Here is a 144179-nt window from a genome sequence, read left to right on the forward strand (position 1 = left end):
CTGGATCTGGGAGGTCACATTGAAGTTGCAGAAGATTGTTTGTTTTTTTTTGGGGGGGGGGGGGGGGTTCACTGTTTGGCCAAGAGTCATATTTAAAAGTCAAGTACATACATACTATGTTGTGTATATGTTAAATAGGGTCTGATCTGTTTTTGGGGGTGATGTATTTCTTATTCAATAACTGGCTAATCCTTTTTTTTTTTTTGGACATTCATCTGAAATCCGGTCTGATTTTTCAAATCCATGTAGAAATGTTGTATATGTTCATATTAAAAGCAATGTAACAATTTGTCACAGTTTGTAATGGTGTCTATGATTTCTGCAAAGTCAGGGGGACTTGGTTGTGTTTCTCTTTACACTCTTTAGTGTGGTATGTTTTCAAGTATAATGAAAAATGTCACTCTTGTGGGATACTGCAGTAAACTTGACCTAGAGGAGCTGAATGTGGTAGTTGGTACTCTGTACTTCTATATTGTACTGCAGTATTTGGTTATTAAATGGGGGGGGGGGACTTGTGTCGTACAGTAGGTCTGAACTGAACTGAGTCGTCTAGGATTTTAACTGTATGGATAAGTTGCCCCCCCCCCCCCCCCCCCCCCCCCCCCAGATGCTGGTCTTGTACGTTTTCCATTTCCCCCACTAAAGGATTGACATTAAGGGTTGCACCTATTGCCTGGGGCAAGTGAGCCGAGTGTGCATACAAGTTGACCCTGCTCTGTGATTGGCCCATTAGGCAGGTGATCTACCAAAATGCAAAGAATTCCAGTAAGTAAACATGACCTACAAACCTACAGGAGTTGAACATTGATTCCGGGCCAAGCCTCACAGTCCCCATTACAGCCAGAAGACTTACACCCCCCCCCCCCCCCAATCTAAAGGTCACCCCAGACTCGGATCACACTGACCTTTTTAATGCAGCTAATGTCAGAGGTCATTGTCAGTGATTCATTGTCTCTGTACCAAATTAGCACTCTATTCCCTATATAATGGGCCCTGGTCAAAAGTTGTTCACTATATAGTGACTGGGGCGCTATTTGGAACACAACGTGTTCTTGACTAGCACACTGCTCACTGAATTAACTTAGGTGTGTGTGATGCATCACATTCCCCGTAGTTTTATACATTCATATACTGGAAAAATAAAGAAAATATTTACCCAGAGTTAATTAACAGATGGCATTTGGTCACAAGTGCTCCCTCCATAAAATGAGTTGCATGATGCCTCTTGGTGTGTGAGATGTTTATAGATGGTCTGCTTTCTCATTTAGCTCTATCGCATTAGCTCTTTTTATCTCCCTCGTTTTAATTCGATCTATGTTTTACTACAGTGAGCAGACATGTGAACTGTGTATCTCTTCACTGTCCCAGCAGGTGCACATGCTTTCAGTGAACGCATTTCCAGTTCAATGCATTTCTAGGGCATCTCAGGTCGATAAACTTTAACTGGGATCCGGTCAGTTTAATCTTCTGACCTTCGTGTCATGGGTCCATTATTTTCTCCTTTAGATGGTTCAGCATTTCTCGTGGCATCCTGCTGAGGTAATTCTGTGCAAATAATAGGCCTAAGTGTGGATGGAACGTATTAGTTTCAAAACCTAGTTATATGGTTTTATACCATTTTAATAATCTCTCATTATTACACAATTTGAGTTCAGGTCACACAGACCTTGCGCTAAAGTTCCCCTGCAGTGGATGGGATGTCCCGTTACATGCGGCGAGAACACTGCAGTCAGCGATAACGCCTAGGTTGGCTGTCAATCTGTAGAAAGACCCTCTATCTCCGATCATCTCTATAATCTCTAACTCTTAACATTGTTCGTGCTCATCCTCAATTTTTAGCCTTTATTAACATGCTGTTTTGACAGAGCAGTGAGACGTTTTTATATCCTTTTGGGAGGTTTTCAGAGCGACCAGTCACGTGTCAGCCCCTGTGAGAGCGACTTTGGTTCACGCGACCCTTCTCAATAAATCGCAAATGTTCTGTTGAACTCTGAGGGGGGAATACACACAGTTAAATAAAGTTATGGCTCATTCATCCTCAAAGGAACGGGTCCTGCTATGTCGAAGTATATATATGTCAAGGAAACTTCAAGTAGAAGCAGCCTATTAAGTGCACTATCAAAAGGACAGTGTGCACCTAAAATGTAGGAATCTCCCATCTAGCTCTTCGAGCGCAGAACACCATCGATATTACTTACTATTGGAGATCAAGAGTAAATTCAAAATCTGATGGAAGATTAAGGTATGTATATAAGTATGTTAAATACTGTAATTTCAGTTTTCATGAATCAATAGCTAAGTGTTCTATACTGAAGTGTTTTTGCATTTCTGTATTTATTTTTATAGGGCTTTTGGGGATATGGTTTTATTGTTTTAAAAAAAAGTCACAAATACATAATCATTTATATTAGCCTATTTTGTTTTATTGTTGGCTGTAGCCTACTATTAATGATTGCTGCTACACACTACGTAATTTCAATCTTGTGCCATTTGGAGTGCACGGGCACTGACTGCACCGATGTAGTTTGACCGAATCTATTAACCCATAAGTCCTTTTATTAAATTCATTAGCGGTGACAATTAGTCGTGATTATCCATCTTGTGTGAAATACTTTTTTTTTTTTTTTTTGGGGGGGGGGGGGATATATGTTCATATGGTCTTACATAGTAACTTAATTAAGCAATCTGGGATCTGGCTAAATGTCATTCATTTAAAAGTCCCAAAAGTGATGTGCCAATCCCAGATTACCCATTTAATGTTCAGTTAATTTCTGTGTTCTTGACCTGGTCACCTGGTTGTTATAAGGTTACTGTATTCAAACATATGTTTATGACCTGTGTGTTTCTCTAACTCAATTCAAACAGCTAGTGGGTAGTGATTTATCAATTTCCCCAAACAGAGTTGTGACTGTAGGTAGGGTGAGTTGAGGGGCTCCAATGCAACAATAAAACGCTGATCTAAAAGAGAGCAACTGGTCCAGCAGATTTGTATATGGTAAGAGACCTCTCTATGAGTTTATATTTACAATACTGCGGTGGTGTATGGTCCAGACCTCGGTTCAAATAGTATTTTTTTTAAAATTGAAACTCTCCCAGTTCAAGTTTATTTAATTATTTTACCAGGCAAGTCAGTTAGGAACAAATTCTTATTTTCAATGACAGCCTTTTTTAAAATACTAACTGTCTTGTTCAGGGGCAGAAGAACAGTTTTTTTTTTTACCTTGTTAGCTCGGGGATTTGATCTTGCTAGTCCAACGCTCTAACCACTAGGCTACCTGCCGCCAAAAGTGGAACCAATATAAAACCCTGACCACCTGGCACTCCCGGTGAGGACATGCAAACACAACGTATTTTAAAGATTTCAAATAGTACTTGAATACTTTGGCGTATGAGTTCACAATACTGTGGTGTGTGGTCGTTCCATTCTCCTTTTCAGGGATAATAAACTAAGCCAAAATCTTTTTTCACCTAATCACCAAGCAGCTTCTTAGCAACTTAATCTCACCATTCCTCATGACTAATGCGGATTCAAGAATGTGAGAGTTTGCTATTAGCATTGTGTTGTATTACTATAATATGGAGTCATATGGGGAGGCAAAGCTACAGTAGTTGTGGCTACAGATCTGTGGTCACAGAGCTTGTTCGTACAGTAAATCCTTAAAAAGGAAACTGATATATTATCTCAAGCTATTGTATTCAAAACATACAATGATCAAATATCATAATTTGAGTTGTTTGCTCTCAAATATTGGAAAAACCTTGAGATGAGAACAATTACTCTGAAATGAGAGAATCTTTCATTTTCCAACGAAACAATGAGTTCAACCGGTTTTGTTCTTTTAATTGAACTTTTCTGGTCGCCTGACCAATATCCTGTTTCAACCTGATCTACTCCAGGACAAAGCAATCAACATGCCTAGTTTATTGTAATTGATTGCCTGTTAAGCCATTGTTGACGCAACACTCCAAAGGGAGTTGGATGCTGTAACTGAACCCACTGGGCATAGCCAATGTCAATTCGACGTCTATGTGATTACAAAGTGAAGGCAATAAAAATGTCAATCATATCATTGGACTTCGGTTAAAAGTTGGGTGATTAAAAAAAAAATGTTTTAACAATTCTTGAAATGAGTTTACTTTGATGACTTTTTGGTATATCCAATTTATTTTTCAGGAAAAAAACGTAGAATTTTAGTTGAAACAACAACGTGGAAACAACAGCGATTCATCCAGTTTCTGCCCAGCGAGAAAGCTTCTAACTAACATTTTGGCTAACCTGAAGGTTTCCATCATAGGGTTCTTATATAGATAGACAGATGAGACCAGAGCCCCTTGGTCTTAATATAGGAAATGAATATGCTAACTTAGCTATCCAGACATGCTAGCTCTTCACACAGAAGATGGATATGGTAGCTGTCCAGACATAGCACACAGCTAGCTATGTGGCGTATAATGTGACATACTATAGTATGTGTCAATAACTAGCACGCCTCCACCCCAGGGGCCCTAGCACTGCTCATAGACAGAGATACTAGCAGCCTCAACCTCAAAGCCCTTAGCACTGCTCAGAGACAGAGATACTAGCAGTCTCAACCTCAGGGCCCTTAGCACTGCTCAGGGCCAGAGATACTAGCAGCCTCCACATCAGGGCCCTTAGCACTGCTCAGGGCCAGAGATACTAGCAGCCTCCACATCAGGGCCCTTAGCACTGCTCGGGGCCAGAGATACTAGCAGCCTCCACATCAGGGCCCTTAGCACTGCATAGAAACTCAGAGATAATGATAAGGGCTGGAAACCCCTGACACACACCCTACAGTCCCACCCCCTCAATAGCTCATCCTCCTGCTTCTGAGCTCCTCCCTGGTATAACCCGACAGACAGCTCCTCCCTGGTATAACCCGACAGACTGAGCACCAGGTCTGTGGTGGTTCAATACATGTCATGCATGCCAGAGGTGACATTTAGCTTACTTCAGCCCTGGCTTGCAGGAAGGAAATCCAATCCGGCATGATCTAGTTTGAACCTGCTCGCGCTCTTAAAGCAAAATGTAGAGTAATATTAAGATGCACTTTAATGACATTACAGTTTTTGTAGGACAGCTTCAACTGACTCTCCAATTTGATTTGAATAATATAACAAAACACAATCTATAGATTATCATCATTTAATCTATAGATAATCATACTTTTTCAACCTTTTTGGCTGATGAAAGAGTGCTAAGGTCAGACTATTGCTTTAGATCTGTCTGTCCCCCTCGCCTACCTTATGTCTGTCTCTCTCTCTCTGTTTGTCCAGAGATGTCTCTGCTTTTTCAGAGTTTCTCAAAGAAAGATGGTCATTGTGCCAGTGGTCATCGTTGACATCCATCCGAGTGTTTTTTGAAAACGGGGTTCTTGCCCCGTTCATTATCTCAAGACTAGTTTGTCCTGATCCCCGTCTCCTCCTTCGTGATCTGTTAGATCTATTTGATCTCCCTGAAAGGAATCTGGAAAGGCAAGAAGAAAGTTGCATCATTCTGCAAAGGTGGTCATTGTGAGAACTCAATCAAATGGATCTCATTTAAATACTGTGTCTTCATGCTTACGCTTTGATGGATGGTTATCTGTGTACAACGCTTGCTAACTTCAACTTCAGTCAGGGAAAGTTTTTCTCTCAAGACAAGTCACACGGTTGCCATGAATTTCATTTCATTTAGCTTTTATCGAACCATAAAAGACCTTGAGGTTAAACATTTTCTGGGGGGATTTTTTTGAAGTTATTTTTAACTTGTTTGTATGTTGTTACAGGTGCAAGGCTAACCTTGACACAGCTGTAGATGTATCTCCCTATCCAGACACACCAGAGGATGACGCTACAGTAGACAACGGATCTTTTGAATTCTCTCTGCTGCTGCTGCTTTCACCATGCTACCTAAAGAACACAACAGGTAAATGACACCTCCGCCTGTATCTGTACCTGTAACCACTAATGACTGTAGAGATCCTATGGCTGCTTTTAATTAATCTAATTACCAATAATAATATGTATAAAACAGTATAAATCAGGTCCTTAGGAAACTATGCAGTTATTTTTTTTGTTGTTGTTGTATTATTTCTTACATTGTTAGCCCAGAAAATCTCAAATGTTTTTACATACAGCCGGGAAGAACTATTGGATATAAAAGTGATGTCAACTTACCAACCAGGAACTGGTCTTCCCCGAGCAGATCCTTTGTTTTGTTTTTTTTAACCTTTATTTAACTAGGCAGGTCAGTTAAGATCAAATTCTTATTTTTAATGACGGCCTAGTGGGTTAACTGGTCTAGGAACAGTGGGTTAACTGGTTTAGGAACAGGGGGTTAACTGGTCTAGGAACAGGGGGTTAACTGGTCTAGGAACAGGGGGTTAACAGGTCTAGGAACGGTGGGTTAACTAACTGGTCTAGGAACAGTGGGTTAACTGGTCTAGGAACAGTGGGGTTAACTAACTGGTCTAGGAACTGTGGGTTAACTAACTGGTCTAGGAACTGTGGGTTAACTAACTGATCTAGGAACAGTGGGTTAACTGGTCTAGGAACTGTGGGTTAACTGGTCTAGGAACAGTGGGGTTAACTAACTGGTCTAGGAACAGTGGGTTAACTGGTCTAGGAACAGGGGGTTAACTAACTGGTCTAGGAACAGTGGGTTAACTGGTCTAGGAAGGTGGGGTTAACTGGGGGTTAACTGGTCTAGGAACAGTGGGTTAACTAACTGGTCTAGGAACAGTGGGTTAACTGGTCTAGGAACTGTGGGTTAACTGGCTAAGGAACAGTGGGTTAACTGGTCTAGGAACAGTGGGTTAACTGGTCTAGGAACAGGGGGTTAACTGGTCTAGGAACAGTGGGTTAACTAACTGGTCTAGGAACTGTGGGTTAATTGGTCTAGGAACAGTGGGTTAACTGCCTGTTCAGGTGCAGAACAAAAGATTTTGTCAGCTCGGGGATTTGAACTTGCAACCTTTCAATTGCTAGTCCAACTCTCTAACCACTAGGCTACCCTACCGCCCCATCTGACCTTCACCCTGGACATGGGATCTTATCTCAGAGGCTGACCCAAAACAACGTGGTCGCCGCAGGAGAGGCAGACGAAGCGGGCTACTGGTCAGACTCAGAAGGCGAGCACAGCATCCACCGCTTCCGACCATATTACTCACCAATGTCCAATCTCTAGATAACAAGGTGGATGAAATTAGGGCACGAGTTGCCTTCCAGAGAGACATCAGAGATTGTAACATTCTCTGTTTCACGGAAACATGGCTCACTCGGGATATGTTGTCAGAGTCGGTACAGCCGTCCGGATTCTTCATGCATCGCGCCGACAGAAACCAACACCTTCCTGGTAAGAAGAAGAGCGGGGGTGTATGCCTTATGATTAACGATTAATGGTGTAATCACAACAACATACAGGAACTCAAGTCCCTTTGTTCACTTGACCTAGAATTCCTTACAATCAAATGCCGACCGCATTATCTTCCAAGAGAATTCTCTTTGATTAGTCACAGCCGTGTATACCCCCCCTAAGCAGATACCCAGTCGGCCCTGAAAGGACTTCACTGGACTCTATGTAAACTGGAAACCATACATCCTGATGCTGCATTTATTGAAGCTGGGGATTTTAACAAAGCTAACCTGAGAACAATACTTCCTAAATTCTATCAGCATATCGAATGCGTGACACAAGCCTCTAGCATTCTGGATCATTGCTACTCTAACTTCTGTGATGCATACAAAGCCCTCCCCCGCACTGCCTTCGGGAAATTTGAACATGACTCCATTTTGTTGCTCCCAGCCTATAGACAGAAACTAAAACAAGAAACGCCCGTGCTCAACCAGCGTCATGTTCTGATCAGCTTGATCGACCTGTTTGCGCTCTCTTTTTCTCTATCTTTCTCCTCTGTTTCTCTCCCTCTCTCTCTCTCTTTTTTCTCTGTTTCTCTTTCTCTCCCTCTCTCTCTCTTTCTCTGTTTCTCTCTCTCTCTCTCTCACTAAAGGGTTCTATTTTCAGCTGGTGCTCAGGCGCTAGTGTCAAACGTACATTAGTTTGCAGTTCCGTCATGTAAAAACTGGCACACCCTGGATAGTTTCGTTCATTTACATCAGCTCGCTTGTACTGAGATGGGAGGGGCGGTAATATTTGAGGTTTGTCCTTATTATAAACAATCGCAAAAGTGACAATTTTAAGACTCACAAAAAGCAGGTTTTAACGGTAACACAGTTGAGAGCGGAAGTGCAGCCAATCCAGCAGTGACACACAGGGCCCATGGAAGTGGATGTTGTATTTAAAAAAACATCAAAAATAGGCAAGTAGCCGATGAATAAAGGGGTTTTAAATGGTCTACTGAAAGTGCTTTGAGTTTTTTTTGCCTTCATGCCTTTTCATGATTCACAATTCACCTGCATACTTAATTTTGCTTGTTCAAGTAGGTTATCCATCCCCATTTTCAAAGAGCGCCCCTCGTCCGATTACCAAAGATACGCTCCTTAAAACTATTCAGTCCTCCTATAATGCCACATTAATTAATGGGGGAAAAAAAATAGGCAACGATACAGGAGCCTAGTATTTTGTATACAGTGCATTCGGAAAGTATTCAAACCCCTTGACTTTTTCCACATTTTGTTACGTTACAGCATTATTCTAAAATGTATTCAATTGTTTTTTTTTCCTTATCAATCTACACACACTACCCCCATAATGACAGAGAAAAAAAACAGGTTATTGTACATTTATAAAAATAAGGAAATATGACATTTATTGAAGTACCCTTTACTCAGTAAAGGCACACCAGTGGGTTAACTGCCTGTTCAGGGGCAGAACGATAGATTGGTACCGTGTCAGCTCGGGGGTTTGAACTTGCAACCTTCCGGTTACTAGTCCAACATTATTAGTCCAACGCTCTAACCACTAGGCTACCCTGTCACTGGTCATAGTAAGCAAATGTTTTCCTTAATAAAGCAGCAGTCAGTGCTAGTGCTACGCACTGAATTTATTCGATATGTACATACTGTACTCTATACCATCTACTGCATCTTTGCCTATGCCGCACGGCCATCGCTCATCCATATATTTATATATATATTCTTATTCATCCCTTTACATTTGTGTGTATAAGGTAGTTGTGAATTTATTAGATTATTTGTTAGATATTACTGCATTGTCGGAACTCAAAGCACAAGCATTTTGCTACACTTGCATTAACATCTGCTAACCATGTGTATGTGACCAATAACATTTTATTTGATTTAGTGAGAAAATACAAGTGCAAACTGCTAGGTGCTATTGGGGACTTGTTGTCTAACTGGGATATATGTTCCTGACGAAGTAAGTTGTTAGCAGCTGGGTTGGGCTGGCAGGAATCTTGGAAATGTGGAGGTGTTTCTTGGAATGTTTTTGTGATTAATCTACAGAGCTTCACCAACACAACCAAACATTGGCCAGGCTGTCCTACATTGCAGACTGACATACCAGCTAACCACATCATATGATATACAGATGTAGGATCTGAATTTGAGACAGGTTGCTACAGCAAGAAAATAATCATGCAGCAACAGAAAATGTGGATTATAATTTAATTAAGCAACATTTTTGTAGGGGTTGATATGTTCTTTGTACGGGAAAATCAAGTCTGAAATTTCATAGGTAAAATGTCATGGTTCAGAAGCCTTTTTAAACCTCAGGTAAGCTCTCCTGAAACAGGGTGATCAAATTAAGATCCTACAAGCTGTAGCAATCGGATGTCCAACAATGCAGCGTCTGCAAAGTAGTTGGAAGGTACTGGTTTCAGGTCAAGTTTGTTCGCATGTTAAACTGTTTTTGTCTGGTTTATGGAGCGACCAAGTCCCGGCTTGGGCGTTTGTCCCAATTGTCAGCCTATTCTCTTTATAGTACACTGGTCCAAAGGGAATAGGGCTCCATTTTGGACACACTGCTAGTCATTATCACCCCACAGTTGGCTGGCAGTCATTATCACCCCACAGCTGGCTTAGACAGATTTAAAGAGTCATGAACAAGTCAATCTCCTCAACCATTCCTAATTCCAGGGAGAACCTCACGACACAAGGCTACGGATTCATGTTAGCAAAGCTGGGGTTTTACACACACACACACACGCACGCACGCACGCACGCACGCACGCACGCACGCACGCACGCACGCACACACACACACACACACACACACACACACACACACACACACACACACACACACACAGAGAGAGAATCATGTTCACAAAGCTGGGACCTTGTCCTTGCTGGTGATCCATGACACACACAAAATCATGTGTAGCTATATGGGTGATAAATGATAATTTACAGTCTCTAAGAAGAACTCCCAACCTCTCAGTATCCTTAACTCTCTATCTATAGAGTCCCTTGAGTAAAGCGCTGTCAGTAGCATTGCACTTGGCCAGTGTCTATAGGAAATGCACAATATCCTGGGACAAGTATAGTGTTGCTGACAGCGCTTTTACTCAAGGGACTCTATAGATGGTGCGTGTTGAAATATTAACGTGTGCTGCGACATACAGGCCGAGTTCCCTGGGTGGGAGGAGTTTACACATTTTAATTTAGACCATTCCAGAGGTCCGAGTGTGAAATCTTCAAATTCACCCACAGACAGTCGGACCAAGGAGATCTACTGTAATTCAGACACGTGTTGTCAACACACCTAAAACACTAAAGTTTTAACCTTGTTAACTAGGGCCGGGACGATACCAGTATCGCGATACTCGTTAGTATCTTTGCAAAGAAATAAAACACAAAGCGGACTTAACTTCTTAAAGAAACATCCCTATTGTTGGCAAACAAACATCATTATGATGTCATCCAGACATTATGACATTATGATGTCATCCAGAATCACCTGTATTTATTTTCCAGGTTATAGAACACAATATGTTACATACAGAATTTTTTTTTTTTTTAAAGGACCAAAGAGTTTGGTCTGCTTCGTGTTTTTCCATTTTTGCCATGGAAAAAATAATAATATGGTACTGGTATCGTCACAGGCCTTAATGTTAAAATCCCTGAAATAATCTGCCCAGGGACTCTGTCTGCACTAACCAATAGGAGTTAGTAACCTGTCCTTATCCATCACTATTACCAACCGGAGTGGGGGGGAAAAAATGAAATAGTAGCCACGGTTGACTACTTTAAACCTATTCTTTAACCTATGAAGACATTGCAGTGTCTCTGGTAGCTACTGTACAACTAAAGCTTTGTCAGTAGAGGTCAAATTAGATCAAATGAGCCACTACTTTGAGGTTTTTGTATGGATTACATACAGTACATTTGAAGTATGACTTATTTCATAAAATACATAAAGTACTTTTCTGACCACAGCTTTTCATGTACAATATACACCAGTACAGTATACAGTAGATTATATAATTCTATACCGAACATTTTTCTTACGTTCTCATCAAGCGTTTAGCTGAGATTTACTGTACGGCTCATGATTAGGATTATTATCAGAATGCGCTGTGGCTGAGTAACTAAGCCCATAGATGTGGGAGGTTTACAGTCCTTTGAAAGTGTTTCATAGCTATTGTTTACTTTGAAAAGTGTTTTTGCATTGTTGTGGTATGTTTGCAGCGAGCCCAAGGCTGCCAAGCTCAGCCTGTTCAACAGAAATAACGCCCTGAATGCCTGTATGAAGAAAGAGGAGAAGAAAGAGAAGGAGATTCATTATGACGATTCCCCAGATGGTGGCTGGGGCTGGATGGTCGTACTTCACTGCTTCCTGGTACGACTTCTTCTTTGAGTGTTTGGAGGTTCACCAAATGTTTATCTATTGGACATGTTTCTAGATTAAAAAAAATATATAATTGTTCATATGTTATACAATTATGCAGAGTTAGGGTCAATTTAATTTAGATTCCAGTCGATTCGTAAAAGTAAACCGAATTCCAATTTGGAATTTCAGTGTACTTCCCGAATTGACTGCAATAGAAAGGGAATTGACCCGAACCCTGACCCCCCCCCAACCCTGCATTTTGTAGTGTGGCAGATCATGTGTGTGTGTGTGTGTACACGTCTGCCTACCTGCCTCCCTCTTTCTGTCTCTGACTCCAGGTGAATGTGCTGGTGATGGGGACCCTGAAGACGTTTGGGATCTTCTTTGTGACATTCCAGGATGAGTTCGGAGGGTCGGCAGAGAGTATCAGCTGGATCGGCTCGATCATGTCTAGCCTGCGGCTCTCTGGAGGTCAGAGTTCACATGACATGAAAACACTCAGACTACTACTGTATCACAGGAGGTTGGTGGCACCTTAATTGGGGAGGACGGGCTCGTGATAACGGCTGGAGAGGAATGATTGGAACGGTATCAAATACATCAAACGCATGGTGTCCAGGTGTTTGATGCCATTCCATTTACTTCCAGACGTTATTATGAGCCGTCCTCCCCTCAGCAGCCCCCACTGTACTGTATCTGTGTGTGTGCGCGTGTTTAATTCAATTAATGTGTGCAGTGTGTGTGTGAGGTCAGAGTTCACATAAAACCAAAGTCTGACCACATCACTCGTCCCTCTGGGTCTGGGGTCTGGGGTCTGGGGGGTCTGGCTCTTGTGTTGCATCACTGACAACATCTGACACCTGTCTGTCCTACTAAGAGCTTTGTGAATGGATGAATTATGGGATACATTTTCATGTTTTTCTGTTTGTTCCTGTGTTAGGTCCCCTGGCCGCTGTATCGTGTGCGAAGCTGGGGAACAGAGTGACCTCTATAGCTGGGGCTGTGCTGGTCAGTGTTGGCTTCCTCATGAGTGTCTTTGCCACCAGTGTGGTATTCCTATACATCAGCATGGGGCTGATTGTGGGTAAGTTATCAGAGGTTAAAAGAGGTTAAAAGAGCTACAGAGCAGACTAGGCTGGAGTCCAATATATGTGTAAAATACTTGATATACTTGAACTGTCATACAGTGTATTTTTTTCTGTCTTGCATTTTTATTTTGGTATTTGGTGACAAATCACGTTTTTAATGAAAAAAAATAGGAATCTGTGTCTGAATCTGTGATGATCATAAAATACATTATCATAAATACACTGTATGACCAAAAGTATAAAACATCTAATTCCAAAATCATGGTCATTAATACGGAGTTGGTCCCTCCTTTGCTGCTATAACAGCCTGCACTCTTCTGGGAAGGCTTTCCACTAGATGTTGGAACATTGCTGCGGGGACTTGCTTCCATTCAGCCACAAGAGCATTAGTGAGGTCGGGCACTGATGTTGGGGGTGATTAGGCCTGGCTCATAGTCGGTGTTCCAATTCATCCCAAAGGTGTTTGATGAGGTTGAGGTCAAGGCTCTGTGCAGACCAGTCAAGTTCTTCCACACCGATCTCGACTAACCATTTCTATATGGACCTCACTTTGAGCACAGTGGCATTGTAATGCTGAAACAGGAAAGGGCCTTCCCCAAACTGTTGCCACAAAGTTGGAAGCACAGAATCATCTAGCATGTAATTGTATGCTGTAGCGTTAAGATTTCCCTGCACTGGAACTAAGGGTCCTAGCCCGGACCATGAAAAACAGCCCCAAACCATTATTCCTCCTCCACCAAACTTTACAGTTTGGACTATGCATTCAAGCAGGTAGTGTTCTCCTGGCATCCGCCAAACCCAGATTTGTCCGTCGGAGTGCCAGATGGTGAAGTTGAGTGGCTGCTGCCAACATACTGACTCAAATCTTGGATGTAATAAATGTATCACTAGTCACTTTAAACAATGCCACTTTATATCATGTTTACATACCCTACATTACTCATCTCATATGTATATACTGTACTCTATACCATCTACTGCATCTTGCCTTTGCCATTCGGCCATTGCTCATCCATTTATTTATATGTACATATTCATTCCTTTACACTTGTGTGTAAAAGGTAGTTGTGAAATTGTTAGATTACTTGTTAGATATTACTGCATGGTCAGAACTAGAAGCACAAGCATTTCGCTACACTCGCACTAACATCTGCTAACCATGTGTATGTGACCAATAAAATTTGATTTGAAGTGTGAATTGTGACTCCAGAGAATGCGTTTCCACTGCTCCAGAGTCCAATGGCGTTGAGCTTTACACCAATGCAGCCGACGCTTGGCATGGTGATCTTAGGTTTGTGCGCAGCTGCTCGGCCAAGGAAACCCATTTCAGGAAGCTCCCGACGAACAGTTATTGTGCTGACATTGCTTCCAGAGGCAGTTTGGAACTCTGTAGTGTGTTGCAACTGAGGACCGACGATTTTTACTCGCTACAGGACTTGTCATTCCAGTTCTATGAGCTTGTGTGGCGTACCACTTTGTGGCTGAGCTCCTCGACGTTTCCACTTCACAATAACAGCACTTACAGCACTTACAGTTGACTGGGGCAGCTCTAGCAGGGCAGAAATTTGACAATCTGACTTGTTGGAAACTATGACAGTGCCCAAGTCACTGAGCTCTTCAGTACCGGCCATTCTACTGCCAATGTTTGTCTATGGAGATTGCATGGCTGTGTGCTCAGTTTTATACTCCTGCTAGCAACGGGTGTGGCTAAAATAGCCCAAATCCACTCATTTGAAGGGGTGTCAACATACTGCTGTCTATATACTGTATGTCATGTAACCCCTCTCAGGCCTGGGTTTTGCACTCCTGTACCAAGCCACCTCTGTTGTCACGGCAACATATTTCCGTAAGAGGTTAGCGACGGCATACTCCATCGGGCGGTCTGGCATGGGCTTGACCTTCGCCCTCGCCCCTTTCACTCAGCTGCTGCTGGATCAGTATGCCTGGCAAGGTACTGACACACACACAGATATACACACACACATCTGTTATTGGGATGTGGAAATGATTTAATTATTATGGGAATATCATAATGCTCGTCTAGAATGACCCCGTAACACCCCTATGCTCCTCCCATAGGAGCTCTGCTGATCCTAGGAGGCCTGATGTTAAACCTGGTGGCCTCTGGGATGCTGCTAAGACCCATCCACATTAAGCCTGCACCACCCCCTTCCTCATCCTCATCTTCATCTATCCAAAAAAGCCTTCTGATAGATCCAGAGAAGGAGAAGGACCGCCCTCAGAATGGATGCTGCTTTAACAGATCCACAATGTTAACCAATGGCATCACCAAATCAGACTCTTCTCCTTCCACTCCACAACCCCTGCATTGGGACACTGAGACCTCAGAGAAGGTCTCCACACATGGGTTGGGTCAGAGCAACTACATCCCCCCACCTCCACCAAACCCTGAACTGACCAAGCTGGTACAAAACAGTGTGAACAGGCACGTTCAGGAGGCATCCCCTCCCACAGCCACCATAGACAGCCCCAGCCTCATGGAACAGAACGGTACCATTAGCCTAAACGGTTCCGCTGTGTTTGGGTTCTCCTCACCTAATGTTTCTACCACTGTGGATGATCACATCCCACCGGCTGTGAAAAATAACAGAGTCCTAGACTTCTCCCTGTTGAAGAACCCCTTCTTCTGCATCTACACTTGGTCCGTGGTATTCAGCCAGCTGGCTTACTTCATCCCCTACTTCCACTTGTCTGCCCGGGCCAGGAACCTGGGTATAGATGCCATGGATGCTTCCTTCATCATCTCTGTGGCAGGTGAGTCTCAGACAGTCAATCAACCTTCCCCTGAGACAAGGCTGTAGACATTCGGTCACCCTACAGGGCAAGTAGGCTGTGGGCATTAGGACACCATACCGGGCAAGTAGGTTGTAGGCATTAGGACACCATACCGGGCAAGTAGGCTGTAGGGTCTACAGACATGTCTCAGGGCTTTATCAACCCACAGAATCTCTCTTTTTCACGACATTTCCACAGTGCAAACAAGCAAGGATGGTGACCAAAGACAATACTCTCTCAGGATACTCATCCTTGTACCCTTGATGATTAAACAGTTTAATTTGAATATACCTTGTTGACTATAGGGTAGTAATAACACCTTCCCTAGTAAAGGGAAAGACCTAGTCAGATGAAAATTACAGGCCTCTCTCATCTTTTTAAGTGGGAGAACTTGCACAATTGGTGGCTGACTAAATACTTTTTTGTCCCACTGTATATGGAGGTGTATATATGGAGGTGTATACATGGAGGGGTGTATATATGGAGGTGTATATATGGAGGGGTGTATATATGGAGGTGTATATATGGAGGGGTGTATATATGGAGGTGTATATATGGAGGGGTGTATATATGGAGGTGTATATATGGAGGGGTGTATATATGGAGGTGTATATATGGAGGGGTGTATATATGGAGGTGTATACATGGAGGTGTATATATATATAGAGGTGTATATATATATATGGAGGTGTATATATGGAGGTGTATACATGGAGGGGTGTATATATGGAGGTGTATACATGGAGGGGTGTATATATGGAGGTGTATATATGGAGGGGTGTATATATGGAGGTGTATACATGGAGGTGTATATATATATAGAGGTGTATGTATATATATATATGGAGGTGTATACACGGAGGTGTATATATGAAGGTGTATATATGAAGGTGTATATATGGAGGTGTGTATATGGAGGTGTATATATATATATGGAGGTGTATACACGGAGGTGTATACACGGAGGTGTATATATGAAGGTGTATATATGAAGGTGTATATATGGAGGTGTGTATATGGAGGTGTATATGGAGGGGTGTATGTGGAGGTGTATATATGGAGGTGTATATGGAGGTGTATATGGAGGTGTGTATATGGAGGTGTGTATATGGAGGTGTATATGGAGGGGTGTATGTGGAGGTGTATATGGAGGTGTATATGGAGGTGTATATGGAGGAGTATATGGAGGGGTATATGGAGATGTATATGGAGGTGTATATGGAGGTGTATATGGAGGTGTATATATGGAGGTGTATATATGGAGGGGTATATGGAGGTGTATATGGAGGTGTATATGGAGGGGTATATATGGAGGTGTATATGGAGGTGTATATGGAGGTGTATATGGAGGGGTATATATGGAGGTGTATATGGAGGTGTATATGGAGGTGTATATGGAGGTGTATATGGAGGTGTATATATGGAGGTGTATATATGGAGGTGTATATATGGAGGTGTATATATGGAGGGGTATATGGAGGTGTATATGGAGGTGTATATGGAGGGGTATATATGGAGGTGTATATATGGAGGGGTATATGGAGGGGTATATATGGAGGTGTATATATGGAGGGGTATATATGGAGGTGTATATATGGAGGGGTATATGGAGGGGTATATATGGAGGTGTATATATGGAGGGGTATATATGGAGGTGTATATATGGAGGGGTATATGGAGGGGTATATATGGAGGTGTATATATGGAGGGGTATATGGAGGTGTATATATGGAGGTGTATATGGAGGGGTATATATGGAGGTGTATATGGAGGTGTATATGGAGGGGTATATGGAGGGGTATATATGGAGGTGTATATATGGAGGTGTATATATGGAGGGGTATATGGAGGGGTATATATGGAGGGGTATATATGGAGGTGTATATATGGAGGGGTATATGGAGGGGTATATATGGAGGTGTATATATGGAGGTGTATATGGAGGTGTATATATGGAGGTGTATATATGGAGGGGTATATGGAGGTGTATATATGGAGGTGTATATGGAGGGGTATATATGGAGGTGTATATGGAGGTGTATATGGAGGGGTATATGGAGGGGTATATATGGAGGGGTATATGGAGGTGTATATATGGAGGTGTATATGGAGGGGTATATATGGAGGTGTATATGGAGGGGTATATATGGAGGTGTATATATGGAGGTGTATATATGGAGGGGTATATGGAGGTGTATATATGGAGGTGTATATGGAGGTGTATATATGGAGGTGTATATGGAGGGGTATATATGGAGGTGTATATGGAGGTGTATATGGAGGTGTATATATGGAGGTGTATATATGGAGGGGTATATGGAGGTGTATATATGGAGGTGTATATATGGAGGTGTATATATGGAGGTGTATATGGAGGTGTATATGGAGGGGTATATGGAGGTGTATATATGGAGGTGTATATATGGAGGTGTATATATGGAGGTGTATATATGGAGGTGTATATATGGAGGGGTATATGGAGGTGTATATATGGAGGTGTATATGGAGGTGTATATGGAGGGGTATATGGAGGTGTATATATGGAGGGGTATATGGAGGTGTATATATGGAGGTGTATATGGAGGGGTATATATGGAGGTGTATATGGAGGTGTATATGGAGGTGTATATATGGAGGTGTATATATGGAGGGGTATATGGAGGTGTATATATGGAGGTGTATATATGGAGGTGTATATATGGAGGTGTATATGGAGGTGTATATGGAGGGGTATATGGAGGGGTATATATGGAGGTGTATATATGGAGGTGTATATGGAGGTGTATATATGGAGGTGTATATATGGAGGGGTATATGGAGGTGTATATGGAGGTGTATATGGAGGTGTATATGGAGGGGTATATATGGAGGTGTATATATGGAGGTGTATATGGAGGTGTATATATGGAGGTGTATATATGGAGGGGTATATGGAGGTGTATATATGGAGGTGTATATATGGAGGTGTATATATGGAGGTGTATATGGAGGTGTATATGGAGGGGTATATGGAGGGGTATATATGGAGGGGTATATGGAGGTTATATATGGAGGTGTATATATGGAGGGGTATATATGGAGGGGTATATGGAGGGGTATATATGGAGGGGTATATGGAGGTGTATATATGGAGGGGTATATGGAGGGGTATATGGAGGTGTATATATGGAGGGGTATACAGTGCTTTATTCAGACTCCTTTTCTTTTTCCACATTGTTTCTATACAGCCTTCCTCTAAAATGGATTTAAAAAAACAACAATTTCCTCATCAATCTACACACAATACCCCGTAGTGAAAAAAGCAAAAACAGGCTTTTAGAAAATCTTTGGTATTCAGACCCTTCACTATGAAATTTGAAATTGAGCTCACGTGCATCATATTTCCATTGATCATCCTTGAGATGTTTCTCCAACTTGACTGGAGTCCACCTATGGTACATTCATTTGATTGGACATGATTTGGAAAGCCACACCTGTCTATATAAGGTCCCACAGTTGACAGTGCATGTCAGAGCAAACACCAAGCCATGAGGTCGAAGGAATTGTCCGTAGAACTCCGAGACAGGATTGTGTCGAGGCACAGGTCTGGGGAAGGGTATCAAAAAATGCCTGCAGCATTGATGGTCCCCAAGAACACAGTGGCCTCCATCATTCTTAAATGGAAGAAGTTTGGAACCACCAAGACTCTTCCTAGAGCTGGCCGTGCGGCCAAACTGAGCAATTGGGGGAGAAGGGCCTTGGTCAGGGAGGTAACCAAGAACCTGATGGTCACTGTGACAGAGCTTCAGAGTTCCTCTGTGGAGATGGGAGAACCTTCCAGAAGGACAACCATCTTTGCAGCACTCCACCAATTAGGCCTTTATGGTCAAATGGTCAGACGGAAACCACTCCTCAGTAAAAGGCACATGACAGACCGCTTGAAGTTTTCCAAAAGGCACCTAAAGTACTTTCAGACCATGAGAAACAAGATTCTCTGGTCTGATGAAACCAAGATTGAACTCTTTGGCCTGAATGCCAAGCGTCACTTCCGGAAGAAACTTGGCACCATCCCCACGGTGAAGCATCGTGGTGGCACCATCCCTACGGTGAAGCATGGAGGTGGCAGCATCATGCTGTGGGAATGTTTTTCAGCGGAAGGGACTAGGAGACTAGTCAGGATTGAGGGAAAGATTAACAGAGCAAATTACAGAGAGATCCTTGATGAAAACCTGCTCCAGAGTGCGCAGGACCTCAGACCGGGGCGAAGGTTCACCTTCCACCAGGATAACAACCCTAAGCATACAGTCAAGACAATGCAAGAGTGGCATTGGGACAAGTCTCTGAATGGCCCTGTGTGGCCCAGCTAGAGACGGACTTGAACCAAATCAAACATCTCTGGAGAGACTTGAGAATAGCTGTGCAGCAACACTCCCCGTCCAACCTGACAGAGCTTGAGAGAAGAATGGGAGAAATTCCCCACATACAGGTGTGCCAAGCTTGTAGCGTCATGTCCAAGAAGACTCAAGGCTGTAATCACTGTCAAAGGAGCTTCAACAAAGTACTGAGTAAAGGGTCTGAATACTCATGTAAATGTGATATTTCTCAAATAAATATATATATATATTTTTCTAAAAACCTGTTTTTGCTTTGTCATTATGGGGTATTTTGTTTAGGTTGATGAGATTATTATTATTATTATTATTTTACATTTTGGAATAAGGCTGTAAAGTATCAAAATGTGGAAAAAGTGAAGGGGTCTGAAAACTTCCCAAATGGATTGTATGGATGGGGTATTTTGAGGCCTATATGAAAGGGTATTTTGTAAACCCAGAGCAAATGGAAGGATAAGTCGCCATCATCATTAATGTATTTGGTATTTGAAGGCAAATATAACAAATTCACAAAATATGAACACTGAGTTGCATTATAATGATGCACACAAACATATTTATTTATATTATGAAGACACAAAAGATGAAGACTGAGTTTTATTATAGTTTTTATAATAGGTGGAGTTCTCCTTACCTTATGCCCATTCCATGTTTCTTTTTAAATATAATAATTGACTGTGAACATACCATGGACAAAAACTGACATTTGTGTCGTTGAATGTTGATCCCGACTCCCTAGTCTGTCTCCCGACCGTATTCTGTCAATATCCATTAGGTCATTCAGGAAACTTTTCCTTCTAATGACAGAAGCGCAGAAGACGATGAGGTACTGTTTTGGTGCGTTCGTTTTAGCCTGCCAGAGGTGCCGGGTCAGCGCCAGAAGACGACGCGGTACTGTTTTGGTGCGTTCGTTTTAGCCTGCCAGAGGTGCCGGGTCAGTGCCAGAAGACGACGCGGTACTGATTTGGTGCGTTCGTTTTAGCCTGCCAGAGGTGCCGGGTCAGCGCCAGAAGACGACATGGTACTGTTTTGGTGCGTTCGTTTTAGCCTGCCAGAGGTGCCGGGTCAGTTTTCATCTCGTACAAAGGGAAAACCAGAACGAGCTTTCCGTCTTTGTCCTCTTCAAGTCTGCCGAGTTTGACTGCGCTCTGACCCAATGAGAATGGGGGGGTGGGGGAATCACCAAGGGTGACCAATCATATTTCAGGGGAGGCTGGTGCCACCTCGGGCCCTCCCCCTCGTCTCGCCCCTGACTGAAATGAGTGAGGGAGAAGTGCGAATGTCTATAGACCTCATCGCTGAGCAGAGAACATGCAGTGCGTCCGAGCAGGGCCGGACTAACGCATTTGGGTCTCCGGGGGACCTACTCCCCAACCCCCCCCAAAAATAACAACAATATTGTTTTGGGGGAAAGCAGATTGTTTTTGTAAAACAGCTAGATTCCTGCATTTCAACACATTTTGCCAAGTCCCCCGTGGCAATTTTGCCTATGTGACCAATAGAGCATGACTGGCAAAGTAATTGATCCAAACGACCTCAAGCTGTTGGCAATCAATCTGGAAAGCCAGTACAGTAATTGAATGAGCCGGGTGTTCCACAAATCTTTCTATGAACATATGCAAGATTCAAAATGTCCAATTTTCCGTATGCCTAGTCATGTAGAACGAGCCCAGCCGACTACCTAGTTTTCTTTGCAGTGGTTATGAGATGAGATTCTATTTTAGAAAAGGATGCAAACATACTATATCTTCAAATGTGTAGTTTTCAGGGCACTGTGTTTAGAGGTAGAACCAGCTTTATGTGAAGTTGTGGTTGGATAGATTATTAGAAATACTTTTTTAGAAGTGAGGCAAAACAAAAAAATAGACCTCAGCCATAGTTATCTTGTTCCTCTTACACTATTTATGAATTATTTGTGAGTACTGTAGCAGCGCAGACTCAGACCCTAGCTGCAGTAGTCTTATGTAAAACGTTCTTATATAAAACCTGAACTTTGGCCCAATAGCCCGAGCCGTCGAGTTCAGCTCAGTAGTATCCCCATTGATGAGGCTGAGGCCACTCTGTATGAAAACCAGGCTTGCGTCCTAAATGGTTCTACATTATCTATATAGGACCCTGGTGAAATGCAGTGCAGTACATAGGGGCACACCCCAGTATAAACGTCTTTCTCCTCTGACCAGACCGCTAGCCTAGCTGTACACACCACGTGCATACTGCAGCTAAAGCCAGATGGCTGAATGTGCTTTTTTAACAATTTCAAGTACACACACACACACACACTTACATTTGCATTAGAATAATTTAGCAGACGCTCTTGGAGTACCATGTTAGTAGTTGGTATGGATCTGTGCAACACCGCTTGGTATGGCAACTGCACCGCCCCCGACCGCATGGCGCTACAGAGGGGGGGGGGGGGGGGGGGTATGGACTCCCCAGTACAATCACTGGCGCCGAGACCCCCATGCCATCCAAGACCACTATATCAGGCAGTGTGAAAGGAAGGCAGGCGAAATTGTTAGACTCCAGCTACCCAAGTCATAGACTCTTCTCGCTGCTTCCGCATGGCAAGTGGTACCGGAGCCACATCTCTGACACCAACAGGCTCTTAATCATAAGACTGATACATAGCTAACAAAATGGCCACACGGACTATCTGACTTGTTGCTTACTTACAAACCCTTAACCAACAATGCCGTTTTAAGAAAATAAGTATTAAGAAAATATTTACTAAATAAACTAAAGCAACCAAAAAATAGAAAGTAACAGCAAAATAACAATAACGAGGCTATATACAGGTAGTACCGGTACTGAGTGAATGCTGGGGTACAGGTTAGTCGAGGTAATTTGTACATGTAGGTCAGGGGTAAAGCGACTATGCATAGATAGTTAGACTCAATGTAGAACTGAATAAAACATAAGGTCGAACAAGAACAAAAACACACTCCAACACACACACACACACACACACACACACACACACACACACACACACACACACACACACACACACACACACACACACACACACACACACACACACACACACACACGAACACACCCTCACATACAATCATCATATAAGCTGCTGCTACTCTGTTTACTCATGTATCCTGATGTCTTGTCACCTTACCCCTATACATACTGCATCTGCCTCTATCACTCCAGTATCCCTGCACATTGTAATATGGTGTTGGCACTGATCCTGGAACTGTCCCTGTATATAGCTTACCAGTATTGCATTGTTGGGAAAGAGCAAGCAAGAAAAGTCTTTCAATACTATTAACAAGGGAATATGGTGCCTTTTTGGGTCTAAACCCCATGTGTCTTCAGTTGGCGTGATGAATGTGCTATATTGGTGAGTTATGATTGATGGGTAACTAGTTCAGCCAAACGTTTTCCCAAGAGAACGTCTGTTACAACAGTCCTTTGCTCTGTGTGTTGTAATGACTGGAGATGTATCTTGTGACAGACGGTCATATTGAGTAGATAACTAGCTCGTGCACACTTTTTGGTTCTGGCTTCTGAGAGGGAATGGGAGTGGTGTGTGAATGAATGTAGGTCTAACACAGAGGTTCGTCCATGTGGGCCGGGATCCAGTCAGTGAATGCCGACCCCAGACAAAATCAACAGTGGGTATGGATGTCTCTATTTCCGTCTTGAACCCAAAGTACCTCTAAACGAGCAGAGGGTGCCCTGGAGAACGTAAATGGATGGCCTATGCTCCTCACAGACTTTGTGTATTAAAGTAAGTGAGTCTGAGCCTGTCTGTGAGAGGAGCAGGGATGATAGCATTGAGTTATTCTCAGCACACATGCTTTCTGTCTCACATTCTGCTGCCATGTCATGTTCCATGCTCCCAGAAAGCACACACACAGACAGACAGAGAGAGAGAGACTCACACACGCCACAACAAACCCAATATGTCCCCCAGCCTCCCTCCCCACCTCCATAGAAAGAGGTCCTTTCAGCTAGCTGAGCTCAGACAGAGAGGAGGGTCACCATAGTCCAGACCATAGAAATATAATTAATGGAATGCACATTCCCATACCAGTCCATATTTATGCGTTCTATTATTTACATTTCTATGCTCCAGACCAGGCCTCATGTCAGGCCACCATCGGCCAATCCACTGGGGTCGCTAGGCAACGGCTTAGTGTGTAAAATCGGTTGCCGTGGCGACAGGAGGGTATTACGATTTATACATTTTTTTTGTCCAATGTTGAAGTGCCTGGTTGATATTGTTCCCTCATAATCATTGAGGTGGTTATGTTTACAAAAAGAGATAGGGAGATGAGCCAACAGGGATTGTTTAGTAATGAGAAAGACTGGGGGGGGGGGAAGAGGACTGACTAACGTGGTTTAAAACCCTCCAACATTTAAAAAATACTACAGTATACTATGGTATAAAAACTAGACTATTCACTGTAGTGTTTTTGTGGACTAAAGACCTGACTGTGTTAAACCCTTTAACTCAGAGCATAGGCCATCCACTAAGGTTCTCCATGCCTGGATACAGCCCTTAGCCGTGGTATATTGGCAATACACCACAAACCCCTGAGGTGCCTTGTTGCTATTATAAACTGGTTAGCAACGTAATTAGAGCAGTAAAAATATGTCATCCCAATCAGCATTCGGGGCTTGAACCACCCCGTTTATAATGTAGTATTTGCAGACTTGAGTATACTGTAGTATTTACTGTAGTGTTTTTATGGATATTACTGTAGTATTTACTATATTTTTTTTTTGACATAGAAGTGGAGGGTTTCTCTTTTCAGGAAACCTACTGGAGAAACTCTCAAAGAGCTAATTTTCCAGAATCTGTAGGTATGTATGACTGGGGTCTGAACAGATAGTTCAGTGCTTCTGCTTTTTTTTAAAATAACCTGTAGTGAACACAATACTTGGCACGCAGGTTTCTCACCTCTGGGTGCCACAAATTGCGACATGGGGGAAGGAAATGAGCAGGGTACATGCACATTAAATGCTGTAGCGTTTACTATAGTTAAAAAAAGGGAAGTGTTTTTGTGGACATTACTGTAGTATTTACTGTAGTATTTACTGTAGTATTTACTGTAGTATTTACTGTAGTATTTACTGTAGTATTTACTACAGTGTTTTTTGTTGCAGATAACACTGTAGTATTTACTGTAGTATTCTACAGGATACTACAACATTCTATAGTAAGTACTACACATGATTGAGGGATACAGTTTACTATAGAATTCTATAGTAAGTACTGTAGTATTTTATAGAAAACTGTAGTATTTTTTTCATGTGGGCTGCTTTAACAGGGAAACCTCACTAGCACCTTGTGACACCTGCCGATATAAAACAGGCTTTATAAAATACATTTTATTTGATTAAATGTCTGTTTGAAGTGAGAGGAATTGAAAAGCAATCCTTCTGCCTTGTAGTTGGACCTTTAGCTTGTTAAGGGTTATCGCTGGGAGGCGTGTAGCACTATAACACATGCCTGTCTTTTCTGGCTGGATGACTGACAGAGGTGAGAGCCTCACAAACATCTGTGACTTCCCATTCCCAAGCCGTTTGGCTTCCAGGAAGTGGAGAGAGAGAGAGAGAGAGAGAGAGAGAGAGAGAGAGAGAGAGAGAGAGAGGGGACAGGCAGAGAGAGAGAGAGACAGAGTGAGAGAGGGAGAGAGATCCTGGTTCCAAATCTGTTTGTGCTGTCCCACATGAAAACATACTATAGTATACTATGATATACTGTAAATACTATAGTATTCACTGTAGTTTTTTACGGACCAAAGTCATTAACAACACTACAGTGAATAGTGTAGTATTTGCAGGTAACTGTAGTATAAATACTGTAGTAATGAAAACTGTAGTATGCAGTGCCTTCAGAAAGTATTCACACCCCTTGACGTTTTTGCAGATGTTGTGTCACTGATCTACACACCCCATAATGTCAAACTTGAATTATGTTTTTAGAATAATTTTTTAAAAATTAATTAGTAAACAAAAGCTGAAAAGCTGAAAGGTCTTAAGTCAATAAGTATTCAACCCCTTTGTTATGGCATGCCTAAATAACTTCAGGATTAACAATTTACTGAACAAGTCACATAATAAGTGGCATGGACTCACTCCGTGTGCAATAATGGTGTTTTTGAATGAAAACCCAGTCTCTGTACCCCACACATTATATGTAATGTCCCTTAGTCGAGCAGTGAATTTCAAGTACAGATTCAACGACAAAGACCAGGGAGGTTTTCCAATGCCTTGCAAAGAAGGGCACCTATTGGTAGAGGGGTAAAAAAAAAATATATATATATATATATATATATATATATAAATATAAATATAAATATAAATATATATATATATATATACATACACTACTCAAAAAAATAAAGGGAACACTAAAATAACACATCCTAGATCTGAATTAATTAAATATTCTTATTAAATACTTTTTTTCTTTACATAGTTGAATGTGCTGACAACAAAATCACACAAAAATTATCAATGAAAATCTAATTTATCAACCCATGGAGGTCTGGATTTGGAGTCACACTCAAAATTAAAGTGGAAAAACACACTACAGGCTGATCCAACTTTGATGTAATGTCCTTAAAACAAGTCAAAATGAGGCTCAGTAGTGTGTGTGGCCTCCACGTGCCTGTATGACCTCCCTACAACGCCTGGGCATGCTCCTGATGAGGTGGCGGATGGTCTCCTGAGGGATCTCCTCCCAGACCTGGACTAAAGCATCCGCCAACTCCTGGACAGTCTGTGGTGCAAAGTGGCGTTGGTGGATGGAGCGAGACATGATGTCCCAGATGTGCTCAATTGGATTCAAGTCTGGGGAATGGGCGGGCCAGTCCATAGCATCAATGCCTTCCTCTTGCAGGAACTGCTGACACACTCCAGCCTCATGAGGTCTAGCATTGTCTTGCATTAGGAGGAACCCAGGGCCAACCGCACCAGCATATGGTCTCACAAGGGGTCTGAGGATCTCATCTCTGTACCTAATGGCAGTCAGGCTACCTCTGGACCCCCAAAGAAATGCCACCCCACACCATGACTGACCCACCGCCAAACCGGTCATGCTGGAGGATGTTGCAGGCAGCAGAACGTTCTCCACGGCGTCTCCAGACTGTCACGTCTGTCACATGTGCTCAGTGTGAACCTGCTTTCATCTGTGAAGAGCACAGGGCGCCAGATTGGCGAATTTGCCAACCTTGGTGTTCTCTGGCAAATGCCAAACGTCCTGCACGGTGTTGGGCTGTAAGCACAACCCCCACCTGTGGACGTTGGGCCCTCATACCACCCTCATGGCGTCTGTTTATGACCAGTTGAGCAGACACATGCACATTTGTGGCCTGCTGGAGGTCATTTTGCAGGGCTCTGGCAGTGCTCCTCCTGCTCCTCCTTGCACAAAGGCGGAGGTAGCGGTCCTGCTGCTGGGTTGTTGCCCTCCTACGGCCTCCTCCACGTCTCCTGATGTACTGGCCTGTCTCCTGGTAGCGCCTCCATGCTCTGGACACTACGCTGACAGACACAGCAAACCTTCTTGCCACAGCTCGCATTGATGTCCCATCCTGGATGAGCTGCACTACCTGAGCCTTGCCACAACATCTCAATTAGTATTAGGTCTGGACTTTGACTAGGCCATTCCAAAACTTCGATTTTTGTTGCTTTCTATCCATTTTCATGAAGACTTGATTGTGTGTTTTGTATCATTGTCTTGCTGCACGTCAGCTTCAGCTCACAGACGGATGGCCTGACATTCTCCTGTAGAATTATCTGATACAGAGCAGAATTCATGGTTCCTTCTATTAAGGCAAGTCGTCCAGGTCCTGAGGCAGCAAAGCATCCCCAAACCATCACACTACCACCATGCTGACCCCAAACCATCACACTACCACCATGCTGACCCCAAACCATCACACTACCACCATGCTGACCCCAAACCATCACACTACCACCATGCTGACCCCAAACCATCACACTACCACCATGCTGACCCCAAACCATCACACTACCACCATGCTGACCCCAAACCATCACACTACCACCATGCTGACCCCAAACCATCACACTACCACCATGCTGACCCCAAACCATCATACTACCACCATGCTGACCCCAAACCATCACACTACCACCATGCTGACCCCAAACCATCACACTACCACCATGCTGACCCCAAATCATCACACTACCACCACCATGCTGACCCCAAACCATCACACTACCACCACCATGCGGACCCCAAACCATCACACTACCACCACCATGCTGACCCCAAACCATCACACTACCACCATGCTGACCCCAAACCATCACACTACCACCATGCTGACCCCAAACCATCACACCACCACCATGCTGACCCCAAACCATCACACTACCACCATGCTGACCCCAAACCATCACACTACCACCATGCTTGACCCCAAACCATCACACCACCACCATGCTGACCCCAAACCATCACACTACCACCATGCTGACCCCAAACCATCACACTACCACCATGCTGACCCCAAACCATCACACTACCACCATGCTGACCCCAAACCACCACACTACCACCATGCTGACCCCAAACCACCACACTACCACCATGCTGACCCCAAACCATCACACTACCACCATGCTGACCCCAAACCACCACACTACCACCATGCTGACCCCAAACCATCACACTACCACCATGCTGACCCCAAACCACCACACTACCACCATGCTGACCCCAAACCATCACACTACCACCATGCTGACCCCAAACCATCACACTACCACCATGCTGACCCCAAACCATCACACTACCACCATGCTGACCCCAAACCATCACACTACCACCATGCTGACCCCAAACCACCACACTACCACCATGCTGACCCCAAACCATCACACTACCACCATGCTGACCCCAAACCATCACACTACCACCATGCTGACCCCAAACCATCACACTACCACCATGCTGACCCCAAACCATCACACTACCACCATGCTGACCCCAAACCATCACACTACCACCATGCTGACCCCAAACCATCACACTACCACCATGCTGACCCCAAACCATCACACTACCACCATGCTGACCCCAAACCATCACACTACCACCATGCTGACCCCAAACCATCACACTACCACCATGCTGACCCCAAACCATCACACTACCACCATGCTGACCCCAAACCACCACACTACCACCATGCTGACCCCAAACCATCACACCACCACCATGCTGACCCCAAACCATCACACTACCACCATGCTGACCCCAAACCACCACACTACCACCATGCTGACCCCAAACCATCACACCACCACCATGCTGACCCCAAACCATCACACCACCACCATGCTGACCCCAAACCATCACACTACCACCATGCTGACCCCAAACCACCACACTACCACCATGCTGACCCCAAACCATCACACCACCACCATGCTGACCCCAAACCATCACACCACCACCATGCTGACCCCAAACCATCACACTACCACCATGCTGACCCCAAACCATCACACTACCACCATGCTGACCCCAAACCATCACACTACCACCATGCTGACCCCAAACCATCACACTACCACCATGCTGACCCCAAACCATCACACTACCACCATGCTGACCCCAAACCATCACACTACCACCATGCTGACCCTAAACCATCACACTACCACCATGCTGACCCCAAACCATCACACTACCACCATGCTGACCCCAAACCATCACACTACCACCATGCTGACCCCAAACCATCACACTACCACCATGCTGACCCTAAATCATCACACTACCACCACCATGCTGACCCCAAACCATCACACTACCACCACCATGCTGACCCCAAACCATCACACTACCACCACCATGCTGACCCCAAACCATCACACTACCACCATGCTGACCCCAAACCATCACACTACCACCATGCTGACCCCAAACCATCACACCACCACCATGCTGACCCCAAACCATCACACTACCACCATGCTGACCCCAAACCATCACACTACCACCATGCTTGACCCCAAACCATCACACCACCACCATGCTGACCCCAAACCATCACACTACCACCATGCTGACCCCAAACCATCACACTACCACCATGCTGACCCCAAACCATCACACTACCACCATGCTGACCCCAAACCACCACACTACCACCATGCTGACCCCAAACCACCACACTACCACCATGCTGACCCCAAACCATCACACTACCACCATGCTGACCCCAAACCACCACACTACCACCATGCTGACCCCAAACCATCACACTACCACCATGCTGACCCCAAACCACCACACTACCACCATGCTGACCCCAAACCATCACACTACCACCATGCTGACCCCAAACCATCACACCACCACCATGCTGACCCCAAACCATCACACTACCACCATGCTGACCCCAAACCATCACACTACCACCATGCTGACCCCAAACCACCACACTACCACCATGCTGACCCCAAACCATCACACTACCACCATGCTGACCCCAAACCATCACACTACCACCATGCTGACCCCAAACCATCACACTACCACCATGCTGACCCCAAACCATCACACTACCACCATGCTGACCCCAAACCATCACACTACCACCATGCTGACCCCAAACCATCACACTACCACCATGCTGACCCCAAACCATCACACTACCACCATGCTGACCCCAAACCATCACACTACCACCATGCTGACCCCAAACCATCACACTACCACCATGCTGACCCCAAACAATCACACTACCACCATGCTGACCCCAAACCACCACACTACCACCATGCTGACCCCAAACCATCACACCACCACCATGCTGACCCCAAACCATCACACTACCACCATGCTGACCCCAAACCACCACACTACCACCATGCTGACCCCAAACCATCACACCACCACCATGCTGACCCCAAACCATCACACCACCACCATGCTGACCCCAAACCATCACACCACCACCATGCTGACCCCAAACCATCACACTACCACCATGCTGACCCCAAACCATCACACTACCACCATGCTGACCCCAAATCATCACACTACCACCACCATGCTGACCCCAAACCATCACACTACCACCAACCATGCTGACCCCAAACCATCACACTACCACCACCATGCTGACCCCAAACCATCACACTACCACCATGCTGACCCCAAACCATCACACTACCACCATGCTGACCCCAAACCATCACACCACCACCATGCTGACCCCAAACCATCACACTACCACCATGCTGACCCCAAACCATCACACTACCACCATGCTTGACCCCAAACCATCACACCACCACCATGCTGACCCCAAACCATCACACTACCACCATGCTGACCCCAAACCATCACACTACCACCATGCTGACCCCAAACCATCACACTACCACCATGCTGACCCCAAACCACCACACTACCACCATGCTGACCCCAAACCACCACACTACCACCATGCTGACCCCAAACCATCACACTACCACCATGCTGACCCCAAACCACCACACTACCACCATGCTGACCCCAAACCATCACACTACCACCATGCTGACCCCAAACCACCACACTACCACCATGCTGACCCCAAACCATCACACTACCACCATGCTGACCCCAAACCATCACACCACCACCATGCTGACCCCAAACCATTACACTACCACCATGCTGACCCCAAACCATCACACTACCACCATGCTGACCCCAAACCACCACACTACCACCATGCTGACCCCAAACCATCACACTACCACCATGCTGACCCCAAACCATCACACTACCACCATGCTGACCCCAAACCATCACACTACCACCATGCTGACCCCAAACCATCACACTACCACCATGCTGACCCCAAACCATCACACTACCACCATGCTGACCCCAAACCATCACACTACCACCATGCTGACCCCAAACCATGACACTACCACCATGCTGACCCCAAACCATCACACTACCACCATGCTGACCCCAAACCATCACACTACCACCATGCTGACCCCAAACCATCACACTACCACCATGCTGACCCCAAACCACCACACTACCACCATGCTGACCCCAAACCATCACACCACCACCATGCTGACCCCAAACCATCACACTACCACCATGCTGACCCCAAACCACCACACTACCACCATGCTGACCCCAAACCATCACACCACCACCATGCTGACCCCAAACCATCACACCACCACCATGCTGACCCCAAACCATCACACTACCACCATGCTGACCCCAAACCACCACACTACCACCATGCTGACCCCAAACCATCACACCACCACCATGCTGACCCCAAACCATCACACCACCACCATGCTGACCCCAAACCATCACACTACCACCATGCTGACCCCAAACCATCACACTACCACCATGCTGACCCCAAACCATCACACTACCACCATGCTGACCCCAAACCATCACACTACCACCATGCTGACCCCAAACCATCACACCACCACCATGCTGACCCCAAACCATCACACCACCACCATGCTGACCCCAAACCATCACACTACCACCATGCTGACCCCAAACCATCACACTACCACCATGCTGACCCCAAACCATCACACTACCACCATGCTGACCCCAAACCATCACACCACCACCATGCTGACCCCAAACCATCACACCACCACCATGCTGACCCCAAACCATCACACTACCACCATGCTTGACCGTTCTTATGACGCTCTTAAGATGGAATGCCGTGTTTGGTTTTCGCCAGACATAACGGGACCCATGTCTTCTAAAAAGTTATACTGTCCATAGAACATTCTTCCAAGAGTTTTGATAATCATCCAGGTGCTTCCAGGTGTTTTTTTGGCTAAATTTATTGAACTTTTTGGATGGCATGTGAGAGACTGATCAACAACTACAGGAAGCGTTTGGTTGCAGTCATTTCAGCTAAAGGTGGCACAACATTGAGTGTAAGTGGGCAATTACTTTTTCCACACAGGGGACATTGGGTGTTTCTTAACTCAGTTTAATTAATTAAATAAATCAACTTTTTTTTTGTTTTTTGTTTTGTTGTTATTTGTAAACTCATCCCTCCCATTTAATACCAAGTTTTGGTTGAAGATCTAATAACAGTCCGTGTAGTATTTACTATAGTATTCTACAGTATACTACCACATACATATATAGTAAGTACTACACGTGATTGAGGGATACTACAGTAATGTAGTATTCTACAGTATAATACAGTTTAGTATAGAATTCTATAGTAAGTAGTGTAGTATTCTATAGTAAACTGTAGCATTTTTTTTCATGTGGGGTCTTGAGTTGTCATAAGTTGGCAAGATGGCACAAACTGATCTGGGACCAGGCTAGAGAGAGAGAGGCAGCTCTATTGAAACCCATTGTCCTGCGTTTCTTCCGAAACAGCTGTAAAAAAATTTTTTTTTAAATCCACCAACCTGCTGTGAGTAAAACAGACAAAAAACACCAGGGCTAGTCTGTTCTCCGGAGGGGGAAGAACCTCGGGGCTAGTCTGTTCTCCGGAGGGGGAAGAACCTCAAGGCTAGTCTGTTCTCCGGAGGGGGAAGAACCTCAAGGCTAGTCTGTTCTCCGGAGGGGGAAGAACCTCAGGGCTGGTCTGTTCTCCGGAGGGGGAACAACCTTGGGGCTAGTCTGTTCTCTGGAGGGGGAACAACGTCAGGGCTAGTCTGTTCTCCGGAGGGGGAACAACCTCGGGGCTAGTCTGTTCTCCGGAGGGGGAACAACCTCGGGGCTAGTCTGTTCTCCGGAGGGGGAACAACCTCGGGGCTAGTCTGTTCTCCGGAGGGGGAACAACCTCGGGGCTAGTCTGTTCTCCGGAGGGGGAACAACCTCGGGGCTAGTCTGTTCTCCGGCGGGGGAACAACCTCGGGGCTAGTCTGTTCTCCGGAGGGGAGGAAAAATGAAATTAGTTACCCATGGCTCATTGGTCAAAGCCTATGGGGAAATGAATGGGGTCTTAGGAGGGTTGTGGGATAAATGCTGAAAATGAAGTCTGAGGTTAACATAGAAGAAAACATATCAGATCTCCTAAGCCTATGTGATACTATTAGTCAGTTAACATGACCTTTATGAATTATGAAGCCGTCATGTTTTGTTCTATGATATACCAAACTCTCACTGTCAACTGCGTTTATTTTCAGCAAACAAAATGTGTAAATATTTGTAGGAATATAACAAGATTCAACAACTGAAAAATCAAAAGTACAGTCAGTATCTGGTGTGGCCACCAGCTGCATTAAGTATTGCAGTGCACCTCCTCCTCGTGGACTGCACCAGATTTGCAGGTTCTTGCTGTGAGATTTTACCCCACACTTATCCACCAAGGCACCTGCAAGTTCCTGGACATTTCTGGGGGGGAATGGCTCTAGCCCACATCCTCCGATCCAACAGGTCCCAGATGTGCTCAATGGGATTGAGATCCGGGCTCTTTGCTGGCCATGGCAGAACACTGACATTCCTGTCTTGCAGGAAATCACGCACAGAACGAGCAGTATAGCTGGTGGCATTGTCATGCTGGAGGGTCATGTCAGGATGAGCCTGCAGGAAGGATAGCACACGAGGGAGGAGGATGTCTTCCCTGTAACGCACAGCATTGAGATTGCCTGCAATGACAACAAGCTCAGTCCGATGATGCTGTGACACACTGCCCCAGACCATGATGGACCCTCCACCTCCAAATCGATCCCGCTCCACAGTACAGGCCTCGGGGTAACGCTCATTCCTTCGACGATAAACTGGAATCTGACCATCACCCCTGGTGAGACAAAACCGCGACTCGTCAGTGAAGAGCACTTTTTGCCAGTCCTGTCTGGTCCAGCGACGGTGGGTTTGTGCCCATAGGCGACGTTGTTGCCAGTAATGTCTGGTGAGGACCTTCAAGCCCTCAGTCCAGACTCTCTCAGCCTATTGAGGACATTCTGAGCACTGATGGAGGGATTGTGCGTTTTTGGTGTAACTCGGGCAGTTGTTGTTGCCATCCTGTACCTGTCACACAGGTGTGATGTTCGGATGTACCGATGATGATCAGCTGTCTGTCCTGTCTCCCTGTAGCTCTGCCTTAAGGGTCTCACAGTACGGACATTGCAATTTATTGCCCTGGCCACATCTGCCGTCCTCATGCCTCCTTGCAGCATGCCTAAGGCACGTTCAGGGACCCTGGGCATCTTTCTTTTGGTGTTTTTCTGAGTCAGTAGAAATACCTCTTTAGTGTCCTAAGTTTTCATAACTGTGACCTTAATTACCTACCGTCTGTAAGCTGTTAGTGTCTTAACGACCGTTCCACAGGTGCATGTTCATTAATTGTTTATGGTTCATTGAACAGGCATGGGAACCAGTGTTTAAACCCTATACAATGAAGATCTGTGAAGTTATTTAGATTTTTACGAATTATCTTTGAAAGACAGGGTCTTGAAAAAGGGCTGTTTCTTTTTTTTGCTGAGTTTATTAGTCAGTTAACATGACCTTTATGAATTATGAAGCCGTCGTGTGCTTCAAAACTCACAAGAAGTGACTTTAGCTGATGAAGAATATCTCATAGAACAAAATGTTTAAGATCTCCTAAGCCTGTGTTTACCTCAGACATTATTTTTTGTCATTTATCTATAAAACCCTATTAATTTCCACATAGGCTTTGACCAACGAGCTATGGCGAAGTGAACCTCTGTTGGCGCCTCTCTATTAAGTCATGTTTTTGATGGCCTTTCTTGAGACCATGAGCCAACTACACTCTCATTCTGATAAAGGCTGTTGACGTTGTCAATCAATAAGACTAGAAAAGATTACCAGCTTAAAAAAAAGCTATCGCTCAACTTTTTTTTCCTAGAACCTCACACTGTGATAACCCTATAACGCTGCAGAGTATCTGAGCTGGGTAGCCTAGTGGTTCAAGCGTTGGGCTAGTAACCGGAAGGTTGCAAGTTCAAATCCCCGAGCTGACAAGGTCTGTTGTTCTGAACAGGCAGTTAACCCACTGTTCCTAGGCCGTCATTGAAAATAAGAACTTGTTCTTAACTGACTTGCCTAGTTAAATAAAAAAATAAGTCCACTCACTGCAGTACTCCATCAATAGTGGAAATCACTGTGGTTTGTGTCCCAAATGGCATCCCATTCCCTACAACAGTAGTGCACTATATAGGCAATAGGCTGCCATTTGGGCTGTAGACTAGCACTGATCTGACTGTGTGGGATGGGGGACCTGTTTACTTTATTTAATTGATCAATGGGATGATGCTGCCCGCCTGTCCAGAGCTATTTCTGAACCCAGGGACAATACAGCCACTGCAGCAGCTATCACATTCACATTGACTCCAGAAAAGACAGGAGAGAGAGGCCACAATCCCGAATGGCACCCTTTTTCATATATATATATATATATATATTTATATATATTGCACTATTTTTAACAAGGGCACCATAGATCTGTGTTCACAAAGTTCTGTACTTTATAGGGAATAGGCTGCCATTTGGGATTAACCCAACTAATGAATTCAAAACATAATCAATAGCTGCGATGTGACAGATGATCACGAATACAGTAGTTGATGCAGATCTTATCTACTCATTAGATATTTGTTTTGCCGTTATCTATTGATTTGTCTACCACATTCAGCCGTTGGCGTAAGCTGTTGTCAGCTGTTGTTGTCGTAAATTGTTGTTGTTGTCGTCAGCGGTTGGAGTAAGTGGTTGTAAGGGCATTATGAAGGAACACTCGGTTGCTTGTGATAAGCCACTGCACAAATTAACCTCTGTATCTTGCTTTACCTTGAGTAGGAAAACTGTGTAGAACCCTGCAGATAAAAACATCACAAATAGAAATGATGTGACTGTCATTCTGTATTCTACATGTAAGAGAAGTTTGTTTACTCCATTGCTGTCATAGTCAAGCCAAACATCACAATGAGTGACAAGGAGTTGTAATAATAGCACAAACAGACTGGCACTCAGGCTAGATATCTCTCTGTCGGAGTGTTCCACTACGTGGTGTCCTGCTAAATGGAACGTGTTCCTGGACATTCTCTCCAACACGAGACGGAACACGGGACTCCAGATGGGAACTCTGTGGGAGACTGAGTGGGAGGAGACTGAGATGGAGGATGTCACAGATGTCACACATCATGTTTGAAGACTGCTGCTGCACTCTCTCGCTCTCTATCTCTCTCTCTCTCTCTCTGTCACTCTGTCACTCTCCCTCTCTCTAATAGAGGTTGGTCTCTCTCTTTCTTTCTCTCAAAAAGCTGATTGATTTACTGATTGATTGAAACCTGGACAAAGGCACTACTCACTCAACAGCCCACCCACCTTTAAATAGGACAGGTACATGAGTAATGAAAGTATCCGTTGACGAGAAATAACATAATATAAAATCATCATTAAAGTCATCAATAGTCTTGATACAGACTAATACAGATGTTTCTCCTCTCCCTCTCTTTCTCCTTCCCCCTCTCATTCTCTGTCCCCTCTCCTTCTCCCTCCCTCCCCTTCTTCTCTTTCTCTGTCCCCTCTCCTTCCCCCCCCCTCCCTCCCCCCACTCCTTCCCCCTACCCCCTCTCCCCCACTCCTTCTCCCTACCCCCTCTCCCTCCCCTCCCCCCCCCTCCCTCCCCCCACTCCTTCCCCCTCTCCATCCCCAACTCCTTCCCCCTACCCCCTCTCCCCCCCTTCCCCCTACCCCCTCTCCCTCCCCTTCCTCTCCCACCCTCTCCTTCACCCTCACTCTCCCTCTCCTTCCCCCTTCTCCTTCTCCCTCCAGGTATCACAGAGACTATAGCCCAGCTAGGCTCTGGTTGGCTAGCGGATAAGAACCCGTTCCATAAGTACCACTACCACAAGGCCTACCTGATCCTGTGTGGAATGGTCAACCTGTTTGCCCCGCTGGCTAACACCTACATCCTGCTCATGGTTTACGCTGTCTTCTTTGCCATCTTCTGTGGCGGTTACATGGCACTGCTACTGCCTGTCCTGGTAAGAAAACAACACACACACACACACACGCCTAATCATACAATATATCAATATCAGTGTTTGGGTCCATGTTCTGCGGGAGCTACATGGTACTGCCCGTCCTGGTAAGAAAACAACACACACACACACAAGCCTAATCATACAATATATCAATATCAGTGTTTGGGTCCATGTTCTGCGGGAGCTACATGGTACTGCCCGTCCTGGTAAGAAAACAACACACACACACACACGCCTAATCATACAATATATCAATATCAGTGTTTGGGCCCATGTTCTGCGGGAGCTATATGGTACTGCCCATCCTGGTAAGAAACCAGTCCGTAAGGGTTGGTGTCGATTTGAAGAACTTAAGTCAATTCACGGAAATTCCAATTTAATAATATTAAAAATGTTGCATATTTTCTATGACTTCTCACTGGGTAATTAGATTATATAATTTAAGAAAATAACTTGCACACTGCTGTGAACTTACTTATGCAGTGTCTCAGCTGAGAGACAATTCAAGGTCAATACTTAATAATCTACTGTTGATACTGGAAAAGCGTGCAAGTTCTTATTTTCTTTCAAGGTGACCTAGATACCATCCACCAATCAATGAAGATAAAGAAAGTAACCATTACAGGGGAGATGAGCGATTTCTTGAGAAATTGCTAGTACCATTTGTTCCATAGCGATAATGTTTTCTGATTCGGATTTAGAATGCAGCCCTAGTGATATCTATTGAGAGAGAGAACAGTTTGTTTTTTTAAGTGCTGACCAACCATTCTTAACAGGATCTTTGAAGGATCTGTTCACTGTTTGCTGATCTATGCCTTCCCAGTCTGAGAATGTAATGTCATGAATATAACTATTGTTTCCTGAAGGAGGGAAATGAGGTACAAAATACTATGGGAAGACTTGCTGGAAGCCCCGCCTTCCACAGGCGTGAAGCTCGGATTCATTCCCTCAATTTAATACCACTTCCCTGAGCCCAGGAACTGTCGGTGCGGGGCCAAACACAAACATTGTGTTTTACCTTGTTTCAGAGAAACGTTAACCTCTTGAACCTTTGGGGGCAGTATTTCATTTTTGGATGAAAAACGTTCCCGTTTTAAGCGCAATATATTGTCACGAAAAGATGCTCGACTATGCATATAATTGACAGCTTTGGAAAGCAAACACTCTGACATTTCCAAATCTGCAAAGATATTGTCTGTGAGTGCCCCAGAACTGATGCTACAGGCGAAACCAAGATGAAACTTCAAACAGGAAGTGGGCAAAATTTTTGAGGCGCTGTTTTCCATTGTCTCCTTATATGGCTGTGAATGCACAAGGAATGAGCCTACACTTTCTGTCGTTTCCCCAAGGTGTTTGCAGCATTGTGACGTATTTGTAGGCATATCATTGGAAGATTGACCATAAGAGACTACATTTACCAGGTGTCCGCCTGGTGTCCTTTGCGTAATCTTCAGCTGCAAGCATTCTTCCATGTGATTCAGAGGTGAAACCAGACTTCCACGAACGATATATCATCGAAGAGATATGTGAAAAACACCTTGAGGATTGATTCTAAACAACGTTTGCCATGTTTCAGTCGATATTATGGAGTTAATTTGGAAAAAAGTTTGGCGTTTTGATGACTGAATTTTCGGGGGTTTTTGGTAGACAAATGTGATGAACAAAACGGAGCGATTTCTCCTACACAAAGAATCTTTTTGGAAAAACTGAACATTTGCTATCTAACTGAGAGTCTCCTCATTGAAAACATCCGAAGTTCTTCAAAGGTAAATGATTTTATTTGAATGCTTCTCTTGTTTTTGTGAAAATGTTGCCCGCTGAATGCTACGCTAAATGCTACGCTAAATACTACGCTAGCTATCAATACAGTTACACAAATGCTTGTTTTGCTATGGTTGAAAAGCATATTTTGAAATTCTGAGATGACAGTGTTGTTAACAAAAGGCTAAGCTTGAGAGCTAGCATATTTATTTCATTTCATTTGCGATTTTCATGAATAGTTAACGTTGCGTTATGGTAATGAGCTTGAGGCTGTATTCACGATCCCGGATCCGGGATGGCTAGTATCAAGAGGTTTTAAGAAACAACATTCTTCCTTCGAGGGAATTTTACATTTTATACTGGACCATGACCTCAGTGTGCATAAATTAGAATAATTTGCTGATGTCAAACTTTATATGAAAACATGATACATATTTTAAAAGCTAAGAAACAGCTCTTTCAAATGATATGACATACAATCAAATTGTAATCAGTCAAGAAAAAAAACTGTGAAAATGTGTAACTTAAACGAAAATCAATGTTTTTCTCCCAAACAACTTGCCATTTACAAAACTTTCTCATGACAATAGAGAAAAACTTGTAACATATTGAGTCTTCTTTATTTTGTAAGAATTGATCATCTGAAATCAGAATATAAATACCTTTTACTGTGAATGAGTTACAGATGTTTCAGTGACCGGTGGTATTTTTCTGGAATCCTATCCTATCCTAATGTTCTGTGAACTTCTGGGTCTTCTGCAAAACATTGTAGGAGTTGATCACCTGGATCAGACTTGTCAACCCCACCCATCTGGGGCGGCAGGGTAGCCTAGTGGTTAGACTTGTCAACCCCACCCATCTGGGGCGGCAGGGTAGCCTAGTGGTTAGACTTGTCAACCCCACCCATCTGGGGCGGCAGGGTAGCCTAGTGATCAGACTTGTCAACCCCACCCATCTGTCGATTGTAACTGTGGATTCCAGCAGACTGGTGGACCATTTCCCTATTCCAGACACCATCTTGTTGGACTAGCCTTGTTACTGGAGTGGAATCATTTGCATTGTGAAAATTGGAATGGCAAGCAACAGTACGTGTATTGCCGATACATTGCCCACTATCCTACACCAACACATATCTCCACCACTCGGTTTGACGCTCCCACTTTTAAAAGTACTTAAATGCATCAAGGCAACTGTTTCCAGTTTACCCTACAAGTCCCAAATGCATTGAACCCATGTTCTCTGACTACTTACGATGCATACAATTTGTCGAACCAAACTTTTTAACCTTGGTTTTCACATGTCTAATTCCTCAACCACACGACCATCCTGACTGCTGGTGTAAACTTTGACGTCTAAGTGTAGCCTGTGTCAGATGAAGCAAAACATCATTTAAATCCCCACCTAGTTGTCTTCCGTTTCATATACTGCTTGAATCCTGATTGCCCCTTTGGATTTGACCATGTGTTCATCAATGGCTATTTGTTGGTTTGTCTGATACAGCTTTTTACAAGTCTGTTATCAGGTGGTGCAGTAAGTACTGCAGTTTTCAAACCCTATCTGTATTATCCTCAGTGGCAGGATCCACGACGTGTAAAGCAGCCAACAGAGCTTTGAAGTGATTAAGCAACATGAAAGATCTAGCCCAAGAACCCCGAGAAGACTTTGTACCCCAGTATCAATGAAGGTCAGGCAGTTCGGTAAATCCTGTGTAAATGAGTAGTCCAAGAAACAGGTCGAATTCTGTAGGTGTAACCTCTAGCCACGCTCAGAGGGAATCACCATAGGACGGGCACTCCAAAACAATACCCCAACCTGGACTATTTGTGAACCCACAAACCTCTCCCTCCAATGCCTGCATGACAAACAAGAAGAAGTCTATCTCCCTTAAGTCTTTCCTGAGTGGTCGACAGGATTGCCTGACGTACACTGCCAAGATCTAAACCAACTGGACGTTCAGGCCTGAAAGGGATGGATTCCGGTGCTGGTGTAATCAACATCATACGACTGAAACATGCTATCAGGCAAGACAGAGCGTTTACACTTACAGGGACGTGGAGCATGAACAGAAAGACTTAGATTCAAGGCGAGAGATATCTAAGTACACAGTACCAGTAAAGAGTTTGGACACACCTGCTCATTCAAGGGGTTTTCTTAATTTTTACTATTTTCTACATTGTAGAATAATAGTGAAGACATCAAAACTATGAAATAACTCATATGGAATCATGTAGTAACCAAAAAAGAGTCTTCAAAGTAGCCACCCTTTGCCTGGATGACAGCACACTCTTGGTATTTTCTCAACCAGCTTCATGAGGAATTTTTTAAAACTTTAAAACTCCAGGTAAAAATATACTTGGTTTATATCTTAATCTGACTTTGGTACAGTTCATGTTGCTCTTCACATTACTGTGTTTGTTTATTTGTCACATGCACAGGATACAGAAGGTGTAAATGGTACTGTGAAATGGTTACTTCCAAAGTAGCAATATCAAAAACAGAAAGTGTCCAGATAAAAATTGTAATTATTAGATGACGCTTACCTTACACACTTGTCTAAATTGAAGGGTCATGTGAAGGAAATGCTATAACCACCCCATAGCCACATCTAGCTAAGTAGATGGGTCACTATTGTCTAGGCATGTGAAAATACACCTGGCTAACTCACACCTGGCTAATTCAACTCGCAAAGTGAAGTTTTTTGTTTACATATGTAGCTAGCTAGATATCTAAACAACGAACCGGCATAATCCCAACTCATACTACTACCAATACAAACATTGTCATAGCTGTAGTATGAATCTCCAGGTAGCTAAAAAGCTAACCAACTAGGTCTAATGTTAGCTAGCTAACATTAGGCTATAACTAGCAATTCAAATGGATTTCTGATTCTAATAATATTACTTCACAGATTGTACACGTAACGTTTGCTAGCAAGCCAGCAAGCTAAAGTTCGCTAGCTAGTGAACGTTATACTTTAGCTTGCAATGAAAATGACTTTCTGACAAAAAATTTAACGTATAATATCTGAAAATGTAACTAGACGGTTACCGGTATACATGGATGAATGCTTCATGGCAGACTGGGACCATTTAACTCATTTGGTTTTGGCCAGCGTTGTGTCAAGTCACGCCGGTTCACACTGACCGTGGAATGGAGCTCACGTTATAGACAGAAGCATGCCACATGACAGACCAATCCAAACTCATCTCCCGGCATGTCCAGCCTATCCATTATCACAGCCAATCATGGCTAGCTGGAAGGTTCCTGTCTTTCTTTCATGGCTAAACCAACTAGGCTCGTAATTTAACAATTTAATAAGTATTTATGGATGGAATACACATTTGTTATTAAAGCACATGAAAGTTCACATGTTCCAGAAGGCATTTCTGCCAAAAAAACACATTTTGATAAAAACATGTATTTTACGTTCAAGTGCCTCTCCCGTGAAGCAGTGACTTGCGACATACACCTAGTTTTCTGAAATGAGTCACATTTGAGAAATGCAATTATATGTTATCTGATAGTCCATAACTGAAATATTAGGACCAATTTATGCCTTTAAGTAGCAAACCAGCTAGACCAGGAACATTTAGTTACCAAGCTGACCACCACAATGTCATTATTTATAAGCTATTATCATAAGGTTTAATATATAAAATATAGCCATCCAATTTTCCTTCACAGCAACCCCTCTCTCTTTTGGCTGGCTAGCCAGGGACAAAATATAACCATTAGCCAGTCACTTTTCTTTAGCTCTAATATCTAATGACAAATACTGTACATTTTATTTTGTACAGTTATCAAAGAAAACATTAACATCCAAAAGCCAAGAAGAGTTAAATGAAGTAGGCTACCTTGCTCCGTCTTGGGTGACTGACTTGACCAACACAGGCTAACTAGCCATCCTGGTTAGCAAGCAATCGTGCTAGATAGCTAACACTACATTTCCGATTCAAAGCTTTTCATGTACTTTAAAAAATATCGTTGTCATTGATCAGATAATATTAATTTTTACTTTAGAAATGGTCAACTCACTTTCAAGCTGATTCTACTTTTCAAGTCTACTCAGTGTGATAGCTAGTTAGGTCACCAGGCGTCAACATTTCGTTTCACAGAGGCATCTTGTCTTTCAGAACAAATACTCTAAGATGTAAATATTATCATTACCAACATAAAAATGTATTATACACAGTTTATTTACCTTATTGTTGTCCAAATCTGAATGATGGCCTTGCCACATTTTGTCACAACCTGTCAGATTGAGAAAGGGAGAGGTGCCTCCCTCTGGCAGCAGTATCAAATGAGCCATTTTCGTGTTGAGTTTTTCCTTTTGAGAGAGAGCCTAATTCCTGCCCCTTAACCCATAAACCAATCATATATTATTAATGCAGATATCGTAACCTATCAAAAGGAGATTTTGTGAGAAAAAAAAGTTATTTTAGCACAGATATTTTGACGTGACAACCATCAGAAACATATTTCCTATTATTTTATGGGCGGCTGGAAAGGGTTAAAGTCAGGTTCACAGAAGATTAAGAAAACTTTCCATTAAAACAACCTCTTGATACACCCCATCCCGGATCCGGGAGCGTAATCATTGACTGACACTAATTAGCATAACGCAACAGACATAAAGCATTTGTGTAAGTTTATCGATAGCCTAGCATAGCATTATGTCCAGCTGGCAGCAGGTAACTTGGTCACGGAAATCAGAAAAGCAATCAAATTAAATCGTTTACCTTTGATGAGCTTCGGATGTTTTCACTCACGAGACTCCCAGTTAGATAGCCAATATACCTTTTTTCCAAAAATATTATTTTTGTAGGCGAAATAGCTCCTTTTGTTCTTCACGTTTGGCTGAGAAATCAACCGGAAATTGCAGTCACGAAAACGCCGAAGAATATTCCAAATTAGCTCCATAATATCGACAGAAACATGGCAAACGTTGTTTATAATCAATCCTCAAGGTGTTTTTCAAATATCTATTCGATAATATACCCAGACAATTGGTTTTTCAGTAGGACCGATTGGAAAAATGGCTACCTCTGTATTTTACGCGAGAATCACTCTGAGAGCCATCAGGTGACCACTTACACAATGTAGCCGCTTACGGGTATTCTTCAACATAAATGCGTAAAACTATGTCACAATGCTGTAGACACCTTGGGGAATACGTAGAAAAAGTAATCTGGTTGATAGCCCATTCACTGCTCAATAGGGACGCATTGGAACGCAGAGCTTTCAAAAGATGAGGCACTTCCGGATTAGATTTTTCTCAGGCTTTCGCCTGCAATATCAGTTCTGTTATACTCACAGACAATATTTTTACAGTTTTGGAAACTTTAGAGTGTTTTCTATCCTAAGCTGTCAATTATATGCATATTCTAGCATCTTGTCCTAACAAAATATCCTGTTTACTTTGGGTACGTTATTTTTCCAAAAATGAAAATACTGCCCCCTAGTCACAACAGGAACACATTAGTAATGTTCAAAGAACGATCTAAGAATGTTATTTTAAAAGATACATTCTGTTCTTAGCGTCAACATAGCTCTCTCTTTCCTCCATCTGGTTAAGTGTGTTCAGGTGTGTTGGCGATGCCCACTAATTGGCCACACCTGATCTTAATGAGTGCTTGTTTCCTTTTAAATGGAGTCTGTTTGAGAATACTAAAATGAACAGCTTTGTTTGAGTTAAAAGAAACATGGTCTCCTAGCTTCATCCTGTTGGCGTGGTGGACTAATTCCATGGATAAAGAACAGAACATCATAGGTTCAAATCTCACTGATGCTGTGTCACAATAAAAAATAAATGTGTTTGCATTATTAATGCCCAAGCAAGGTAATTTCCATGTTGCCTGTGCTTGGAGTCCAAAAGAGTTAACCCAAACTAGCAGTGTTATTAAAAGTCTTATTGAAACATGTTCTCAGAATGTTATTTAATCACCTTCAAATAACCTAGAATTTCCATTCTCAGAACGTTAATAAAACCTTGCAGGAAAACTTTCAGGGAACCATAGTAAAATGTTCTCAGAACCTCCCTGCAATTTAAAAATGTACGTTCCTAGAACAGGCAAAATTTTCACATCCGTTCTAAGAACGTTTGAAAAACGTTCAGTTGTACGGATCAGGAAACGTATGGCTTCATTCCCAGAACCAATGGAACCAAGTGTGCTTGCTGGGAACCATGTTAAGTTTGGCATTGATATCTTAAAAATAAGCAAACTATTAACCATTCACTTTTTAGACTATGTAACACTAATGCTTAAAATAATCATCAAAAAAATCTTCTTCTTAAAGTCAGATTCAAGCCAAATGTGGTATTTGGACTCATCATAATATTCCCTAAAAAGTTTGATAAAATAACATTGATGCTTTCGAAAGAAGACCACACTATACCTGTAGATACTAATGAGCACATACAGTGCCTTGCGAAAGTATTCAGCCCCCTTGAACTTTGCGACCTTTTGCCACATTTCAGGCTTCAAACATAAAGATATAAAACTGTATTTTTTTGTGAAGAATCAACAACAAGTGGGACACAATCATTATATAATAATGTAGAATATAGAATAATTTTGCACGCCCAATTTTTCAGTTTTTGATTTGTTAAAAAAGTTTGAAATATCCAATAAATGTCGTTCCACTTCATGATTGTGTCCCACTTGTTGTTGACTCTTCACAAAAAAATACAGTTTTATATCTTTATGTTTGAAGCCTGAAATGTGGCAAAAGGTCGCAAAGTTCAAGGGGGCCGAATACTTTCGCAAGGCACTGTACATGAGCACAAAAATGCTTAAAATACCTTCTTCTCATGAACCATGGGACCAAACGACACCAAATGTGGAAAGATATCAAAGATACCATTGTACATGTCTCAACTTACTTTGAAAAAAGCTAAGGGATTGTTTAAAAGATGTCCGAATTAAGGATATTACATGTCCATTTAAACCATTGTAAATCCACTCCACAGTGGCCTATCAACTTGACACTTGCCGTCACTATCATGGATGTCCCAAATATGACCCACACTGCATTTCGTTAAGATATCTCAAAAAACAAGGAAACTATTAACAACATTCGTGTAACGCTAACGCTCAAAATCATCTACAATCATCTCCTCCTCATGAACCATGTGTCAGATTCACTCCAAGTTTAGCATTTAGACTATAATGGGAAAAATGGTTGCTGCATTAAAAAAAATGGCTGTTATTGTACATTTTAGATGCAAGTTAGCACATGTGCTAATGCTAAAAATACTTTCAAAATGTTGTTCTCGTGAACTATAAAGCAGAGTGATTTCAGATTTGTTATATAGACTCAATGGATTAGCCTCTAATGAATTTGAGAATGATTAGTCGCTGCACTCAAAGTCAGCCAAACTACACCACTAGGCATCACCATAACACACCAGGGCAATATGAACTGAACCCATGGACCTGGGGCCATGAAATTTGGTTGTGTGAATTTCGAATTTACAGTATTCATACCTCTGAGTCAATACATGTTAGAATCACCTTTTGGTAGTGATTACAGCTTTCTGGGTAAGTCTCTACGAACTTTGCACACCTGGATTGTACAATATTTGCCCATTATTCTTTTTAAAATACTTCAAGCTCTGTCAAGTTGATTGTTGATCATTGCTAGACAACCATTTTCAAGTCTTGCCATAGATTTTCAAGCTGATTTAAGTCACAATTGTAACTAGGCCACTCAGTAACACTATTATTGCATACAGAGTGAGTCCATGCCACTTATTATGTGACTTGTTTTTACCATTTTTTAACCTGCTGAACTTATTTAGATCATAACAAAGGGGCTGAATACTTATTGACTCAAGACATTTCAGCTTTTCATAATTTAAAAAAAAAAAAAATCTAAAAATGTCTACAACAATAATTCCACTTACACAATTTCAAATGAATCCATTTTAAATTCAGTCTGTAACACAACTAAATGTGGATGATGTCAAGGAGTGTGAATACCTTCTGAAGGCACTGTACTAAACCTGGGTTTGTGTTCCTACCTAGATAGTTTGGTAACAAACGCTAGTTCGTTTTTGACTGGTGTGTAATGTTTCTTTGTTAATTCTTTCCTCAGGTGGATCTGGTAGGGCAAGAGAAACTCAACAACTCCATGGGATTTTCTATGTTCTTCGTAGGCCTCGGCTGTCTGACAGGACCTCCTCTCGCAGGTGAGGGAGTGTTACACACAAGAAAGACGTGTGCACGTGACAATAAAAGCGTGTAACTTGAAACACACGCATTGCATGCATGCACATGCACACACACACATACCTACGAGTGAGTTAAAAAATAAATCACTCATCTGTCATTGTGTGTGTGTGTGTGTGTGTGTGTGTGTGTGTGTGTGTGTGTGTGTGTGTGTGTGTGTGTGTGTGTGTGTGTGTGTGTGTGTGTGTGTGTGTGTGTGTGTGTGTGTGTGTGTACGTACGTGCGTGTGTGCGTGTGACCACAGCTGTTCTTAACTAACTGGTGAAGTTTGAGTACATTAGCTAACATGTGTGTTCATGTTTCGAAAACAGAAACAGCCAGGTGAAAATCAACCTATAGTTAGCGTAGCGATGCATTTCATCAGCCCTTCTAGGCAAGCTAAGCCATAGAAAAACATTGTCGGGCCTCCCGAGTGGCGCAGTGGTCTAAGGCACTGCATCGCAGTTGCTAGCTGTGTCACTAGAAATCCTGGTTCGAGTCCAGGTTCTGTTGCATCCGGCCATGACCGGGAGACCCATGAGGGCGGCGCACAATTGGCCCACCATTGTCCGGGTTAAGGGAGTGTTTGGCCGGCAGGAATGTCTTTGTCCCATCGCGCTCTAGCGACTCCTGTGGCGGACCACACGTTCGCCGGGTGTAGTGTTTACTCTGACACATTGGTCTTGTTGTCCTCTCCCGGGTTAAGCAGGGATTGTGTCAAGAAGCAGTGCGGCTTGGTTGGGTCGTGTTTCAGAGACTGTAACTACAAATTGGGGAGAATTAGGGGTAAAAAGTTAAAAAACAAAGTTGTGTTCATTTCATTTTTCACACATGACTAAAGTCATATTTACTGTAGCATACTTTTTTATTTTTTATTTGTATTTTACCCCTTTTTCTCCCCAATTCCGTGGTATCCAATTGTTGTTGTAGTAGCTACTATCTTGTCTCATCACTACAACTCCCGTACGGGCTCAGGAGAGACGAAGGTTGAAAGTCATGCGTCCTCCGATACACAACCCAACCTAGCCGCACTGCTTCTTAACACAGCGCGCATCCAACCCGGAAGCACCTGGCAACCTTAGCGCGCACTGCGCCCGGCCCGCCACAGGAGTCGCTGGTGCGCGATGAGACAAGGACATCCCTACCGACCAAGCCCTCCCTAACCCGGACGACGCTAGGCCAATTGTGCGTCGCCCCATGGACCTCCTGGTCGCGGCCGGTTACGACAGAGCCTGGGCGCGAACCCAGAGTCTCTGATGGCACAGCTGACGCAACACAGAGTGCCTGGACCCAGCCCTTAGCCGTGGTATATTGTGCATATACCACACCCCCTCTTAGAAATTAGAAAGACTGGGGGGGGGGGGGGGGGGGGGAGAAGACTGACTAACGTGGTTTAAAACCCTCCCACATTAAAAAAGAAGACCCAGACCCAGAGAAGACCCCTGTAGTATATTTCCATGTGGGTTGTAGGCCAGCTAAGCCTTACTTGATTTCAGTCCAGACTGTTTTAACTGTTGACATTGGCCATTTGTTTGGGTTTACAATCTGTTTTCAATCGCCAGAACGAGTTTGTGCTTTAAACGTTATAAAAAAAAGGTCACGTTTACACCTAAGTATTCGTGAGTAGGAGTGTTGATCTAGGATCAGGTCCCCTCTATCCATGTAATCTTATTGATTATGATCTAAATAAACTCAACTAGATCAGCACTCTTACTCTGAGATGCTTTGTGAATATGAGCCCAGGTTAGTAGGTTGTTCTGGGTTACGCAATGCCCACACCAGCCAAGACATTATCTAAGAAGGGCTTTCCTCTCTTTCGCTGCCATTGATAAACTGGTATTTCATAATCTAAACTAGTCTAAATGTACAATAGCAAAAGTCAAAAGTTATTTTATTTTTACTATTTTCTACATTGTAGAATAATAGTGAAGACGTCAAAACGATGAAATAACACATATGGAATCATGTAGTAAGCAAATAAGTGTTAAACAAATCATTATATTTGAGATTCTTCAAAGTAGCCACCCTTTGCCTTGATGACAGCTTTGCACACTCTTGGCATTCTCTCAACCGGCTTCATGTTTACAATTAATTTAGTCTACTAGATGTATATGGCAAACTAAAATAAGTTCAAAACACCTTCACATCTTTGAACTGTGATCTACAAACACTGGTGTTCCTATTTCCAGAAAAAAAAAACACTGCATTCCCCTAACTGCTGACTTTTGACTTCAATCTGTAGGAGAGGGGTATAAGGGGCTTGTAAGCAAGCATTTCACGGTAAGGTCTACACTTGTTATATACACGGCGCATGTGACAAATAATATTTGATTTGATTTGAGGTACTCTTTGAACTTCCAAGTTTCAAAATATATTCGCCACGTACACAGGATACAACTTGTGTAAAACAGTACAGTGAATTTCTTAACTCCAGAGCATTTTCCCCAACAATGCAGTGTTAATAATATAGATAGTAATAGAAAGTATAATAAAACATTAAAGTAATAATAAAAACTACACAGGAAGTTACGACGACATGATTGACACAGAGAGAGGGGGGGGGGAGGGGGTGGGAGGGTCTCCCACTTTGTCAGGCTGTCCTGAGAACTGAGAGGGGATCTGTATTCCAGGGTCTGAGAGGAGATCTGCATTCCAGGGTCGTTGGGGTCCGGAAATAGCATGCTGCTGTGTTTGCCATTCATGCTGCTAGTCCTGCAGGATGAACTCAACTCACCATGACCTGGCACCATGACCTGGCACCATGACCTGGCACCCCCCTCCTTCCCTCCCCACGACCAGCTAGCTATACATGCTGTGTTAGCGTTCCCCCTCGCCCTCCAGCTTTATATGATGTGGCGCAGCGGTCTAAGGCACTGTATCTCAATGTGTCACTACAGACCCTGGTTCGATCCTGGGATGTATCACAACCGGCCGTGATCGGGAGTCCCATAGGGCGGCGCACAATTGGCCTAGCGTCGTCCGGATTAGGGGAGGGTTTGGCCAGGGTAGGCTGTCATTGTAAATAATAATTTGTTCTTAACTGACTTGCTTAGTTAAATAAAGGTAAACAAACATCTATACAGACTGTGTGTTAGCTATCCAATTCCTGCTGGAATGGGCTAGCCCTAGCTGTTCTCTTCCCTTCAGGCCGGTAACCTAAAGAGCCATAACGATGAACTAAAGATCTAACATGACCAGAAATAGAGCTTACTTATTCAGGACGTGATGTACCATGTCTCCATCTGTTCCATTCAGATATTACCACCACTTTTAAATTATATCGTGGGTCCTTAAATTTAGAGCAGCCTCGTGTAGAATGTATTTCAGTTCTAAACCAGGAAATGGTTTAGAACCCCCCCCCCCCCCCCCCCCCATGTATTGTTCAGTTGGCATTATGATTAAAAGAGTGCCGTTTACTCTGACATATATCGTTTAGAGTAGCCTCGTGTAGAATGTATTTCAGTTCTAAACCAGGAAATGGTTTAGAACCCCCCCCCCATGTATTGTTCAGTTGACATTATGATTAAAAGAGTGCCGTTAACTCTGACATATATCGTCATGTGAGACGTATGCTGTTATTGAATGACGTCACTAACGGTCCCCCTTTGCTGTGGTGTCTTCTTTCCTTATAACGTGTGGTGTCTGTTGGGGGATGTCAATTTCTCTCTGGTATTGCTGACGTTATTAATGTGTTTGTAAAAATAGAATCTAAAATGAGGAGCAGGCTGTGCGATTTATATTGAGGAGCAGGCCACAGTATGTGTTGTATATTGAGGAGCAGGCCACAGTATGTGTTGTATATTGAGGAGCAGGCCACAGTATGTGTTGTATGTTGAGGAGCAGGCCACAGTATGTGTTGTATATTGAGGAGCAGGCCACAGTATGTGTTGTATATTGAGGAGCAGGCCACAGTATGTGTTGTATATTGAAGAGCAGGCCACAGTATGTGTTGTATGTTGAGGAGCAGGCCACAGTATGTGTTGTATGTTGAGGAGCAGGCCACAGTATGTGTTGTATGTTGAGGAGCAGGCCACAGTATGTGTTGTATGTTGAGGAGCAGGCCACAGTATGTTGTATATTGAGGAGCAGGCCACAGTATGTGTTGTATATTGAGGAGCAGGCCACAGTATGTGTTGTATGTTGAGGAGCAGGCCACAGTATGTGTTGTATGTTGAGGAGCAGGCCACAGTATGTTGTATATTGAGGAGCAGGCCACAGTATGTGTTGTATATTGAGGAGCAGGCCACAGTATGTGTTGTATGTTGAGGAGCAGGCCACAGTATGTGTTGTATATTGAGGAGCAGGCCACAGTATGTGTTCTATATTGAGGAGCAGGCTGTTGTATATTGAGGAGCAGGCCACAGTATGTGTTGTATGTTGAGGAGCAGGCCACAGTATGTTGTATATTGAGGAGCAGGCCACAGTATGTTGTATATTGAGTAGCAGGCCACAATGTGTGTTGTATATTGAGGAGCAGGACACAGTATGTGTTGTATATTGAGGAGCAGGCTGTTGTATATTGAGGAGCAGGCCACAGCATGTGTTGTATATTGAGGAGCAGGCTGTTGTATATTGAGGAGCAGGCCACAGTATGTGTTGTATATTGAGGAGCAGGCCACAGTATGTGTTGTATATTGAGGAGCAGGCCACAGTATGTTGTATATTGAGGAGCAGGCCAAAGGCTGTTGTAAATTGAGGAGCAGGCCACAGTATGTTCTATATTGAGGAGCAGGCCAAAGGCTGTTGTATATTGAGGAGCAGGCCACAGTATGTGTTGTATATTGAGGAGCAGGCCACAGTATGTTCTATATTGAGGAGCAGGCCAAAGGCTGTTGTACAGTGCCTTGCGAAAGTATTCGGCCCCTTGAACTTTGCGACCTTTTGCCACATTTCAGGCTTCAAACATAAAGATATAAAACTGTATTTTTTTGTGAAGAATCAACAACAAGTGGGACACAATCATGAAGTGGAACGACATTTATTGGATATTTCAAACTTTTTTAACAGATCAAAAACTGAAAAATTGGGAGTGCAAAATTATTCAGCCCCTTTACTTTCAGTGCAGCAAACTCTCTCCAGAAGTTCAGTGAGGATCTCTGAATGATCCAATGTTGACCTAAATGACTAATGATGATAAATACAATCCACCTGTGTGTAATCAAGTCTCCGTATAAATGCACCTGCACTGTGATAGTCTCAGAGGTCCGTTAAAAGCGCAGAGAGCATCATGAAGAACAAGGAACACACCAGGCAGGTCCGAGATACTGTTGTGAAGAAGTTTAAAGCCGGATTTGGATACAAAAAGATTTCCCAAGCTTTAAACATCCCAAGGAGCACTGTGCAAGCGATAATATTGAAATGGAAGGAGTATCAGACCACTGCAAGTCTACCAAGACCCTGGCCGTCCCTCTAAACTTTCAGCTCATACAAGGAGAAGACTGATCAGAGATGCAGCCAAGAGGCCCATGATCACTCTGGATGAACTGCAGAGATCTACAGCTGAGGTGGGAGACTCTGTCCATAGGACAAAAATCAGTCGTATATTGCACAAATCTGGCCTTTATGGAAGAGTGGCAAGAAGAAAGCCATTTCTTAAAGATATCCATAAAAAGTGTTGTTTAAAGTTTGCCTCAAGCCACCTGGGAGACACACCAAACATGTGGAAAAAGGTGCTCTGGTCAGATGAAACCAAAATTGAACTTTTTGGCAACAATGCAAAACGTTATGTTTGGCGTAAAAGCAACACAGCTGAACACACCATCCCCACTGTCAAACATGGTGGTGGCAGCATCATGGTTTGGGCCTGCTTTTCTTCAGCAGGGACAGGGAAGATGGTTAAAATTGATGGGAAGATGGATGGAGCCAAATACAGGACCATTCTGGAAGAAAACCTGATGGAGTCTGCAAAAGACCTGAGACTGGGACGGAGATTTGTCTTCCAACAAGACAATGATCCAAAACATAAAGAAAAATCTACAATGGAATGGTTCAAAAATAAACATATCCAGGTGTTAGAATGGCCAAGTCAAAGTCCAGACCTGAATCCAATCGAGAATCTGTGGAAAGAACTGAAAACTGCTGTTCACAAATGCTCTCCATCCAACCTCACTGAGCTCGAGCTGTTTTGCAAGGAGGAATGGGAAAAAATTTCAGTCTCTCGATGTGCAAAACTGATAGAGACATACCCCAAGCGACTTACAGCTGTAATCGCAGCAAAAGGTGGCGCTACAAAGTATTAACTTAAGGGGGCTGAATAATTTTACACGCCCAATTTTTCAGCTTTTGATTTGTTAAAAAAGTTTGAAATATCCAATAAATGTCGTTCCACTTCATGATTGTGTCCCAATTGTTGTTGACTCTTCACAAAAAAATACAGTTTTATATCTTTATGTTTGAAGCCTGAAATGTGGCAAAAGGTCGCAAAGTTCAAGGGGGCCGAATACTTTCGCAAGGCACTGTATATTGAGGAGCAGGCCACAGTATGTGTTGTATATTGGGAAGCAGGCCACAGGCTGTTGTATATTGAGGAGCAGGCCACAGTATGTTGTATATTGAGGAGTAATTATTTTTCTAAGTATCCGATGTTTCTCTCATTGAGGAGTGATGTTATTGGCCTCCTCCCTTCGCGGTGGTGTCTTCTGTCCTTTTAATGTGGATGTCCATTTCTCTCTTTTCATTGAATGACTTGTCTTCCCTTTGTCTTCCATCCTCTAGGTTTCCTGTATGACTACACCCAGACCTACGACTGCTCCTTCTACCTAGCGGGGGTGTGTTACCTGCTCTCCTCTGTCTCTCTCTTCCTGGAGCCCGTGGCGAGGAGGTGGCAGAGCAGAAAGACGAGACGCGAGGCCCGCGATGTAGACACCAGCTGGAAGACTAACGGCTGCTTCTGCCCTGAGCTTCCTATCCTAAAGAACAGCAACAACAATGGCGTCGTCTAGAGGGTAGTTTCACCCCAGCTAGCACATTTGGTTCCTTGGAAGTTCGTATGCAAAATAACCATAGGGCAATCACCATGCCTTAACAATCACTACGGGAGCAGTATGCTAGCTGAGGGACATTACCATACTCACCTTCATTAAGCCTGGAATCATGTAGATGGAGGGAGGACAGGGTTGGCTTCCTGTTCCTAATATATGTCATTTAGCAGACACTTGATAATTATTCAAAGCGACTTACAGTAAAGTGAGTACAGACATTTTGGGGATTTGTGATCCCAGCGGGAATCGAACTTGCGACCTTGGCACTACTAGCACCATTGCTCTTACTGAGACACACGTAACCATGTAGAAGGAGGGAGAGCAGAGTTGGCTGCTTCCCCTTTCTCTCTCCTTCCTTAAAACAAGCATGTGCCAACTGTGCCAGTTACCCAGCTTTTGGGTGGACTGAAATGACTCTGCTGCTTTGGCGAAAGCCAAGGAATACCCAACTGACTGACTGTCTGACTGAGGAGAAAGCCAAGGAATACCCAACTGACTGACTGTCTGACTGAGGAGAAAGCCAAGGAATACCCAACTGACTGACTGTCTGACTGAGGAGAAAGCCAAGGAATACCCAACTGACTGACTGTCTGACTGAGGAGAAAGCCAAGGAATACCCAACTGACTGACTGTCTGACTGAGGAGAAAGCCAAGGAATACCCAACTGACTGTCTGACTGAGGAGAAAGCCAAGGAATACCCAACTGACTGACTGTCTGACTGAGGAGAAAGCCAAGGAATACCCAACTGACTGACTGTCTGAGGAGAAAGCCAAGGAATACCCAACTGACTGACTGTCTGACTGAGGAGAAAGCCAAGGAATACCCAACTGACTGACTGTCTGAGGAGAAAGCCAAGGAATACCCAACTGACTGACTGACTGACTGACTGTCTGACTGAGGAGAAAGCCAAGGAATACCCAACTGACTGACTGACTGTCTGACTGAGGAGAAAGCCAAGGAATACCCAACTGACTGACTGTCTGAGGAGAAAGCCAAGGAATACCCAACTGACTGACTGACTGTCTGACTGTCTGACTGAGGAGAAAGCCAAGGAATACCCAACTGACTGACTGACTGACTGTCTGACTGAGGAGAAAGCCAAGGAATACCCAACTGACTGACTGACTGTCTGACTGAGGAGAAAGCCAAGGAATACCCAACTGACTGACTGTCTGACTGAGGAGAAAGCCAAGGAATACCCAACTGACTGACTGTCTGAGGAGAAATTATTATGACCACAGCAATGTTACTGTAATAGCTTAAAAATGGTTGTAGATATAACAAAGACTTTTCCTTCAGTCCATAAAGAGAGGCAGCAAACGGAGAATCCTGTTTTGTAACTTTTTGAATACGAGACAAATGTACACTTATTCTGCTAGGCCACATGTTATCCCTCATGTTCTCATGGCATCGCCTGACGCCTGCTACACAAATCTCATTGTAGTGTGGACTAATGTGGCTGGAACACTTGACGTCATTTTTTTTGAGGAATTGAACAACACAACAAACTTCTGACACGACACAACCACCATTGTCTACACAATCACATCCTATATTCATCAGAAACGGTACACCTCTGTGTTAAATACAGTAGAACGTACAGTACAACGTACAGTACACCCACGAATGAGTCTTGGGTTCCGTCTCAAATGGCACCGTATTCCCTATATAGTGCACTACTTTTAACCAGGGCCCACAGGGGTCCCATAGGGGCTGGTCAAAAGTAGTGCACTATATAGGGAATATAGGGTGTATTTGTTTTGCCACGCAGGGCCCTGTACACTGAAACATTTTGAGATCATGTTATATATGATATGGATTACTGTATGTACCATATAGATGATGCACCAGTATTCACACCCCTTTGACTTTTTACACATTTTGTGGAATTAAAATTTATTTTATTGTCCCTTTTTTTTTTGTCAATGATCAAATGTGAAAGTGGAAGAAAAAATAAATAAATAGATAAATATTCAACCCCCCTTGAGTCAACATGTTAGAATCACCTTTGGCAACGATTACAGCTGTGGGTGATTTCGGGTAAGTCTCTAAGAGCCTTTTTGCAAAACTTCAAGCTCTGGTTGTTGATCATTGCTAGACAGCCATTTTCAAGTCTTGCCATAGATTTTCAAGCTGATTTAAGTCAAAACTGTAACTTGGCCACTCAGAAATATTCAACATTGTCTTGGTAAGTAACTACAAAGTATATTTGGCCTTGTGTTTTAGGGTTATTGCCCTGCTGAAAGGTGAATTTGTCTCCCACTGTCTGGTGGAAAGCAGACTGAACCAGGTTTTCCTTTAGGATATTGCCTTTGCTTAGCTATATTAAATGTATTTTTATCCTAAAAAACTCCCTAGTCCTTGCCGATGACAAGCATACCCATAACATGATGCAACCACCACCATGCTTGAAAATATGTAGATTGTAACTCAGTGTTGTGTTGGATTTACCCCAAACATAACACTTTGTATTCAGGACAAAAAGTTAATTTCTTTGCCACATTTCTTGCAGTTTTACTTTAGTGCCTTATCGCAAACAGGATACATGTTTTGAAATATTTATATTCTGTACATGCTTCCTTCTTTGCGAGGAAATGGAAAACCTCCCTCGTCTTTGTGGTTCTGTGTTTGAAATTCCCTGCTTGAATGAAGGACCTTACAGATAATTGTATGTGTGGGATACAGAGATGAGCTAGTCATAAAAAAAAATCATGTTAAAACACCATTATTGCACAGAGTAATTCCATGCAACTTATTATGTGACTTATTAAGCAAATCTTTACTCCTGAACTTATTTAGGCGTTGCCATAACGAAACGGGTTGAATACTTATTCTAAAAACGAAATTTCACTTTGACATTATGGGGTATTGTGTGTAGATCAGTGACACAAAATCTAAATTTAACCCATTTTAAATTCAAGCTGTAACAACAACAAAATGTGGAAAAAGTCAAAGGGTGTGAATCCTTTCCAAAGGCATGTTAAGTGTTCCCACCTAGACCCTTTTCTGCCACTGTACCAAACCGTTTAGCCCATCCCACTAATCAAAGCCCAATTTCACAATACTACACAAATGTCTTAATGAACAATGTTCACATAATATCACCAAGGGTTGCAGTCAATCAGACCCAAAAAACTAATAGTTTGGGAATCGTACCGCTGCGCCACACAATATACTGAACGGATGCACCATGCGATATACTGAACCGCTGCACCACGCGATATACTGAACCGCTGCACCATGCGATATACTGAACCGCTGCACCACGCAATATACTGAACCGCTGCACCACGCAATACACTGAACCGCTGCACCATGCGATATACTGAACCGCTGCACCACGCAATATACTGAACCGCTGCACCACGCGATATACTGAACCGCTGCGCCACACAATATACTGAACGGATGCACCATGCGATATACTGAACCGCTGCACCACGCGATATACTGAACCGCTGCGCCACGCAATATACTGAACGGATGCACCATGCGATATACTGAACCGCTGCACCACGCGATATACTGAACCGCTGCACCACGCAATACACTGAACCGCTGCACCACACGATATACTGAACCGCTGCCCCATGCGATATACTGAACCGCTGCACCACGCAATATACTGAACCGCTGCACCACGCGATATACTGAACCGCTGCACCACGCAATATACTGAACCGCTGCACCACGCGATACACTGAACCGCTGCACCACGCAATATACTGAACCGCTGCACCACGCAATATACTGAACCGCTGCACCACGCGATATACTGAACCGCTGCACCCCGCAATATACTGAACCACTGCACCACGCAATACACTGAACCGCTGCACCACGCGATATACTGAACCGCTGCACCACGTGATATACTGAACCGCTGCACCACATGATATACTGAACCGCTGCACCATGCGATATACTGAACCGCTGCACCACGCGATACACTGAACCGCTGCACCATGCGATATACTGAACCGCTGCACCACGCAATACACTGAACCGCTGCACCATGCGATATACTGAACCGCTGCACCCCGCAATACACTGAACCGCTGCACCACGCAATATACTGAACCGCTGCACCATGCAATATACTGAACCGCTGCACCATGCAATATACTGAACCGCTGCACCACGCGATACACTGAACCGCTGCACCCCGCAATATACTGAACCGCTGCACCATGCAATATACTGAACCGCTGCACCATGCAATATACTGAACCGCTGCACCACGCAATATACTGAACCGCTGCACCATGCAATACACTGAACCGCTGCACCACGCAATATACTGAACCGCTGCACCATGCAATACACTGAACCGCTGCACCACGCAATATACTGAACCACTGCACCATGCAATACACTGAACCGCTGCACCACGCAATATACTGAACCGCTGCACCATGCAATATACTGAACCGCTGCACCATGCAATATACTGAACCGCTGCACCATGCAATACACTGAACCGCTGCACCACGCAATATACTGAACCGCTGCACCATGCAATATACTGAACCGCTGCACCACGCAATACACTGAACCGCTGCACCACGCAATACACTGAACCGCTGCACCACGTGATATACTGAACCGCTGCACCACGCGATATACTGAACCGCTGCACCACGCGATACACTGAACCGCTGCACCACGCGATACACTGAACCGCTGCACCACGCGATATACTGAACCGCTGCACCACGCGATATACTGAACCGCTGCACCATGCAATATACTGAACCGCTGCACCATGCGATATACTGAACCGCTGCACCACGCGATATACTGAACCGCTGCACCACGCGACATACTGAACCGCTGCACCACGCAATATACTGAACCGCTGCACCACGCGATATACTGAACCGCTGCACCACGCGATATACTGAACCGCTGCACCATGCAATATACTGAACCGCTGCACCATGCGATATACTGAACCGCTGCACCACGCGATATACTGAACCGCTGCACCATGCGATATATCGAACCGCTGCACCACGCAATACACTGAACCGCTGCACCACGCAATACACTGAACCGCTGCACCCCGCAATACACTGAACCGCTGCACCACGCAATACACTGAACCGCTGCACCATGCAATACACTGAACCGCTGCACCACGCGATATACTGAACCGCTGCACCATGCAATACACTGAACCGCTGCACCATGCAATACACTGAACCGCTGCACCACGCGATACACTGAACCGCTGCACCATGCGATATACCGAACCGCTGCACCACGCGATATACTGAACCACTGCACCATGCAATATACAACAATGGACTGCTAGATATATCCACTCATAGCAGTGCATTTGGAAAGTATTCAGACCTCTTCACTTTTTCCACATTTTCTTAGTTACAGCCTTATTATACAATTTATTAAATTGTTTTCCCCTTCATAAATCTACACACACTACCCCATATTGACATAGCAAAAACAGATTGCATTTACCACAGAATGCACCGGAGCTCAATTTTGATATCTCATGGCTAAGGGTCTGAATACTTATGTCAATATATATATATATATATATATATATATATATATATATATATATATATATATATATATATATATATATATATTTGCATAAATGTCTAAACCTGTTTTCGCTTTGTCATTATTGGGTATTGTGTGTAGATTGATGAAGAAGATTGATGACGAAGAAATGTAATTGAATCCATTTTAAAATACGGGTGTTTACGTAACAAAATGTGGAGAAAGTCAAGGGGTCTGAATACGTTCTGAAGACACGGTAGTTACCACGAAGCTGTTTTTGAGTCTGCAAATCTAGATCTGGGTTTTGCGTTAGCATCTCTGATTCACCGGTGCTCAAACAACAGTAATAATGTACAGTAGTATTTTCCAATACTACACACGTTCAACATCGTAAAGGTATCATATTACCATTCAACTGGATCTGGAGTTAGTTCAAAATAGTTCACTATTAGTGTAATCATGAGAGACCTATTTCGGTATGTATGGTATACCATTGAGGGGAGATTACTTTGTACACAGACCCTAATTTAGGTTAGCCTGGTCCCAGATCGGTTACTTTGTGCAGTCTTGCTAATGTTTGGCATGCCACATGATAATCACACATGGATGTTGTCAAGGACCAAGCTGGGTGGAAGAGTATATCACATAGGGTGAAATACCTGGGTTTACTTGGTATGTACACGGTGGACAGCCATGTTGGTTGGTGCTGTTTTACTGTGTAAACTACTGACCAAGTACTTTTAAAAGACAGACAATTTATTTGCTTAGCCTGAGTACCCATCTGTTTTTGTTGTATTGCCAATGAAGGGATAGGAAAGGGGGGGATACCTAGTCAGTTGTACAAATTAATGCCTTCAACTGAAATGTGTCTTCCCCATTTAACCCAACCCCTCTGAATGAGAGAGGTGCGGGGGGCTGCCTTAATCGACATCCACATCTTTGGTGCCCGGGGTTAACCGAGTGACGAGGAGTTGGCAGATTGGCACTCAGGTTTTATTATTTGCTTATTATTGCCCAGATAATATATCTTCTTTAGATGGTACTACCCATATACCTTAGTAAAGGCTGGTACAATGAGGAAATGAAATGCTGTTGAAGGCTACTTCAGGCAGACACAATGCAATTTATCATGATATTATATGGGAGAGCTATGACATGGGAGAGCTATGACATGGGAGAGCTATGATATGGGAGAGCTATGACATGGGAGAGCTATGATATGGGAGTGCTATGATATGGGAGAGCTATTCTGCCCTACCAAGCAAAAAGGCAGTAACTGCTCATAATGTGGAACTGAGAAACATGTGTTTTATTTACCTTGACTTTACCTGTTTTTATTTACTTTCTGCAGTTACTGCTAACATGACCCCCATTTTCTCCAAAACACAATACGAGGCAGGATACTTGTCCACATGATTAAGCATGTATTTAATGACATTAACTCATTTTTGCTCTTTAGGGCAGTGTTCTATGGGAGTTTAGTCTGTCGTTTAAATTATTATTATTTAAATTCTGTTTTTTATGTTGTTCTTTTGTTACCATAGTGATTCCCCCATTCTTCACTAAATGTTCCTAAGTATATATTGTGTACTGTATGTACCTAGTTCAGTGTTTTTCCAACGAACAACAATGATACCACGAAACAGAATGTAAGCTCGTGAGATCAGGTGGTTCGCACGAGGCTATGTTCCTGAGAAACACTAACCTGGTCCTTTGAAAATTGAGTGATAAACATTTTTTGCTTTCTACTGCCCTCTAGTGGCGCTAAAAAGCTTGAACTCAAAGAACACTTCATCAGTACCAAATCGCTCTTCCCCCTCAACTCACTCTCACAAAGCTCATCAGCCTGCCTGCACAACTCTGTGTGTATTGTCTCAGCACATTCTTCCATTTACCATTATTCACATGCAGCAGCTCTGCTCGCTCCTAAAATGGATGCCAAGAGAGCCATGTGGGTTCTGGTCAAACATAGTTTTCTATATAAGGAATTGGGTTCCATTTGGGATGTGCAATCAGTGTGTTCACTTCCTGTGTGTTCACTTCCTGTGTGATTGAGGGCCACTGAATGTTATGTTAAAATGTATATTTTTATTATTTAAAAGTAGATCTCTTTATTTTGTTATTCTATTCTTTACTGTTTGAACCCAGTGTTTTTTTAGGAAGGAACTGTGGTTTAAAGCAATATCCTGAAAAAGCTAATTTGTCCAACAATTGTTTTCAAGAAAACAGGAACAAATCCAACCCTTAAACTCAACAAGTGCTTAAATGTAATTTTGTAACACCTAGAAATATATTTGATATTGTATTCTGATTACAATAATTTCATGTTGGACAAGACATTACATTTTATATATAAATTGGTTTCAGGTGTCATTTGATTAAGGCTTAACCACATGCTTAACCAATCATATTCCTAATAGTTACTACGACTATCATCTAAACGTGTTGTTCTTTTAACTGACTGTACAATCGGCTGCAATAAAGAGGCACGTGACATGAATGGTGAGGTTGGTTAAGATTCTTTTCTGCTTCTATTCAGGACACCTGGAGAAAAATAATTCTCACACACAAAGAAATTGCATAAAAATGTACTTTTTATTAAGAATGAATAAATAATACAAAAACCAAATGTATATCGGACCAATATGATAAGTAACATTTACATTCTCTTTTATTCTCGTATGATATCAAATTAAATTGCTTTAAAATACAATAAATACTCTTTGGGAAATTTAAAGAGAGGTAAACAGGATGTGGATTGTTCAAATCAACAGCACTGAGTTTGGAAAGATTACATTATATAGGGAGTAACACCTTGTCTGAATTGCAGTATAAAAATAAAAACGACATGTTTTACTGTCACATACACCGGATCGGCGCAGTGAAATGTGTTGTTTTACAGGGTTAGTCATAGTAGCATGGCACCCCTGGAACAAATTAGTGTTAAGTGCCTCGGTCAAGGGCACATCGACAGATTTTTCACCTCGTCAGCTCAGGTATTCAAACCAGCAATCTTTCGGTCATCGGCCCAACACTCTAACCACTAGGCTAACTGCCGCCCCACTTTAAAGTATTTCATTAAGCCCAGTACTTACAGTCCGAGGTGTCTTGGATGGTCCAGCGGCAAGATACTCTATAGGGAACAAGCAGAGAATATAATACAACAGAATAGATGCTTTATTGTCCAATCACATCCCTGCCAGACACACATGTAGAGAGGCACAGGGTCAGCCAGAATGCAGCGCCTTGCACATGGGCACAAGATGGTCTCGGGTCTTTACCTGCAGCCATTTTGTTTCCAGTTCAGCTCCTTTTTTTTTTTTTTTTTACAATCCTGCCACAGGATTTGAACCCGCAACCCCTCCATCTGCCTTTATTACACGATATATTTTCATCTGGAACTTACCATCTCAGCCTTGGGGCAATCTGTTGTCACATCTGTTTTGATCTAAAACAGGAAGCACTGTCAGACATTAGTGTCATAAAACATGGTGGTTATCTCTGCAAGTGTAATGTTCAATTTGAGTAGTTTGAATGAGTCTGCCTGGAGAGTCAGATGGGTGGGTGACTATTCCATAGGTTCCAATGCACCAGGAATAGGATGTCCTTTCAGCCACAGAGTACTACAACTACTACTGTTAGCAGGTGCTACTACAACACAGTTACTGTTAACAGGTGGTATTAGAACACAGTTACTGTTAACAGGTGGTATTACAACACAGTTACTGTTAACAGGTGGTATTACAACACAGTTACTGTTAACAGGTGGTATTAGAACACAGTTACTGTTAACAGGTGGTATTACAACACAGTTACTGTTAACAGGTAGTGGATTTACATGGGCCAGGAGAGAGAAGGTCCCAGAACTAGGATGTTTGGAGTGAATTTCTCCAGATTAAGGTTGTATGGTTAATTCAACATTTTCACCACCGCCTCTGTTTACAACGGTAGTGTAGGTGGTATATAGGAGGGGACACCTTCTCTCACAATACCCAGGAGCGTAAGGGTTTACAAAAAGTGCGGAGAATAATAGTGCCGGAGATAGGTCACATGGTGCTGCTTGGATACGGTGGACATGTTTTGTTTTGGGAGTTTAAATTCAATACATACCTTTTTATTTAGTCTTACAGAGACTGTAACCACTTAGTTGCTTCATTAGTGTTTATATTCATGATAGTGTGGACTTGGTGAATAGACCCAGTGCTTCCTGACACTACTGTAGACCTATGGCTGTATTGTAACAAGTAGTAATATAATAAGTTGCTAGTGAATCGATTACAGCCAATGGAGGTGGAAAATCATGTTCGGTTTTATTTTAAGTTGCCTACCAGGCTAGACTGAAGGTAAAAAGAGAGGAACCACTTATATATGGTATCCTACTTACTGTAATATAATATTGGCATCACCAGGGTCTCCTATTCCTGTCATTTGTGGGGGGCGAGTTAGAGGAATCTTAGCTGGGGCTGAGGGCTCCGGCTCGAAATGGACAACAGCCATCAACCATTATTTTGGGGACGCTCCATGGTTAGATTTGGTGGAAATCCGAAGCTGGAGCTAAGGGAATTTTTTTATTTTACCTTTATTTAAGTAGTTAAGAACAAATTCTTATTTTCAATGACGGCCTAGAAACAGTGGGTTAACTGCCTGTTCAGGGGCAGAACAACAGATTTGTACCTTGTCATTTCGGGGGTTTATACTTGCAACCTTCCGGTTACTAGTCCAACGCTCTAACCACTAGGCTACCCTGCCGCCCCGAATAGGATTTATCAGAAGTCATCAAGAAACAGATTCCTGCTCTGAAAACAGTTGTGGGGCATATTGGATCTAATGATATTATGCGTGTGAACTCCGTAAAGCTAAGAGACTATTTTCTTTACAGCTCAGAAATGAGCAAAACATATCATTGTCTCGGGCTCAATTTCATGTTTTAGTCATCTTTTGGTCTCGTCGCCAGTGGTTAATGCGTCTGACTAAGGACTTGGGCATGTCCTTCGTCGTCAGTTAATGACTCCTTCTGGAATAGGCCTGGCTACTTTGCGGAAGACTGAATTCATCCGGGTGAAAATGGCTCCCGGCTGTTGTCATCAAACATTGGAAAGGTTGTTGGTCAACTAAATTGATGTGAGGACAATATTAGCATTATATGTCAGTATGTTTTTACCATCTCCTCTTTGGTCATTGTGAGAGTTCCACACGTTGTATCTGAAAGTGGTGACATGTCGAATGGTGCTTAGCGGGGAAATGTCATTGCTATTTTCCTAATAGGTATAATCCAATCTTTGAGTCTCCTGTTGTTCTGAAATCTCAAAGTAAATCTGACTTGTATTGAAACTACGTGTGATTTTAAATACGGAAAAGGTATGACATTTTTACATATTAACATTTGTAGTTTATTACCTAAAAATGGATCTGGGTCTCTCAGTCAGACCCTGACATTTTTATTTTATATGAAACCTGGTTAACTGATAAAACCCTGGACTCTGAGGTCGCTACGGATGGTTACAATGTGTTTAGGGCTGATAGGAAAGACAAAGGGGGTGGTGTTGCTATTTACACAAATACTCTTCTTTCTGTGTCTCTGTTAAAGGCGACCTCCAGTCCTAAACAATTTGAATTGTTGGCTTTAAGTCTTCAGTTGGGTTCAAACTCAAAAATAACAGTTATAGGAATCTATCGTCAGCCCTTCGCCAAGAAGTGTGTACTAAACGAACTCACTGATTTAATTGCCATTTTTACTACCACAGAGGTGTTGATTGCTGGAGATTTTAATCTTGCACGGGGAACGCAAGATGCTGACTGTTTAAAGGATTTTTGTACTAATCTAAATTTGACCCAGCTGATGACAAAGACTATTAGTCCAAATTTAAAAGGACCCTACGAAATCGACTTTGACTGACTTCATATTCACAAATACTCCAGAGAAATATAATGGGAGTGGGGTATTTGCTTTGGATATTAGTGACCACTGTCCCATTGTATGTGTCAGGGATATACGGATGCCTAGATCCAAACCTCGTTTTATCAACAAGAGGAATTTTAAACATTATAATGAAGGCCTTTTATTGTGACCTTTATTTTGGGGACTTTGAGTGTATTGCATCTGTACCTGACCCAGAGTTGGCTCTGAACCACTTCTCAAATGTATTGTAGATAAACATGCTCCCTTTAAAAAACGGATCATTAAAAATAGGTATTGCCCTTGGTTCAGTCCAGAGCTATCTGAAGTCATACAGAACCGAGATGCTGCCTGGGCCAAAGCTAGATTCACAGAGTCAGGCCCAGACCGGCAGTTAACAAATCAGATAAATACCTAATTTCTCTTTCACAGTCTTTCAGGCGATTGAGAAATCTGTGTGTAAAACTAGTTTAAAAAGCGAAATCAGATTATTATGTTAATACAATATCTGATGTACAGGGAACCCAGCTAAATTCCGGAAAGCTGTTAAATCACTGAAGGGTTGTGTGTCCTCTTCTCTCCCCCAATAAACTAACTCAGATTCTGTCCCTACTCCTGAAAAATTGATATCATTAATGTATTTAATCACCCTTTTATCTCTGCAGGCTTTTTATTTGAATGTATTTCAAAGCCAGCTCTTTAAAAGTGTCGTTTGGATGTTGAGTTTGGTGTAGTGTCGTTTGGATGTTGAGTTTGGTGTAGTGTCGTTTGGATGTTGAGTTCGGTGTAGTGTCGTTTGGATGTTGAGTTTGGTGTAGTGTCGTTTGGAATGATACTGAAAATGCTGGTCAGGAGTTCTATTGGAAATTCACTGTTAAGTCCTGGATAACATTAGACAACAACAACAAAAATCCACAGGTGCTAATCATTTGGAGCCTGGTCTGCTTAATTGTGCAGCACCCATTAATGCTGGTTCAGTAGCCCACATTTTTTACTTCACATTGTTATCAGGAAGTATTCCAAAAGCCTGGAAATCTGCGTATGTGCTGCCACTCCATAAGAGTGAGGATACAAATGACCTTGACAACTATCGCCCCCATAAGGGTGAGGATACAAATGACCTTGACAACTATCGCCCCCATAAGGGTGAGGATACAAATGACCTTGACAACTATCGCCCCATAAGGGTGAGGATACAAATGACCTTGACAACTATCGCCCCCATAAGGGTGAGGACACAAATGACCTTGACAACTATCGCCCACATAAGGGTGAGGATACAAATGACCTTGACAACTATCGCCCCCATAAGGGTGAGGATACAAATGACCTTGACAACTATCGCCCCCATAAGGGTGAGGATACAAATGACCTTGACAACTATCGCCCCCATATGGGTGAGGATACAAATGACCTTGACAACTATCGCCCCCATAAGGGTGAGGATACAAATGACCTTGACAACTATCGCCCCATAAGGGTGAGGATACAAATGACCTTGACAACTATCGCCCCCATAAGGGTGAGGATACAAATGACCTTGACAACTATCGCCCCCATAAGGGTGAGGATACAAATGATCTTGACAACTATCGCCCCATTTCAAGACTAGTATTGTTTAGCTAAGATTCATGAATCCTTGTTTAATGTACAACTTAGTTATTTTTATCTGATAACTGTATTTTCAATATAAACCAATCAGGGTTTAGGCCTGGGCATAGTACTACCACAGCAACTATGCTAGTTGTTAATGATCTTGTCAATGCCTTGGATGCTAAAAATCGCTGTGCTGCCTTGTTTATTGATCTGCCAAAGGCGTTCGACACTGTTGATCATTCTGTTTTGCTGAGGAAATGATCAAGAGTCGGCCTGAGCTATACAGCCTGTTTATGGTTTCAGAATTATCTTAGCGACAGAACTCAGCCCATCTTGATAGATGGGGTTAAATCTGAATTATCTTAGCGACAGAACTCAGCCCATCTTGATAGATGGGGTTAAATCTGAATTATCTTAGCGACAGAACTCAGCCCATCTTGATAGATGGGGTTAAATCTGAATTATCTTAGCGACAGAACTCAGCCCATCTTGATAGATGGGGTTAAATCTGAATTATCTTAGCGACAGAACTCAGCCCATCTTGATAGATGGGGTTAAATCTGAATTATCTTAGCGACAGAACTCAGCCCATCTTAATAGATGGGGTTAAATTTGAATTATCTTAGCGACAGAACTCAGCCCATCTTGATAGATGGGGTTAAATCTGAATTATCTTAGTGACAGAACTCAGCCCATCTTGATAGATGGGGTTAAATCTGAATTATCTTGAGATTCAAAAAGGTGTTCCTCAGGGTTTGATTTTGGGTCCATTATTGTTCACTTTTGTATATTAATGACATAGGAAACACTTAACACTTGTAACATTAATCTCTATGCAGATGACACCGTGTTGTATTCCTGTGCCACCTCGGTGCTGCAGGCCATTCGTGAACTTCAACTTGATTAAATTCAGAATTCACCATACAGATCTTAAATTGGTGTTAAAAAAAAAAAGTAAAACCAAGCTCATGTTCTCTAGGTCACAAAATGTTGACCCTGAGGACCTGCATATGTGCGCTACAAATGGAGCCCAAATTGAGCTTGTTTCTCAATATAAGTATCTGGATGTCTGGATTGATGACAAGTTGTCCTTCGTTACGCATATAGAAAATCTGACTAAGAAGCAAAGATCCAAGATATTTTTTTTTCGATATAAAATAAAAACTAATGCCTCAGTATTGAATATAGGAGAAAGATGGCTGAAACAACACTTCTCCCTGTACTGGATTTTGGTGATATTGCTTACATGCACGCGGCACAACCTGTTTTAAAACCCTTGGACACAGTCTACCATTCAGCAATACGTTTTATAACAGAGGACAATTTTAGGGCTCATAATTGTAGTCTGTATAAAAAAAATGTGGGATGGACCTCTCTGTCTGTATGAAGAGAGCTGCATTCTCTTTTATTTATTTACAAAGCGATCTGACAGAAAGTCCCTCTATATGTAACACCATTAATTAAGATAGGAATCATAAGTTACCAAACCCGTTCTCAGGAATGGATAACACTAGAGATCCCCTCCAGTCTCCACAGATTTGGGAAAATCTGCATTTTGTTGCACTTCATTTGTGGAACAATCTGCAGAGTTCACTGCAGTTAGTTGTGCCGTGGCCACTCAGTTTAAATTATTGATGTAGAACCTCTATGTAGTTGAATGTGATTGCTTGTATTAAATATGTTTATTTTGTTATTGTGTACTGAATTAGGTTTTTATATACATACGTGTATGTTGTGTTATCATTCTGTTTTTATTGTAAGGTGTATACAGGGCTCTCTTGTAACAAGAGCTTTTTAATCTGTGTCTTCCTGTTTAAATAAAGGTGGAATAAATCAAATTTACATACCTCTGCTTCTTCCAGACTTATAATAAAGGCCAGGCAGCAGACTCCCCTCTCCTTATTCCCCAACAGGGAGTGACAGCAACAAGCTGTCTCTCTCCATGCCATCAGTGTAGTGTAGTGGCTACCTATGGCTCTTACAGTAGTTACAGCAGCCTCCTCTGGTCCTGCAGTTCCTCCATGATCCTCTAGAGGTCATTTCTCCAGTGGCAATGTCTTTTTTTCTCAGCAACAATGGGCAGGTGGGATTTAATCTCTGCTATTATTGCACTTGTACTGAGGGGAGGCCGTGATGCACTCGTACTGGGTAGGAGCTATAGGGGATAAATATGAAATATTTCTTCATTGGATAAGAGGCCTTTTGGTTGAACTGTCACAAAATAAAAACAAATTAAAAATATATATATGGATCCTTTCACGACGTGGAAATGTTGAGTCAAACTACTCACTTGATTTTTTTCTGCTTAAATTCCCCTTGTTCACGTGAAATGTGAAGTAGATGATGTCGGATGTTATTCTGCGGTCGTCGTGGGAAACCGTAGCAGAACAAACATACTCCTGATCCTCTTTCAGGAAAAAGATTCAATCAATAAAACCACAGCGACAATAAACAATATTCCTATTCATGACAAGGGGGCGATCTTCCATCCATTCACTGCATACATGGGAGTCAAATCATAAACTGAAGAAATCTAAATTATGATGGTAACAAATAATCATTCTTCTGGGAGATGTTGACAGGTCACTTGGAAAAAGGTCACAGGTCAAGGTGACTCCCTCAGCAGTGCAACAGCTTGCAGTGGTACTGTAGAGCTGCTGTGCGAGTTAAGAAACTGCACCCAAAGAGGTGCATTATGCGTGGCAGCCGGTGACAGGACCTCTGCTTGTGTAGGGAACCGTGGACAAGGCGGAGCCACAGACACACCCCAGGCTGTGGTCAACTCAAACCAGACCAGCATTGTAGAGGACAACAGTGAAAGACATGGGGGCATGCTGCAAATCCAGCCTGTGAAGACTCAAACCTTGTAGAGGACAATGAAATGAAAAGGAGCTGCTACTGTATTCCAGCTCCATTCTCCCACATACTGCACTAGCGTGTCAGCCTGCCACTGTTCCACACAGCTGAGCAGCAGGACATGGGCTGGTGGTTGAAAACCAGCAGGACACGAACACAGTGGGCACAGTGGGAGGCTCCTCCATTGATCCTGTGATTCCTGCCCCACTGTGTACTGGGTTCACCTGCTAGGGCAGTAGGACTAACACGAGGAGCCTGACCCTGGAGGTACTGGGTTCAAAAGGTATGCTATTAATTAGCAACAACTTCTGAACAGCGTCTGTTAGCTAAACAGATTACCAACAGCTCCTAAAAAGGTGTGTATAAGAGAACACACACAGGCGATCATCAGTCTCTAACAATCAGCAAAGAGGTGTTTGGTTCCCTTCTCTTGTGCAACAATTCAAAGTGATAAACCATTTCCTGTTTGGAAACGCAATAGACGTGGTAGTCAGAGCAGTTCCCTCTGTTCAATTCATTTCCAGGGCAGAAACAGGTTTCCCTCAAATGAAACAATTTATTGATATTTAGAGGACTAATAAGTGCGTAAATGCACTTTCTCTTTGAGTGTTTAAACAACTTGGCAGTAAGACGAGTGTGGGGAGAGGATTTTCCATTTCTTGTCTTCCCAATGAAATCAGGTAGGCAAGCACAAAGCGAGAGGGTCCTAATTATTCCACTTTAAACAACACAAAATGACACCACAACTTAAAAGCTGCCTTCTCAGTGAAAATGTTACAAACACTAAGTAGTTTCCTTCTCTTCAGAGTTTCCTGTAAAGGTTTTAAAGCCATAAAAAAAAAAGAAAAGTCCACATTTGAGGCAGTGAACTTGGGAGACAAATACATCCTTTTTTTTTTCTCAGACAATTTTGTCAACAGATAAAACTAAACCAACCTCATCTTAAAACCTTCTTTTAAGAAACAGTCATATACTGGTACCAACAGTAGGCTATAAATATAGGTCTTAAAAATATAACTGTTGGCTGACAAAGGGGACATAATAGCACTACAACTTATAAAAACGTACAATCCCCCCCCCCCAAAAAAAAAACTAAATTATCAGTTTATATATTGAATACCCCTTTTACTGATTGATTATTAGGTTTACTGTATATCATTTGTTAGCAAATAGCATTAAGATATTGTCATATTTAGACAAACTTGGCGACAAAGCATGTTGATTGAATGAAACCGGACCAACAAATAAAAGTCTGTTTTTTTCTCTAGCGTAATCTTATCACACATTATAGGTCAAAGGTTATAGGTTACAACGTACTACCAAGAGTCAAGTGGTGCTAAAGACAATGTACACAATAAAATCTACCCTTAGCATCTCTCTTAGTAGACTATATGTTTGTCGCGTCATTGCATTGATGGACCCATCTATATTAGCTGGGCAAAAAAAAAATCACTTCTAAATTCCTCATTCAGCCTCTCAATATGCCCAAATATTACTGGAGAGTCGCTTAAACATTAAAACACATCTGAAAACCGATTGAACACACTGTATTTAAGCTACACCACAGCCAAGTTAAGAATTTACACTCAGCAACTAAAACCCATGTATAGGTGTTTCAACCTCCGTTACACATTGTTGTCACAATCCACTTTGTAGTGTTCCGTTAACCATTCCATGAACACACAGGATTTTCAGGAGTAACCGAACCAATTACACAGGGTAAAACACCAGGTGTAACCAAACCAATTACACCAGGTGTAACCAAACCAGTGACACAGGATAAAACACCAGGTGTAACCAAACCAATTACACAGGGTGAAACACCAGGTGTAACCAAACCAGTTACACAGGGTGAAACACCAGGTGTAACCGAACCAGTTTGCACAGGGTAAAACACCAGGTGTAACCGAACCAGTTTACACAGGGTAAAACACCAGGTGTAACCAAACCAGTTACACAGGCTAAAACACCAGGTGTAACCGAACCAGTGACACAGGGTAAAACACCAGGTGTAACCGAACCAATTACACAGGGTAAAACACCAGGTGTAACCGAACCAGTTACACAGGGTGAAACACCAGGTGTAATCGAACCAGTTACACAGGGTAAAACACCAGGTGTAACCGAACCAGTTACACAGGGTAAAACACCAGGTGTAACCGAACTAGTTTACACAGGGTAAAACACCAGGTGTAACCGAACCAGTTTACACAGGGTAAAACACCAGGTGTAACCGAACCAGTTTACACAGGGTAAAACACCAGGTGTAACCGAACCAGTTTACACAGGGTAAAACACCAGGTGTAACCGAACCAGTTTACACAGGGTAAAACACCAGGTGTAACCGAACCAGTTTACACAGGGTAAAACACCAGGTGTAACCGAACCAGTTTACACAGGGTAAAACACCAGGTGTAACCGAACCAGTTTACACAGGGTAAAACACCAGGTGTAACCGAACCAGTGACACAGGGTAAAACACCAGGTGTAACCGAACCAGTTTACACAGGGTAAAACACCAGGTGTAACCGAACCAGTTTACACAGGGTAAAACACCAGGTGTAACCGAACCAGTTTACACAGGGTAAAACACCAGGTGTAACCGAACCAGTGACACAGGGTAAAACACCAGGTGTAACCGAACCAGTTTACACAGGGTAAAACACCAGGTGTAACCGAACCAGTTTACACAGGGTAAAACACCAGGTGTAACCGAACCAGTTTACACAGTGTAAAACACCAGGTGTAACCGAACCAGTTTACACAGGGTAAAACACCAGGTGTAACCGAACCAGTGACACAGGGTAAAACACCAGGTGTAACCGAACCAGTTTACACAGGGTAAAACACCAGGTGTAACCGAACCAGTTTACACAGGGTAAAACACCAGGTGTAACCGAACCAGTTTACACAGGGTAAAACACCAGGTGTAACCGAACACCAGATAGCCTACCGTGCATATAGGTACATTCAGATTTCTAGGTTTAGAACATGTTCATGTATTAGAGAAAAGCCAGTAAGGACATATCCCAACATTAATGTCCCCAATCATTATTTTTTTTTTTATGAGAAATCCAAACGGAATGATTTATAGCCTCACCATACCAGTCAAAACAGGGCCTGATGGTATCTCTCTCAAAATGTGACATTTAGAATAAAGAAATGGTTATTTAACAAAGGGTTTTGAGGTGACTATTTTGCTAAAAATATATAATGAACTTTAAATGACGCCAACTGATTGTAATAAGCATAAAGTAGTATAACAATATTACATAATACAACCAAACACTAACAGCAGAGCAAATCTTAAGAGAGAAGTTTCAACTTTTACAAACAGCGGTTGGTTCAAGTTTTCCTAAATGAAAACAAAAAAAAAAGGGCCATTATACCTAATTTTAAATTACAGTAGATTTTTCATTTTATTCATAGAATGTCCCCCCTTTTATAATATTCCAGCAGAATTGTTTCTGCATATACTGGCTAGAAATGATCACACCCTTTATAAAACAGGGTTCCAAAATTACACATTTGTTGACTTTCAGGGGGACATTTTATACTTATTTTGGTGGGGAAAAATAGTGACATAGCCTATCCTCCCCATAACCCTACTCTCTAGTAGCACCCCATGAGGCAGAACGCAACACACAGCATGCAATAGTAGTTTTTTTTCCTTTTTTTTTACAATATCATTGATGTTTTCCTTCCTCTATCTGATTGTGGTTATGATGGACCTCGCACCACGACCATCACCAGATAGTCCTCGTCGGTTTTGGCCAGAGCTTTAGCCGAGGCATCAATGAACTGCTGTGAGAACTCACAGGGAGGGAACGCATGGAGAACACCCTGGTGGTCCTTATCCCGGCTGCCTCCAACGGGCAGGCTGATGACTCCGGCTGCCTGCTTCTGTTTCAGGTAGGACACCAGATTTCGGAGAGGACGCTGGGTGGAAGCTGCAGGGTCCGTCGACGACACCTCCTCGCCGCCGGAACCGGGAACCGCCAGGAGGACGGCGTAGCCGCCGGGGCCGGCCGCTTTAATCCGTCTGGAGACCTCGTCCAGCTTGGGCTGGTCGAGGCGGAGACGCTGGGTGATCTTGAGCTCCCCAACCTGTCTCCCCGTGGGGCCGTCGACGAGGAGGTCCTTGGCCACGCCCTGGTGACCCTCCAGGAGGTGCATGTTGGCGGGGAAGTTGCTGTTCTTCAGGAGGAGCATGCCGTGCCAGGCCAGGCTCAGCTTGGATGACTGACTGCCTTTAGAGCCGCCCTGGTCTGAGGAGCGATCCCTCTTAGCTCCGGGTCCTTTGCTGCTGCTGTCACCGGCTTTACGTTTCCGTTCCCCTGCTGAGGATGAGAGGCCACTGCTGGAGGCCCCTCTTTCGGCAAGACTCCCCAGGCTCTTTAGTCTCCTGTCTCCCCCGCCAGGATGCTCCAGACTGAGGCGACGGTCTCGTCCAGGGGAGGGTCTGTCGTCGCCGCCACGAGGGGTACGCTCTGAGTCACTGAAGCGGCCCCCGTTGGGGCTACCATCTGGGGTTGGACCCCCTCGGTGTCGGCGTGCCGTGCGGTCAGTGCTGTCAGGAGAGACGTCAAGATGGCGACCGTCATCCATAAGGTGTCGTTTCCGTCTTGGGTCGCAGCCGCGCCCCGCCAGCTCTCGCTCCAGAGACCAGGGCTCCCTCCCTCCCGGCCGCCGGTCCCGCTCCAGCGGCTCAAAGGTCCCGGGACGTACACGCTCACGCATAGCCGGGATGGGGGGCCACTCGGCCCCGGGGAAACCCAGTTCTCTCTCTCTGAAGTGGAGCAGCGGTGGAGTCCTTTCCCTGTCCCTCAGGGGCTCAGCTATGGCGCGGTGGATGAAAGCCTCTGCCACCATGTCGAAGGAGGGTAGAGGAAGAGGCTGAAGGAACTGCTGCTGGTAGTGGTGCTCTGTGTCTGCAAAGTCCACCCTAAGTCTCCTCTCAGGCCCACCCAGAGGGAAGCCACGCATGTGCGTGCACGCAGCCTGAGCAGCGTCAAGGCTCTCGTACTGTATATAAGCCCAGGTGTCCCCCTTTCTGTAGTCAATGGTCCTTATTGTACCAAAGCGGTCAAACTCTCTGGCCAATGCTGCTAGGGGGACCCAGGGTCCGAGCCCACCCACCCATAGGCGTGTGGTAGGGGTGGCCTTACCATAGCCAATCTTTATGGGGTTACGGCCCACTATCTTCCCAGACATGGTGAGTTTGGCGCGGTGGGCCATGTCGAGATTCTCAAACTTGAGGAACCCGTATGTGCTGGTCTGTCCACGTGTGGGCTTAATATCCACCTCTGTTATCAACCCAAACCTGTCGAAGGCCCGTCTCAGGTCTGTCTCTGTGACAGTGATGTCCAAGTTGCCCAGAAACAGCGTTCTGTTAGCTCTTTGGTCATCCTCTGGGGAGATAAAATCCTCATCGCGGAAAGCAGAAGCTCTCTCTGCAATGAAAGCTGGACCTGGGCGCACCCTGGCTTCAAACAGGGCAAACTCCCTCTCCCGCTCTAGGTCTCTGGGCAAAGGAGGGGGTGGGGGAGGAGGGAGGCGCCCAAGGGCCAGCTGCTGTAGTCTGTAGTCTCTGTATCCAAGCACAGATGGGGAGAGGGGTCTCTGGGTGTGTAAGTGTCTGTGGCCTAGGGCTCCAACATATGGGTCCCTGTCAACTCGCTCAACTGGAGAACGGCTTCTCCTCCTGTTAATGTACACTGCATCGATTTTCAGAGGTCGGTCATAAAGTACTAACCTGCCCCGTGCGTGTTTAGCAGCTCTGGCATCCTCGGGCTTTCTGAAGTTGACAAACGCAATTCTCTCGTCGTTGCTGCGGCTTATTTTGACACTCACGTCCCCGAATTTTTTGAATTCGTGGAAAAGTCCATCTTCTATGTCTTCATCGCTCAACTGGGTGCCCAGTTCACTGATTTTGAGAGTTTTGTACTCACTCTCGTTGTTGTTAGGTGGAGGCGGAACACGCTCGCCGCGAGCATTAGTCCTTGCCGCGGCTAAATCGAGTGTCAAGCCCAGGTTGTGGTTCTTACCGGTAGAGGTTGCAGCAGCAACGGGATAGCTATGGTTACTCCCACCGGTTCGACTCGATACATGTCCATCAAAATCCCGGCCTCTCTTGTCACCCAACAAACTCCTTCTCGTAGATCCTCCGTCACTTTTAGTCGAGCTATTTCCATTATTACTCCCACTGGAAACCGAGATAGCCCTCATTTTCTTGCTGGGCGGGTGGCCTCCTCCCCTGTCTCGGATATCATCCAAAGCCCGAGAACGCTTTTTAATCGGTGACCTTTCTTTGCCTTTCATTGCAGCTCACCATTCAACGATTATGACTTGTCGTATATTATTTCTGTATAATGTCTTGCAGTAAATCAGTGAAAAGGTGAACTCCGATTATCAATGACCCTGCCGCAAATCAACAACATCCGCCATTTTGTCTAGAATTCTATCAGAGCCCGCCCCTTCGAGCTGATTGGACTGAAAACTGTGTGGAAAACAACCACCATGTTTACAGTGGATGTCAGTCAAATCAGAAATAACAGAAACTCGAACAATATTTGTTTTGGTTAAAAGTTGTTTAGCATGCGTTCTATATTTAGTTATCTATGTTTTAAAATAACTAGTATTATTGATCATAATAAAGTGTACTACACATTTTTTGTAAAACACTGCACAAATGAGGAATACAACACCATTCTATTTTGCGCTAGGTTTTTAAAAGGCATGCATTGTGAGAGTTTTTTTTTTATTAATTGTATAAAACTATTTCAGTGGGGTTAGAAAATTGACAATATTTTTTAAATTTCCAATTTTCTCTGTCTAAAGCGGTACTTTTGCAATCTCTCCACATGATGGTGCCATCTGAGTAGCATACTAAAACTTACTTGTAACCATGCAGTGGTTAGTGTCTTGTAACCATGCAGTAGCGGCTTAAGCAAATACATTAACTACTGTACGTGTTGTGTTTTTCAGAATATACTTAAAGTGAATTTGGTCAAAATGTTTATAAGACAGCCAATAGTCAGTCTCAGTAGGCCTATATCGGCCTGTATGTGACAGGGTATGAACCTTAGTTTTGGTCAGTGTTTCCCCTTGGGATGGGGTCGATTGTACTAAGTAGGCAGGCCTATGTGTTAACTGGTTATCATTGTTAGTTTTTTCAAGATTGACATACACTACAGGACCAAAAGTATGTGGACACACCTTCAAATTAGTGGATTCAGCTATTTTAGCCACACCCGTTGCTGACCGGTGTATAAAATCGAGCGGACGGTCATGCAATCTCCAAAGACAAATAATGGCAGTAGAATTTCCCGTACTTTGCTACCAAGTGGCGCAGCGGTCTAAGGCACTGCATCTCAGTGCTAGAGGTGTCACTACAGAAACTGGTTAGATCCCGAGCTGTATCACAACCGGCCGTGATCAGGAGTCCCATAGGGCGGCGCACAATTGGCCCAGCGTCATCCGGGTTAGGGGAGGGTTTGGCCAGGGTAGGACGTCATTGTAAATAAGAATTTGTTCTTAACTGACTTGCCTAGTTAAATAAATGTTCAATCAAAATAAGAGCTCAGTGACTTTCAACGTGGCACCATCATAGGATGCCACCTTTTCAATGAGTCAGTTTGTCAAATTCCTGCCCTGCTAGAGCTGCCCCAGTCAACTGTAAGTGCTGTTATTGTGAAGTGGAAACGTCTAGGAGCAACAACGGCTCAGTGGTAGGCCACACAAGCTCACAGAGAGTGTAAAAATCGTCTTTCCTCGGGTGCAACATTCACTACCAAGCTCCAAACTGCCTCTTGAAGCAATGTCAGCACAATAATAATAATTGTTCATTGCAAGCTGCAGGAAATGGGTTTCCATGGCCGAGGAGCCACACACAAGCCTAAAATCACCATGTGCAATGCCAAGCGTCGGCTGGAGTGGTGTAAAGCTCGCAGCCATTGGACTCTGGAAACATGTTCTCTGGAGTGATGAATCACGCTTCACCATCTGGCAGTTCAACGGATGGATCTGGGTTTAGCTGATGGCAGGAGAACACTACCTGCCCGAATGCATAGTGCCAACTGTAAAGTTTGATGGAGGAGGAGTAATGGTCAAGGGCTGTTTTTAATGGTTTGGGCTAGGCGTCTTAGTTCAATACAATGACATTCTAGACGACTCTGTGCTTCCAACTTCGTGGAAACAGTTTGGGGAAAGCCCTTTCCTGTTTATGCATGACAATGTCCCCGTGCACAGAAATGGTTTGTCGAGATTGGTGTGGAAGAACTTGCCTGACCTGCACAGAACCCTGACCTCAACCCCATCACACACCTTTGGGATGAATTGGAACGCCGACTGCGAGCCAGGCCTAATCGCCTTACTACATTAGTGCCCGACCTCACTAATGCTTTTGTGACTGAATGGAAGCAAGTCCACACAGCATTGTTCCAACATCTAGTGGAAAGCCTACCCAGAAGAGTGGAGGGGGGGGGGGGTGTTCGATGTAATGAGATGTTCGATGTTTTGATAGCAGTGTTTTTTGATACCTAGTAAGTCTTAACTAGGTATTAACTTCACCCCCCCTCCCTTCAGATCAGCTGCTAAATCTATTCTACCCTTTCTTCTCTCTCCTTTGAAATAAAACCCAAAGCAACCTGACACTTATAGCTGAGCTCTCTCTCTCTCACCTTAATTCTATTACCTCTCATGTTGACAGTTACAGTAGGGCCCTTTAGGCCTACACCGCATGCTGGCAATTGTGAGCTTATAGGCACAAAACTGTTAATGCCGATTAATCACAACAAGCTTCTCAGAGTACGATTGCTGTTATAGGATCAGTTTCCCCCTGCCCTTATATTTTATGATTTTATTATTTTCTTTTTTTAAGTCTCAAATTATAATAATGCTAAACTGATCCTAGATCTGCACTCCTAATCTGAGATACTTAATGATTACTGGCCTAGATCACAGCAGTTAATTGGGGGGAGGACGGGCTTGAATGGAATGGCTGGAACGGGCTTGAATGGAATGGCATTGAACACATTAAACACATCTGTATGTTTGATGCTATTCCATTCACTCCATCCCAGCCATTACTATGAGCTTTCCTCCCCTCAGCAGCCTCCTGTGGCTTAGATGCCTGATCATGAGCATGATGTGAGAGTTCAGAATAGCAGCACAGACACGGCATCACTAGTTTATGATTCAGGGCAGTCAAGGTACTGTCTGTGGCATAGATCAAAAGCTCGGTGTACTTCTTGAAACTACGGTCGGAACGACAGCTTTGCAGATTTAATGACACGTTCAGAGGTATTTCTTTGGGTAATGAGGTTAATATATGTATGTACAGGCGCCAGTGACAGCCCTCACCCAATGACCCCGAATAAAGAGCCTGTGCGTGTGTGTGTGTGTGTGTGTGTGTGTGTGTCGGACATGGATGAGGAACGTTTGTCGCACACCTAGGACCTAAGCCATTTTCCGCTCTATGGTGTTTTTGATGGATGACTCTGTTGCACTAATGATAAACAGCAACGCAGGGTAGGCCTGCATATTTTAGCCTGGTTTACTGAGTTAAGATGCACTAGCTCCTGTACCCCTGTACTCCTGAGTTTACTTGGAATGCAACTTAAGTAGCTAATTCAATGAGCTCTACACACTATTTTCCGGTTAAAATAGTTCATTTTCACTCTGACTGACCAGGCTTTAGAGAAATGTTGAGTCATCTTGTTGTCTCCAGAGTATTTTGCAATGAATAGGGACAGATGAGGAACTACTGTCATTTTAATACAAAACGTTTATAGTACTCACTGTACTGACTGGCGTTTTTTACAATCGCCTGAAGTAAAGCAAATGTAATGACACATTTTACATGTCAATTTCACTGCATCATCCTATGTAATGTGTAATGTTGTCTGTTTTTTATAGTTTAACACCTCTATTTTGAGAGTCTGATACCTCACCTTTAAACATAACAGTAAATGTTACTTTGAGAGACCACATGACTCATTCATTGTGAGTCGGAGGCCTATACGCTATTACACTATTTCCTCTGCTTGGTTTCCACAGGCCATTCATCCGTCTCCTTAATTTCTGCTCTGTTCTGAAGGCTCCTCTTATCTCTTCCACTTCATCTGAGGTTTAATCAGTGCTGGGACTGTGCAGCTGGAGAGTGAATGCCGGGGTGTATTCATTGGGACTCACAAGGGAAAATGTTTTAAAACAGTCTGAAACAGAAAATGAAAATGTGCATTTCTTATTGCACAAGTGCAAGTAGTCGTCCCTCCCTGTTTCCGTCTGCTTTCTTCCATTTGGTGCCTAATGAATATGGCGCTGCTGCTGTCTCCTAGGGTCTGGCTGGAATTTGAAAGCTGTATGTGGGTGTGGAAAGTGTCTCTGACAGGTTTGCTTTTCACTCCCTCTACTATGCTCAGCTCCTCTATTGAAACCACATGTCGGCTTACACAAAACAAGGCACAGATCAGGGGAGGCCGGGAGGGGGCTGGCTGGCATCTAATCTGTTCCAGCATTGCTGTCATAGTACTGAAGTAATGAGAGGGAAGGGAGGATGGGAGTAAGAGAGAGAGCACCAAATATTTGCCCATAGCAATCTAACCACTTGGGGAAGCAATGTAGCTTTGAAGGATCTGTCTTTCACTGTAAATCATTTTAACCCAGAGAAGATGCATTACCAAAAAAAATCTCCCAGATTGTCCGGTATGGCTAGCTGACACGTATTGGGCATCTTGTCATGTTCATCATCTTGTCATGTTCATCATCTTGTCATGTTTACCATCTTGTCATGTTTACCAGATGGGGTGGTGCCACGCAACTCTACAGTTCAGAGCACCACCAGCCATTGATGAGAAGACATTACGCACAGAAAGAGCATGTAGTTATCTTCATCTTCCTCCAATCAATAGCAGCCAGCAACCACACCATCCTGCTGCATCCTACTGCTGGCTTGTTTGCCTCTGAAGCTAAACTGCCCTGCAGGGTTGGGCATGTTCGACCCTTGGATGGGAGACCAGATGCTGCTGGAAGTGTTGTTGGAGGGCCAGTAGGGGCCACTCTTCCCTCTGGTCTAAGGAGACCCCAATAACGGTGGTGTATAAAAATGACAAGGCCATGCATTTACCACCAATCCCTTCTTATACATTGCTCTCCATTACATTTATTTTTGTATGGGTCATTATCACAGTATACATGATCCCAATATTAGCGCCAAGACATCGCTAATTTAAAAAATAAAATGTAAAGTGGATTGTGAGGATTTATTGGCGCATTGAACCATGCCTTAGTTTGAAAACCATTTGGATATGTTTAAAACAATGACGTCATGTCTGAACTCCAACATCTTTGTGCACGTTCGGCCATTGTCTCCATGAGTTACAATAGCTCATGAAGGCTTTCCCTGGGTCATTGAAACCCATGTGTAATGTGGAAAATCAATCAAAATTATCATTTAGAAACAACCAGGGAATTATAACCCCAATTTCTTCATAGCTCATCATTCATTTGAGTTTTTGGGTTGACCCTCTCTGTTGCCAGATGTGAACTAGGTAGACCCTGCATTCTCAATACGGAGCGGGGACTCTGGAGGGATGCCTGATAGCCGGCCTACACTTCATCATCAATGACATAGTGCAGTCGCTCAGTTAGTTTTTCATTAATAGGCCTACCACTTTAAACTGATGCATGGGGTGCCATCCGAAGGCCTCTTGATGTGAGGCCAGCTATACTGCTACATACACACCACACACACACACAGAGCCACTCCCTCAGCACACCTCAATGGACAAACCTGGATGTTGTGTAGGAATATTGTTTATTCTGTACTTCCTTCTTTTCACTCTGTCAATTAGGTTATCATTGTGGAGTAACTACAATGTTGTTGATTAATCTACAGTTTTCTCCTATTAAAGCCATTAAACTCTTAACTGTTTTAAAGTCACCATTGGCCTCATAGTGAAATCCCTGAGCGGTTTCCTTCCTCTCCGGCAACTGAGTTAGGAAGGACGCCTATATCTTTCTAGTGACTGGGTGTATTGATACACCATCCAAAGTGTTATTAACAACTTCACCATGCTCAAAGGGATATTCAATGTCTGCTTTTTATTTTGACACATCTGGCGTGCCCTGTCAACTGTGGGAGCTTATGTAGACAGTGGTGTGCCTTTCCAAATCATGTCCAATTAATTGAATTTACCACAGGTGGACTCCAATCAAGTTGTAGAAACTGCTCAAGGATGATCCATGGAAACAGGATGCACGTGAGCTTAATTTCGAGTCTCATAGAAAAGGGTCAGAATACTTATGTAAATGAGTTATTTCTGTTTTTTATGTTTAATACATTTGCTAAAATGTCTAACAACCTGTTTTCACATGGTCATTATGGGGTACTGTGTATAGATTTATGAAGAAAACAATGTTTTCGCCTCTTCACTTTTGACGTTGAGACTGGTATTTTGCGGGTACTATTTAATGAAGCTGCAGATACTCAACTAGTCTAAAGAAGGCCAGTTGTATAGCTTCTTTAATCAGCACAATAGTTTTCAGCTGTGCTAACATAATTGCAAAAGGGTGTTCTAATGATCAATTAGCCTTTTAAAATGATAAACTTGTATTAGCTAACACAACGTGCCATTGGAACACAGGAGTGATGGTGGCTGATAATGGGCCTCTGTACGCCTATGTAGATATTACATAAAAAAAATCAGCCCTTTCCAGCTACAATAGTCATTTACAACATTAACAATGTCTACACTGTATTTCTGATCAATTTGATGTCATTTTAATGGACAGAAATGTGCAAAAAACAAGGACATTTCTAAGTGACTCAACTTTTGAACGGTAGTGTATATATACTGTATATTTATTTTCTGGAGTCTGACATTGCTCATTCGCATATTTCTTAATTTCTTTATTTTTATTTTGGGAATTTGTGTGTATTGTTTGTATTGTTAGGCATTACTGCACCTGCAATAACATGTGTAAATGACCAAAACTATTTAACAGTACAGTAGAGTTCACTACAGTAAAGTAGAGTTTAGTTCAGTACAACTCACTGTACTGTACTGCACTGTACTCAACTGTACTGCACTGTACTCCACTATACTGTACTGCACTGTACTCCACTGTACTGTACTGCACTGTACTCCACTGTCCTACATGGACATCCTGTGTTGGTCGGTGCTCAGTGGATTAGAATGCTTGTTACAGTAAATGGAAAGAGAGGGTGCTCATGGGTAGGTGTCAGTAAGAGGTGGGAGTAGTAACATTAACTGGAGAGTGAGAGAGACAGACAGACAGACAGAAAGAGAGAGTGAGACAGACAGAGGGAAAGGGAGAGAAAGAGAGAGAGAGAGAGACAGAAAGAGAAAGGGGGGAGGGGGGGGGTTGTCCGGACAGACTGTTTTAGCACTCTTGCTTTGACCACCAGATGATGAGCTGAACATAACAGTCAGTAGAAGGGAGGACAGTAACAGGAGACACTATGAGCTGAACATAACAGTCAGTAGAAGAGAGGACAGTAAGCAGGAGACACTATGAGCTGAACATAACAGTCAGTGGAAGGGAGGACAGTAACAGGAGACACTATGAGCTGAACATAACAGTCAGTGGAAGGGAGGACAGTAACAGGAGACACTATGAGCTGAACATAACAGTCAGTGGAAGGGAGGACAGTAAGCAGGAGACACTATGAGCTGAATATAACAGTCAGTGGAAGAGAGGACAGTAAGCAGGAGACACTATGAGCTGAACATAACAGTCAGTGGAAGGGAGGACAGTAAGCAGGAGACACTATGAGCTGAATATAACAGTCAGTGGAAGAGAGGACAGTAACAGGAGACACTATGAGCTGAACATAACAGTCAGTGGAAGAGAGGACAGTAACAGGAGACACTATGAGCTGAACATAACAGAATGTCAGTGGAAGGGAGGACAGTAACAGGTGATCCAACTGTGGTTTGTGACTACTACGATTTCCTATCGTAGCCAATTCAGTTGCAGTCATTACGTTACAGATTGCTTGGTATTTCGAATTACAAATTTTAATCACTTAATACGTCAAAAACAAAATTTGATATCAGTAAAATCACTACAACTAATTGGTATGTCTCATGAAGGAGATATGTGGCTGTTTGGTAACGGAATTACAAATCACAATTACAAAGGAAATATTTATTATACTTACAGATGGTACATTTAACCAAAACTAAAAGTAAGTGTTGATATTAGTTGGCAGGGGTCTTTATACTACAATATTATTGTGTTTTTGATGTATTTCTGATACTTTTAAAACTTTTTTTCTGGTAGATATTTTCTAAGAACCCCTTTTTCCATATGTTTGACCAGAAATCAAAGCCTTTTATTTTATGACAAATGTTCAAGATGGAAAATGGTTTCTATGCATTCATTTCCCACAAAATATAGACTCTTAGTTTTAATTTGACACCCAGTTTTACCTGTTTGTATTAACTTTATATGTTCGTCCTTTTTACATGGAAATGCCCAGGGATAAAATACCTAACAAACTCAAAGGTTGAGTTCATGTCATGTTTTTGAAGTCTGTGGGTTTACGTTTTCGGGAGAAAAATAGCAGAGTGTGTGTATACATATTATAGTGAACCACAGGAGAGAGTTTTGACTTCTGCTGTTATCAACATGCAGTAACACAAACACATGGCCATAACTATCCATGGGGTAGCTAGTATACAAGATTGAGTTTGAATGTGTGTGTGTGTACATTGGCTCAGTCAGTACATAGTAGGGCCCTGACACTGTGGTGATCATGTAGGCCAGGATAGAAGACTCCCAGGGTCCTTAGCCTTCATCCGCAGGGCCAACAGGCTGGATGGCTTATACTCTGTCTCGGGCCCCGGCTCAAAGGAGTGGCCCCCGAGGGCCCCAGGGAAGCTGTGGAGAGAGTAGAGGCTATTGATGCCAGGGTGGTGTGGGGGGTGATGGTGAGGGTGGTGGGGGTGGCTGGAGGACGGGGGCATGCCCATGAAGCCCATGGAGGAGAGGTTGCTGTGGGGATGGGGGTAGGGGCTCATACAAGAGGAAGACATGGTGTCAGGGCTCAGGACACAGCCCCCGCCGGACCCCCCGCCCCCTGCTGCACCAGCTCCTGGCCACAGGTTGCTCTGCATCTAGAGAGGAAGAGAGTACGTCAGATTAGATTGAGGGATGAGCGTGCGTAGGAGTGATGCCACCTGTCGGAAGACAGTACCTGGTAGGTGGAGATATCATATGTAGTAGCAAAGTGAACTATGTGTGTCAGTGTGTACCTGGTAGGTGGAGATATCTTAAGTAGTAGCAAAGTGAACTATGTGTGTCAGTGTTTACCTGGTAGGTGGAGATATCTTTAGAAGCAAAGTGAACTGTGTATGTCAGTGTGTACCTGGTAGGTGGAGATATCTTTAGAAGCAAAGTGAACTGTGTATGTCAGTGTGTACCTGGTAGGTGGAGATATCTTTAGAAGCAAAGTGAACTGTGTATGTCAGTGTGTACCTGGTAGGTGGAGATATCTTTAGTAGCAAAGTGAACTATGTGTGTCAGTGTGTACCTGGTAGGTGGAGATATTGTATGTAGCAGCAAAGTGGTTTCGCACCTCCTGGATCTTCCCATAGCGTTCCCTCTTCCTCCACTTGGCCCGGCGGTTTTGGAACCACACCTGAATGGAGAGAGAGAGAGAGAAAGGGATCAGAGGACATCTGCCACTTACCGTAATTCACTTTCAAATGCCAAAGTTTGTCGTAAGGCAACAAACAAAAAATCTTAATTTGAAAGGACTGAGCAGCAGTTCTACTTTACTTTGCATTTCTGTACATAAATATTGTAGCCTATAATCTGGCTGTATTAACTGTTTTCAGGATGGTACTGCAAACTACTACAGTTGCAAACTGAGACAGTTACTGTAGTAGCCAGGATAGGGTACTGAGATAGTTACTGTAGCAGCCAGGATAGGGGACTGAGACAGTTACTGTAGCAGCCAGGATAGGGGACTGAGATAGTTACTGTAGCAGCCAGGATAGGGGACTGAGATAGTTACTGTAGCAGCCAGGATAGGGGACTGAGATAGTTACTGTAGCAGCCAGGATAGGGGACTGAGATAGTTACTGTAGCAGCCAGGATAGGGTACTGAGATAGTTACTGTAGCAGCCAGGATAGGGGACTGAGATAGTTACTGTAGCAGCCAGGATAGGGGACTGAGATAGTTACTGTAGCAGCCAGGATAGGGGACTGAGATAGTTACTGTAGCAGCCAGGATAGGGGACTGAGATAGTTACTGTAGCAGCCAGGATAGGGTACTGAGATAGTTACTGTAGCAGCCAGGATAGGGGACTGAGATAGTTACTGTAGCAGCCAGGATAGGGTACTGAGATAGTTACTGTAGCAGCCAGGATAGGGGACTGAGATAGTTACTGTAGCAGCCAGGATAGGGTACTGAGATAGTTACTGTAGCAGCCAGGATAGGGGACTGAGATAGTTACTGTAGCAGCCAGGATAGGGTACTGAGATAGTTACTGTAGCAGCCAGGATAGGGGACTGAGATAGTTACTGTAGCAGCCAGGATAGGGGACTGAGATAGTTACTGTAGCAGCCAGGATAGGGGACTGAGATAGTTACTGTAGTAGCCAGGATAGGGGACTGAGATAGTTACTGTAGCAGCCAGGATAGGGGACTGAGATAGTTACTGTAGCAGCCAGGATAGGGGACTGAGATAGTTACTGTAGCAGCCAGGATAGGGGACTGAGATAGTTACTGTAGCAGCCAGGATAGGGGACTGAGATAGTTACTGTAGCAGCCAGGAAAGGGGACTGAGATAGTTACTGTAGCAGCCAGGATAGGGGACTGAGATAGTTACTGTAGCAGCCAGGATAGGGGACTGAGATAGTTACTGTAGCAGCCAGGATAGGGGACTGAGATAGTTACTGTAGCAGCCAGGATAGGGGACTGAGATAGTTACTGTAGCAGCCAGGATAGGGGACTGAGATAGTTACTGTAGCAGCCAGGATAGGGGACTGTAGGATGTGTAGGATGTGATGAAGAGGGGGATTACCTGTACACGGGCCTCTGTCAGTTCGGTCCTAAGAGCCAGCTGTTCCCGGGCATAAACGTCAGGGTAGTGAGTCTTCTGAAACACTTTCTCCAGCTCCTCCAACTGGAAGGTACTGAACGTGGTACGGTTACGACGCTTCTTGTTCTTGCCCGATAGGTCGATGGAGTCTGCGATTGAGTCTCCTGTTTGGAGACCATTGGTTGGCTCCTTCAGCTTGATGCAGAAGTCTGAGCCAATCACTGGGTAGCCCATGGGCTTGGGACCCACCTTCTCTCTGGCTGAGGGCGGGTAGAGAGAGAGAAAGGAGGAAGATAGGGCTTACTATAAGAAAATGTGTGTGTGTGTGCGTGAAAAAAGTAAATTGCTGTGTTTAAGCGAGGCTCTGATGTCTACCAGTGGTAACATTGTCACACAGAGATATTCAGATTAAACAGCCAACCTAACATTAATGTCCACTGAGGCAGCAACGAAATATTCTCCATAATAACAAACAGGATTCATTAACGTCCACTGTAAGAGTATCACGATGTTCTTAATAATGATGGTCGGACCAAGGCGCAGCGTGAGTATAGTTCCACATCTTTTAATGAATAAGTGAAACTGAACACAAAATAACCAAACTTACAAAGACCCGTGACTACGTAGTGCTCAAACACACTTATACATAAACAACATCCCATAACCCACAGGTGGACAAAATGCTACTTAAATGCATGATCCCCAATTAGAGACAACGATAACCAGCTGCCTCTAATTGGGAATCATACAAATCACCAACATAGAAAATCAAACCTAGAACCCCACATAGAAAATATAAACTAGAACAAAAACCCCTAGTCACGCCCTGACCTACTCTACCATAGAAAATACAGGTTTTCTATGGTCAGGACATGACAAAGAGGCATCAACGTAATTATTCTCCATTAATAATAAACAGGATTCATTAACGTCCACTGTAAGAGGCATCAGCGTAATATTCTCCATGAATAATAAAAAGGATTCAGCCACGCAGACTTGTCTTTTCTCAGGAGATTTGACTAAGATCTGAAGGAGGACGTTGATTTGGAAAGGAGTGAACGTTCCTATGTTGTCTCAGGGGTCCAACTGGTCTCTTACAGACCTCTGATAAGAGGTGAGAAAAACAGGCCAGATGAGCCACGAATAGAAGACAAGCAACTATATGTGAAAAACACTAAGTGAGCTGCTGACGGAAATTGTTTTACAGTTATGCACAAATTGGTATGAGATAGAGTTGGAAATAAACACGCGTTGCTTTTAAAACTTGCTCTTTTTTTTCTCTTAATTTAGTATTTTAGTTTGAAGTCTCCTTGTTATGGTTTTAATCAGATCTGACCAGACACAACATTCCAGACCACTGCAACACTGTTTGTTTTGACCCACATTATAAATGAAGGTCAAGACCCCCTGAGCAGAACTCAAACTGATGTGTTTTGGGTTTGAGGAGGTTTCACGTGGACCTAGTGTTTTGGGATCATGTTATGGACAGAATATACTACAGATTCTTCCAACTAATTTAACAAGTTCAAAGTTTATTTTTGAAGACTGAAAATATCGTTATCGTCTCATTTTTGACATTGTGAGTCCCAAATCATTTGAGTTTTTAATTCAATTTAGAAAGTTAGACATTTGACCAAATTTGATACAAAGTATAATTGTGTGTATAAAATAACAAGGCATGGTCAAATATATGCATTTCATGACTATGATAGATATGACACACAGGCCATCTATTCATTTACGTGATACAAGTCACTTCCTTGTAACTGTACTGGACAGTACCATTATGGACTCCGGGAGTGTTTGGATGACTGGACAGTACCATTATGGACTCCGGGAGTGTTTGGATGACTTGACAGTACCATTATGGACTGGATGTGTTTGGATGACTGGACAGTACCATTATGGACTCCAGGAGTGTTTGGATGACTGGACAGTACCATTATGGACTCCGGGAGTGTTTGGATGACTGGACAGTACCATTATGGACTGGATGTGTTTGGATGACTGGACAGTACCATTATGGACTGGATGTGTTTGGATGACTGGACAGTACCATTATGGACTCTGGGAGTGTTTGGATGACTGGACAGTACCATTATGTACTGGATGTGTTTGGATGACTGGACAGTACCATTATGGACTCTGGGAGTGTTTGGATGACTGGACAGCACCATTATGGACTGGATGTGTTTGGATGACTGGACAGTACCATTATGGACTGGATGTGTTTGGATGACTGGACAGTACCATTATGGACTCTGGGAGTGTTTGGATGACTGGACAGCACCATTATGGATGTCACTGGACTAAAACATTATGGATGTTTCACTCGGGCTGTGTTTGGATGTTGTTCTTCATGTTAATGATGGGGTCCCAGAAGATAATTATTCTCTCTCGGTCCCCTTTGTCTTATCTAGACTTTCCCCATGTCCTATCATTAGGCTCACTCAGAAGACAGTCGAGAGCAGTCATTCAGCATAGTCCTAATTAACTTCCTGTCCCAAACAGAGAAGTATTTTTCTTTGAAAAACCCTATTCCCTACAGAGTGCACTACTTTTGACGAGGGCCAATAGGTCTTTGCTCAAAAGTAGTGCACTATTTATGGAATAAGGAGTCATTTTGGGACACACCCCTGATGTTGGTTTAGAATAGATCCAACCTCACACCATAGTTCACCTGTGGTATTGTGTGACAAAACGGCACATTTTGAAAATGGCCTTTTATTGTCCCCCAGCACAAGGTGCACCTGTGTAATGATCATGAGGTTTAATCAGCTTCTTGATATGCCACACCTCTCAGGTGGATGGATTATCTTGGCAAAGGATAAATGCTCACTAACAGGGATGTAAACACATTTGAGAGAAATAAGCTTTTTGCTGCATTGTCAGACATATTTTTGGTAAAATGTCAAATTTCGGGAGCATTGAATTGGGTTTAACGGTTTCTTAGAATTTAAAATATATATATATTTTTACATTTTGTATTATTCATTTTTGGACTGTGCAGTTAAAGAAATGTCAACATGGATGAGATCTGGGGGTTAGGAATATCTAGTCAATTCATCATCCCTCTAACTCACTATACTGAGATCTGGGGGTTAGGAATATCTAGTCAATTCATCATCCCTCTAACTCACTATACTGAGATCTGGGGGTTAGGAATATCTAGTCAATTCATCATCCCTCTAACTCACTATACTGAGATCTGGGGGTTAGGAATATCTAGTCAATTCATCATCCCTCTAACTCACTATACTGAGATCTGGGGGTTAGGAATATCTAGACAATTCATCATCCCTCTAACTCACTATACTTATATACTTCTTTATATAACATTTTAGGCTATGTGCTATACCATCCCCCCTGCTTTTCAATCTCTAAACCCTAACCCTCTCCCCTTCCAAGCACCAATAGACAAAACAGGAAGACTAGTCTGCCTTTGAAGGTGTGTGAGTCTGACTGTGTCCCAGAATGTTGGACAGCAATCAAGTGTCATGTGGACACAACATATCTCTACTCAAATCTGAGTCAGAAAAACAACACTCAGGTTAAATTCACAGACAGACTGACGCCAAATGGATGATCTTGTCCAAAAAAACAAGTATTCTAATCGTACCAATATTTGGGGCTGTCTGTATCTCATTCTTACATGGTCCACAACCCCATATTTAAAAAAAAAAGTTGAATGAAAACCCTTTCATTAAGGGTTTTAACATTTTTTTTAAAAAAGGGCAAATCCATTGTAACAGAATTGCGATTTGACACCGATTTTTCACTTTAACATGTATGCCATACAAAAAACATTTGATTTTAAAGTTTAACAAACTGTGCACTATGCACAAGGACTACTTTGGACAAGTTACATTGAAAAATCTGAAGCAATCATAAATGTCTATGTTTCACAAGTTTGGACGTCACCGTACAGCACAGCAGAGTACAGTACAACACAGCACAGTAGAGTTCAGTACAGTACAGTAAATATGTCCAATACTGTACATTGTACCGTACTCTACTCTGGTGTTATAATCTCCACCCGGCACAGCCAGAAGAGGACTGGCCACCCCACATAGCCTGGTTCCTCTCTAGGTTTCTTCCTAGGTTTTGGCCTTTCTAGGGAGTTTTTCCTAGCCACCGTGCTTCTACACCTGCATTGCTTGCTGTTTGGGGTTTTAGGCTGGGTTTCTGTACAGCACTTTGAGATATCAGCTGATGTACGAAGGGCTATATAAATAAATTTGATTTGATTTAGTGTGCTCTACTCTACTGAACTCTACTCTACTGTACTGAACTCTAATGTACAGTACTGGACTCTACTGTACTGGACTCTACTATACTGTACTGAACTGTACAGTACTATACTCTACTGAACTGTACAGTACTATACTCTACTGAACTGTACAGTATTCTACTGTACTGAATACTGTACTCTACTGTACTGAACTGTACTCTATTGTACAGTACTGTACTCAACTCTACTCTACTATACTGTACAGTACTGAACTCTACTGTACAGTACTGAACTGGGGCGGCAGGGTAGCCTAGTGGTCAGAGCTTTGGACTAGTAACCGGAAGGTTGCAAGTTCAAACCCGCGAGCTGACATGGTACAAATCTGTCATTCTGCCCCTGAACAGGCAGTTAACCCACTGTTCCCAGGCCGTCATTGAAAATAAGATTTTGTTCTTAACTGACTTGCCTAGTTAAATAAAGGTAAAATTTTTTAAAACTGTACTCTACTGTACAGTTTTGGTAATTCCGTTACCAATTTGGTAACAGAATTACAAGTTTGAATCACTTAATTATTCATAAACAAACTTGATATCAGTAAAATCACTATAACTAATTGGTAGGTCTACCTTTACTTGTTACTCCTGTGAACTTTCATTATCCTCCCTCCTCATGAGCGAGAGAAACTAGAATATATCTTAAAGATCAGTGGGTGTTTGGTAACAGAATTACAAGGCACAAGGCAATATGTGTTGATATTAGTTGGCAGGGGTCTTTATACTACAATATTATTGTGTTTTGATGTATTTCTGATACTTTTAAAACTTTTTTTCTGGTAGATGTTTTCTAAGACCCCCTTTTTCCATCTGTTTGACCAGAAATCAAAGCCTTTTATTTTATGACAAATGTTCAAGATGGAAAATGGTTTCTATGCATTCATTTCCCACAAAATATAGACTCTTAGTTTTCATTTGACACCCAGTTTGATATGCTCCTATGAACTTCACATGTTGGTGCTGATTGATCCATTTGGATGGAAATGGCTGAAAGGGGGACAACAGAAATGGGGATATCTAGTCAGTTGTACAACAGAAAGGGAGATATCTAGTCAGTTGTCCAACATAAAGGGGGATACCTAGTCAGTTGTACAACAGAAAGGGAAAGGGGGATACCTAGTCAGTTGTACAACAGAAAGGGAGATATCTAGTCAGTTGTACAACAGAAAGGGGGGATATCTAGTCAGTTATACAACAGAAAGGGGGATACCTAGTCAGTTATACAACAGAAAGGGGGATACCTAGTCAGTTGTACAACAGAAAGGGGGATATCTAGTCAGTTGTACAACAGAAAGGGAGATATCTAGTCAGTTGTCCAACAGAAAGGGGGATGCCTAGTCAGTTGTACAACAGAAAGGGAAAGGGGGGTACCTGGTCTGTTGTACAACAGAAAGGGAGATATCTAGTCAGTTGTCCAACAGAAAGGGGGATACCTAGTCAGTTGTACAACAGAAAGGGGGATACCTAGTCAGTTGTACAACAGAAAGGGAGGATACCTAGTCAGTTGTACAACAGAAAGGGAGGATACCTAGTCAGTTGTCCAACAGAAAGGGAGGATACCTAGTCAGTTGTACAACAGAAAGGGAGGATACCTAGTCAGTTGTACAACAGAAAGGGAGGATACCTAGTCAGTTGTACAACAGAAAGGGAGGATACCTAGTCTGTTGTACAACAGAAAGGGAGGATACCTAGTCAGTTGTCCAACAGAAAGGGGGATACCTAGTCAGTTGTCCAACAGAAAGGGGGATACCTAGTCAGTTCTACAACAGAAAGGGGGGATATCTAGTCAGTTCTACAACAGAAAGGGAGGATACCTAGTCAGTTGTACAACAGAAAGGGAGGATACCTAGTCAGTTGTACAACAGAAAGGGAGGATACCTAGTCAGTTGTACAACAGAAAGGGGGATATCTAGTCAGTTGTACAACAGAAAGGGGGATACCTAGTCAGTTGTACAACAGAAAGGGGGATACCTAGTCAGTTGTACAACAGAAAGGGAGGATACCTAGTCAGTTGTCCAACAGAAAGGGAGGATACCACTATGTTCAACAGCAGAGAAAACCCCCTAAATTTTATTTTTTCAGCTTGAAATTTGATGACTTTTCCTAGAGTGAGCCCAACATTAGAAAAAGTGAAACATCACCTTTGTTTATATTTCCATGAGAGCTGGACACCACCAGGGTACAAAGATTGTCTTAGGGTCATTTTTGACCCGGCAGTTATTAAATAATTTACACACCACAAAAAAAAACACAAAGACACACACACACACAATGATAAATGTAGATTGTGTGCTGCTGATTGAACTGAAACTTTCTTGTGCATGTGCAGCATCTCCCCTCCACAACCCCACACATGACTCAAGTTCACAGACAAAATAAAAAACAATTTCAGACAAAATAAAAAACTATTTCAGACAAAATAAAAACAATTTCAGACAACTAATTGGGAATGCAGTCAGAGGCAATAAAGGTGCTGCAGATGACAGTACCCCACTGTTCTCTCTTTGCTGAAGCCATGAGTGCACGTTTCAGTGCCCAACAGGTCGTAGATCTGATTTTTTCAGATGTCCGGAGGAACAAGAGAACAATGATTTAGAAGAGGAGGAGGTATCTGAAGAAGATCACCATGGTTGGCACAGTTAGAAAGAACAAGCCTGAGCTCCCCCCTGCACTCCTCGCAACAAGGGGGAGAGAGGCCTTCTCATCAAAGTTTGCCATCACCACCACTCTAGTTTCTTACCTCCCAAAGAGGAACCAAGAATGTGGTCCTTCTGAGCACACTGCACAAAACGGCTGAGATCAGTGATCGTGAGGACAGGAAGCCAGCCATCATCCTGGACTACTACCACAACAATGGAGGCATGGACAACCTGAACAAGGTGATTGGAACTTACAGCTGCAGGAGAATGACTGCCCGCTGGCCCCTGGTCATCTTCCATAACATCATTGATGTGTCCTCATACAATGCCTTCGTGATATGGAACAAGATCAACCCTACCTGGATACCTGATAAGCAGAACAAGAGCAAGGTGTTCCCGGAGCAGTTGGGACAGGCACTTGTAATTCCTCATTGGACAATATATAACAATATATCACTATGTTGCCAAAAAAAAAGTTCAAGACTGTTATTGTTTCCCTTCAATAAAAATGCATTCAAAACTACTTTCTGCACATTTCTGCTACTTTCTTTGGCTATACAAGTGCTCTCATGCTAAAAAAAAAAACAGATGTTTACACCTATGCAGTACCTTTAGCAATACTAATAATAATAATAAGCCTCTACTTTAGTAAAGAAAACAATTATGACAGGTGTGTTGTAATAAAAACAAGGGGTGTCCACTGATTAAGTGCAGTCTTTCTGCATTGTGAAGAGGGAAAACCCCAGATATTCACAACGTTTCTTCATGCAAAATAGATTTGGGGTTTAACATTCAATTAAGCTGCTTTATTTTAGTGAAGGCGGGTGATTTTTTTTTTTACCCCTTAGGACAAGGGGAGTATACGTAATGTTAAGACTACACAAGGGTAAATCGACAGCCACGCCGCCTGGGTAACAGTGGGTTAACTGCCTTGCTCAGGGGCAGAATGACATGTTTTTTTTTACCATGTCATCTCAGGGATTCGATTCAGCAAACTTTCGGTTATTGGCTCAACGCTCTAATCACTGTGTGTGTGTGTGTGTGTGTGTGTGTGTGTGTGTGTGTGTGTGTGTAAGTGTGTTTGCATGTGTATAAAAAAGTATTAATTCAAGACCAAAGAAATAGAAAAGTATTCATTTTAAATCAGACCATGGTATTATCTAAGATGAAGATTAACTGTAGAGATAGAGTATCTCTATCCACGGTTGTCTTTGGCAATAACATGAATCAGACTGCTGTATGTTATTCTGCACACACAGATATATCACTGTCCTTAACAGAACTCACATCCCTTAATAAAGGCAACTTTAGAGGATGGATTACAAACGTCAATAAATAATACTGAAGAACCACGTCATTTCCTAAGACTCGAGTTCACGGGATATTACGTTTACTAAACTGTTTCAAACTTGGAACGCTGTGTTGGTGCATGTCTCAGGCCGAAGAAAATAATCTTTATCTTTAAGTGAATCTAGTTCTTTCAGTTTATTATTATTTAGAGAATGTTCTGAATGTGCTTAAATATAATAGATAATATTGCACCCGAAAAATATTATGATGTAAAAAAAAAATGTTTTAAAAAGAGACTTCCAGAGTCAATATTTTTTGCGCTTCAGAAACAAAACATAACTTTTTGATTAAGAAACCTTCTCAATTTAAAATGAACTCCAGTTGTATTTGGTTTTTGTTTGTTTCGTTTATTACTGTATTTTGTGCAGAATACATATGATTGGTGTGTTTATAAGATGTTTATGGCACGGTGGAAGCTCCCTCCACCGACGCCGTAATCACGCACCTAGACGGCTCAGGCTAAAATAATGACGTTTTTTTGATGTCGTTGCACATTCATTTGAGTCGGCCTAGCCAATTTCGGTGGGCTGGCTACATTATTTTGTAGTCGTCGTCTAGGCCTATAATATTCCATGACTTTAAAATCGTGTTTTAACATCTGATTCACATTTTATTTTCGAATAATTCGAAAGGGCAACATTGGGGATATTAGGTTCACCAAAACAACTAAATTCTGAAAAGGAGCTCGCAAGGAACAAAATAACAGGCCTAATTCAAGATGTTCGGCCTACAAAGGTGTAACAGATGTGAAACGGCTAGCTTAGTTAGCGTGGGCGCTAAATAGCGTTTCAATCAGTGACGTCACTTGCTCTGAGACCTTGAAGTAGTAGTTCCCCTTGCTCTGCAAGAGCCGCGGCTTTTGTGGAGCGATGGGTAACGATGCTTCGAGGGTGACTGTTGATGTGTGCAGAAGGTCCCTAGTTCGCGCCCGGGTATGGGCGAGGGGACGGTCTAAAATTATACTGTTACATTGATGCTGTTGACCCGGATTACTGGTTGCTGCGGAAAAAAAGGAGGAAGGTCAAAAGGGGGGTGAGTGTAACAGATGTGAAACGGCTAGCTTAGTTAGCGTGGGCGCTAAATAGCGTTTCAATCAGTGACGTCACTTGCTCTGAGACCTTGAAGTAGTAGTTCCCCTTGCTCTGCAAGAGCCGCGGCTTTTGTGGAGCGATGGGTAACGATGCTTCGAGGGTGACTGTTGATGTGTGCAGAAGGTCCCTAGTTCGCGCCCGGGTATGGGCGAGGGGACGGTCTAAATTTGTACTGTTACAAAGGCATAGCAGCATTCAGGGCCTCGTTTCCCAGAGCCTTCGTAGCGTTAAGATGGATCATAATTAGAACCATTTTAAGATGTATCTTTAGTAGCCGAGCTGTTTCCCAGAACCTTCGTTAGTAACGTTGCTGTTAAAAATCTTCACACGTCTACGAGTGATCCAGACCACTCACAGAGCAGCCAAAGTGCACCATTAGATGTTTTTGGCCCTTCCGCGTCACTTTAGTCACAGACATCTCAGCTAGTAACGCGAGCGGAGTGGTCAGTATGTTAGAGTTAAATTTAGGCAATATTCCGAAATCTTAATTTAGGCATTAACTCTGAGTTCAGGTAAATTCAGGTAAGGGCTAAGGTTTGGGATAGGCTTTAAAAAAAACATCCCAAAAACAACTTTCTATCGCCTGATTCGAAAGTGTAACCTTTGGAATCAAAGACAGATGCTTGAAGGTAACAGCGCTCATTGTTGCCTCCCGATGTCCCCAGACATGGATGACCGTTGAATACTGACTTGCATCACGGGTGACCTGTCCTGCCTGTGTTTAGGCTGGGTATCTGTCTGACTTTGACGGCTGATAACTTCAGAGCGAAGTGGACTACAAATACAAAGTTGCCAAAGTATTTGCAATTGTTACAAACAAGTGAAAGATAAAACAAATCTTCAAACGAAAACCGTGATGACAGCATTCAAATGTAAATAGGCTAAGCCTAAATGGGTCGATATATTTCAATCATATTTAAATCATATTGAGCTTTATTTTGCCTCTAGGCTACTGTCTGTATTATTATTTTTGCCTCAATATGTTTCATGTGTGACAACATGTGCCAATCTGTGATTTAGTGCATTATTATTGGGTAAACATAATACGCCACCTCAATAGTTGCAGCCATAGATGGTAATATCTCTCTAGGAGCTAATCCGTCGTCAGTATTGTGGAATAATCCGAATGTTAAAGTAAGATTTGAATGGAGAAAGCTGATCCGACAGCAGCGCGGCTTATTCTTTCGATCCAATCAATAGGCCTACTAACCACACGACACATGGTCTAACGATGCACTTAGCGAAGGTACTCTCTACTTGTTTTTTTGGGACACACTTAAAAAGTTGGCTCGTAAATAATGATGGTACGATCATCGTAATGCTTAAATTACATGGCAAGGCCCAGATCTACAAAGTCATTCCGTTATTTTTGAGGGATTTCTTCAGCCGGGGCCTGCTGTGTGGACTAATAAACATCCGTCCTTTGATGGTCCTTTGGAACGTTATCCTAAACGATAGAAAACAAGCTAAATAATTAGGTGAACAATTAAAAACAGACATTTGGACACATAGACTGTACATAATGATTCAGAGCCCCCCCCCCCCCCCCCCAAAAAAGTAGGATTTTCACATAAAAACGCAGGTTCCTGGTTTTACTTCAATATTTAAATGTGTTAATTCAATTTAATGTATTGTTTAATTTACCATTTTTGACTTGACATTTACTCTCAATTTAAGAATTTGAGAGTACTTGCCGTGTAGCTCAATTTTGTGGGCAATACATTTTTGTTGTTGTTACTTTTATTATACTCTTAAACATTATATGCAAATTTACGTTAAAAAATGAGATGACCCATTCCCACTTTAAACAAGGTCATGCGCATAACTGCGCATAACACTTCATGCTGGAGGCACATTAAGCATCTTACTATGCTTGCAGTTCCACCTCCACTTCCGTGTTCTGCAATGCGTGATAAAGTGTGTTAAAATGGCAACAACAACAAATCAACATTAAGATATGATCACTGAAAGTAACTGATCAAAAAGAGGAAGTAGATCTAACCAATAATAACAGTTTGGGAATTAATACACTTCTGTTGGAACTACGCCCTTTTTTTTAGACGCTGGACTTAATGTATTAGTGTTTGTGAAACAGCAAAAGTTAAGTATATTATACATCAGAATACCTCATGTTGGAAATACTAAAAAAAGCTGATGTAAATAGTTACGTAATTTTAAAAAAAAGGTAGAACTAGCACAATATTGTTTACAGTGTTAACAAAGTTTTTTATCCAAGCCCTTGAAACATATGCATAGGCTATGTGCAGCGCCAAAGAAACCCTGAAAATATATTTATCCACTGGTCTACAAAATAGGTGAAAATGTAATTTTGAAACAATTTGAAGTAGCTGACAACAAATGTTGGTCGCAATTATCTTATCACGGGTATGTATCTTCTTCAGAATGGATATTGCATAATGTTTGACAAGTCAAACGGTTTCCACACGCAATAGAACATTATTCAGTTAGGCCTATAGCATTTAGGTAAATACATTATTATTATAATTATTGTGAGTATTATTATTGCATTTCCCCCTATTTTCGTAGAGAGGCTATATCTTTTTCACAGTTAGCCTCACACTGATGGCCGTGATTTTTTTATTTAAAAAAAATAAAATCTCCACTTACCCTCGGAGTTGTTTTCATAAAACGAGCCCTTCCCGCTTATTGATAAACCATTTTGATCCTGATTAATATTTTCCATATATTTGCTATGTTTGTTGGGCGAGGCGCGAGGGTTCGTGGGAGCTGACCCGTGCGTAAAGTCCGCGGGTGCGCCGTCATTAAATCGTCCCATGGAGCTCGAGCTGTAGAAGTCACCCTGACCACGGAGACTCAGACGGTGCGCGAGAGGAAGGTGTGCGTTTTTCTGAAGTTCGTCACAGGGAAGAAACGAACCCGAGGAACTATGCTGCTCCAAACCCGGTGAGTTCTCTGGTGGTGTCCTGTTTGGCTGCGAAGAGAAAGACAAACAACTATCCGTCTCCATCATGAGGTTGGTCCGGAACGCACTTTAACGACTACCGGTTACAGTGAAAGCAAGGCGCCTGTGCGAGCCCGAGAGAGTGGGTTTTTTCTTCTTCTCTTCATTTCAAAAGGGTGGGATTTAGGAGATCAGGAACAAAGACCCGTGAAACAGGGAGGACCAGGCGGGACAGCGGGCAGATAGGCCTATGATCCGCCAATAATTCAATCACGTGTGGTTCCTGTCGCTACAATTAACAATCGAACTCCTCTTTCATTTAGTTGTAAAAGCAAACATATTACAAATCGGGGCAGGAATAGAGAGAGCATTTTACGCAAGGCAAATTACGCACAGATCCAGGTATTTTGTTATGTTCAGTGCCAAATGGCCAAAAACGCACAAGGAAAATAATGTTGCCAATGATGCCCTAATTTTTTCCACTGGGTTTACAGGTAACATTCTTGTTACATTACCTGGGTTTATTAATGTAAATGTAACAGTAAATGGTAGTGATTGAGGTCAGGGAATGTAGGGGATATCTATGAATATCTCTTGTATTAGTTTGGATCATAATCTATTGGCTAATGCATGCACAACGCTTGATTTATAAGCAACCTCAAAATTCGATGTTGTTTTTTTGTACCCATTTCTAATCTAAATTGCATTAGATACATAATTTCAGGATAACACTGCCCAAACAGATTGAGCGATTTGTTAGGCAAAAAAAAAAGAACATTGAAACGACATGGCTACATTTTCAACAAAATTGAACTAAAGCATTTTGGTTGAAGATAAATATGACCGAAAGTCGACTAAATAGACCAGATAACAGTAATGCGATAGCTTTTTTGTGTTTTTTTTTGCAAATCATTGAATAAAACGCAGGCCATCGTAGAACCAACCGTTCAAGCAATATCAACAGGATTTGACCATCTACTTCTGGGGAAGTTTAATAATGCATATAGTACAAATAAAACGGACACTCAATGAATTATTTTGACCACTTCTATGTGCCAATCAAAGTCTCTGGACCATCTGAGCGTGTTGACAGCGTCGGTCATGAGCAACCTCTGTTTTCTAAGGCCTACAAGAAACTTGTTTTCATAATGATAAGAACAATAATAGCTATGTAATGAACAAAATATTTTAAGACCAGTGTGAATATTCTTTCCCTGGTCTATATTGTCAAACATATCGATATGATGAGACCAACATTTAATTTTGTCAGTGTGAAATTGTTGATCTTATTACATGTTTTAGTTGGGTAATGGTAATACTATTTGTGGGGATTATTTTTTTTTTGTTGCTATTTCTTGTATTCTTGTGGCGTTTGCTTGTATTCATTTATATATATTTTTTTTATAAAGGAAATAGCACGGAATCAAATCGGGCATCAAATAAAAGGACATTTAACAAATGTTATGCACTAACTCAGTTGCAATTGGAGAATTGCAAATCAGAAAGGTCAAAACCAACAGGCAGTTGATTATTTCAAAGGTCCGAGGTAAATAGAAACGGAAGATATTCAGAATACCTGTTCAAAATATCGAATTGAATTAACCAGATACATTAGAAAGACCCTACACGTGTTAGAAATGTCCGTGGAACACGATCAAACATATAAAATACAAATACTCTGATTCATTAGGCCTACTGAAACAGTATTTACACCAAAACGTCGTAAATCACTAGCCATAATAGGCTAAATTGAAAATAAAAACTTTATTTAAAAAAGGTTCGTTAAATAGTTGTCAGATCACTAGGGCCTAGGCTATATAGGATACTTTATAATAAGCACATCACTCAATTTTTGTTGCCTATTTTCGAGGCTAAATAGTGCAGGTGGGCATCGCCATTACCTGAAACTATTAGTTAATAATTGGAGTGTAAAATCACCGAAGTTTTGATTTCATTGAACATATATTAGATTGTAAGGGAGTCATTTTTAGGCCTATACAACTGAACGAGAAGAGATTAACCAATTTAGGACACTGTCAAAATTAAATGCTTCCCAGTTAGCTTTCAAATTCAATTAATTCAATCAATTCACTTTTCACTACTCATAAATATATTTCAATGTGAATGGAAGGAACCTTGAATAACGTCAGCTTCTAGTGAAATTGTGCTTGGAACTTGAGGTTTTGACAACAACCATAAAGTTACTGGAAATACTGAAAAAGTTACCTCTTTACTGTGACAAACAAAATGTCACTATACAAATAGACCTATAAACACGCTCTTAAAATTAAAACGTTTTTATGGCAGTCCAGGGTAAACTATTATTTATTGTTTCTAAAATAAATAATAGCTACAGGATTGACAAAAATAAAGTTGACGCATGAGCAAACAAGACATACATGCACTCATTTTCTGATTAAAATGTTCACTCTAAAATATAAAACACAGTTTGACTACTTTGTAGAGACTTGTAGCCTGTAAGATTAAAGCAATCTGACTATTGAGGTTGACATGGGATCTCTAATCTGCGCCTCCATCTCTAAACACGGTGCACTTACGGAGCTCAGAAATGGCAACTTTGGTTTTGAAGACGTCTCATAATCTCTCTGAATACCTATGGAGGCCGCATGGAGCCTGAACTGATGGACAAGCGTGTAAACACCCGGTCCATTTGGCTATACAGGGGACATAAGCGTCGTTTTATTTAGTGTGGAGGCCAAAAAAGTCAAACTGTCGACAGAGAAGGGGAGCGTATCACTTCACTATAACAGACCAACATTGCATGACGTGTGCAGTTATAGGAAAAACATGTCTACCATTGAATAACTCGTTTTCTAGTTTCTAGTCTAGTTTATACTGTATTACTAACATCTATGCCTAAATTCACTTTTCTGTGCAGACTACAGCCTCCACCAACCTATTTGATGATCCACAACCAGCCACACTCCCAAGTTGGTCATTTGATAACACAATTAAATTTCAATGCAACACTCACAAACAAACATCTGCATTTTTAGCTTTTACCCTATGGACCCAAAAGGAGCGGTCATGATGCAAAGCCAGAGTGCGAGCTGGTTCTAAAAGTTGCTCACACAAATTACAAAGACATGACTATTTAACAAGTGAACAAGACTGGCTGCTTTAAATGTCCAATGCGGCCGTTTTTTTATTTTTTTATCTCAATATGAAATTATTTCTGGGCAATAATGAAGTACTATACTGTAAAAAAAATTTTTTTTAAATAGCTTCTTAGGAAAGAGAAATTTCTCAAGCAAGAATTTTGCTAGGACTGTCTTGGAGTGGTCTGAGTGGGGAGGGGAACACTGGAAACGAACTGTTATTGGCAGAGAGGTTTGGAGCGCTTTCTTATTGGTCTATTAACTAATTTACCACTAGTCATGTCACCAGGAAGGCCAAAACTCCATCGCACCAAAACAGGCTGAAATTTCAGGTGGTCTTTTCAAACATCTATTACACTAAAATGTCATTATCGTCATTTTCACAGTATTATTCCAACATCAGTGTGAAAATATCTAGAAAACACAGGAAAATCACGTTTTTGACAGCACTGGGCCTTTAAGATTGTTATAGAGAAATGAGAAGAAAAAAAAAACGTTTTAAGATAGAAACAGGAGGACATTAAAATGTTGTTTCTTAAATCTCATGACAACCATGTCCACTCAGCCTGAGGCGACAGAGAGCTCTGGAACTCAAAAACCCAGCTGAGTAAATGCATTCCAGATATGCAGAGTAAGAGGAGGGAAATCTCTTTGCTGCTATGGTCTCTGGAGTATTTCCTCAGGTAACAAAAGGGTTTTCACAAATCTTGCCTAAAGAGAGAGGAGGAGAGAGGATAATGTTGGAAGAGAGAGGACGTTGTTGAGGGTTATGGGAAATATGAGTCTTTGTGTACCTCTGTGCACTGTGTTGTTGGCCTAGGCTAGGGGTTTCTTAAGCCAGGTCTCTATTTGTATATGCTGCAGGGAATCCTAGCCAGGTCTCTATTTGTATATGCTGCAGGGAATCCTAGCCAGGTCTCTATTTGTATATGCTGCAGGGAATCCTAGCCAGGTCTCTATTTGTATATGCTGCAGGGAATCCTAGCCAGGTCTCTATTTGTATATGCTGCAGGGAATCCTAACCAGGTCTCTATTTGTATATGCTGCAGGGAATCCTATCCAGGTCTCTATTTGTATATGCTGCAGGGAGTCCTAGCCAGGTCTCTATTTGTATATGCTGCAGGGAATCCTAGCCAGGTCTCTGTTTGTATATGGTGCAGGGAATCCTAGCCAGGTCTCTGTTTGTATATGCTGCAGGGAATCCTAACCAGGTCTCTATTTGTATATGCTGCAGGGAATCCTAGCCAGGTCTCTATTTGTATATGCTGCAGGGAGTCCTAGCCAGGTCTCTATTTGTATATGCTGCAGGGAGTCCTACCTGACCCAGAGGTATATACACTCTTAGAAAAAAGGGTTTCAAAAGGGTTCTTTGGCTGAAAAAGGGGTTCTAAAGGGTTCTTTGGCTGTCCTCGTAAGAGAACCCTTTTTGGTTCCACATAGAACCCTCTGTAGAAAATGGATTTACCTGCAACCAAAAAGGGTTCTTCAAATGGTTCTCCTATGGGGACAGCCAAATAGCACATTTTTTTCTAAGAGTGTACTATACATCCAAATGCCCCCTTTACCCACCATGATCCACCTTGACCCTCCTTGACCCACCATGATCCACCTTGACCCTCCTTGACCCACCTTGACCCTCCTTGACCTTGATTCACCTTGACCCACCTTGACCCTCCTTTACCCACCTTGACCCACCAATCTATATAAACATGTGCATAGTGTTTTAGGGCTTCATGTGAGCTCTTCCTGAGTCCGACATAATTATATTACTCTGGGCTCCGGCTTATGATACTCGGGCCCAAATTTCCTTAACAGATCGCATAATAAGTTAAATTGACTCATTCCGTGTTCAATAATAGTTATTAACATGATTTTTGAATTAATACCCCATCTCTGTACATCACACATACAATTATCTGTAAGGTCCCTCAATCAAGTAGTGAATTTCAACCAAAGATTCAACTACAAAGATCAGGGAGGTTATTCAATGCCTCGTAAAGAAGGGCACCGATTGGTAAATGTGTTAAAAAAACGCAGGGTGAATCAATTAATTACACTTTGGATGGTGTATTAATACACCCAGTCACTACAAAGATACAGGCGTCCTTCCTAACTCAGTTGCCGGAGAGGAACGAAACTGCTCAGGGATTTCACAATGAGGCTCATGGTGATTTTAAAACAGTTACAGAGTTTAGTAGTTGTGATATGAGAACAATGAGGATGGATCAACAACATTGTAGTTACTCCACAAACCAAAATGACAGAGTGAAAATAACGAAACCTGTGCGTAATTAAAATATTCCAAAACATGCATCCTGCTGATGAGTACTTTTGTCCGCTCACAGGAGTAATAAAGGCCTAGTTCACAAATTCTATGATTAAAATATTTGTCAACTTTTTATTATTATTTGTATTATTATTTTGATTTATCAGGGGCTGCAACACCCTCAGCACCCCTAATTCCCTGGGGCTATGTTCCGCCTGAGTCCACTTCATCTTATCCCCCCGATTAATATTTTCAGGAGTAGGGCCATTTGAGCTTTTTATTCAGCAGGTGATGGAATGCCAGTTGAAAAAAACAAGTAAATATGACATATTTCACATCAAAGTCATCAAATTTTCTAGGTCATTAGAAAGTAACTATTTGTGACGGTCTCTGCAGTCCTATAGCTATCAGAGATGGTCCCTAATTTAGAGAATCCTGATGTCGTAAACACGTTTTATTTACTACAGGCTATGGCAATGTTTATTGTAGTTGCAGTCCACCCAATTGAAAGGTGCACATTCACTTCCATGACATTTGTTCTGGGCTACCAACACATAGCCTAAGATAAACATGCACAATAATACAGGATACCCTTACAAAAATTCCCTGCTGTTAAAATACAGTAAAACTGCAGTACAATAAAAAAAATGGTTGTTTAATTAATGATATCTGGTAGCTTCATTTAGTGATTTTAGTATGTAAATGTTGATGGGGCAAACTCATTAAAAAAAAACACGTATTAACTCAATTATGTAATCTTTTTTTTTACTTGTTGCAAACTGATATGTGACATGCAGTTGAAGTCGGAAGTTTACATACATTTAGGTTGGAGTCATTAAAACTTGTTTTTCAACAACTCCACAAATTTCTTTTTTTAGAACTATAGTTTTGGAAAGTCGGTTAGGACATCTACTTTCTGCATGACACAAGTAATTTTTCCAACAATTGTTTACAGACAGATTATTTCACTTATAATTCACTGTATAGCAATTCCAGTGGGTCAGAAGTTTACATACACTAAGTTGACTGTGCCTTTAAACAGCTTGGAAAATTCCAGAAAATGATGTCATGGCTTTAGAAGCTTCTGATAGGCTAATTGACATAATTTGAGTCAATTGGAGGTGTACCTGTGGATGTATTTCGAGGCCTGCCTTCAAACTCAGTGCCTCTTTGCTAGACATCATGGGAAAATCAAAAGAAATCAGCCAAGACCTCAGAATTTGTTTTACAGACCTCCACAAGTCTGGTTCATCCTTGGGAGCAATTTTCAAACACCTGAAGGTACCACGTTCATCTGTGTAAACAGTAGTACTCACGTATAAACACCATGGGACCAAGGAGCCGTCATACCACTCAGGAAGGAGACGCGTTCTGTCTCGTGGAGATGAACGTACTTTGATGCAAAAAGTGCAAATGAATCCCAGAAGAATAGCAAAGGACCTTGTGAAGATGCTGGAGGAAACAGGTACAAAAGTATATATATCCACAGTAAAACAAGTCCTATATCAACATAACCTGAAAGGCCGCTCAGCAAGGAAAAAGCCACTGCTCCAAAACCACCATTAAAAAAGCCAGACTACGGTTTGCAAGTGCACATGTGTCAAATATCATACTTTTTGGAGAAATGTCCACTGGTTTGATGAATCAATAATAGAACTGTTTGGCCATAATGACCATCATTATGTTCGGAGGAAAAGGGGAGGCTTGCTAGCCGAAGAATACCATCCCAACTGTGAAGCACGGGGGTGGCAGCATCATGTTGTGGGGGTGCTTTGCTGCAGGAGGGACTGGTGTACTTCACAAAATAGATGGCATCATGACACAGGAAAATTATGTGGATATATTGAAGCAACATCTCAGGACATCAGTCATGAAGCTAAAGCTTGGCCACAAATGGGTCTTCCAAATGGACAATGACCCTAAGCATACTTCCAAAGGTGTGGCAAAATGGCTTAAGGACAACAAAGTCAAGGTATTGAAGTGGCCATCACAAATCCCTGACCTCAATCCCATAGAAAATGTGTGGGCAGAACTGAAAAGGCGTGTGCGAGAGAGGAGGCCTACAAATCTGACTCAGTTACACCAGCTCTGTCAGGAGGAATGGACCAAAATTCACCCAACTTATTGTGGGAAGCTTGTGGAAGGCTACCCGAAACGTTTGACCCAAGTTCAACAATTTAAAGGCAATGCTACCAAATAATAATTGAGTGTATGTGTAACGCTCGTCCTCTTCTTCAGACGAGGAGTAAGAGATATCGGACCAATTTTCAGCGTGGTAGGTGTCCATTTTAATATGTAAAACTGAACACTACAAAATACAACATAACAACGTGAAAGAACGAAACAAACGAAACAGTCCCGTGTGGCACAAACACTGACACGGAAAATAATCACCCACAACTCAAAAGTGAAACCAGGCTACCTAAGTATGGTTCTTAATCAGGGACAACAATTGACAGCTGCCTCTAATTGAGAACCATACCAGGCAAAACACAGAAATCCCAAATCATAGAAAAAAGAACATAGACAACCCACCCAACTCACGCCCTGACCATACTAAAGCAAAGACATAACAGAAGAACTAAGGTCAGAACGTGACAGTGTGTAAACTTATGCCACACTGGGAATGTGATGAAAGAAATAAAAGCTGAAATATATAATTATCTGTCCTATTATTCTGACATTTCACATTCTCGAAACAAAGTGGTGATCCTAACTGAGCTAAGGCAAAGATTTTTTTACTCTGATTAAATGTCAGGAATTGTGAAAAACTGAGTTTAAATGTATTTGGCTAAGGTGTATGTAAACTTCCGACTTCAACTGTATTAATGCCAAAATAACATGCAAAACAGGCAACAACAAAAAACAGGTGAGGGCTCCTAGCCCCACCTGCCCTGAATGACGGTTCGCCACTGGGTAGCTTGCTGTGTGTGTTGGCTTCTAATTGTAATACTTTGTTGACGTTAATTGCACTGTTTATTGTGCTGCTCATGTTCTTCTGTTCCACTGAATGCAATTTTGATGTTCTATTTTGACTCTACATTTGTTTTCAGAATATAACACAGAACACATAGGGCTATTTTTTTAAATTTCAATATCCCACAATCCACCAGGATTAACAAAACCCTATTGTTATCCCATTAATTTCCATCAATAATTAGTCAAAAATAATTGCACCTGAATTTATTCCTGAAAATATGACAATTATATTTTCCCTTAAAGCTTTTAAGCAATTAACATAAAGCATTAACATAATGTGTGCTGCAATTTTTAATTTTAATATCAGTAGCTAAATAATGAGGTAGGCATATCATTTCCAGCTTAATCTTGGTTTGGAAATCTATGCCTCGCTTAGCAATAGATCTCTGTTGTAGCCTGCTTGCTCGAGCACATCTGTCAACATTCCATACTGCCTTATTGGGACAAAACGCCTAGTAGGCTATACAACAACGCAGCTGGAAAACAACCACAGATTCTTGAAATAAACTCAGCAAAAAAAGAAACTGTATTTTTTTCAGCAAACTTAACGTGTAAATATTTGCATGAACATAACAAGATTCAACAACTGAGACATAAACTGAACAAATTCTACAGCCATGTGACTAACAGAAATGGAATAATGTGTCCCTGAACAAAGGGGGGGGGGGGTGTCAAAATCAAAAGTAACAGTCAGTATCTGGTGTGGTCACCAGCTGCATTAAGTACTGCAGTTCATCTCCTCCTCATGGACTGCACCAGATTTGACAGTTCTTGCTGTGAGATGTTACACAACTCTTCCAAAAAGGCCCCTGTAAGATCCCGGAAATTTATTGGGGGAATGGCTCTAGCCCTCACCCTCCGATCCAACAGGTCCCAGACATGCTCAATGGGATTGAGATCCGGGCTCTTCGCTGGCCATGGCAGAACAATGACATTCTTGTCTTGCAGGAAATCACACACAGAACGAGCAGTATGGCTGGTGGCATTGTCATGCTGGAGTGTCATGTCAGGATGAGCCTGCAGGAAGGGTACCACATGAGGGAGGACGATGTCTTCCCTGTAACGCACAGTGTTGAGATTGCCTGCAATGACAACAAGCTCAGTCCGATGATGCTGTGACACACTGACCCAGACCATGACTGACCCTGCACCTCCAAATCGATCCAGAGTACAACCCTCGGTGTAACGCTCATTCCTTCGACGATAAACGTGAATCCGACCATCACCCCTGGTGAGACAAAAAGCCAGTCCTGGCTGGTCCAGCGACGGTGGGCTTGTGCCATAAGGCAACGTTGTTGCCGGTGATGTCTGGTGAGGACCTGACATACAACAGGCCTACAAGCCCTCAGTCCAGACTCTCTCAGCCTATTGCGGACAGTCTGAGCACTGATGGAGGGATTGTGCGTTCCTGGTGTAACTCGGGCAGTTGTTGTTGCCATCCTGTACCTGTCCCACAGGTGTGATGTTCGAATGTACCAATCCTGTGCAGGTGTTGTTACACGTGGTCTGCCACTGCGAGGACGATCAGCTGTCCGCCCTGTCTCCCTGTAGCGATGTCTTAGGCGTCTCACAGTACGGACATTGCAATTTATTGCCCTGGCCACATCTGCAGCCCTCATGCCTCCTTGCAGCATGCCTAAGGCAAGTTCACGCAGATGAGCAGGGACCCTGGGCATCTTTCTTTTGGTGTTTTTCAGAGCCAGTAGAAAGGCCTCTTTAGTGTCCTAAGTTTTCATAACTGTGACCTTAATTGCCGACCGTCAGTAAGCAGTTAGTGTCTTAATGACTGTTCCACAGGTGCATGTTCATTAATTGTTTATGGTTCATTGAACAAGCATGGGAAACAGTGTTTAAACCCTTTACAATGAAGATCTGTGAAGTTATTTAGATTTTTACGAATTATCTTTGAAAGACAGGGTCCTGAAAAAGGGACGTTACTTTTTTCACTGAGTTTAAAAACAAAAAAACAAAACAAAAAATATTTGACTGCTAAGTGGTAGTTCCTGTTCTCCTGCATTCTGGTTTTATTTTTGTAAGTAAAGCGACGGTTTGTTGGCGAGAAGAACGTCAAGAAAAGTTTTGTTAGCTAGTTAGCTGGCTAATTTTATCTAGCTAACATTAGCGCTCTGGCTAATGCCCTGTACACATCGCAACATATTTCATTACACTGTATGTCATCTTCACACACCGAACGCCATCTTCACAGAGTTGCCCCGCTACTGAATGGAGATGTGTAGTGTTTGCAACGCAAGATGGAGATCTCTCGTCAGAGATCGCACTCTGAACAAAAATATAAATGCAGCATGTAATGTGCTGGTCCCATGTGTCATGAGCTGAAATAAAAGACACCAGAAATGTTCCATATGCCCAAAAAACTTGTGTTGTGCACACATTTGTTTACATCCCTGTTAGTGAGCATTTCTCCTTTGCCAAGATAATCCATCCACCAGTTGTGGCATATCAAGAAGTTTATTGAACAGCATGAATATTACACAGGTGCACCTTGTTCTAGGGACAATAAAAGGCCACTCTAAAATGTGCAGTTTTGTCACACAACACAATGCCACAGGTGTCTTAAGTTTTGAGGGAGCGTGCAATTGGCATGCTGGCTGCAGGAATGTCCACTAGAGCAAAATAATTTAATGCTAATTTCTCTACCATAAGCCGCCTCCAACGTTATTTTAGACAAATCGGCAGTACGTCCAACCGGCCTCACAACTGCAGACCACGTGTATGGCATTGTGTGGGCGAGCAATTTGCTGATGTCAATGTTGGGAACAGAGTGCCCCATGGTGGTGGTTGAGTTATGTTATGGGCAGGAAGAAGCTATGGACAATGAACACAATTGCATTTCATCGATGGCATCCGTCACCATCAACTCATGTTTCAGCATGATAATGCACGGCCCCATGTCCTAGAAGCTGAAAAAGTCCCAGTTCTTCCATGGCCTGCATACTCACCAGACATGTCACCCATTGAGCATGTTTGGGATGCCCTGGTTCGACGTGTACGACAGCGTGTTCCAGTTTCAGCCAATATCCAGCAACTTCACACAGCTATTGAAGAGGAGTGGGACAACAATCCACAGGCCACAATCAACAGCCTGATCAACTCTATGCAAAGGAGATGCATGATGCAAATGGTGGTCATGCCAGATACTCAATGGTTTTCTGATCTACGCCCCTACCGTTAAAAAAAATATATATCTGTGACCAACAGATGCATATCTGTGTTCCCAGTCATGTGAAATCTATAGATTAGGGCCTAATGAATTTATTTCAGTTGACTGATTTTCTTATATGAACTGTAACTCAGGAAAATATTTGAAATTGTTGCATGTTGTGTTTATATTTTTGTTCATTTTATTTTTTTACATTTTTTCTAGGGAGTTTTTCGTAGTCACCATGCTTCTACTGCATCCTGTTTGGGGTTATAGGCTGGGTTTCTGTACTTTGTTACTACATCTGCTGATGTAAAAAAGGCTTTATAAATACATTTGATTTGATTTGATTCAAGACAGGATAACTGTATTGTTTCAGGTGATAAAACATGTTTTCTTCAGTTACTTTTTTCTAAACTTGTTTCTCTAACTTTATAACAAATGACATTACCATCACAATAAAGTTAAACGGGAGGCAACAGTCATAATATAATTGGCTTAAAACTGCTTCAGGATTGGTGCGTCCCCTGCGGGACAGTTGAGCTAACGTAGGCTAATGCGATTAGCATGAGGTTGTAAGTAACAAGAACATTTCCCAGGACATAGACATATCTGATATTGCCAGAAAAATAAATTATTGTTAATCCAACTGCACTGTCCAATTTACAGTAGCTGTTACAGTGAAAGAATAACATGCTATTGTTTGAGGAGAGTGCACAGTTTGAACATGAAAAGTTATTAATAAACAGATTAGGCACATTTGGGCAGTCTTGATACATTTTGAACAGAAATGCAATGGTTCCTTAGATCAGTCTAAAGCTTTGCACATACACTGCTGTCATCTAGTGGCCAAAATATAAATTGCACCTGGGCTGGCATAATACATTATGGCCTTTCTCTTGCATTTCAAAGACGATGGTACAATTTTTCTTTTTTTAAACAGTTGTTTTTTTCTTTGTATTATCTTTTACCAGATCAATGTGTTATATTCTCCTACATTCCTTTAACATTTCCACAAGCTTCAAAGTGTTTCCTTTTAAATGGTATCAAGAATATGCATATCCTTGCTTTAGCGCCTGAGCTACAGGCAGTTAGATTTGGGTATGTCATTTTAGGCAAAAAAAAAAAGGGGGGCCAATCCTTAAGAGGTTTTTAACAGCCAATGTGTATTATTTAAAATGACTATTAAAATAGTACTCACTTGTATAAATGGGTAATTGTTTACAAGTTGCTAGCTATCCCATAAAGCCTTCACCTGTAACAAGTGAGCTGAGAGTCGGGAAGCAAGTTCAGGGAGTGTGTTTTAATAAATAAATGTAACATAATACAAAACAAGAAACCACGAACAACGCACAGACATGACACAGAAACAGAAACAATGATGCCTGGGGAAGGAACCAAAGGGAGTGACAGATATAGGGAAGGTAATCAAGGAAGTGATGGGAGTCCAGGTGTGTCTGACGACGCACAGGTGCACGTAACGATGGTGACAGGTGTGCAGCATAACGAGCAGCCTGGTGACCTAGAGGCCGAAAACCACATATTTTAATATTCTTCTGTGGTTTGCTGTCTATCTCTCTCCATCTGTCTGCCTGGCTGCCAGATTGATGAGGGAAAAAATAATCAATGTACTTGCTGGGCTAAGTCTAACTTAGTAAAGACAGGTTTTCTGTAGTAGCTAGGTTAATGAACTTAATGGTTATTCATGATTTGTCTCTGTCTTAATAGTTCCTGAAACATGTCAATGGCCTGATGCATGGCCTCTACAGCAGTGCTTGGCCACCCACTCAGTTACCGGTGACCTATTCTGCCACATCCCTGGGGAAGGAGAGAGCAGAACTACCCCTTCTTTAAATCCATTGACAGTTTTGTGTGTTAGTAGTTATTTTTTTGTGTCTTTGATACTTTGATATTTTCAATGTTTTATTGATTCCTACTGACCAACTCGGTAAGAGCAAGGTTGGTAAGAGCTAGTTCGGTAAGAGCTAGGTCGGTAAAGAGCTAGGTCGGTAAGAGCTAGGTCGGTAAGAGCTAGGTCGGTAAGAGCTAGGTTTGGATGATCATTCATTTTTTTTTTCTCTGCATCAGGTCTCACTGAGACTAGATTCCCCAAAGGGACATGCTATTCAGCTGCCCATAATTGCCTGATCTTAGTGTACATAGATTAAGGTTGGTGGCGGTGGTGTAATGGTGTGGGGAATGTTTTCACCTTAGTGTTACCCTTGATACCGCCTCTCCTTCCAGTTCTCTGCTGCCAATGACTGGAACGAATACAAAAATCTCTGAAACTGAATCTCTGAAGGCCGGCTCATAGCCTGTGGCAAAAATGAGGGGACACGGACAACAGGTATAGGCCAATCAAAAAGGTTCTTTATTATAAACCAAACTATGAGGGGACACGGACAACAGGTATAGGCCAATCAAAAAGGTTCTTTATTATAAACCAAACTATGAGAGGACACGAACAACAGGTATTGGCCAATCAAAAAGGTTCTTTATTATAAACCAAACTATGAGGGGACACGAACAACAGGAATTGGCCAATCAAAAAGGTTCTTTATTATAAACCAAACTATGAGAGGACACGAACAACAGGTATAGGCCAATCAAAAAGGTTCTTTATTATAAACCAAACTATGAGGGGACACAAACAATAGGTATAGACCAATCTAAAAGGTTATTTATTATAAACCAAACTATGAGAGGACATGAACAACAGGTATAGGCCAATCAAAAAGGTTCTTTATTATAAACCAAACTATGAGGGGACACGGACAACAGGTATAGGCCAATCAAAAAGGTTCTTTATTATAAACCAAACTATGAGGAGACACGAACAACAGGTATCGGCCAATCAAAAAGGTTCTTTATTATAAACCAAACTATGAGGGGACATGAACAATAGGTATAGGCCAATCAAAAAGGTTCTTTATTATAAACCAAACTATGAGAGGACACGAACAACAGGTATAGGCCAATCAAAAAGGTTACTTATTATAAACCAAACTATGAGAGGACACGAACAACAGGTATAGGCCAATCAAAAAGGTTCTTTATTATAAACCAAACTATGAGAGGACACGAACAACAGGTATAGGCCAATCAAAAAGGTTCTTTATTATAAACCAAACTATGAGGGGACACGAACAACAGGTATAGGCCAATCAAAAAGGTTCTTTATTATAAACCAAACTATGAGAGGACACGAACAACAGGTATAGGCCAATCAAAAAGGTTCTTTATTATAAACCAAACTATGAGGGGACACGAACAACAGGTATAGGCCAATCAAAAAGGTTCTTTATTATAAACCAAACTATGAGAGGACATGAACAACAGGTATAGGCCAATCTAAAAGGTTCTTTATTATAAACCAAACTATGAGGGGACACGAACAACAGGTATAGGCCAATCAAAAAGGTTCTTTATTATAAACCAAACTATGAGGGGACACGAACAACAGGTATAGGCCAATCAAAAAGGTTCTTTATTATAAACCAAACTATGAGGGGACACGGACAACAGGTATAGGCCAATCAAAAAGGTTACTTATTATAAACCAAACTATGAGGGGACACGAACAACAGGTATAGGCCAATCAAAAAGGTTCTTTATTATAAACCAAAACTATGAGGGGACATGAACAACAGGTATTGGCCAATCAAAAAGGTTCTTTATTATAAACCAAACTATGAGGGGACATGAACAACAGGTATAGGCCAATCAAAAAGGATCTTTATTATAAACCAAACTATGAGGGGACACGAACAACAGGTATTGGCCAATCAAAAAGGTTACTTATTATAAACCAAACTATGAGGGGACACGAACAACAGGTATAGGCCAATCAAAAAGGTTACTTATTATAAACCAAACTATGAGGGGACATGAACAACAGGTATAGGCCAATCAAAAAGGTTATTTATTATAAACCAAACTATGAGAGGACATGAACAACAGGTATCGGCCAATCAAAAAGGTTATTTATTATAAACCAAACTATGAGAGGACATGAACAACAGGTATAGGCCAATCAAAAAGGTTCTTTATTATAAACCAAACTATGAGAGGACATGAACAACAGGTATAGGCCAATCAAAAAGGTTCTTTATTATAAACCAAACTATGAGGGGACACGAACAACAGGTATAGGCCAATCAAAAAGGTTCTTTATTATAAACCAAACTATGAGGGGACACGAACAACAGGTATCGGCCAATCAAAAAGGTTCTTTATTATAAACCAAATTATGAGGGGACACGAACAACAGGTATTGGCCAATCAAAAAGGTTATTTATTATAAACCAAACTATGAGAGGACACGAACAACAGGTATAGGCCAATCAAAAAGGTTCTTTATTATAAACCAAACTATGAGGGGACACGAACAACAGGTATAGGCCAATCAAAAAGGTTCTTTATTATAAACCAAACTATGAGAGGACACGAACAACAGGTATAGGCCAATCAAAAAGGTTCTTTATTATAAACCAAACTATGAGGGGACACGAACAACAGGTATTGGCCAATCAAAAAGGTTATTTATTATAAACCAAACTATGAGGGGACATGAACAACAGGTATAGGCCAATCAAAAAGCTTCTTTATTATAAACCAAACTATGAGGGGACATGAACAACAGGTATAGGCCAATCAAAAAGGTTCTTTATTATAAACCAAACTATGAGAGGACATGAACAACAGGTATCGGCCAATCAAAAAGGTTCTTTATTATAAACCAAACTATGAGAGGACATGAACAACAGGTATAGGCCAATCAAAAAGGTTCTTTATTATAAACCAAACTATGAGGGGACACGAACAACAGGTATAGGCCAATCAAAAAGGTTCTTTATTATGAACCAAACTATGAGGGGACACGAACAACAGGTATCGGCCAATCAAAAAGGTTCTTTATTATAAACCAAATTATGAGGGGACACGAACAACAGGTATTGGCCAATCAAAAAGGTTATTTATTATAAACCAAACTATGAGAGGACACGAACAACAGGTATAGGCCAATCAAAAAGGTTCTTTATTATAAACCAAACTATGAGGGGACACGAACAACAGGTATAGGCCAATCAAAAAGGTTCTTTATTATAAACCAAACTATGAGAGGACACGAACAACAGGTATAGGCCAATCAAAAAGGTTCTTTATTATAAACCAAACTATGAGGGGACACGAACAACAGGTATTGGCCAATCAAAAAGGTTATTTATTATAAACCAAACTATGAGGGGACATGAACAACAGGTATAGGCCAATCAAAAAGCTTCTTTATTATAAACCAAACTATGAGGGGACATGAACAACAGGTATAGGCCAATCAAAAAGGTTCTTTATTATAAACCAAACTATGAGAGGACATGAACAACAGGTATCGGCCAATCAAAAAGGTTCTTTATTATAAACCAAACTATGAGAGGACATGAACAACAGGTATAGGCCAATCAAAAAGGTTCTTTATTGTAAACCAAAACTATTAACTTTAAACAAAGAAAAAGGAATGAGGTGTGAAAGTATCATAATGTAAGGTGTATGTAAAGTGCAGGGATGCGTGAATCTGTGTGTGTGAATGACTGAGTGAAAACTATGCAAAACTACAAAGGAACAAACCAAACAGGATCATACCTGGAGGAGCAGAGAGCGAGAGAGGAGTGATTAGTGAAGCCGTTTAAATACCCTGAGCCAAGGTGACTCCGATCACTAACGACCCTCCTCTGCCTGCAGGAGGAACCGCCCCCTGCACTTCAGAGGAGGAGCCATGACAGTTGTAAGACTCCTCCCATCACTAACGACCCTCCTCTGCCTGCAGGAGGAACTGCCCCTGCACTGCAGAAGAGGGGCCGTGACAGGAAACACTTACCTCCCTCACTAGCTTTAGGCACCAGCTGTCAGAGCAGCTCACAGATTACTGCACATGTACATAGCCCATCTATAATTTAGCCCAAACAACTACCTCTCCCCCTACTGTATTTATTTATTTATTTTGCTCCTTTGCACCCCATTATTTTTATCTCTACCTTGCACATTCTTCCACTGCAAATCTACCATTCCAGTGTTTTACTTGCTATATTGTATTTCCTTCGCCACCATGGCCTTTTTTTGCCTTTACCTCCCTTATCTCACCTCATTTGCTCACATTGTATATAGACTTATTTTTCTACTGTATTATTGACTGTATGTTTGTTTTACTCCATGTGTAACTCTGTGTTGTTGTATGTGTCGAACTGCTTTGCTTTATCTTGACTAAGGTCGCATTGTAAATGAGAACTTGTTCTCAACTTGCCTACCTGGTTAAATAATGGTGAAATAAAAAAATACCAATGGAGCAACGTTTCCATGCCCTGAAGAATTCAGGCTGTTCTGAAGGCAAAGGAGGGTCTGACCCGGTACTAGATGTGTGTACCTAATAAACTGGCCACTAAGTGCGTAGCACAATCAGCAGGGGTGACTACTAGGCGCTGTCTACAAGTAGTCCTACTCAGTGGCATTTGGGTCGTTGTCTACAAGTAGTCCTACTCACTGGCATTTGGGTCGTTGTCTATAAGTAGTCCTACTCACTGGCATTTGGGTCACTGTCTACAACTAGGCCAACTCACTGGCATTTGGGTTGCTGTCTGTGGTGCTGAAAGTCGCCTGTTTGTGTAGGGCACAAGCTATGTGAATGTTTGTGTAATGGTTACACCACCTACCTGCTGCTGTATGGTGGTTGGTTGTGGTTGTTTGATGATTATCTTTGTGGTCGTGTCATAGCAATAAACACATCAGCAGAAATCTGCTTTATGAGCCTTTAAGAAGCTCAATAGAAAGTGCCAAAACGGCCTCAGACCTCACCACACGTCACTGGGTCCTAAAGCCTAAAGCCCCGGTCGGTTCTCTGATCTGAACCTACCCTTGGCATGACACCACACAGGAAATCAGTTCAGCCTGTTGGGAGTTTCAGGGCTCCCTTCTCCTGCCCCTTCCCCCTTCTCTGCCCGATACTGGATAAGGGCTCCCTTGCACTCTCCTCCCCCTGCCTTGTCCTGACCCTCTCCACTTCCTTGCTGCCCTCCATGGTTGTGGTCTTAGTCCTGGCTTTAAGGCACAGACAGACAAACAGACAGCCAAGTAGGGTGACCCCAACCTTCTGAGACCTTCCCCTCTCACCCTAGTAGCCCCAGGCCATAGGCTGCTTCCTGTCTCTCTCTTTTGCATTCACTTTCTTGTTATTGTTGTGGTTCTCTCTCTCTCTATTTCTCTCTCTCTCAATTTCTCCCTCTCTCTCTATTTTTCTCTCTCCCCTCCTCTCTCTCTCCCCCCTCTATCTCCCCCCTCTATCTCGCCCCCCTCTCTTTCTCTCTGTCTGTCTTACTCTCTCTACACACACTCACACATCTCAAGGCACTAGTTTTTTTCAGACAATTGCTCAAATAATGTGACACAGTCAAAGCACAAAGAGAGGAGGTCAAAGGTTCACATATCCTCTGGTTATGAATGAGTAGTACAGCAGGTTATGGATGAGTAGTATAGCAGGCGGGACTTTAACAGGCCTATTGTATCATGTTGAATTGCAAAGAAAGAAAAGCAACAGAGCTGACCTCTTCCTTCCATGGACACGGTGGGTGATCCCCCTGATCCTCCAACAGCATGTAGATGGAGAGTTGACAAGCTGCTCGTCAGTCGATCCTCATACAAGACTCCCACTATTAACCCAAACTCTGTCAGGGCCTGAGTATACACATTGTCAACATGTGTCTGTCTTTGTCTGGCTGTCAGCCCCTGAAGCCCTTCCTCTCACTATAGACCAGGGTGACGGTCGGTCCAAACCTGGGGTTTGCATTAGGATAGGAGAAGGAAACATGAGAAAGAGGAGGGAAGGGGTAATTAAATTACACACCATGAATGCACAGAGATGATCCCATATGACCGGCCTGGGCCTTTCCTTCAGAGGTCCCCTCACAGAGCCCAGTCTGTGGTCAGTGGTTCGTGAGAGGAGAGGCTCGGAGGCCAGCTGAGGGACGTGACTGGCAGCTACCGACCCCTGGGTCAGCACTCAGACAGGAAGAGAGGTGCAGGCTGGGAAATAGGAGTTGTAGTTGGGTTTGTGTGGAGAATAGTGAATGAAGGGAGAAGGGAGACATGGGGTGTTCTGTCCTCTCTCTGACCTTTTATTCAAATGAGGCCAAATACACTGAGGCACTGAGGTCCAGTGAATCAGTGAATGTGATTCATTCACAGATGACTACATCATAGATAAGGGCTACAGTGTGTTATTTTCTAAGCAGATTCTGCCAGCAACACATCCGTCTGCCAGTAACACATCCGTCTGCCAGTAAAACATCAATGCTGCGTTGTGTCCAAAATGGCACCGTCTCAGGCCAAACATAATGCTACTTAGGAAATAGGATGACATTTCAGATTTGCCCCTGGTAAAAACCCACCAAAGTCCATTCTGAGCTATGGAGGAAGCTGCGTTAGGTAACTGATACTCTAACTACATTTTCTTGTTCCATGTAAACGACGTAAAACCTTCTTTTTTTTTTTGTCGGCATCATTGAACAGTAGCATAGTGCTGTGTGTGGAGGACCAGAAGGGTTAAGCTCCGTTAGTCAGTCCGACTGTGATAAATACCTCTCTCCTAATGAAGGACAGGCCAAAAGAGAGAAACCCTCTCTTCACCCACAATCTGCAGGAATCCATAAACAGCCACCTTAGCAGAACCATCTGGGGTAGCTGCGGTTAGCTAGGCCCGAACACAGGAGAGTACTGAGTGGACCCGGCGCTAAAGCGGAAAATAAGTCATCCCTAAATGTGTTTATAGTGGATGGGACCTCTGGCGATGCGTCCCCATGGCCCGAGGGACATGATTGAATTAGAGGTGGTCGGAGGAACAAACCAACAATGACGTGAAGCTGCAGTAGAGCCAGAGCGGTGTGTGTGTGTGTGTGTGTGTGGGGGGGGGGGGGGGGGGGGGGGGGGGGGGGGAGCAAGAGAGTGAGGATACAAGGCCATGGGATTTTGATTAGGCGTCCTAGGCCGGAGGACAGGAACCTCCTCTCGGGTCCTCCTATTCTAACCTCCAACCTGTTGTCACGCTTCACCTCTTCCCCCGGATACAAGGCACTGGTAGGACATCTTAAGCCGTTACACATGGGGAAAGAGTACTGAGAGCAGCACCTGTGGAAGGAGAGGATTAAATCACCTTTCAGTACTTGTTAAGAGAATAGCCTAAAACAGAAAGAGAGGAAGCATCATCCACATGTAGAAGTGCATTAAAATTACATTAATAATTGTTACAACCAAATACAGGCCTAAAATACAGAGGGAAGTGTCTTCTAAAATAAATAAACCCCAAAAAAATGAACAAAAATGATTAACTAATATTATAATAAATATATAGCCATACATTGAAAATATGTGTTGGCTATCAAAAACATCACTGTGATCAAATAAACTCTGAAGAAAAAAATGTCATCTAAATAATGAAGTGGCGTATCCGTTTCTGGCTCCAATGTTAAAAGCTTTTCAGACTAGACATTTCACAACACAATCGAACATTATTTTCGGGAGCCATGTTTGTCTGATTCATCCAGGCATGAATGAGAGGAAAAGAGAGTCTCTTTATATTGACGCGGCAGAACGGATGAGCTGTAGGCTTTAGTGTCTTCAGAGCGCTACACGACATTCACGGCAGTTTTCTGCCATCATTGACGCGGCAGAACGGATGAACTGTAGGCTTTAGTGTCTTCAGAGCGCTACACGACATTCACGGCAGTTTTCTGCCATCATTGACGCGGCAGAACGGATGAGCTGTAGGCTTTAGTGTCTTCAGAGCGCTACACGACATTCACGGCAGTTTTCTGCCATCATTACCACACCAATTATTTATCACATAGTGGCTGAACATAATTTATGATGAAAATGATTAAACCTTTGAAAAATATAGCGAGCAAACGAAGTTCAACTGGGGACACTATTGAGAGAGATTTCATTTTTGTTGAGTTGCTTTTTTTGTTGTTGCAGTGTCCTATTGTAAATGTAAGCCCACATGGATTTGAATACACTCAAATGTGCTTACAGTAATTTCAGAAATAATTAATTAGAAGATTATTCAGTATAGACTATAGATAATTATATTCGAAGCGCATACATGTTTCCAAATCATTTTCAAATTTGATCTAAATATCGAAACAGCATAATTTCATTATAAACATGGACGTTGCTGTTAGAGAGAATATAAAATAGTCATAGAAACCAAAATAGCATAAAATAGACTATTACAATAATTTGTTGAATAGGCTGCAAGTCAAGAGTTAAAATATGTTTTAACAGGACTTATTACTGTGTAATTATCCAGCAGTGTGACAATATTGCAACACCCATTGCAATGTACTCAGTTAGGCCAACTATATTAGGCCTTTCAATAGTCTAATCGTGTTGTAATTATTTTATAAGAAAGTTTGTCAAATTGGTTAAATCATCTGAAACTGGGCAAATGTCTCATCTAAACATTAAAATGTTATGCCTTTACTAGTGTTGTGGAATGTGTCTTCAATATTTAGGGGTGATATTTTCATAACAGGCCATCGAAATGCAGAGATGGTGAACAGCCAAACGTGCTTAAAGCTTCACCCGCGGTCTCGGGACGGACATCACTTGAGAACACTCCTGACGCGAACGAGTTCCCGGGGACCATTGTTATATTGCTTATATATTTGAGAATAAAGCATTGAAACAGGGCTTAACACTGTCAGCAAAATTCAGGATAAATCGTTACGAAGTCTACAGAGTTAACACTGATAATTACTCACGTTTTTTTTTCTTCTCAACTCCAGGCTGAGCGTCAAGGACTCGTGCTGACAACAACAGGAACACTTTGCTGCACAACAAGTGACGTTTTTAAGAACGTTTTTCTCTGGATAATTTGTAATGCCCCAGACTCATTTTGGCCCCTAAAAGCTATGATACAATTTAAACATTTGAGGAAAATTATCAATTTTACACAGGAATCTCCTTGCAATTATTTAGCCACAAATGGAGGACAGTCAACAAAGTCGGGGTGGGATACAGAGCGGAGGCAGGCCTAATCAATGTGACAATTACAATTTGATTTCAATCTGGGGAATGATAGGCCTACCCTGAAGACGAACTGTGGGTTGCTTTTAGCACCCTGCTTTCCTTACAGCAAGATTAAGTATAAAAAGGAAAATGTGATAAAAGAAAATGGCTTATTTAAAGTTGTGCCCTATAGAAGTCAGTCTCAAATGACACCCTATTCCCTATGTAATGCACTACTTCCCTATGTAGTACACTATTTTTGACTAGGACCCATAAGCCCCTGGTCAAAAGTAGTGCCCTATGGAAAGGGAAAGGAGAATACCTAGTCAGTTGTCCAACTGAATGTATTCAACTGAAATGTGTCTTCCACATTTAACCCAACCCCTCTGAATCAGAGAGGTGTGTCTTCCACATTTAACCCAACCCCTCTGAATCAGAGAGGTGTGTCTTCCACATTTAACCCAACCCCTCTGAATCAGAGAGGTGTGTCTTCCACATTTAACCCAACCCCTCTGAATCAGAGAGGTGTGTCTTCCACATTTAACCCAACCCCTCTGAATCAGAGAGGTGTGTCTTCCACATTTAAACCAACCCCTCTGAATCAGAGAGGTGTGTCTTCCACATTTAACCCAACCCCTCTGAATCAGAGAGGTGTGTCTTCCACATTTAACCCAACCCCTCTGAATCAGAGAGGTGTGTCTTCCACATTTAAACCAACCCCTCTGAATCAGAGAGGTGTGTCTTCCACATTTAACCCAACCCCTCTGAATCAGAGAGGTGTGTCTTCCACATTTAACCCAACCCCTCTGAATCAGAGAGGTGCGAGGGGGCTGCCTTAATTAAAATCCACGTCTTCAGTGCCCGGAGAACAGTGAGTTAACTGCCTTGCTCAGGGGCAGAACGACAGATTTTTACCTTGTCAGCTCAGGGGATTCGATCTTGCAACCTTTCAGTTACTAGTCCAACGCTCTAACCACTATGGGGGTGGACTCTTGTGCTTCGCTCTCTGTCTGCAGAGCTGAAACGTAATACAGGAAGATAGTACAGTTCAGTATATGAGTCTAAACAAGGCCTAAAAGAAAGAGATTACTTCTTCTTTCTCCTTTTACAGACTGATAGAGATTGCTGTCAGATGCTCGGATCATGTAGGAGTCTTGATGATACATTATTATAACAGTGTTATAACAATTCTTCATTCTGAAACCTGACACTGTTATAACGACGCCTTATTCCGTATCTTCACATTCTGTCTACATGAAATGATTGGGAGGTGCTCAGCCTACAGAGCCAAGAATATAACGAAAGCAAGTTCTCTCTTTGACAGAACGATTCCATCTGGGCTTGGGTTTGGGTTGACTGTAGCTCTGTGTAGCTACGTACTTGCCAAACGCGGGTGCAGCCATCACAGGCCTTTGTTCCTAGCCAATCAGAGGCAGCTGTGTAAGCCCAGCGCTGCAGGATAGCTGAGGTCATCTCTTCGGATGCTGCTACAGCCTCCAGCACAGAGCCATTTACACTGAGTATACAAAACATTAAGAAAACCTTCTCTTTCCATGAAATAGACTGACCAGGTGAATCCAGGTGAAAGATATGATCCTTTATTGATGTTGCCTGTTAAATCCACTTCAATCAGTGTAGATGAAGGGGAGGAGACAGGTTAAAGAAGGGTTTTTAAGCCTTGAGTCAATTGAGACATGCGTTGTGTATGTATGCCATTCAGAGGGGGAATGGGCAAAACAAATTATTTAAGTGCCTTTGAAGGGGTTATGGTAGTAGGTGACCGGTTTGTGTCAAGAACTGCAGCGCTGCTGTTTTTTTTTTACGCACAACAGTTTCCCGTGTGTATCAAGAATGGCCCACCACCCAAAGCCAATTTCACACAACTGTGGGAAGAATTGGAGTCAACATGGGCCAGCTTCCCTGTGGAACTTTCTACAAATTGTAGAGTCCATGCATAGAATATTTTAAGTTGTTCTCAGGGCCAAAGGTCGGGTGCAATTCAATATTAGGTGTTAGGCAAATGCAGTTGAACGTTCTGAGAATGACACTTTCTCATCCATAGCCGTTGATAAGTGATAATTCGTTTTCAAAACCTATGTAGATGTCCAATGAAACCAGATATGCAATTTGTTAACACTACAACACAGTAAAGACTTGGATACATTATCCCAGATGTTAATCAATAAAAATGTCTGTTAAATTTGCTGCTCTGTTCTGCTTGTTTACAGTGGGTCATTTCATCGGGAACATCAATACATTACATATTGTTACATCACCAACATGACATATTGTTACATCACCAACATGATGTATTGTTACATCACCAACATGACATATTGTTACATCACCAACATGACATATTGTTACATCACCAACATGACATATTGTTACATCACCAACATGATGTATTGTTACATCACCAACATGACATATTGTTACATCACCAACATGACGTATTGTTAATTCACCAACATGACATATTGTTACATCACCAACATGACATATTGTTAATTCACCAACATGACATATTGTTACATCACCAACATGACATATTGTTACATCACCAACATGACATATTGTTAATTCACCAACATGACATATTGTTACATCACCAACATGACATATTGTTACATCACCAACATGACATATTTTTACATCACCAACATTTCACGAACAAAGATCAAATCTAAGGTGTCCATATAAATTAGGATTTTTTTTTTCTTCTAAAAATAAATTCTGGAAAGAGATATAGGTTAAATAAATAAGATTCTGCTTCGATTCAAAATATGTGTGGTTTTTCCCACTCACAAAATATAATGTACCTACACTGTGAGCGCTGTGGCTTAGCTGGTTGAAGTGCCTGTCTTGAAAACAGGAGCTCCTGAGTTTGAATCTCATTGGGGGAGAAGGTTAGAGGGGTGGGATCTCTGGCTTTCTCATCCAATGGGTTTTGAGAAGGAGGCGAGGCGGACTCCTTTTAAGTGAGCTAGCTAACAAGCTAACTTTGACATTTAGCCAGAGTGTTCCCCTGTGGCTTGTCCACATCACTGTATTATTGAGTACCCCAATATCTCCCCCTAATGCTCAAGTTCAGGTAGCTCGCTGTGATAGTATAGAGGTTAGTACTCTGTCTTGTGGCTGCAGCAGATTCGAGTCCTGATCATGGCATTGCATTACACAATGTCATGGCCAAAGGGCTAAATTCTGAACTAGTTAAAACTTACTGTGCAAGCTAAATAACTAGGCAACCCTGCCAAATTCCCCCAGATCATGGTAGCTGCCCCTGACCTCCCCCTCATGGGTGCACGATTTGGTTTTTACCCTTGCACTACACAGCTGATTCAAATAATCAAAGCTTGATAATTTGTCGGTTATTTTAATCAAATGTTTAGTGCTAGGGCAAACATCTAAATGTGTGCCTCCTGAGGGGTGCAGTGATCCAAGGCACTGCGTAGCAGTGTTGTGGTGTCACTACAGCCTGTGTTTCGATCCCAGTCGTGACCGGGAGCCCCATAGGGTGTCGCACAATTGGCCCAGGGGAGTGTTTGGCTGGTTGGGCCTTACGTGGCTCATTGCACTCTAGAGACTCCTTGTGGCGGGTCGGGTGCCTGCAGGCTGTTGTCAGTTGAATGTTGTTTCTTGTGACACATTGGTGCAGCTGGCCTCTAGGTTGAGTGGTTGGTTAGAAGCGTGGCTTGGTGGGTCATGTTTCGGGACCTTTGCCTCTCCTGAGCCTGTTGGGGAGTTGCAGCAATGAGACGAGATCATAATCATGAAATTTGGGAGAAAAAGGGGGTAAAATATATAATATGTTCACCTGGGGAGAAGAAGGAGTTTTGAGAAGGAGGGAAGGAGAGAGGAAAGTGAACGTGAGGAGTAATGCAATTGAGATTCTCCCAATGTCACGACAAAAGGGCTCTTTTCGAATGAATTAAAATGCACTAACTGTGTAAATCTAAACTGTAAATCTAACTACAAACTGTGACATTAGCTGAACTGGCTAACAACTCAAGCATTTAGCCAGCTTGTACATGTCACAGTGCCAGTTTGAGTAGCCCAGTATCTCATCTCTACAATCAAGCTCTGGTAGCTCGCCGTGATCGTATAGTGGTTAGTACTCTGCAACCCCGGATTTAAATCCGAGTCACAGCATTGCGATGTCCTGGCAAATGGGCGGTATTTTGAAGTTAAAACATTGTTTAATCTAACTGGTAAGGCTAACATGCTGACTTGACCAGGCGTTTGCATGCGTCATCGCGCGCATGTTGATTTTGCCCATCCAGATCAGACGCGATCAGGACATCCGATTTAGCTAGCTAAATTGCCACAAATGTTTAATCTCTTTTCAACCTCTCCCCAAATTAATATTGTTGGTTCGGAGTTTGTTTTGATATTTCAACCTCCGTGTCCTGATTGGATGGACAAAATCAACATGCGGGCGATGGCGTACACGGACACACGCATGTTCTAGTAACTGTAAGTTAACTAACTAAGGAGACAATCCTGCTATTGGACACAGTCCTTCAGCTCATAGTAGGTTAATACATTTGATTAATTTGCTAGTCCAGAGGTTCTTAAACTTTCAGGATATTTTTTTATTCTATATTGATAGTACATGTAGCATTAATATGACAATTGAACAACATTCCCAACTCTTTCATTTTCAATAATACAATTCTCTTGAGGAAGAACTTTTATAAACTCACTGTTTTGAGAGCACAAAAACGACCTAATAGCCCTACACTGAGTATACCGAACAATTTCTTAATATTTACTTACACCCAGGGGCGATCCGTCGTTTTGGGGGGGGGGGGGGGGGGGTGGAGGGGGCTTGTCTGTTTTGCATGTTAGTTTGGAATTAATACGTGTCACATATCAGTTTGCAAACAATGTAAAAAATATGAGTTAATAAAGCCTGCATAAAAACATGGTATCTTTTTTTGTTTTCATGATTAAGGCAGCTCCAAAATGTAGGTTTTTCAGCCTAGCTCAGTGCTTCCTGTGGTGGTGGAGCAAGCCATCAGAAAATACGGAGCGTTGCACCGTCATTGGCACAGTGTTCTGTCACTCATGGGAACACAACGTCACCATCAAGTCTAAGGGTAGAGCTAGAAAGTTCTAGCCCCTTTGGTGCTGCTATAGAGTTACATTAGAAGTGCCCATCCCCGAAGGCTCAAGGTCATTGACCACTAATTAAATTATGTCAAATCACATTATATGTACAGTAGCTTTGATTGGAGTGATCATGTCAACATCATACATTCAAAATCTTAGCTAGCAAGCTAGCAGTCATCATCATGAATCAAGTTGGCAATCTACTGGCAAATCCTTTTTAATCCTGAAGATAAATTATAGATGAAACGCATTGGTTCTCATCGGCCATTGTACATAAACATTACACAACAAGTTGGAAATCGTAAATTCAACAATGAGTGGTATGGAAGGAATCAGTGACAGTGGCTAACTGCAAGCATTGCAAAGCAATGAGTAGCCTGCTATTCAGTGGTGTGGCTGTGTGGTCACAAATCTGGGATTACAGTTTTTTCCAACTGCTTAAACAAGTTTTCAAAACTATGTCCTTTTTTTCAAAACTCTACACACAATTCCCAAAACTGCACACACAAAATGCAAAATGCCTCACATCTCATTCAAAATGCAGGGGGGGGGCGGCAGTCACCAGTGCTCCGGCCTGGGTCTGGCCACAATACTTCGTCCACATCACAAGATACGTTTTCTCTTGCCAAACACAGAGGGAAGTATCTCCTAGCATGGCGTATCCAACCTTGGACAGAGGCAACCTCTATGTCCCCACATGCGTCCTCCATTGCCTGGAGAAGCGGCATGCGGGCATAGGGTTGGCGATCATACACTTTCCAGTGCCAGGCTGAGAAGAATTCCTCTATGGGATTTGGAAAAGGTGAATATGGGGGTAGGTACAAAACTATACAAAATTGTGGATGGGTGGCAAACCAGTTTTGGACCAGAACAGCCCGGTGAAAACTAACATTGACCCATAAAACCACAAATCTAGCAGGCTCCTGATCTGGATCAGGGACAAGCATTGTGTAAATTGTATCCAGAAAAGTGAGCATATGGCCGGTGTTGTACGGAACCAGTGTGGCATTGTGATGGAGGACCCCGTTTTGAGTGATGGCAGCACACATAGTTATATTACCCCCACGCTGTCCAGTGACATTGGTAATTGCCCTCTGTCCTATTACATTTCTTCCGCGGCGCCTGGTTTTGGTGAGGTTGAAGCCAACCTCATCCACATAAATAAATTAATGGCGAATTACATGGGCATCCAGCTCCAATACTCTCTGTAACAGACAAAAGGATATACAGATGAGTAAATATGGTATGTCTGAAGTACTGGAATTAGTCTTGCATACATGCCTCTACAAAGTCATGTCGCATATTCTTGACTCTGTCAGAGTTTCTCTCAAATGGCACCTTGTAAAGTTGTTTCATCGTCACTCGGTGCCGTTGGAGGATGCGTTGTATGGTGGACAGGCTTACAGCATTGATGTTGTTAAATATGGTGTCATTATTCAAGATATGCTCTCTTATCCCTCGAATCCTAATTGCATTGTTGGCCAAAACCATATTTATAATTGCAGTCTCTTGTACATCTGTAAACAAGCGTCCTCGTCCTCCATGATGTCTTTGCCTTTCCACTCTGGACAGAATTGAAACACAGTATGTGTTCAGCATAGGAACTGTAAACAATGTACAAAAAAATTTAGTACAGCATGATAACCAACCTCATTCATTCAATGCAGTGCTGTAAATGGGTGGCTTAGAGTTACAAATGTTTATGCAATACCATGCAGTCATTCGTATTTTACAGTACATTACTGTAATACTAAAATAGTCATTAGATAGTTGCATACCTGTTCTCATTTCTGAAGGTTCGAATTATGGACGCCACTGTAAATCGACTCAAGTTGGCCAGCCTCTCTCATGGTCAAACCGTGGTTGATCACATGATCAACAAGTGTTGCCCTAATCTCATCAGAGATGGCTCTCCTTCCTTCTCTTCTTTGCCCTCGTCCTCTTCTTCCTCTTCCTCTCCCTCCTACTCCTTTTGCTCTCTGTCCATTGTTGGCATCCATTGTTCAAAACAGGTAATCTGACCTTTGACCTATTTATAGGCCTATACTACAGTAAAGCAGTGATTGGTTAGTGATCAGTTAAGCTATTAGTGTTTGCGCATGTGAGGCGTGTGTGTGTGACCCGGTGAATAAGTGTAGCATTCTGATTGGTTGTGTTTGGAAAAGGAAAGCAAGTCACTTCCTGTTAGATTTTTGTGTTTTAGGTAGAGAATTGTGTGTAGTGTTTTGAAAAAAGTGTTTTATGCAATTGACAACTGAGTCAAAGGCTGAGAAATAGCTTATGGTTTTGGATATTTGGTGTGTAGTTTTGCACTTTGAGTGAGAGGTTTAAAAAATCGTGTGACATGAAAAGATTTTGTGTGTAAGCAGTTGGAAAAAACTGTAATTTCCAATTTTAAAATGATAAACATTCAGCATTGGCCATGCTGTCAATGAAGCATGATTTGTGCCCCGCTCAAAACAACTGTTAACTTGGAACTGTGAAAACTTGACTTCAGTGAGTTCCATACAACTGGGATGTCGGGAATAAACAGTCTCCGACTAGGAAAATACATTATGAACGATCATCCAACTTGGAATTGTAAATCCGGCCTGTTTCTAAAGCTACGACCTGAAGATCAATGACGTCATTATGATTCAACCTTGTTTTTTCCCAAGTTCCCAGTTGTTTTGAAAGCACCATAAATCCAGAGAATGCCAGACTGATGACAAAATTACGAATGAATGATCATAGTTACGAAGAAATAGTATGTGATTACCATTGATTACTGATATCTCGCTACCCACCTCTCACCAGTGTTGCCAACTTAGCGACTTTGTCGCTATATTTAGTGAGTATTCAGAAAAAAGACAAGAATCGACAGAAGAAAGTTACATTTTAGTTCAAAACATACCTAGGGTGTTTTTTACTCACTTTTTGTCTCTCCCGAGACGTTATTCCTCTCTCCTACAGCGTCAATCACAATTACATCCACTTGGCCAATTATGAAAATTATGTGATGACGTCATTTAGCGACTTCTAGCTACTTTTAGGACCAGCAATAGCTACTTTCCTTCCTGAGGATTTGGCAACACTGCCTCTCACATGCTCAGGCCCACTTTGCGTCCCAAAACGTAGCTTAAGAAACCCTGTTGCTAGACAATTGAAGGTGTCTGTATCGTTTCCAATATTAGTAAAAGACATCTCTTTTGTGATGTGATTTTGCTAGACAGAGATGTGGGTTAAATTAATGAGACTGGTTTGATTCAAATAGGTGTGGGTGTTCACATCTGCAACATATATGACTTTTATGGGTGCTGTGGCTTAGTTGGTTAAAGTACCTGTCTAGTAAACAGGAGATCCTGAGTTCAAATTTCAGCATTACCTTTTTATTGTTCACATTGGTGGAGAAGGTCAGAGGGGAGGGCACTCAGGTTTTCTCACCAATGGGTTTAGAGAATTAGAGATGACGTGAGGAGGATGCAATTGAGATATTCCAATGTCACGGAAAAAGGGCACTTTTTGAATGAGAAAAAACCTACCGACTGTGTAACGCTCCACTGTTTCTTCAGTTTATTCATTATCGAGACCAAAATGAAAAGAGTTTAGCCAGCTTGTGCACATCACTTTCACAGCCTATGTAGGCTTTACAAAGCCAGCTCTTGAAGCCGGCCGTGATCGTAGTACTAGTACTAGTAGTACTCTGCGTTGTGGTCGCAGCAACCCTGGTTCGAATCCGGGTCACGGCACTGCAATGTAATTTTAGAAGGGTTGTTTTTTGAATGAGTTAAGACTTACTATGCAAGCTAAGAAACTCAGCAACTCTGCCGTTTGACAAAGTTCCCCACCATATTGTAGGTTAATTACTTACACGAAATGATTCATCTGCTGTTTCAGACGTTTTTACCATTTTTAAGCTCGAGAGCCAAATGAGAAATGCAGTGTCCTCGAACGAGCAACATTATGAAGAAATAGTATATGATTCTGAATGTTCACTCATATCTCGCGACCCACCTATGACATGTTAATAACCGCTTTGGGTCCCAAATCATAGTTTAAGAATTCATGTCAGAGGTTCTTGAGTTTATTCATCTCGAGACCCAAATGAAAAATGTACTGTTCTCGAATGATCATAGTTACGAAGAAATAGTATGTGATTACCATTGATTACTGATATCTCGCTACCCACCTCTCACCAGTGTTGCCAACTTAGCGACTTTGTCGCTATATTTAGTGAGTATTCAGAAAAAAGACAAGAATCGACAGAAGAAAGTTACATTTTAGTTCAAAACATACCTAGGGTGTTTTTTACTCACTTTTTGTCTCTCCCGAGACGTTATTCCTCTCTCCTACAGCGTCAATCACAATTACATCCACTTGGCCAATTATGAAAATTATGTGATGACGTCATTTAGCGACTTCTAGCTACTTTTAGGACCAGCAATAGCTACTTTCCTTCCTGAGGATTTGGCAACACTGCCTCTCACATGCTCAGGCCCACTTTGCGTCCCAAAACGTAGCTTAAGAAACCCTGTTGCTAGACAATTGAAGGTGTCTGTATCGTTTCCAATATTAGTAAAAGACATCTCTTTTGTGATGTGATTTTGCTAGACAGAGATGTGGGTTAAATTAATGAGACTGGTTTGATTCAAATAGGTGTGGGTGTTCACATCTGCAACATATATGACTTTTATGGGTGCTGTGGCTTAGTTGGTTAAAGTACCTGTCTAGTAAACAGGAGATGCTGAGTTCAAATTTCAGCAGTACCTTTTTATTGTTCACATTGGTGTAGAAGGTCAGAGGGGAGGGCACTCAGGTTTTCTCACCAATGGGTTTAGAGAATTAGAGATGACGTGAGGAGGATGCAATTGAGATATTCCAATGTCACGGAAAAAGGGCACTTTTTGAATGAGAAAAAACCTACCGACTGTGTAAAGCTCCACTGTTTCTTCAGTTTATTCATTATCGAGACCAAAATGAAAAGAGTTTAGCCAGCTTGTGCACATCACTTTCACAGCCTATGTAGGCTTTACAAAGCCAGCTCTTGTAGCCGGCCGTGATCGTATAGTGGTTAGTACTCTGCGTTGTGGTCGCAGCAACCCCGGTTCGAATCCGGGTCACGGCACTGCAATGTAATTTTAGAAGGGTTGTTTTTTGAATGAGTTAAGACTTACTTTGCAAGCTAAGAAACTCAGCAACTCTGCCGTTTGACAAAGTTCCCCACCATATTGTAGGTTAATTACTTACACGAAATGATTCATCTGCTGTTTCAGACGTTTTTACCATTTTTAAGCTCGAGAGCCAAATGAGAAATGCAGTGTCCTCGAACGAGCAACATTATGAAGAAATAGTATATGATTCTGAATGTTCACTCATATCTCGCGACCCACCTATGACATGTTAATAACCGCTTTGGGTCCCAAATCATAGTTTAAGAATTCATGTCAGAGGTTCTTGAGTTTATTCATCTCGAGACCCAAATGAAAAATGTACTGTTCTCGAATGATCATAGTTACGAAGAAATAGTATGTGATTACCATTGATTACTGATATCTCGCTACCCACCTCTCACCAGTGTTGCCAACTTAGCGACTTTGTCGCTATATTTAGTGAGTATTCAGAAAAAAGACAAGAATCGACAGAAGAAAGTTACATTTTAGTTCAAAACATACCTAGGGTGTTTTTTACTCACTTTTTGTCTCTCCCGAGACGTTATTCCTCTCTCCTACAGCGTCAATCACAATTACATCCACTTGGCCAATTATGAAAATTATGTGATGACGTCATTTAGCGACTTCTAGCTACTTTTAGGACCAGCAATAGCTACTTTCCTTCCTGAGGATTTGGCAACACTGCCTCTCACATGCTCAGGCCCACTTTGCGTCCCAAAACGTAGCTTAAGAAACCCTGTTGCTAGACAATTGAAGGTGTCTGTATCGTTTCCAATATTAGTAAAAGACATCTCTTTTGTGATGTGATTTTGCTAGACAGAGATGTGGGTTAAATTAATGAGACTGGTTTGATTCAAATAGGTGTGGGTGTTCACATCTGCAACATATATGACTTTTATGGGTGCTGTGGCTTAGTTGGTTAAAGTACCTGTCTAGTAAACAGGAGATCCTGAGTTCAAATTTCAGCAGTACCTTTTTATTGTTCACATTGGTGGAGAAGGTCAGAGGGGAGGGCACTCAGGTTTTCTCACCAATGGGTTTAGAGAATTAGAGATGACGTGAGGAGGATGCAATTGAGATATTCCAATGTCACGGAAAAAGGGCACTTTTTGAATGAGAAAAAACCTACCGACTGTGTAAAGCTCCACTGTTTCTTCAGTTTATTCATTATCGAGACCAAAATGAAAAGAGTTTAGCCAGCTTGTGCACATCACTTTCACAGCCTATGTAGGCTTTACAAAGCCAGCTCTTGAAGCCGGCCGTGATCGTATAGTGGTTAGTACTCTGCGTTGTGGTCGCAGCAACCCTGGTTCGAATCCGGGTCACGGCACTGCAATGTAATTTTAGAAGGGTTGTTTTTTGAATGAGTTAAGACTTACTATGCAAGCTAAGAAACTCAGCAACTCTGCCGTTTGACAAAGTTCCCCACCATATTGTAGGTTAATTACTTACACGAAATGATTCATCTGCTGTTTCAGACGTTTTTACCATTTTTAAGCTCGAGAGCCAAATGAGAAATGCAGTGTCCTCGAACGACCAACATTATGAAGAAATAGTGTATGATTCTGAATGTTCACTCATATCTCGCGACCCACCTATGACATGTTAATAACCGCTTTGGGTCCCAAATCATAGTTTAAGAATTCATGTCAGAGGTTCTTGAGTTTATTCATCTCGAGACCCAAATGAAAAATGTACTGTTCTCGAATGATCATAGGTACGAAGAAATAGTATGTGATTACCATTGATTACTGATATCTCGCTACCCACCTCTCACCAGTGTTGCCAACTTAGCGACTTTGTCGCTATATTTAGTGAGTATTCAGAAAAAAGACAAGAATCGACAGAAGAAAGTTACATTTTAGTTCAAAACATACCTAGGGTGTTTTTTACTCACTTTTTGTCTCTCCCGAGACGTTATTCCTCTCTCCTACAGCGTCAATCACAATTACATCCACTTGGCCAATTATGAAAATTATGTGATGACGTCATTTAGCGACTTCTAGCTACTTTTAGGACCAGCAATAGCTACTTTCCTTCCTGAGGATTTGGCAACACTGCCTCTCACATGCTCAGGCCCACTTTGCGTCCCAAAACGTAGCTTAAGAAACCCTGTTGCTAGACAATTGAAGGTGTCTGTATCGTTTCCAATATTAGTAAAAGACATCTCTTTTGTGATGTGATTTTGCTAGACAGAGATGTGGGTTAAATTAATGAGACTGGTTTGATTCAAATAGGTGTGGGTGTTCACATCTGCAACATATATGACTTTTATGGGTGCTGTGGCTTAGTTGGTTAAAGTACCTGTCTAGTAAACAGGAGATCCTGAGTTCAAATTTCAGCAGTACCTTTTTATTGTTCACATTGGTGTAGAAGGTCAGAGGGGAGGGCACTCAGGTTTTCTCACCAATGGGTTTAGAGAATTAGAGATGACGTGAGGAGGATGCAATTGAGATATTCCAATGTCACGGAAAAAGGGCACTTTTTGAATGAGAAAAAACCTACCGACTGTGTAAAGCTCCACTGTTTCTTCAGTTTATTCATTATCGAGACCAAAATGAAAAGAGTTTAGCCAGCTTGTGCACATCACTTTCACAGCCTATGTAGGCTTTACAAAGCCAGCTCTTGTAGCCGGCCGTGATCGTATAGTGGTTAGTACTCTGCGTTGTGGTCGCAGCAACCCCGGTTCGAATCCGGGTCACGGCACTGCAATGTAATTTTAGAAGGGTTGTTTTTTGAATGAGTTAAGACTTACTTTGCAAGCTAAGAAACTCAGCAACTCTGCCGTTTGACAAAGTTCCCCACCATATTGTAGGTTAATTACTTACACGAAATGATTCATCTGCTGTTTCAGACGTTTTTACCATTTTTAAGCTCGAGAGCCAAATGAGAAATGCAGTGTCCTCGAACGAGCAACATTATGAAGAAATAGTATATGATTCTGAATGTTCACTCATATCTCGCGACCCACCTATGACATGTTAATAACCGCTTTGGGTCCCAAATCATAGTTTAAGAATTCATGTCAGAGGTTCTTGAGTTTATTCATCTCGAGACCCAAATGAAAAATGTACTGTTCTCGAATGATCATAGTTACGAAGAAATAGTATGTGATTACCATTGATTACTGATATCTCGCTACCCACCTCTCACCAGTGTTGCCAACTTAGCGACTTTGTCGCTATATTTAGTGAGTATTCAGAAAAAAGACAAGAATCGACAGAAGAAAGTTACATTTTAGTTCAAAACATACCTAGGGTGTTTTTTACTCACTTTTTGTCTCTCCCGAGACGTTATTCCTCTCTCCTACAGCGTCAATCACAATTACATCCACTTGGCCAATTATGAAAATTATGTGATGACGTCATTTAGCGACTTCTAGCTACTTTTAGGACCAGCAATAGCTACTTTCCTTCCTGAGGATTTGGCAACACTGCCTCTCACATGCTCAGGCCCACTTTGCGTCCCAAAACGTAGCTTAAGAAACCCTGTTGCTAGACAATTGAAGGTGTCTGTATCGTTTCCAATATTAGTAAAAGACATCTCTTTTGTGATGTGATTTTGCTAGACAGAGATGTGGGTTAAATTAATGAGACTGGTTTGATTCAAATAGGTGTGGGTGTTCACATCTGCAACATATATGACTTTTATGGGTGCTGTGGCTTAGTTGGTTAAAGTACCTGTCTAGTAAACAGGAGATCCTGAGTTCAAATTTCAGCAGTACCTTTTTATTGTTCACATTGGTGGAGAAGGTCAGAGGGGAGGGCACTCAGGTTTTCTCACCAATGGGTTTAGAGAATTAGAGATGACGTGAGGAGGATGCAATTGAGATATTCCAATGTCACGGAAAAAGGGCACTTTTTGAATGAGAAAAAACCTACCGACTGTGTAAAGCTCCACTGTTTCTTCAGTTTATTCATTATCGAGACCAAAATGAAAAGAGTTTAGCCAGCTTGTGCACATCACTTTCACAGCCTATGTAGGCTTTACAAAGCCAGCTCTTGAAGCCGGCCGTGATCGTATAGTGGTTAGTACTCTGCGTTGTGGTCGCAGCAACCCTGGTTCGAATCCGGGTCACGGCACTGCAATGTAATTTTAGAAGGGTTGTTTTTTGAATGAGTTAAGACTTACTATGCAAGCTAAGAAACTCAGCAACTCTGCCGTTTGACAAAGTTCCCCACCATATTGTAGGTTAATTACTTACACGAAATGATTCATCTGCTGTTTCAGACGTTTTTACCATTTTTAAGCTCGAGAGCCAAATGAGAAATGCAGTGTCCTCGAACGACCAACATTATGAAGAAATAGTGTATGATTCTGAATGTTCACTCATATCTCGCGACCCACCTATGACATGTTAATAACCGCTTTGGGTCCCAAATCATAGTTTAAGAATTCATGTCAGAGGTTCTTGAGTTTATTCATCTCGAGACCCAAATGAAAAATGTACTGTTCTCGAATGATCATAGGTACGAAGAAATAGTATGTGATTACCATTGATTACTGATATCTCGCTACCCACCTCTCACCAGTGTTGCCAACTTAGCGACTTTGTCGCTATATTTAGTGAGTATACAGAAAAAAGACAAGAATCGACAGAAGAAAGTTCAATTGTAGTTCTAAACATACTTTGGGTGTTTTTTACTCACTTTTTGTCTCTCCCGAGACGTTATTCCTATCTCCTACAGCGTCAATCACAATTACATCCACTTGGCCAATTATGAAAATTATGTGATGACGTCATTTAGCGACTTCTAGCTACTTTTAGGACCAGCAATAGCTACTTTCCTTCCTGAGGATTTGGCAACACTGCCTCTCACATGCTCAGGCCCACTTTGCGTCCCAAAACGTAGCTTAAGAAACCCTGTTGCTAGACAATTGAAGGTGTCTGTATCGTTTCCAATATTACTAAAATACATCTCTTTTGTGATGTGATTTTGCTAGACAGAGATGTGGGTGAAATTAATGAGACTGGATTGATTCAAATAGGTGTGGGTGTTCACATCTGCAACATATATGACTTTTATGGGTGCTGTGGCTTAGTTGGTTAAAGTGCCTGTCTAGTAAACAGGAGATCCTGAGTTCAAATCTCAGCAGTACCTTTTTATTGTTCACATTGGTGGAGAAGGTCAGAGGGGAGGGCACTCAGGTTTTCTCACCAATGGGTTTAGAGAATTAGAGATGACGTGAGGAGGATGCAATTGAGATATTCCAATGTCACGGAAAAAGGGCACTTTTTGAATGAGAAAAAACCTACCGACTGCGTAAAGCTCCACTGTTTCTTCAGTTTATTCATTATCGAGACCAAAATGAAAAGAGTTTAGCCAGCTTGTGCACATCACTTTCACAGCCTATGTAGGCTTTACAAAGCCAGCTCTTGTAGCCGGCCGTGATCGTATAGTGGTTAGTACTCTGCGTTGTGGTCGCAGCAACCCCGGTTCGAATCCGGGTCACGGCACTGTAATGTAATTTTAGAAGGGTTGTTTTTTGAATGAGTTAAGACTTACTAAGAAGTCTCTAAGAAACTCAGCAACTCTGCCGTTTGACAAAGTTCCCCACCATATTGTAGGTTAATTACTTACACGAAATGATTCATCTGCTGTTTCAGACGTTTTTACCATTTTTAAGCTCGAGAGCCAAATGAGAAATGCAGTGTCCTCGAACGACCAACATTATGAAGAAATAGTGTATGATTCTGAATGTTCACTCATATCTCGCGACCCACCTATGACATGTTAATAACCGCTTTGGGTCCCAAATCATAGTTTAAGAATTCATGTCAGAGGTTCTTGAGTTTATTCATCTCGAGACCCAAATGAAAAATGTACTGTTCTCGAATGATCATAGGTACGAAGAAATAGTATGTGATTACCATTGATTACTGATATCTCGCTACCCACCTCTCACCAGTGTTGCCAACTTAGCGACTTTGTCGCTATATTTAGTGAGTATACAGAAAAAAGACAAGAATCGACAGAAGAAAGTTCAATTGTAGTTCTAAACATACTTCGGGTGTTTTTTACTCACTTTTTGTCTCTCCCGAGACGTTATTCCTATCTCCTACAGCGTCAATCACAATTACATCCACTTGGCCAATTATGAAAATTATGTGATGACGTCATTTAGCGACTTCTAGCTACTTTTAGGACCAGCAATAGCTACTTTCCTTCCTGAGGATTTGGCAACACTGCCTCTCACATGCTCAGGCCCACTTTGCGTCCCAAAACGTAGCTTAAGAAACCCTGTTGCTAGACAATTGAAGGTGTCTGTATCGTTTCCAATATTACTAAAATACATCTCTTTTGTGATGTGATTTTGCTAGACAGAGATGTGGGTGAAATTAATGAGACTGGATTGATTCAAATAGGTGTGGGTGTTCACATCTGCAACATATATGACTTTTATGGGTGCTGTGGCTTAGTTGGTTAAAGTGCCTGTCTAGTAAACAGGAGATCCTGAGTTCAAATCTCAGCAGTACCTTTTTATTGTTCACATTGGTGGAGAAGGTCAGAGGGGAGGGCACTCAGGTTTTCTCACCAATGGGTTTAGAGAATTAGAGATGACGTGAGGAGGATGCAATTGAGATATTCCAATGTCACGGAAAAAGGGCACTTTTTGAATGAGAAAAAACCTACCGACTGCGTAAAGCTCCACTGTTTCTTCAGTTTATTCATTATCGAGACCAAAATGAAAAGAGTTTAGCCAGCTTGTGCACATCACTTTCACAGCCTATGTAGGCTTTACAAAGCCAGCTCTTGTAGCCGGCCGTGATCGTATAGTGGCTAGTACTCTGCGTTGTGGTCGCAGCAACCCCGGTTCGAATCCGGGTCACGGCACTGTAATGTAATTTTAGAAGGGTTGTTTTTTGAATGAGTTAAGACTTACTAAGAAGTCTCTAAGAAACTCAGCAACTCTGCCGTTTGACAAACTTCCCCACCATATCGTAGGTTAATTACTTACACGAAATGATTCATCTGCTGTTTCAGACGTTTTTACCATTTTTAAGCTCCAGAGCCAAATGAGAAATGCAGTGTCCTCGAACGACCAACATTATGAAGAAATAGTATATGATTCTGAATGTTCACTCATATCTCGCGACCCACCTATGACATGTTAATAACCGCTTTGGGTCCCAAATCATAGTTTAAGAATTAATGTCAGAGGTTCTTGAGTTTATTCATCTCGAGACCCAAATGAAAAATGTACTGTTCTCGAATGATCATAGTTACGAAGAAATAGTATGTGATTACCATTGATTACTGATATCTCGCTACCCACCTCTCACCAGTGTTGCCAACTTAGCGACTTTGTCGCTATATTTAGTGAGTATTCAGAAAAAAGACAAGAATCGACAGAAGAAAGTTCAATTGTAGTTCTAAACATACTTAGGGTGTTTTTTACTCAATTTTTGTCTCTCCCGAGACGTTATTCCTCTCTCCTACAGCGTCAATCACAATTACATCCACTTGGCCAATTATGAAAATGATGTGATGACGTCATTTAGCGACTTCTAGCTACTTTTAGGACCAGCAATAGCTACTTTCCTTCCTGAGGATTTGGCAACACTGCCTCTCACATGCTCAGGCCCACTTTGCGTCCCAAAACGTAGCTTAAGAAACCCTGTTGCTAGACAATTGAAGGTGTCTGTATCGTTTCCAATATTACTAAAAGACATCTCTTTTGTGATGTGATTTTGCTATACAGAGATGTGGGTTAAATTAATGAGACTGGTTTGATTCAAATAGGTGTGGGTGTTCACATCTGCAACATATATCACTTTTATGGGTGCTGTGGCTTAGTTGGTTAAAGTGCCTGTCTAGTAAACAGGAGATCCTGAGTTCAAATCTCAGCAGTACCTTTTTATTGTTCACATTGGTGGAGAAGGTCAGAGGGGAGGGCACTCAGGTTTTCTCACCAATGGGTTTAGAGAATTAGAGATGACGTGAGGAGGATGCAATTGAGATATTCCAATGTCACGGAAAAAGGGCACTTTTTGAATGAGAAAAAACCTACCGACTGCGTAAAGCTCCACTGTTTCTTCAGTTTATTCATTATCGAGACCAAAATGAAATGAGTTTAGCCAGCTTGTGCACATCACTTTCACAGCCTATGTAGGCTTTACAAAGCCAGCTCTTGTAGCCGGCCGTGATCGTATAGTGGTTAGTACTCTGCGTTGTGGTCGCAGCAACCCCGGTTCGAATCCGGGTCACGGCACTGCAATGTAATTTTAGAAGGGTTGTTTTTTGAATGAGTTAAGACTTACTATGCAAGCTAAGAAACTCAGCAACTCTGCCGTTTGACAAAGTTCCCCACCATATTGTAGGTTAATTACTTACACGAAATGATTCATCTGCTGTTTCAGACGTTTTTACCATTTTTAAGCTCCAGAGCCAAATGAGAAATGCAGTGTCCTCGAACGACCAACATTATGAAGAAATAGTATATGATTCTGAATGTTCACTCATATCTCGCGACCCACCTATGACATGTTAATAACCGCTTTGTGTCCCAAATCATAGTTTAAGAATTCATGTCAGAGGTTCTTGAGTTTATTCATCTCGAGACCCAAATGAAAAATGTACTGTTCTCGAATGATCATAGTTACGAGGAAATAGTATGTGATTACCATTGATTACTGATATCTCGCTACCCACCTCTCACCAGTGTTGCCAACTTAGCGACTTTGTCGCTATATTTAGTGAGTATTCAGAAAAAAGACAAGAATCGACAGAAGAAAGTTCAATTGTAGTTCTAAACATACTTAGGGTGTTTTTTACTCACTTTTTGTCTCTCCCGAGACGTTATTCCTCTCTCCTACAGCGTCAATCACAATTACATCCACTTGGCCAATTATGAAAATGATGTGATGACGTAATTTAGCGACTTCTAGCTACTTTTAGGACCAGCAATAGCTACTTTCCTTCCTGAGGATTTGGCAACACTGCCTCTCACATGCTCAGGCCCACTTTGCGTCCCAAAACGTAGCTTAAGAAACCCTGTTGCTAGACAATTGAAGGTGTCTGTATCGTTTCCGATATTAGTAAAAGACATCTCTTTTGTGATGTGATTTTGCTATACAGAGATGTGGGTTAAATTAATGAGACTGGTTTGATTCAAATAGGTGTGGGTGTTCACATCTGCAACATATACGACTTTTATGGGTGCTGTGGCTTAGTTGGTTAAAGTGCCTGTCTAGTAAACAGGAGATCCTGAGTTCAAATCTCAGCAGTACCTTTTTATTGTTCACATTGGTGGAGAAGGTCAGAGGGGAGGGCACTCAGGTTTTCTCACCAATGGGTTTAGAGAATTAGAGATGACGTGAGGAGGATGCAATTGAGATATTCCAATGTCACGGAAAAAGGGCACTTTTTGAATGAGAAAAAACCTACCAACTGTGTAAAGCTCCACTGTTTCTTCAGTTTATTCATTATCGAGACCAAAATGAAAAGAGTTTAGTCAGCTTGTGCACATCACTTTCACAGCCTATGTAGGCTTTACAAAGCCAGCTCTTGTAGCTGGCCGTGATCGTATAGTGGTTAGTACTCTGCGTTGTGGTCGCAGCAACCCCGGTTCGAATCCGGGTCACGGCACTGCAATGTAATTTTAGAAGGGTTGTTTTTTGAATGAGTTAAGACTTACTATGCAAGCTAAGAAACTCAGCAACTCTGCCGTTTGACAAAGTTCCCCACCATATTGTAGGTTAATTACTTACACGAAATGATTCATCTGCTGTTTCAAAAGTTTTTAAAATTTTTAAGCTCCAGAGCCAAATGAGAAATGCAGTGTCCTCGAACGACCAACATTATGAAGAAATAGTATATGATTCTGAATGTTCACTCATATCTCGCGACCCACCTATGACATGTTAATAACCGCTTTGGGTCCCAAATCATAGTTTAAGAATTCATGTCAGAGGTTCTTGAGTTTATTCATCTCGAGACCCAAATGAAAAATGTACTGTTCTCGAATGATCAGAGTTACGAAGAAATAGTATGTGATTACCATTGATTACTGATATCTCTCTACCCACCTCTCACCAGTGTTGCCAACTTAGCGACTTTGTCGCTATATTTAGTGAGTATTCAGAAAAAAGACAAGAATCGACAGAAGAAAGTTCAATTGTAGTTCTAAACATACTTAGGGTGTTTTTTACTCACTTTTTGTCTCTCCCGAGACGTTATTCCTCTCTCCTACAGCGTCAATCACAATTACATCCACTTGGCCAATTATGAAAATGATGTGATGACGTCATTTAGCGACTTCTAGCTACTTTTAGGACCAGCAATAGCTACTTTCCTTCCTGAGGATTTGGCAACACTGCCTCTCACATGCTCAGGCCCACTTTGCGTCCCAAAACGTAGCTTAAGAAACCCTGTTGCTAGACAATTGAAGGTGTCTGTATCGTTTCCGATATTAGTAAAAGACATCTCTTTTGTGATGTGATTTTGCTAGACAGAGATGTGGGTTAAATTAATGAGACTGGTTTGATTCAAATAGGTGTGGATGTTCACATCTGCAACAAATATGACGTTTATGGGTGCTGTGGCTTAGTTGGTTAAAGTGCCTGTCTAGTAAACAGGAGATCCTGAGTTCAAATCTCAGCAGTACCTTTTTATTGTTCACATTGGTGGAAAAGGTCAGAGGGGAGGGCACTCAGGTTTTCTCACCAATGGGTTTAGAGAATTAGAGATGACGTGAGGAGGATGCAATTGAGATATTCCAATGTCACGGAAAAAGGGCACTTTTTGAATGAGAAAAAACCTACCGACTGTGTAAAGCTCCACTGTTTCTTCAGTTTATTCATTATCGAGACCAAAATGAAAAGAGTTTAGTCAGCTTGTGCACATCACTTTCACAGCCTATGTAGGCTTTACAAAGCCAGCTCTTGTAGCCGGCCGTGATCGTATAGTGGTTAGTACTCTGCGTTGTGGTCGCAGCAACCCCGGTTCGAATCCGGGTCACGGCACTGCAATGTAATTTTAGAAGGGTTGTTTTTTGAATGAGTTAAGACTTACTATGCAAGCTAAGAAACTCAGCAACTCTGCCGTTTGACAAAGTTCCCCACCATATTGTAGGTTAATTACTTACACGAAATGATTCATCTGCTGTTTCAGACGTTTTTACCATTTTTAAGCTCCAGAGCCAAATGAGAAATGCAGTGTC

At 42.4% G+C, this 144179-nt stretch overlaps 4 protein-coding genes, 1 long non-coding RNA gene and 15 other non-coding genes across 24 annotated transcripts in view; 16 read left to right on the forward strand and 4 right to left on the reverse strand.

The window, feature by feature from the left end:
• xip (Hepatitis B virus X-interacting protein) overlaps window positions 1-294 on the forward strand; it is a 6912-nt gene extending 6618 nt beyond the window's left edge. Inside the window, exon 5 of one of the 2 annotated variants that reach the window (XM_036945760.1) lies at window positions 1-294. This exon is cut by the window's left edge and continues 143 nt beyond it. The gene's annotated coding sequence lies outside the window, so the exon portion shown is untranslated. 2 annotated transcript variants of the gene reach the window in all.
• Window positions 295-1499: 1205 nt separating this feature from the next.
• LOC110492673 (monocarboxylate transporter 5) lies at window positions 1500-55509 on the forward strand. 2 transcript variants are annotated; one of them, XM_036947716.1, is made up of 11 exons: window positions 1500-2242; window positions 2901-2995; window positions 5787-5926; window positions 11608-11758; window positions 12088-12220; window positions 12690-12833; window positions 14627-14788; window positions 14917-15612; window positions 37771-37982; window positions 47841-47934; window positions 54668-55509. In XM_036947716.1, exons 3-11 carry the CDS (start codon window positions 5904-5906, stop codon window positions 54892-54894), a joined length of 1842 nt encoding a protein of 613 aa, XP_036803611.1. In that variant the 5' UTR covers window positions 1500-2242; window positions 2901-2995; window positions 5787-5903; the 3' UTR covers window positions 54895-55509. The 2 variants fall into 2 exon arrangements, with proteins under 2 accessions (XP_036803611.1, XP_036803610.1); XM_036947715.1 differs by lacking the exon at window positions 2901-2995.
• Window positions 24761-24815, reverse strand: LOC118939604. Its single transcript, XR_005036637.1, has one exon. It is a non-coding gene; the product is annotated as a U7 small nuclear RNA (small nuclear RNA).
• Window positions 55510-61637: 6128 nt separating the features above from the next.
• LOC118939585 lies at window positions 61638-68871 on the reverse strand. The gene is made up of 2 exons (XR_005036618.1): window positions 63870-68871; window positions 61638-63596 (listed from the first exon to the last, which is right to left on the reverse strand). It is a non-coding gene; the product is annotated as an uncharacterized LOC118939585 (long non-coding RNA).
• Window positions 68872-71347: 2476 nt separating this feature from the next.
• Window positions 71348-77286, reverse strand: LOC110492674 (RNA-binding protein 15-like). The gene has a single exon (XM_036947717.1). The coding sequence runs from the start codon at window positions 77130-77132 to the stop codon at window positions 74532-74534; it is 2601 nt and encodes an 866-aa protein (XP_036803612.1). The 5' UTR covers window positions 77133-77286; the 3' UTR covers window positions 71348-74531.
• Window positions 77287-84840: 7554 nt separating this feature from the next.
• Window positions 84841-100346, reverse strand: alx3 (ALX homeobox 3). 3 transcript variants are annotated; one of them, XM_021567127.2, is made up of 4 exons: window positions 99881-100346; window positions 87871-88148; window positions 86419-86481; window positions 84841-85957 (listed from the first exon to the last, which is right to left on the reverse strand). In XM_021567127.2, exons 1-4 carry the CDS (start codon window positions 100242-100244, stop codon window positions 85595-85597), a joined length of 1068 nt encoding a protein of 355 aa, XP_021422802.2. In that variant the 5' UTR covers window positions 100245-100346; the 3' UTR covers window positions 84841-85594. The 3 variants fall into 3 exon arrangements, with proteins under 3 accessions (XP_021422802.2, XP_021422801.2, XP_036803613.1); XM_021567126.2 differs by having other exon boundaries at window positions 86374-86481; window positions 99881-100344; XM_036947718.1 differs by lacking the exon at window positions 99881-100346 and adding an exon at window positions 88310-88515 and having other exon boundaries at window positions 86374-86481.
• Window positions 100347-132898: 32552 nt separating this feature from the next.
• trnah-gug lies at window positions 132899-132970 on the forward strand. The gene has a single exon. It is a non-coding gene; the product is annotated as a tRNA-His (tRNA).
• A 1304-nt stretch (window positions 132971-134274) lies between these two features.
• Window positions 134275-134346, forward strand: trnah-gug. The gene has a single exon. It is a non-coding gene; the product is annotated as a tRNA-His (tRNA).
• Window positions 134347-135650: 1304 nt separating this feature from the next.
• trnah-gug lies at window positions 135651-135722 on the forward strand. Its single transcript has one exon. It is a non-coding gene; the product is annotated as a tRNA-His (tRNA).
• A 1304-nt stretch (window positions 135723-137026) lies between these two features.
• trnah-gug lies at window positions 137027-137098 on the forward strand. The gene has a single exon. It is a non-coding gene; the product is annotated as a tRNA-His (tRNA).
• Window positions 137099-138044: 946 nt separating this feature from the next.
• On the forward strand, window positions 138045-138118 carry trnat-agu. The gene has a single exon. It is a non-coding gene; the product is annotated as a tRNA-Thr (tRNA).
• A 284-nt stretch (window positions 138119-138402) lies between these two features.
• Window positions 138403-138474, forward strand: trnah-gug. The gene has a single exon. It is a non-coding gene; the product is annotated as a tRNA-His (tRNA).
• Window positions 138475-139422: 948 nt separating this feature from the next.
• trnat-agu lies at window positions 139423-139496 on the forward strand. The gene has a single exon. It is a non-coding gene; the product is annotated as a tRNA-Thr (tRNA).
• A 284-nt stretch (window positions 139497-139780) lies between these two features.
• trnah-gug lies at window positions 139781-139852 on the forward strand. The gene has a single exon. It is a non-coding gene; the product is annotated as a tRNA-His (tRNA).
• A 948-nt stretch (window positions 139853-140800) lies between these two features.
• On the forward strand, window positions 140801-140874 carry trnat-agu. Its single transcript has one exon. It is a non-coding gene; the product is annotated as a tRNA-Thr (tRNA).
• Window positions 140875-141158: 284 nt separating this feature from the next.
• trnah-gug lies at window positions 141159-141230 on the forward strand. The gene has a single exon. It is a non-coding gene; the product is annotated as a tRNA-His (tRNA).
• A 946-nt stretch (window positions 141231-142176) lies between these two features.
• trnat-agu lies at window positions 142177-142250 on the forward strand. The gene has a single exon. It is a non-coding gene; the product is annotated as a tRNA-Thr (tRNA).
• A 284-nt stretch (window positions 142251-142534) lies between these two features.
• On the forward strand, window positions 142535-142606 carry trnah-gug. The gene has a single exon. It is a non-coding gene; the product is annotated as a tRNA-His (tRNA).
• Window positions 142607-143552: 946 nt separating this feature from the next.
• trnat-agu lies at window positions 143553-143626 on the forward strand. The gene has a single exon. It is a non-coding gene; the product is annotated as a tRNA-Thr (tRNA).
• A 284-nt stretch (window positions 143627-143910) lies between these two features.
• On the forward strand, window positions 143911-143982 carry trnah-gug. The gene has a single exon. It is a non-coding gene; the product is annotated as a tRNA-His (tRNA).
• Window positions 143983-144179: the final 197 nt, after the last annotated feature.

This window comes from Oncorhynchus mykiss, chromosome 16 (genome assembly GCF_013265735.2).
Source record: "Oncorhynchus mykiss isolate Arlee chromosome 16, USDA_OmykA_1.1, whole genome shotgun sequence".
NCBI classification, from domain to species: Eukaryota; Metazoa; Chordata; class Actinopteri; order Salmoniformes; family Salmonidae; genus Oncorhynchus; species Oncorhynchus mykiss.

Coding starts and splice junctions, on each gene's coding strand:
- LOC110492673 (XM_036947716.1), top strand. CDS start 5,904: ATGCTACCTAAAGAACACAACAG. Junction 11,759..12,087: donor TCGTACTTCACTGCTTCCTG/GTACGACTTCTT, acceptor CTCTGACTCCAG/GTGAATGTGCTGGTGATGGG. Junction 15,613..37,770: donor CTTCATCATCTCTGTGGCAG/GTGAGTCTCAGA, acceptor TTCTCCCTCCAG/GTATCACAGAGACTATAGCC.
- LOC110492674 (XM_036947717.1), bottom strand. CDS start 77,132: ATGAAAGGCAAAGAAAGGTCACCGATTAAAAAGCGTTCTCGGGCTTTG.
- alx3 (XM_021567126.2), bottom strand. CDS start 100,244: ATGATGGAGACGGATAGTTGTTTGTCTTTCTCTTCGCAGCCAAACAGG. Junction 88,149..99,880: donor TTATGAAAACAACTCCGAGG/GTAAGTGGAGAT, acceptor ACCCGCCCTCAG/CCAGAGAGAAGGTGGGTCCC. Junction 85,958..86,373: donor ACAATATCTCCACCTACCAG/GTACACACTGAC, acceptor CTTCCTCTCTAG/ATGCAGAGCAACCTGTGGCC.